Below are 144,179 nucleotides of genomic sequence, written 5' to 3' on the forward strand. Positions count from 1 at the left end.
GATTGTAATGCCAGACATGAATGTTGTCTTACCAAGGCTAGAGCAGGGCAAAAGGTTTGTCCCCATGGCTCTAAGAGAGGACAGGGTTGCTGTCCCTCTTGGCATAGAGCAGGACAGGGTTGCTGTCCCAAAGGCTCTACATATGGACAGGGCTCCTGTCCTATAGTTGTAGAGGTAGTGCAGGGGTGTTGCACTAAAGTTTTTCTGGGAGGGCTGGAGGGTTGCTCAAAATTTACTAAGACAGGGCAGGGATGCTTTTCTGTCTTAGTTTTCCCACAGAGAGGTACTTTTACCTCTGGGAGTCCAGCTGTGGATACAGGTTTCACCCTAGGAGGAGTGTCTCCCACCACAGGAATGATATCCTTTGTGGTAGGGTTGGTAGGGGATACTTTGATACCCTGTTTACCTGTGGTGCGAGGAGGATCTTGAGGCTTCAGGGTTCCTTCTCTTCTTTGCTTTTTAATCTCACATGAGATTAAAGGAAGCAATTCCTTGGGTTTACCCAGCACGGATGCATGGGTCATAAACTCTACTTCAGCCCAACCTGAGGCCTCCAGGTCATTTCCTAGGAGACAGTCTACAGGTAAACTAGATGATACCATCACCTGCTTAGGGCCAGTAACTCCACCCCAACTAAGTTGCACTACAGCTAAGGGGAGAGACTGAGTGGAGTTACTGACATCAGTAACTTCGTACTTCTGCCCAAGGAGGTTTTGTGCAGGTGATACCAGGTTTTCAATCACTAAAGTGATAATGGCACATGTGTTCCTGTAGGCCTGGGCCTCAACATCATTTATCTGAATTGACTGCTTGTACTTATCCATGTTAAGGGGATAAGCAGTCAAGGTGGCAAGGCCAATACCACCAGGTGAGACAGAAACTGTCTCGGGGTTTTTTACATGTACCCCAGTTTCTATTAAGGACCCAAAAGTGAACCCAACCACACCTTTACTTTGACTATTGCCAGTAGTCCCACCACTATTACTACTACTGCTAGGGGCACTAGAAGTGGATGTAGTAGTGGTGGTAGGCTCAGGGGCTTTATCTCAGCAGGAGTTATCCCCTGGCCTATGGCCTTTACCTCTTCACACATAGCACCAAGGCCTTTTAGTGTGTGTAGAAGAGGAAGAAGAGGAAAAGGTTTCATTCCCACTCCTAAAGGATTTTTGTGGACCTGATGAAGAGTCTTTTCTTTTGTGTTTGTCCCCAACCTTGTCCTGAGACTTATCACCTTTTTTCTTCTTGTCCTTGTACCCCCTGTATGAGATTTTCGGACCCATTTGTCTACCTTCTTTCCCAATTCCTTTGGATAGGTCAGATCTGAGTCTACCAAGTACCGGTTCAACAAGTCAGACACACAGTTATTCAAAATATGCTCTTTCAAAAGCAGATTGTATAAGCCCTCATGGTCAGCCACTTTGCTGCCGTGTAACAGTCTTCTAAAGCCTTAACAGAACAGTCCACAAAGTCAACCCAACCCTGTGAGGACTCTTTTTTTTTTTTTTTCTCTGAAATTAATCATGTGTTGTTCAGTGGTTAAGCCACATCCATCCAAGAGTGCAGACTTACAAATACTGTAGTTTTCCGAGTATACTCTGCCAGTGGGAAATCTATCCCTCCCCTTGTCAGAAAAGGACAACCAGTTGAAAATGTCATCCACCTTGTATGGGGGAACACTTTTGTGCAAGTTTCTAAAGTCTATGGTGTCCTCCATAACTCCATAACTCCTGAAACTGCTGCTGCCACCATGAGGAACTAAGCCCAACCCCTGCCTCTCTCTCTCCACAGCCAATCCTCCCTATCTAGGGCTACCTGTTGCTGCTGCAGCCTCAGCCTAGTCTCCTCCATTCTCAGTTTCCTGAGCTCCCTATCTATGGAGTCATCACCTGGAGTTGAAGCATGGGATCACTCAGGCACTGAGGTGATATGGGAATGGGCAGAGGTAGACCTTTTCCTAACTTTTGTGACCCTAGTGACTTGACCTCTGGGTATGAAGGGAGCCTCACCTGAATGACTACCCCTCCCACTACCAGCTACACTACTGGGTCTGCTAGGTGTAAGGTCTTTAGAAGAGCCCTCCCCTGAACCTGAAGGATGGGTTTCTGAGTCTGAGGTGTCAGAATCTCCCTCTACCTTCTCCTCCTCCTGGCTACCAGCATGCTCCTGGTCATCCTGAAGAAGGAAGCTCAACGGGAAATTCTTGTTGAGTTTTTCCCCTGCATCTAGTTTCCTATCTGTGCAAAGCCCTTTCAATTCCTTGAAGTTCATGCCCTCATAGAGAGTACCCATGACCCAAGAGCTAGGCCCAGCAGTAGACATGATATGTGTGTGTGTTAGTTGAGTGTAGGGAAAACCTAACGTAAACTCTAGTCTCTTGGAAAGGAAAGTAAGAGACTAGAACCCTGTACTAGGTATATGTGCATAGTTCTAGGTCTAGAGTATTCTTTCCTGTGGAGAGCACCAGTGACAGCGTGATAAGGCAATTACAAGTACTTATTACACCGCTGCACCAACAATGTAGGAGGCTGGCCTGGTTTGTAGTTGGTACCTAACCAGGTCCAGTTATTCCTTATTAGTGAAATGTAGGCAGTCTCTAGAAGCCAGGCTCTCTAGGGGTAGCTGTAGCTGAGCAGCCAAGGCTTATCTAGGAGACATGCAAAGCTCATGCAATATCACTGTAGTCACACAGTACACACACACATGAACGAAAATACTCAGTGTTACAAAAATAAAGGTACTTTATTTTGGTGACACAAATGCCAAACATACCATAGAGACTATACTCCCTTAGGAGGTAAGTAATATATACAAATTATTATAAATACTACTATGCAAATAACAGGTGTAAAAACAGTTAGAAACCTATTTGTGTTGTCAGAGTCTTTTACCATTTGCTTTGCATAACAGTCAACAAAAGCATTCTGAGGTGCTGGAAAAACAATAGAAAACCCATCTAAATGTGGCCTAACAAGAATCCTTACAATGAAAATATTTTACTCCAAAGGTTTGTCGGAGTGGGTGACAAACTCCAGAACCCTTGCTTACTATTGTATTCACTGTGATTACATACAATAAAGCTCCTTTCTCCAGCCTGCTTTATAGTATAACAATCCACTGCAAAAGGCCTATTAGAGTTAAAAAATACTTTTATGGCATCAACATAACTTTTCCCAATGCATCAATCAAACCTATAGCCTGTCACCATAATCAACTCAGGCCTATTGTTGGAGGGTCTATATACTGTCAGAAAATTACATTCACTGTGCAGAGAGTCCAATCAATCCCACCTTGATATCCACAGGTAAAAAGCAGAACACCTAATGCTCTGTTTTTGTGGTCATGTGGGCGAGCAGTTAGGCTTATTTTGGAGATGTGCTCAGCATTTGATGTACTCACAGTATCAATAAATGTGGACACACACTCAGAAGATTAACTCAATACCAGTTTACAAAAATACTTCAGATTTGTATACATATTTTAAGACCAAGATTATGAATATATGGTAAGTACTTTTTTAGTTATGATTTTTCAAAATTTAGAAATTTTTCTGTTTTTCTGCATAATTATGCAACATGGGAATCAATGGGAAAATCTTTAAAAATGCATATAAAATCAGGCAGTGCCCTCACAATTGTCACTTTCTATTTTTAGGTCAAGATCTCCTGTGGGCCAGCCGGAGAAATTCAGGTGGCTGAGGAACTCATAATGACCAGTGTCTAGCACATGCATGTGATATGGTTCACCTGTATACTTACTATGTTTTAAGGTTTAGCAAAGACATACTAGGGACCTATTTGTTCATGCTCCCATATTCCCTTACATGCATTATATTGCACCAGGCCTTAGACTGTAAGACCTGCCAGAGGGGTGACTTACCTATATTCCATGTGGTGTTAGTAGGCATGGCACTCTGGGTGAGTGCCATGTCGTGTTTGCAACTTTAGATTCACCTTGTCATGCACTTTCAATGGCAGTCTGCATAAAGCTAGTGTGGGGCCTCGCAGAGTGGCACAATTGGGACTGAAGCTCAGAGGGACCCTCTCCAGTACCCATGCCCCAGGTACCTGGGCTACCATTTGCTAGGGGCTTACACAGGTGGTTGATGTGCCAAACATAGTACAATTTTGCGGAAAGAGATCTGACCCAGGAAACCTGTTTAGCAGGGGCCTAGGGCACTTACAGTTTGAAACCAACCACATCATTTTCCAGGTAAAAAGTGGGGGCTACCATGTCAAAAAAGGCCCTTTCTCACAGTAAGCTTTCCCACAAGTCAACCATCAGGCACATAGACATAAAATTAGAACTATAAATAATACTATAGTTGGCTAAGCACAACACTATGGCCCGGATTAAAGGGGGCCTAGCGCCTCCTAGCGCCACATTAGTGCCATTTTTCATGCTAATGTGGCCCAATGAGGCCAAAATCACTGCACCAGATTTACAAAGTAGCGTAGTGCATGCATTGCACCACTCTGTCACCCCTTGCGCCACACTGTCCCGGCACCAGGCATAATGCATGCAAGGGGGTGTTCTCCTGTTAGGGGAGCCGAAACAATGGCACAAAGAAATGTAAAAGATTCCTTTGCACCATTTTGTGTGGCATTCTAAACGCCTGCTCAGATTAGTCATTAAACAGAGTTCACACCATTATTTGTAATTGGCCAGTATATACTGTTCAGAGTAAGCGCCAACATGTTGGTGCTAATCCTAAACAGTTCATCAATAGCATGAAAAATGTTGATGCTATTGCCCCCTACCTTGCGCCATGGTGCGCCGTATTTTAAAAATGGTGCACAAATAGTGGTGGTAGGGGGGGTGCTAAGGAGCACAAGAAAAGTGGCACTGCACTCAGTGCGGCACCACTTTTCTTAAATATGCCCCTATGTCTCCTAAGGAAGCCTGTTAGAAATGGGGTCTCTGGTTGTCAGTTTACACTCTGTCCCAGCAGGGGCCCTCACTCTAGTCAAGGTAAGGCATGTACCAAGCTACCCCCTTGGTAGCTTGGTACATGCAGTCAGGCTTATCTCAGAGGCAATGTGTAAAATATGTGTACCAACACACACAGTAACACAGTGAAAACACCACAAATGCACTCAACACCAGTTTAGAAAACTAGCCAATATTTGTCTGATTACAGCAAGACTAAAATGACAAAAATCCAACATGCACAAGAAACGTTATGAATTTTCAAGGATTAAACTTCAATATGGCACTTAGAAACACAAATGCTTCGACTTCATGTTATCACGGCGTCGTGACAGAGTCATTCCCAACAACCTGACACCAATGGCGCCGGTCATCAGTCACACGGACCCCCAAGTACAGTACCTTTGCTAATGCAGAAACAGGCCGGTGCACAGAGTTGGGGAGTTGAGGCTTCCCTGATTCAGTGCAGTGTTTGATCCTTACGCTCCAGAGGGGTCAAGGTCCGGCGGTTCAAGATGCGGTAGGATGACCTCACAGGGTCGCGGTCACGCCACAGGGCTGCAGGTGCCACTGTGCAGTTGAGTGTCACAAACGTCAGTGACACAGCACTCGGAACTCACAAAGTCACGGGCTTCAGTGGGGCTGCAGCGGCGTCAGGCCTGTGATGTCAGGTGTGATCACCGCACTCCAGCGGGGACCACAGCTTTGGTTACATGTCTCATTGAGGAGTCAGACAGCAGCATCAGTCCAGGCGTCATCCGGAGTTGGTGTAACTGGTTTTCACTCCCAGAGGCCCAGAGACTGGAGTAGGCACCACCTGGCGAGTTAGGATTCACAGCAATTGAAACCAGAGGCTGGTAGGTGAAGTCTTAGCTGTCCCTGAGACCTCTTAACAGGAAGCAAGCTCACTTCAAGCCTTTGGAAACACTTCACAAGCAGGATTGCAGAAAGTCCAGTCCTTTTCCTCTTAAGGCAGAAGCAGCAGCAGCAGGCCAGCACAGCAAAGCAACAGGCAGAGTAGCAGGTCCTCCTCAAGCATCAAGCTCTTCTCCTTGGCAAAGGTTCTTCTTGATCCAGAAGTAATCTAAGGCTGTGGGGATGGCAGTCCAATACTTATATTCATGTCTGCCTTTGAAGTATGCAGACTTCAAAGGAAAGTTGCTGTTGTTCACAAAATCCTGCCTTGCCCAGGCCTGGCCCCAGACACACTCCATGTGGTTGGAGTCTGCATTGTGTGAGGACAGGCACAGCCCTTTCAGGTGTAAGTGTCAGCTCATTCCTCCCCACTCTAGCACAGGAGACTCATCAGGATATGCAGGACTCTCCTGACCTCCATTTGTGTCAATGTCTGTATGGAATTCACAAACAGCCCAACTGTCAGTCTAACCCAGGGAAGGATTCCACAGGCACACAGAGGCACAGAGCAGTACAGCAAGAAAATGCCCACATTCTAAAAGTGCCATTTTAAACAATCTAAAAACCAACCCTACCAAAAGATGTATTTTTAAATAGTGAGCTCAGAGACCTCAAACGCCACACCTCTATTTGCTGCCAATGGGAAACTGCACTTAAAAGACATTTAAAGGCAATTCCCATGTTACAACTATGGTAGAGATAGGCCTTGCAATTACAAGCACAGGGAAACTATGTTAAGAGCTTCCAGGTCTAACAAAGCCTAAAAATAATTCTCACACATTTTTGGTTTGTCACGGTGTATCCAGCACCAAAACCTTTGCATACAACAATAATCTGTGAAATTCTATGTAACAAAATCCTTCTCTGTAGGCTTTCATACAGAGTAATACCCATTCAATTTTAAGTGGATTGATATTAACATATGCTTTTCACAATATGCACATCAGACCTAATGCCTTTATAATACATGGGATTCTGTAATCCCTATATAAATGCACATCTCTTATTTCTTTATAATCAGCGACTAGTAAGGCACTCTGATACAAATTATGAAGAAAACATGTTGAGTTCTGACGCCATCATGACTGCTACCAGAGCCAGCAGTCAAGATGAAAGGCAGGTAAGGTCATGGAGCATATTTGAAGCAGCGGAAAAGGACCGTTGCTTTTCTTTTCTTTCCTCTGCTCTATTTTAATAACCCACAAAGACAAACAGAGAGAATATGTTTGTTGTTTGCACTCCTTAGAGAAAAGGTTAATTATTTTTGCATGGGTCTACACATTCCGAGTTCCTGGAGCTTTTTTTTTTACAAAAAAACAGACTTATAGTGAACAGTTTCTAATATTAGTTTGCAACAAATGTCTAACAAGTTTTTATTGTGTTTAATTTTGCACTAGAGGATTTATTTTTATTCTAAATCTTTGCAGCCTTGTTCGCTCTTTCACATGAAAGTGTTACGCACCAAGGTTTCAAGTAGTTTGTGGTAGAGATGATGGTGTGACCATGTACTATATGGGATAAAGTACCCTGTGGAGTACATATTATGGATGTTGCATGATCCTTATGATGTATGGCCGGGGGTACTTTATCCCTTATATCATAACATTTCATAATAAACAAATGAGGCTTATAGCCATTGGCATGCCCCCATAACCAACTCAGTCGTGCTGTATTGAGTATACGCTTTGCCACATACTAAAGAGTACAATACAAGCACGGGAAAGTGGCACTGTCACGCTAGGGCTAATAATCAGAGTATAACATGCAGGAAAACATCTGTGTTTGGAAGTATCTATGGCTGAGGTTCAATAATACAAATAAATGTGTACATGTACACCATAAATAAACTGTGAGTGCATTGATCATAAAATATTCAGTTTGTGAGGAAAATATGGATGTTAAGTGATTCATGCATAGCATAAGGGTAATTAAGCATACAGGAGAAATAAAAGGAAAAGCATTTAACATATTTTCTTTTGAAAATGATACTTTGGTGTGAGATATGTACAGTTTTGCAAACGGAGGTGATAGTAATAGCATTTCTTAAGAAAACCAGACTTCCCACAGGATAGCAGTCACTGGAAGCCACGTATTTGCCAAGCTGGGTTCAAAGCCAGGTCAAAGACCTACAATAGTTCAGGTTAACATTAAGCTATGTAACAAAGAAAGAAACCTTGGCAGAGCAGGGCCATAGGGGAAAATTACGTAGAACAATTTGTCTTTGTTTGTTCGGCGTGGATTCATAAAATATGCTAACACTCCTTGTGGGGGAGGGTTAATAAAGGAAATGATTCATCCACATAAAAACCCTGTGACTATCATGGTTCTAAAACAACAAGAAAAAATCAAGATTTCACAACCCATTCAGAATCTACAAAGAAATAGAAGATACAAGGTTTGCAAAGATATGAAGTAGTGTTTATTGTTGTTCTGTCATGTTTTGGGTTCTCCAACTCAAGAGAAAAATCAAATACTGGGTTTGGCATGGGTATGACGTGTGGTACAATTACCCAAAGTAATAAGTAGGAGAACGGAGGCTGGCAAAATTTGCATCAAATTTTCCATCATATATACAACGTAGACAATGGTTCAAAATGTAAATTTTGACTGTGTTGATGGAAGTCTGTGTATTAGGAATCCGCATACAACCACAATTCGATGTGCACAATGAATCTTCCGCTGGTCGTTTCATTATGAGTTTTGCGACAGCATCCTCTTTTTTCCCAAAGTAACCTTTATCCACTCTGCGCCGCCTGTCGTCTGGACACCTGCTCTACTGTACGCAAAATATATTTGTGAACTTCAATTCACATGTTCAAAATAAAAAAAATGAACAGTCCTATCCTGTATATTCAGAGCAATACAAATACAGAAATTCAAAGGATACACAAATGTTTTTATTGATTATCAACAGCAATTGCTCTTGCAAAGGTGTCCCTTACAGGTGTCGAGCATAGGTCCAGGAGAGCTTAATTATTCCAGAACGTTACGTAATTGCCAGGTATGGTGTCTCAGAGGACTAATTCATTCCCTGGACGGGCCTGTGTTTTGACCTCTTGGTCACATGTTCAAATCCCAGAGGGTCCACTCAGCCGGTCCTCATTCTGAGGTCGAGCACCACTGAGTTGTTTAGAATAAACATGTTATTCAGCACTAAGATACCCTTCTGGGTAAACGTGCACTCTTCCAATACATATGTTATGTAACATACACTTACATATATTAGCACTAGTTTCATTACCTTGAAAATCTGGATTGGACCATGGTTCTCCTGTACCTGTTATACATGTCTGATTTAACTAGATACCACAGATGGATACCTAAAGACCCTCTCTTTAACCAAAACTCCATGGGCAAATAGGGCTTAATCTTAATGTTATTAAAACTAATGCAGACTTAGGGGGTGATTCCTAGCTTGGCGGGCGGCGGGAGCCGCCCGCCAAGCGGGAACCGCCAGAAGACCGTACCGCGGTCAAAAGACCGCGGCGGTCATTCTGGGTTTCCCACTGGGCTGGCGGGCGACCGCCAAAAGGCCGCCTGCCAGCCCAGTGGGAAACACCCTTTCACGAGGAAGCCGGCTCCGAATGGAGCCGGCGGAGTGGAAGGGGTGCGACGGGTGCAGTTGCACCCGTCGCGAATTTCAGTGTCTGCTATGCAGACACTGAAATTCAAAGTGGGGCCCTCTTACGGGGGCCCCTGCAGTGCCCATGCCATTGGCATGGGCACTGCAGGGGCCCCCAGGGGCCCCACGACACCCCTCACCGCCATCCTGTTCCTGGCGGTCGAAACCGCCAGGAACAGGATGGCGGTGAGGGGGTCGGAATCCCCCATGGCGGCGCAACTTGCTGCGCCGCCATGGGGGATTCCTCAGGGCAGTGGAAAACCGGCGGGACACCGCCGGTTTTCCCTTTCTGACCGCGGCCATACCGCCGCGGTCAGAATGCCCTTAGGAGCACCGCCAGCCTGTTGGCGGTGCTCCCGCGGTCCCCTACCCTGGCGGTCTCGAACCGCCAGGGTAGGAATGACCCCCTTAATCCCTTCATGTTCAGCAGTTAGAGTTAATTTGTCTGTGCGCCAGTATACATACTTGCTGTTACATAATTGTATTTTTGCTAAAACAATCATTCCAATAATGTTTGCTTTTAAGAAAAAAATAGGCACATCAAATATATAAAAGCACAAACATATATTAACATGTCACCATGAAGATGAGTGTTACAAAAATACAAAATGTATGATAAACTGGATGACATATAGATCAATTAAAAAAAGATCTATCAACTAATCCCGCTGATTAGCAGTGGCCATTTTTATTTCTTCTTCCCACAGTAAGAAGTATATCAAGGGGCAAATCTGGCCCATCAGGGGATCAGCTTCCTCTTGATATTCACTGGAAAAAACAGCAGTGTTGGAAAATGGGTTATTGGTAAGGGCAGGTAGGTACCTACACTTAGCAATAGGCCACTAACCTCCACTAAGGTCCAGTTAGGTCTCAGTAAATTAAACCCAGCTCAACCCTTGGTAGCTTGGCAACGAGCGTCAAGGCTTAACTTAGGAGACAGAGGGGGTGATTCTCACCCTGGCGGGCGGCGCAGGCCGTCCGCCTGAGTTCCCCCCTCCAAAATACCGCTCCGCGGTCGAAAGACCGCTGAGGGTGTTTTGGGTTTTGCACTGGGCTGGCGGGCGACCGCCAAAAGGCCGCCCGCCAGCCCAGTGCAAAACACCTTCCCACGAGTGGAAAGGTTTCACGGGTGCAGTGGCACCCGTGGGGCCCTCTTACGGGGGCCCCTGCAGTGCCCATGCCATTGGCATGGGCACTGCAGGGGCCCCCAGGGGCCCCACTACAACCCATACCGCCATCCTGTTCCTGGCGGTATGGGCTGTCAGAATCCCCATGGCGGCGCAGCGAGCTGCGCCGCCATGGAGGATTCTTAAGGGCAGCGGAAAACCGGCGGGAGACCGCCGGTTTTCCACTTCTGACCGCGGCAAAACCGCCGCGGTCAGAGTGCCCTGCGGGGCACCGCCAGCCTGTTGGCGGTGCTCCCGCCAACCCTGACCCCGGCGGTCCATGACCGCCGGGGTCAGAATGACCCCCAGAGTGTAAAGCATTCAAATATCACAAAACATTAATTAAATAAAACACAGGAAACAGTTTAAAAATCCAAAACCAATTTATAAAAATAGATTATATTTACAAATAAAATCAGATAAGGGGAACCGGAGATATGAATTTTTAAAGAATTATAATTATTTTAGCGCCTAGAAACAAAAAGCGCCAATCTGGTCATCTGGTTGCACCTCGACCGGGGCAAAGTCAAAGTTTCAGGCCGACCGCAATGGAGCCCTGCTCGGCTACAGGTTGCGGGATGCCTCGGTTAAAAGTTTACCTTCACACTAAGGGGGTTATTCCAACTTTGGAGGAGGTGTTAATCCGTCCCAAAAGTGACGGAAAAGTGACGGATTTACCACCAGCCGTATTACGAGTCCATTATGTCCTATGGAACTCGTAATACGGCTGGTGGTATATCCGTCACTTTACCGTCACTTTTGGGACGGATTAACACTCCTCCAAAGTTGGAATAACCCCCTTAGTCTCTTTTTCGAAGATTTTCTTCAGCGGGACGAACCTGCCAGTCCAATCCGACCTCCTGGAGCCCTTCTTCGAATACGCGATGCTGGAATCCTCGGTGGAGATTTTTACCTTCGGACTTAGGGGGTCATTTTGACCTTGGCGGACGGCGGAGGCCGTCCGCCAAGGTACCGCCGCTGAATGACCGCACCGCGGTCAAAAGACCGCGGCGGCCATTCAGACATTTCCTCTGGGCCGGCGGGCGCAGTTGCACCCGTCGCGTATTTCAGTGTCTGCTTAGCAGACACTGAAATACTTTGCGGGGCACTCTTACGGGGGCCCCTGCAGTGCCCATGCCAAGGGCATGGGCACTGCAGGGGCCCCCAAGGGCCCCGCGGCACCCCCTACCGCCATCCTGTTCCTGGCGGGAGACCCGCCAGGAACAGGATGGCGGTAGGGGGTGTCAGAATCCCCATGGCTGCGGAGCGCGCTCCGCAGCCATGGAGGATTCTGTAGGGCAGTGGTAAACCGGCGGGAGACCGCCGGTTTACCCTTTCTGACCGCGGCTGAACCGCCGCGGTCAGAATGCCCTCGGGAGCACCGCCAGCCTGTTGGCGGTGCTCCCGTGGTCAGTGACCCTGGCGGTCACCGGCAGCCAGGGTCAGAATGACCCCCTTAGTCTCTTTTTCAGAGATTTTCTTTACCGGGACAAACCAGCAAATCAGGCCGGGTCGCGGTTGAGGCAAGCCGGCTAGAGTTGCCGTGGCGGGTTGGTCCCTCTATGGAGCTTTTTACAAAAATTCGCCAAACTTCTCCAAACTTCTGGGGCTTCTCCCAGATGTCCTTTTAAGGTTCTTTTGGGGTCCACAGCTCACCCCAAGGGTCTAGAAGTTCTGAGATGGTCCTTGGGGGGTGCGGACTACAACTCCCAGAATGCACCTGGCGCAAACTCCTTTTTGGCCACTGGACAGTGGTCAGCTGGTCGCTTTCTTCAGGAGTTAGTGCAGGGGACTCTGGTTAGCAATTTTTCACCTGTAGCAAACAGGGAGTCCCTCCTTGAACCAGTTGAAGCCAGGCAAAGTCCTTCTTGTGGTGAAGCCCAAGTGTGCAGCTGGTGCAGTCCTTCTGAGTGCAGGTTCCAGGTGCAGGCCAGGGGTCCAGCAGTGCAGTCCTTCTTCTTCTGTCGTTCTTCCTTGTTGGATGTGGTAGGGAACTGAGGTGTGGGTGCAGGTCTGCCAGTTTTATCCTTGCTCCTGGGTGAAAAGCAGGGGGGTCCTGGTTCTCCAATCAGGTGCAGGGTCCTTCCCCCTGTGATGACCACTTCCTGGGAAGTGTGGCAAAAATCAATCCCAGGAGGCAACATTCTCTAAAAATCCATCATGGCTGAATCTGATTTTTGGAGGTTACATCTGGCTGAGCCCACCCACTGGTGTGGCTAAAAATCATAAACACACCCCTCTCCTGCCCTCTCCTAATCTAATCAAGGGGGCACCTAGTTGTCTGGGGTTGCAGGATGTGGGGGTGTTGCTGGTTGCTCCAAATGTCCTTCTCTGCCTTTGAAGACCAGTTTGGCAGCCATCCCCCTTCCTGCCTCACCATCTGCTGAGGGGAGATTCCTTCCCACGGGCACATTCCTTTGTGTGAAGCCAGGCCACTTCACACCTCATCAAGGCAGCTTGGCTAAGCTGCTAAAGGCTGGCCAATCAGAGCACAGCAGCAAAAACAATGCAGGGCTGAAATTGGCAACTTTTTAGGTAAAACTCTTTACCTGAACAAGTTATATTAAATCCAACAACTGGAAGTTGTGGGATTTATTACAACAATTAATTTGATACCAAACTCTTGTTATGCATCATTTAAGGAGACTTTAAAAATTAAAATAAAGTCTCCCCATTCTAGCCTATGAAGGCCATTTACTACCATGAGGAAAAAACGAATGTGGCTGTTTTTACCTCACCAGGGCTTATAAAACTATTTTTATAAAGTCCCTGCTTAAAGTTACATGGCACCCAGCCCTAGGGGCACCCAGGGCACACCTTAGGGGTGACTTATATGTAAAAATAAGGTAGTTTAAGACTTTGAAACTACTTTTAATTCCAAAGTCGAATTTGCATATAACTTTAATTTAAAAGCAGCCAGCAAGGCAGGCCTGCCTTTAAAATGACACTGGGCACCTCAGCAGTGCACCTGTGGGTGCACTACCTATGCTGTGGTACCTAAACCTACATGCCCTACCATATACAAGGGACTTATAGGTAGGTTAACTTAGCCAATTATAATTAGCCCAATTTGCATATCTATTTTACACAGAGCACAGGCCCTGGGACTGGTTAGCAGTATCCAGGGCACCATCAGAGTCAGGAAAACACCATTAAAAAGTGGAAAATGGGGGCAAAAAGTTAGGGGGCCTCTGCAATCAGCCCTGTTTTCCCACAAGCAGGTGTAGCCTACAGTGCCACACAAGTGCTGTGAAACCTTTTGACAAATGCGAGTCAGAGACGTTTGTGCAAGAGTAACTCTGAGCCAGCAGCAAGAAACATAGAGACCCTAAAACTGGACCCTATTGTGATTAGCTGAAAGAGTGGCCATTCAGATTACAGAAGATTAGGGAGTCTGAATGGCTATTGTAAGAAATTAGATTATTAATTGAGGTGGGTGACTAGCCACCTCAAGGAAAAATTACAACTCCTGTCAGGTTAAACCCTCAAAGTCCCTAAATAAACCTGAGCTCAATCATCTAGTAGCTACACAGCAAGCAGTCTTAACTTAGGTCAATGTGTAAAGCATTCCTGCAGTACCAAAGATGCAAACAAGCATTGGCATACCCAATAGGTTTTGCCTATTCGAGACCTATTTGTGTTGTCAGAGTCTATTAAGATCTTACAGAGCAACAGGATCTGCTGTGTGACATAGTTTAAAGTGCATAAAAGCACTATGGTGTGACCAGCATTGACCCCGACATTGCGCTTTATTTTTATTTACTTTAAGCCGTGTTATATACAGCAGCTTGTGCTGCTGTGCAACATGTTTAAATGAGGGAGACTCACCAAAGCGTTCCTAGGAGCGGCAGGCGGAGGGGTGGTGGGTGACAGGAGGGCCAGAGTGGGCACGGTGGGTGGTGTACAGTGGGAGAGGGAAGCAGGGCAGAAAGGGAAGCAATATAACCGGGATGGGCAGGGAAAGTTGGGCAAACGAGGTGGATAAAGAAAGTCAGTAAATGCATAACAAGCGGGCTTCAGCGGACACATGCATTCATAGAGAATGCATTTGGTAAAGTAAAAAAGAGTGCCTTGAGGAAGAATGTGGTCAGAGGAAAGACACTGACCACCAGAAAAAACTCTTTTTTTGTGAGGGCATCTGGGGACTGACAATAACCCTGGTCTGAGCAAGTACACCCTCCTATTCTAATGATTCCATGGCCACTGGGGCAGAAAAAATCCTGCCCATTGTCCTGGATCACCTTACATACCAGTCCTGGTAGCTACTGTTCTGGGGAAACCAGCCTTGATGCAAACATGGTTTGGCTGGTACAGGCATCCTGCAGTGTAGTGACAGATACTTCATTCACTGTGACCTCCTGGAAGTGACAGCCGCCACTCTTCCCATATCACCAACTTATCTTCTAAGTCCACCTCCCAACTAAGGAATGCTAAGGCATTTTCGACACTCTCCACCAGGGATAACCTCCCCCTTGGGCTACACTGGCCAGCCCTGTGAAGCACCCATCTCTGGGTGGTTTCCTATGACACACAGAGACCCCTCACTTGTTTCCTGACTGGAGACTGTCATAATACTGAGGCAGGTGAAAGGGTGCTCTGGGCTTCCACCCACCAATACCTCTGCCCTTGTGAAGAAGAAGAATTCTTTTACACCAAACTCTTTTTTTGGCCCCTTGGGGAAATTCTCTGTCTTATCCTGGCCTCCCCCTTCCCTCAGCTCCTGAAAAAAAAAAAGACTAATTAAAAATTAACATAGAATTTAAAAATCACAAAGTCCATTTTTGTGGTTAAAAAGGGATTTCAATGTTATCTTACATCACTGAGTGGTACTGCAAAACACATGTCCTGGACCCTTTGTTGCTTGGGCTGCCATTGGGACCGGAAGAACACAACATCCAGGCTGCTTTGCCTTTGGGGGAGTTGAAAGGGACTGCGTAAAGGTCTGCAGTTAGCCCCACAGTGTGGAACGCTTTATTGTTGCTTTGAGCTGCAGCTGGGACAAGGATATCACAACTCACAGGCTTCTTTGCCCCTGGTGGAGTCGAGAGGGGCTGCATAAATATTGGTGTTAACTCTTTGTTGCTTTGGGCTAAAGCTGCTACTGAGACAGAGAGACAGCAACTCCCAGGCTTCTTGGCCCCTGGAGTAGTCAAGAGGGGCCGCATAAAGGTGGGTAGTTATAGTGTGGGACGCATGCAGGATGCCTGTGGGATACACCCAGGCAGCACCCAGGTGAAGACTTGGCCAAGATGGGCCCATCTTAGCCCGTGTGAGCTGGGAAGAGGCAGGGCCACCCCTCTTACAGCTGGCACTCTGTTGGGATTTCCTGTGTACAAAGAGGAGCAATGTTAATTTACCTCTTGTTGATCTAAGGTCCACTGGAGTACATACCAATTAGTTCTCAGGTTTTCCTAATTGACTGAGCTGATTGAAGTGGCTTAACCTATTGGAACTAATGCTATGATCTGGGAAGCAGTGGGGAAAAAGAAAGCTTGTGGCAGCCCGCAGGGTTTAGCCCTTGAATTGAGGAATATCCCATACTTGATTAATAATAACTTCCTCTATATGCTGGATCCACCTATTGTATCCTCCATTGATGTAGAAGGATAAAATGGCCCTAAAAAGCAATCGGATGAGGATACCATTGCCTGTATATATACTGCAGTTACTCCCTCCTTAGGTCTACTTGGTAACCAAGTGAAAATGAAGTAGGTTGTTAAGCACATATTCAACAACTTTTTTGCATCCGTAAGGAATATTTTTGCGTAACTTCAAAGTGGAAAACATTTGGATTAAAAGAGTCAGAATGGTTTGATAATCATTGTAACCTAGCCAAGCAGAATTTGTTGACCACTGTGAAAAGTGACAGTAGAATCGCCATAGTAGAAGGGAGAAAACTGTACAAAAGGAAACCGATAACTGCCAGGAAGAACTGGGAGGAGAATAACTGGAGAGAACTGGTAAGAGGAGCTACAATGTAAGTAGGGCATTTTGGCATTGGCTGGCTAAAGGGGAAGCATTCATTGTAACTGAATATGATTTTCATATTCAACCACATGTTTCGGAACAACATTTTTCCCAGTTGTATACTACCAAAAAGACAGGCGAGGGAGCTCATATTGGAAGGGACGGCTTGATTAAAGCTCAGGACTGGGGCAGGTCTCATCCAGTTACCTTTTCTATGGCAGAAACAATAAAAGCTATTGAGTCCATGAAAAGGGGAAAACAGCAGGTTTAGATAGGATACCTGATGACCTTTATTGTTCTGAGTTGGTTGTATGGGGTTAAACATTAAACACAATTCCTAATGCCATAGTGTGTGGGCCTGAGATAGCGGAAAACCTGGAAAGGGAGCGAAATAATTTCAATTTATGAAAAAGGGTATAAGGGTGATCCAGCTAACTATAGGCCTATTAGTTTGATAGATAATGCCTGGAAAATCTTTAGCAATCAGTTACTGGTGAAGATACAAATTTAGATGGAGGATAAACAAGTCTTGTCCCATTTACAAGCAGGGGTAAGGGCACATACGAACACTATAGATCAGGTTTTTAATTTTCTATTGATTGTGTGGAAAATAATACTAATTAATAAAGGATATCTGAATGTGGTGTTCGGCAATTTACGATTTGCCTTTGATTTGATTTCCCAGGAGAAACTACAGCCTGTACTCGAGGAGATTGGGATGGCAATAGATCTGTTACACCTTGATTCCACTTACACAATGGAAAATATGCACACGTGAGGTGAAGCAGGAAAGATAAACTTATGGGATGCATAGACTAAGCAGAGGGGTGCGATATGGATGTGTTGTAGCTCCAGCTCTGTTTGCCATCTACATAAATGGGTTAATAGATAAGCTATATGACTGCAGTGATGACCCTCCCAAGCTAGTGGAGCAACATATCCTCTTTGCAGAAAATACATTGCTAATATCCAAGACACCCATGGGATTACAAGCTATTCTGAATTGTTTCTCACATGCTTATGATAAATTTGGTCTATATATCATTGCCTCAAAACTAAATTGATGACTTTAGGGCCAAACAAGACATTCAGAGGGAAAGTGAGGCTTGGATCCAGTAATTTGGAAAACTTCAAAGGGCCTGATTGAAAGTTTGGCGGATGAGGTTACTCCGTCACGAACGTGACGTATATCCCATCCGCTGCATAATAATTCCATTATATCCTTTGGAAATAGTAATATGGCGGACAGGATATCTGTCAAATTTGTGATGGAGTAACCCATCCGTCAAACTCCAAGTCAAGCCCAAAGACTTTGATTGTTTGGGGGTTAAGATAGCTAGAAATCTGTCATGGGCCACTCAAATACTGAACAGTCAGATGTCCCTACAGCACACCAAGGCGACAAGTGTAAAGAAATTGAATAGATCTAACTATATCATGCTAGGGGCATGGTGCAGCTCTTTATGGGGCAGTGATATGGGGTTTTGACCAAACAAAGGATCTGGGGAAATCAGATAAATAGGTTTAGTTCATCAATATTGACCATGCTTCAGAGTGCTCCACTGATTACATTGCTCTTATATCTAGGGTTGAAGAATGTCATACATCTTGCTGCACTTAAACCCTTGATCTACTGGATAAGGCTCTAGACAGGAAAGTCTCAGATTCCCATTAACTAGGAAGTCACCAAGGTCAAAGAGCTTGATAAGTTGGAATTAATACCTTGGTTTAGGCATTTGAGGACATGGCTGTACAAATTAGGTTTGCATGTAGCCTGGGACAACCCGGAGAGACTGATCAAGGAAATTACAGTTCAACTGAAGAATAGACATTGGAAATATATTCTGAAAAGTTGTTTTTCGTCATCAGCGCATGGCACTTTTAACAGGTTGCTTTATTGATGTTAAGAGCCCTCGGGCTTTTGAACAGTTTTTGGATCAGATAAAATCCCCCCCATACCCAGATCTGTTTTTTTAAATCCAGAAATGGGATCCTGCCAGGTAATGCAGTTAGAAGCAAGTGGCGGGTGAGTTCTATCATGCCTACACACCCGGTATGTCAATCCAGCTTCAAATCTGTGGAACACTTTATGTTTTTCTGTCCTACCTATGCAAAAGCTAGGAGAACATGGTTAATCCCAGTTAGTTGGTTACTCTCTATAGCATGACTCACCAATGGTATTCATATATTAATTTCTGAAAGTACTGAGTAGGGTGTGTTCTCAGTGTCAAGGTACTTATGCATGCCTGGTGCATTAGATGTAAAATACTTAAAGATGATTATTAACTGTATGATTTCTGATGAACTTAAGTAGGTGCACTTTTATGATGATTAGTTTTAACGACTGTACCAATTATCCATTGTATTATTGTCCTAACTGCCCAGGGAAGTCATATTGTTTCTCCAAAGTGCATAATGGTCATAGATATAGGTACATATGTAGTACTAGTAATCCTGTCTCAAAATCGTTATTTTGGCACTCAGTGCATGATTTGCATACTGGATATAACTTATTATATGTTACATAATATTTTTATGATAGCTGATGAATTTACGTTTTTTATGATAGCAGATGAATTAAAGTACAAGCACTATTATGATGGATAGTTTTAATGACTGTGCTAAAGATTTATTGTATGTATGTATGTATACATTATTGTTCAAAGTGCCTAGGGTAGCCATACCATTCCCCTGAAGTGAATATTGGTCATGAATTAGGTGTACACTAAATAGGAGTAATCCGGATCTGATGTTATTCTGGCATTGATTGGAGAATAACTTGTATTTAATTAATTCTTGCATTCACTAAGTTTAGAGCATGTTTTTATATCATGTTTTGTTGATTATATATGTGTAAAAATGTGTTTTATGGTCCTTAAGTTACCGAATAAATAATAATCAAGTCCTGGATCCCACTGGGGAACACAAATGTAAGAAATTTGATAATTAATTTGAGTGAATGACTACCTACCACAAGGATTAATCACAACCCATGCCAGAGTGAACTGTTAAACTCACTAAATTAGCCTCAGCTCCAGCCCCAGGTAGCTATGGCACAGAGCCGACAGGCCTAACTTAAGCCAATGTGTAATGGATTTATGCAGTACCAAAACAGTAATAATGTTGACATGCAATACAATATACTAAATCAAATAAAAAATCCAATATAGTTTTGATAAACCAAATGGCACCAAAATGACACAAATCCAATGAAGGGAAGCGGAGATATGAATTATTAAAGTTTTAAGTATGAATAGCCTCAAGAAGCACAACATGTCATTGATAGTCAAGAGTCATAGTAGACCGAAACCTAGTTGCAATTTGACACTGACTGTGATGGAGCATGAGCCAAACACGCCAACCTGGCTCATCCTGGTCAAAGATTTTCTTCTGTCTACAGTCATGGAAGGCACTTAGGGACTCACAGGGAGTCCAGATGCCACTGAGTAGTTGCAGGAAAGGTCTCTCATAGCTTGTTGTATCCCTATTGCTTGAACAGGAGATCAGCCTTAAGCCCTTTCTAGTCCACTTCTTTGTCCTGAGTACAAGAGAGAGCTGGCTCAGCCTTTCACAGATAACATACAGTAGGTTCAGTTCTTCACTAATCTTCCTCAGTTCCAGTAGTATTCTGAAGTGAGTGCCTGTAGGTGCCACATTTATGTCTCTCATAAGCAAGTGGGTAGAAATGACTCCTGGCCATATTATGAACATTCTGCTGAGCCGGCGGGTTTCCGCCTGCGGCCCAGCTGAATGACTGGCCGGGACATTGCCAGCGGCTCCACATGGAGCCGCCGTCAATGCCTCTGTGCGGGGGGTAAATCGGGCAGTGACCTGCGCGATGGGGCACTGCACAGGGACCCCTGCACTGCCCATGCCAAGTGCACTGGCGGAGCACCCTTTCCGCCAGCCTTTCCCTGGCGTGGAAACCCACCAGGGAAAGTCTGGTGGAAATGGGATCATTATCCGAGGGGCAGCAGCGCTGTCCTTTCAGATACTGATGCCATCCACCGCCAGGCTGCCTGTCGGAGGCAGCCTGGTGTTGGGTGAGGGCCATCACCATTATGTGGCGGTCTGGTTCGCCATTCCAGATGGCTGGATTTCCTGCCACCGCCGGCATAGCGGCCCAGAGCGCCAAGTTCATAATGAGGGCCATAATCTCTACCCATTTAGATCAACCTATTGTTTGCTCCTGGGAGGTACTTAGCATCTTTTTCATACCTATTCAGATACTAATTATTGGCTTGCAAAAGCTAGGGAGTAAATGCAAATTTAGCCTCCAGGAACTTCAAGCAAGTAAAAGGTAACTTTCTAAAAGTTACTTTTCTTTAATATTTATTAAACTTCTGACTTAATTGAATACATATTTAAAATAGCTGTTTCTTTTTTCTTCCTAGTCCCATTCCTGAGCTTTAGTATTATGATTTTAATCTCTACTCTGATTTTCTACATAAGACTGATGGGCCTGCCATGTACACTGCCTTGTGAATTACAATGCCTACATTAGAGAGACTTATTCATATTTAAAAGGAAGGTTTTGACCTGTGAAAAAGAGTTTAGTTCAACAAGTCAAATTTTAGTGTTTAAACTGCCTCAGCCAGCTTACAATGGTAGACTTCAAGCCACATTTTACACTATCACTGTAGCGGATAGCACAATATGTCCTGCAGTCCACTCATGATATTTTACTTACAGGTACTAGGCACATGCTATCCAGTGTACTAGGGACTTAAAGGTATGTTAAATATACAAATTAGGATTATGTTAATTTAACCCTGTTTAAAGGGGAAGCATAAACACTTTACCACTGGTAGCAGGGTAAAGGAGCACAGCGCTCTAAAGCAGCAAAAATAGAGGGTCCATCAAAAGGCAAAAAATATGGGGTGACCATACAAAAAGGCAAATTTCCTACAGATGCATCTTCAACTAATCAGAATAGGCTTCCTTGGTAGCACTTTTTTAAATGGCTTTTGTCATCCAATCAGAATAACTGTGGGTGGCCCAGCCTTTCCAGAATTCAGTTTGCAGTTCTAGGAGAGGAAGGCAGCTCAAATGCAGATAGCATTCTGAGTTTAAGCACAAACCAATTTCTAATCCTCGGAAAGCACACCAGGACCAAAAAGAACTAGGCGTGGGCTGAGTTCATGGAGTGGCGCTCGGCTGAACTCCACAGAGTAGTCAAAAAATTCTGCCATGCTACGTGGAGTTCTGTAGGTGGGCAGAGTTTCCCTATTGTGCCTGTTCGTGTTTTACATCAAAATCAATGAAAAGTAAATTTGTGCATTCAAATTGAGCGCAAATGGCACCATGAGGTTCACATAGGGTGGCCGTCTTGCTTTTCTTACTCTGTTCATGGTGTGGGGCCTGTTTTTTAAATCTTTCTATATCTTTTCAAACCTTCGCCCTCCTCTTTAATCTACCCCTCATTGTTATTTATTGTAATAGTGTGTTTTTCTGTCTGTGTATTTTACATTTTTTCGTGTTTTATTGCCTTTTTATATATTTGTTTATTTTTCCCTTTACTTCCCTTTTTCTTCATTCGATCCTTTCTTCAGGCAGCAGGTCTGGCAACAGGTATCCGGGAGTATCAGCTGCATTTAAGGAGGGTGTGCAGACATGTGTGGCAAACCAGCCAGGTCCAGCACACCACCCACCAGCTGATAAACCACTAGGGGGATAACCTCGACTAAGATCAGGGCCTGCTTCACCTGCTGGACATTGAGATTCCGGTGCTCAGTGAGTATTAATTATATTATATGTTGTATTTGTGTTCTACAGTGGAAACTTTTTTCCCAATAGCATGCTGCTCACACTCAGAGGTAAGTTACATGTAGTTTACGTTAAAAATGTATTACATGTTCCAGTTTGAACTAGGCACGTGCCTGGAGCTATCTAAGCCTACTCATCGGTGCTCACTTTGGGTGATTATTTAAGAAGCCATTGTTATAATGCAGAATCCTCTGTCCTTCTGTCACTGTAGTGAATTAGTGATATCAGTGAGTTAGCATTCTCTGTGACTTTATCTATGTAGCTCGTACTGTCCCAAGCAATTTCACAGTGATGTGTTGTATTACTAGTATACATCTATGCATTTAAAAAAAAGGAGACTGAGTTGGTCAATCATGGAGGTTGAGAAATGAGAATAGAATCAAAGATCATTCATTGCAATGCATTAGTTTCAAATATAGTATTTGTTAAGGAAATTTGGAATAGGGAATTTAGGATTAGTATAGCCAACTCAAAGATAGTTGATATTAGTATCATAGGCGATCTGATTTAGATAATTACAATCTTACTGAATTTGCCTGTTATGGTAACTTTGTAAAGATTTACTGTACCACTAATCAATTCATTTTATCCTCTTTATTTCTTACATCAGCATCGGCACAGATGTATATCTCGAACATAAAAAATGTATAATGTTTTTTCTAGCCATACCAACCACCAGTGGCGCTGGCTCTAGTGCCGCTGTAGGAGGAAAGTCAGTTGGAGGGAGAGAAGTGGTGGCTAGGACGAGCGGTGGTAAGTCACCTTATTTGCTTATTGACAATTACTATTGTGCTCACTAGCTGCAAGGGCATTATCGTGATTGGGAACCCCCCACTTTACCAGCTACATCGATGGTTGAGTTATGGCCTATCCCATCTGCAACTCAGCAAAAGCTCACATAATGAATGCTAAAAATGATGGCTTCGTGGAAATGAAAAAGAACAGAAGGTTAAAAGAAAGAATGGGTGAAGTGAGTGAACGGAAAGGATGCGTGAGTGGGTGAGAGGATGGGTGGGTGAGTATCGGGTAAATGGATGGATGGGTGAAAGGATGAATGAAAGAAAAGGTAGATACTGAATGAATGCATAATGGTCTGGACGTTCTGATTAAAGACTAGATGAGATAATGTAAAGCTTAAATCATTGTGGCTATAGATAAATATAGTAGGAAGAATGAAAGGATGAATTAATAATTGCTTGAATTAATAAACAAGAAACAAGGGAGCTCTTCTGGAGAGGGGCAGGCTGAAAAACCTACTTCACTTCGTTTGGTTTATGGTTATCAAAGCTATGGTTCAAAGTGGGGGGTATTTTAATTTGTGTTCTAATCCCTTGGCTCACTATATTTGTTAAGTGAGGCAGAAATGTGTCCCACCCATCATCATTCATCACCTCCCTCCCTGCTCATAGCATTTTGCCACCCATGACCAAAGAAGAGCAGTAAGACTCAATTTGGGACTGCAGTGCTGGCTGTGCAATGTGCGTCTGCTGCAGTTAATGCAACATTTACAAAGTTTTCAATGCATTGCAAACTGAACACACAATGTGTGTTTCTCTTTGCCCACTCAGTCACCTCTTAGTACTTCACTCCTTTATTAGTTCCTAAGATCTTCCACCGCAGCCTACCAAAAAAATTGAAAAATCCATTTTTGGCATGTGCCACATCTTTATAGCCATGTGAAGTGATCCCAAAATATATTTCATGGTTTCCTATAACAGATTTATTTTATGCCTGTTCCGTTTTTTTCCCTTTAGACTTTTGTCCAGACAATGACTGAATAAGCCAAATCTTAGACACATAGGGGGTCATTACGACCTTGGCGGTATAAGGCGCTTACCGCCGTGCAGAAGACCGCCAATACACCGCCGCGGCATACCGCCACAGCTATTATGACACACATCTCGGAATCCGCCGAAATTCAGACACCCACACAACACCGCCACACCAAAGGTCAGCGATAAACTGGCGAAAACAAATCCTCCACCTCCACGCCAACAGAAACACGCCCATGCTATTACGACCCACGAATCCATGCGGCGGTTTTTCAACCGCGGTATTCCATTGGCGGTACACACCGCCGCGCTCAAAATACACACACATCTCCAAAACACGCCACATTGGACATTTCGAAATACACACACCTGATACACATACACACACCACTCCCACACACCCAATACAATATAAAACACACACCCACATCACACACAAACCCCTACGACCACAATTTCTGAGAGAAGGCCAGAGAGAGACAGCACAGAATAGAGAACCCCATCACACAGAGGCACACTACACCATCACCCACACAACACCCATGCACAAAACACCACATACCACTAGACTCACCACACTCATCAACACATACACCACCCCACACAACACAGACACCACCCCATGGCACGCCAAAGACACCCCCGCTTCTCCGAGGAGGAGCTCAGGGTCATGGTCGAGGAAATCATCCGGGTAGAGCCACAGCTATTTGGATCACAGGTACAGCACACATCAATAGCCAGGAAGATGGAGCTATGGCAAAGAATAGTCGACAGGGTCAACGCTATGGGACAGCACCCAAGAAATAGGGAGGACATCAGGAAGAGGTGGAACGACCTACAGGGGAAGGTGCGTTCCACGGTATCCAGGCACCACATCGCGGTACAGCGGACTGGCGGCGGACCCCCACCTCCTCCCCCACAACTAACAACATGGGAGGAGCAAGTCTTGTCCATCTTGCATCCTGAGGGCCTCGCAGGAGTCAGTGGAGGAACGGACACTGGTAAGTCAAATTTCAACTATCATATCCTCCACCCTACCTGCATGCTATCACACACCCCCACCCTCACACCCTCCCCTACCACTCCAAATCCTCACACATCTACCCATGACACCAACCACCCATCCCAACCCCAAAACCTGCATGACCTAACTAAGCATGGATACCCATCACTAAAGCATGCCCACTGGACAGACCCACAACACCCCCCAACTATCACCACACAAGCCCCACACAGGAATGCCTGCACTGGGGTACACGCACACCCAAACATTGCACATCATGAAACACACACCTGCAATAATCATGTACTCATACCCCCGCAGGAACCCGAAGGAACGTCACCACACCAGAGGATCCAGACAACACCACTCCACCCCCAGAAGAGGCCCACAGTGATGACAGCAGCTCTGCCCCACTGGATCTTGATGACCAGCCCGGAACATCGTGGGCCTCAGGACAGTCGGTTCCCCTTGCCCAGCCACAGCCCAACACCGAACTGCCACCCTCTGGGAACACCAGCACCCACCCAGCGGGCCCAAACCTCCCTACCCAGGACAGGTCAATCAGCGATGTGTTCACCACTACAGGGCACCTAGGCCAACCCACCACCCCAACAACAACAGGGACCTGGGGGCAGTGGTAGTGGGCACACGGTCCAGGGGACAGAGGCACAGGAACACAGGGGAACTGGGAGGGCTTCTGTGCGACAGAGGGAGGACAGGCCAAGGGAACCCACTCTCCACGAGGCCCTATCCTCCATCATGGGAGCATACCACTACTCCCAGGAGACGATGGCAACGGTCCTGGACAAGTTGCTGGAGACCCTGCATCTGCAGGAGGAGCAGTATTTGGGGTTCAGGGAGGAGCTCAGGACCATCGGATCCGCCCTGGGCACCATTGTAGGGGTTCTGACGGACATTCAAAAGACCTTGAGGGACACCGTGGCACTCCAAGGGGCCCCTGACACTAGCCAGGACGATGAAATGCCCACCACCTCCACCGGCGCTAGTGGACAGGAGGCACCGCCACAGGACCAACAAACCAGCACCCCATCCCTTGCAGACGGACCACCACCACGCAAGCGGGCCCTGAGATCCAGGAACAGGACAGAGCAAGATGGCAAGACCCCCGCCAGGAAATAAGACCACCCTGATCGTCCTCCCACTGTCCCACTTTGTTACCCTGTCCAAATCGGAACTGCCCCAGCTCCACCTCCAATGGCCAGATGTGCAATGTACCTGTGAGACTAATAGACTGGACTCTGCCATGGACATTCCTCCACCATCACCCATCCCCATTTCACAACCCCCCTTCATTGTTATGCACTTAAATAAACACCCTTGAAACACTAATAAAACTGGAGTCAGTCAATGATTGTGAACTTTGTATTGTCAATTACAGTGTTAAAAAAGGTTACCCATTGGAAGGCCAACATACCAATGTCACACATCACAAGCCTTTCAAGGGTGCAAGCTGTTGACACGTAGGTTACCACAATAGTGAAACTGAAATGGAAGGGGACAACTCAGTTAACAAATAGGGAATGAAATGTAGGTACAGGATAGAGGTAGACGTGTGAAAGTTAATAATATGTGAAACATGAAAATATACTCACCTGTGTCTCACTGAAAATATTGCTGTAAGACTGTCTCCCTGTTGTCGTTTTCATCTTCATCAGCTTCATCCTCATCACTGTCCACAGGCTCCCCAGGCTCCCCCTCTGCAACAACACCGTCATCTGGATCATCCTCCTGCAGAAAAGGCACCTGCCGTCGCAATGCCAAGTTATGGAGCATGGAGCAGGCGATGATGATGTCGCACACCTTCTTCGGTGAGTAGAATAGGGATCCACCAGTCATATGGAGGCACCTGAACCTGGCCTTCAGGAGGCCGAAGGTCCGCTCGATCACCCTCCTAGTCCGTCCATGGGCCTCATTGTACCGTTCCTCTGCCCTGGTCCTGGGATTCCTCACTGGGGTCAATAGCCATGACAGGTTGGGGTAACCAGAGTGCCCCAATAGCCATACACGGTGCCTTTGGAGTTCACCCATCGTATCAGGGATGCTGCTATTCCGCAGGATGTAGGCGTCATGCACAGAGCCAGGGAACATAGCATTTACCTGAGAGATGTACTTGTCTGCCAAACAGACCATCTGGACATTCATCGAATGATAACTCTTCCTGTTCCTGTACACCTGTTCATTCCTGCGGGGGGGACCAGAGCTACATGGGTCCCATCAATGGCACCTATGACGTTGGAGATATGTCCAAGGGCATAGAAATCACCTTTCACTGTAGGCAAATCCTCCACCTCAGGGAAAATGATGTATCTCCTTACGTGTTTCAGCAGTGCAGACAACACTCTGGACAAGACGTTGGAAAACATAGGCTGGGACATCCCTGATGCCATGGCCACTTTTGTCTGAAAAGACCCACTTGCAAGGAAATGCAGCACTGACAGCACCTGCACGTCAGGGGGGATTCCAGTCGGATGGCGGATTGGTGACATCAGGTCTGGCTCCAACTGGGTACATAGTTCCTGTATTGTGGCACGGTCAAACCGGTAGGCCACGATGACATGTCGCTCTTCCATTGTCAACAGGTCCACCAGCGGTCGGTACACCGGCGGATTCCGCCATCTTCCAATATGTCCCAACTGACGGTGCCTAAGAAGGACAACAGTGAAGAAACTGTCAGCATTCCTCCAGGTATGTACCTACAGTCACACACAAGACTACAACAGACATATAACCCATCCGGGAAAGGTTTTGAGTGTAGGCCTCGGTATGTGTGACGCAGTAGTAATTGAAGCCATGTGGGCCCCTGAAATGGCGGCTGCCTGACCTCTAAACTGGGACAATGGGATTGTGGGGTAACTGCGCTGGCGTTGGACACCGTCGCGGTAGGCGGCAGTAGAGCACGGCGCAATGCTGCATTGGTTAACATTGGACCCTATGGGTCCCAGGAGCCAATGAACAGGTGCGCTGGCGGTGATGATGCGCCCCGCCGCGGACGTCACCGCCGCGGACGTCACCACCATTTTCTATATTTTCAATCACTAGATACCTGACCTTTGACAGGAGAGGACCTACACTGCTAGTGCTGCTGTGACCTCGGTCTGGAAGCGACGATGGCTGCTGCGTCTGGGGAAAGGGCCCCTACCTTCACTGCACAGGAGTTGAAGAAACTTGTGGATAGGGTCCTCCCCCAGTACACGCTACTCTACGGTCCTCCAGACCAACAGGTTAGTACAGAGGGAGCATGTTGTATGGACTAGGCCTGGGTGGAGAGGGCTGGGTGGATGAGGGAAGGGGGCAGAGTACATAGAACAGTTATGCATGGGGATGAATGGGCCACAGGGATAGAGTTGGGAGGGGGCCAATCACAATGACGGTGCAGTAGGTAATGACTGTCATCTTTCCTTGTGCATGTCATGTAGGTCAGCGCCCACCAGAAGAGGGACATTTGGCGTGCCATCGCCAAGGAAGTCCGGACCCTAGGGGCCCACCAGAGACGGGGCACCCACTGCCGTAAGAGATGGGAGGACATTCGCCGCTGCAGCAAGAAGACGGCGGAGGCTCAGCTGGGGATGGCCTCCCAACGTGGGAGGGGTGCCCGTCGCACCATAACCCCCCTACCCGGAGTTGGATGGGCGCTTAAGGACATGACAGCAGACACAAGGGGGTGAGTACTACCTCATCATATGGACTTTGCGTGCAGTGGAGGTGTCTGGGTGGGGGTGGTGGGTTGTGGGTGTCCCTAGGCCAGGGCGAGTTAGGTAGGCAAGGCCCCTCCGTTATGTAGGCCATGTGGCACTCTTTCCCAGCTCAAAACAGAGGGAAGTTGATGTACAATTGCCCCTTTGCCATCCATGTGGGCAGATTACTACCATTGCCATGTAGGCCATCTCCCAGAAATAGCATGTGCAGAGGTCAGGAGCACGGCGTAATGCATGGGGCTGCTGCGTCTGTCTTGTCCGCCAACGGTAGCGGTATGCCATGCACTAAAACTCTCTTTCTTCTGTCTCCCCCCTTTTCCTGCTCTCCCTGTTCTTTTGTACATCAGCATCAACAGGCGGAGGTACAGTGGCACCGGAGCACGAGGGAGCTGCATCCCACATGGCCATGGAGGGCCACACCACAGACTCTGAATTCCTGAATTCAACAGTGGGACGGAGGGCGAGGGGAGCTTCACGTCAGCCACCAGATCACCAACCAGCGACACAGACTCGTCCGCCGATGGGAGCTCCCCTGTGGTGGCGGCACCATCTGTGCGCCCCACTTCTACAGGTACAGCCGCCACCTCCCCTACCGGCACCGCCCTCCCAGCAGCCCCTCAGCGTGTGTCCCATGCCCGCTCACCCAGGAGGGTGGGCATCACCTTCGCCCCAGGCACCTCAGGCCCTGCCCCAGTCACCACTGCTGCCCTCAGTGAGGAGGCCATTGACCTCCTCAGGTCCTTCACTGTTGGGCAGTCTACCATTGTGAATGCCATCCAGGGTGTAGAAAGGGTGTTGCAACACAGTAATGCATTCCTGGAGGGCATTCATTCTGGTCAGGCTGACCTTCAGCGAACCCTGCAATCTCTGGCCTCAGCACTGATGGCAGCAATTGTCCCTGTGTCCAGCCTTCCCCCTCCAACCTCCTCCACCCAGACCCAATCCCCTGTACCCCAGCCCATTCCAAGCACACCTACAGACCAGCATGCACACAAGTCAACACCCAAAAGTAGCTCAATCAAACATAGGCACCACACACACCACAGGCACTCACACAAGCATCACACCCATACAGACACAGCAACATCCACTGTCTCCACTGTGTCCCCCTCCTCCTCTTCTCCCTCCTCCCTCCCAGTCTCGTCTACACACACTTCTGCATGCACCACATCTACAGGCACTAGGACTCGCACCAGAACACCCAGCACCACAAGCCACTCACCTGCACTCACCACCTCCACTGCCATTTACACGTCCCCTGTGTCCTCTCCCAGTGTGTCTGTGACGCCCCCTCCCAAAGTATACAAACGCCGGCAATCACTCACCCAACATCCTTCCACCTCACGACAGCCTCCAGTACCTGCACCTGCACCCAAAACACCTAAAGTGACACCTCCTACAACCACCTCCTCTACCTCTACTCCCAGACCCCCTCCAACTACCCATCCCAGTGTCCGTCAGAAACTGTCCCTCTGTCAAATTGACCTGTTTGCCCCCACCCCCTCCAGTTCATCAGTCCCGTCGTAGCACCTCAGCCAAAAAGCCTCCGGTACCAGTGGTGCGTGTTCCAGGTTTTTGGAGTGCACCGTCCACCAGGACAGGCAGTAGGACCTGGAGCCAAGGCACTGTCAGCCCAACCCCTGTAAAGGCACCGAAATTGGACAGTGGACGACGGGACCGTGCCAAGACTCCTGGTGGGACAACAAGTGAAATGGGATCGAAGGCGATTGGTGAGTCAGCTGTAACTCCAAAGAAGGTGGGGAAGGTTCTGAGGAAGTCTGCCCAGCCTGTTGTGAGTGTCACGGCGGAGAAGTGCGCCATCATTTCCGGCGGTCCAGACACAACCGCCAGCACCATCGTTACTGGTCCAGAGACCACAGCCAGAGTCATTGCCCAGGAGGGCCCAAGTATCGTTACTGGTCAGGAGACCACCCACAGAGTCATTGCCCAGGAGGGCCCAAGTATCGTTACTGGTCAGGAGACCACCGCCAGAGTCATTGCCCAGGAGGGCCCAAGCATCGTTACTGGTCAGGAGACCACCGCCAGAGTCATTGCCCAGGAGGGCCCAAGTATCGTCACTGGTCAGGAGACCACCGCCAGAGTCATTGCCCAGGAGGGCCCGAGTATCGTCACTGGTCAGGAGACCACCGCCGGAGTCAGTGCCCAGGAGGGATCAGGATCCCAATGTCCAGTGTGGAGTTCGTCATGCCACACCCTAATGTCCAGTGTGGAGTTCGTCATGCCACACACCAATGTCCAGTGTGGAGTTCGTCATGCCACACCCCAATGTCCAGTGTGGAGTTCGTCATGCCACACACCAATGTCAGTATCTGAACCGCCATCTCAGGATACCGCTGAACAGTCCATAGCCAGCCATGGCAAAGCACCGCTGAACAAGGCCAAGACCGCCATGGCAAAGCACGGCTGAACAAGGCCAAGACCGCCATGGCAAAGCACGGTTGAACAAGGCCAAGACCGGCATGGCAAAGCACCGCTGAACAAGGCCAAGACCGCCATGGTGAAGACGCTGAAAAGTCCATAGCCAGCCATGGCAAAGCACCGCTGAACAAGGCCAAGACCGCCATGGCAAAGCACCGCTGAACAAGGCCAAGACCGACATGGTAAAGACCGCTGAACAGTCCATAGCCAGCCATGGCAAAGCACCGCTGAACAAGGCCAAGACCGCCATGGTGAAGACCGCTGAACAGTCCATAGCCAGCCATGGCAAAGCTTTGCTGAACAAGGCCAAGACCGCCATGGCAAAGCACCGCTGAACAAAGCCAAGACCGCCATGGTGAAGACCGCTGAACAGTCCATAGCCAGCCATGGCAAAGCACCACTGAACAAGGCCAAGACCGCCATGGGGAAGACCGCTGAACAGTCCATAGCCAGCCATGGCAAAGCACCGCTGAACAAGGCCAAGACCGCCATGGCAAAGCACCGCTGAACAAGGCCAAGACCGCCATGGTGAAGTCCGCTGAACAGTCCATAGCCAGCCATGGCAAAGCACCGCTGAACAGTCCATAGCCAGCCATGGCAAAGCACCGCTGAACAAGGCCAAGACCGCCATGGTGAAGACCGCTGAACAGTCCATAGCCAGCCATGGCAAAGCACCGCTGAACAAGGCCAAGACCGCCATGGCAAAGCACCGCTGAACAAGGCCAAGACCGCCATGGTGAAGACCGCTGAACAGTCCATAGCCAGCCATGGCAAAGCACCGCTGAACAGTCCATAGCCAGCCATGGCAAAGCACAGCTGAACAGTCCATAGCCAGCCATGGAAAGCACAGCTGAACAAGGCCAAGACCGCCATGGTGAAGACCGCTGAACAGTCCATAGCCAGCCATGGCAAAGCACCGCTGAACAAGGCCAAGACCGCCATGGCAAAGCACCGCTGAACAAGGCCAAGACCGCCATGGTGAAGACCGCTGAACAGTCCATAGCCAGCCATGGCAAAGCACCGCTGAACAAGGCCAAGACCGCCATGGTGAAGACCACTGAACAGTCCATAGCCAGCCATGGCAAAGCACAGCTGAACAGTCCATAGCCAGCCATGGCAAAGCACCGCTGAACAAGGCCAAGACCGCCATGGTGAAGACCGCTGATCAGGGCAAACACCGCGTGGGTATGAATAGGCCGCCACATCAGGCATCCTTCTCCCATGTGCAGCTGGGACGGTGACAGGACAGGAACTTTCACGGGGAGACTCATCCAGTCTGGCCACCAGTCCCACCCAGTACCAGTTGAGAACTGCATCTACTTGCGTCAATGTGGCTTTGCACTCCACAGGATGGTCCAGTGGGCAACCCACCCACTGTAAAGACTTGAGAGACTGTGGCTTTGCACTCCCCAGGATGGTCCAGTGGGCAAGCCACCCACTGTAGAGACTTGAGAGACTGTGGCTTTGCACTCCCCAGGATGGTCCAGTCGGCAACCCACCCACTGTTGTGACTTGAGAGACTGTGGCTTTGCACTCCCCAGGATGGTCCAGTGGGCAAACCACCCACTGTAGAGACTTGAGAGACTGTGGCTTTGCACTCCCCGGGATGGTCCAGTTGGCAACCCACCCACTGTTGTGACTTGAGAGACTGTGGCTTTGCACTCCCCAGGATGGCACAGTGGGCAACCCACCCACTGTAAAGAATTGAGAGACTGTGGATTTGCACTCCCAGGATGGCACAGTGGGCAACCCACCCACTGTAAAGACTTGAGAGACTGTGGCTTTGCACTCCCCAGGATACATCAATGGGCATGGAGCCCCGTCGTGTATCTGGCTTTGCAGTCATGTGGCTGAGGTGCCCCCCCTTAGATTCCCCCTGAGGTGCCTGTAGTGTTTCAATCTGATGCCCCGGCAGTGTTCTCTCGGATTTTGGTCAGGTATCTATTGTGGGCCTCGCCCATGCATTTTTGGACTGTTGGTGCACGGACATTGTTGTGTACATATCTGCACTACTTCTTGTATTGTATATATAAATATGACAGATTTCGAGATATGATTCAGTATATTTTTATATGACATGTATATTGGCACATTACAATATTTGAACGGATCTCGCTTTGTCTTTGCATTCTTCCGGGGGGATTGTGGGTTGTTAATGTGATATTTTTGACTGCATTGGTGTGTATGTTGTACTATGCGAGGGTGGGGGTGGGTGTGTTTGGTGGATGTCCCCCTAACTTTTGCCTCCCCCGTGTCATAGATGCAGTACTCACCGGTATGTTCTGCGCCTACGTCGCTGTTGTTCGTACAGGAGCAGAAAGACAAGGGCAGGGAGTATTTGGAGTTCCGGCTCCATGGAGTCGTCGTTCCTCATGGAGTGTGTTGAGGTGAGCGTTTTCCCATAGCAAACGCTGTTTCCACCGTGTTTTTATCCACGGTGAATCCGCCCCGGAAAAGGTGGCGGATTGGTGTGTTGTAATAGTGTGGGCGGTACTTTGTCTCCCGCCTGTCTGTTGGCGGTGACCGCCACGCTGTTTGTCTGTACCGCCGTGGCGGGCGAAGTGTTAAAGTGGCTGTCTTTGTTGGTGGTTACCGCCAGGGTCGTAATTCCCTTTTTTTTTTCGCTGGCCTGTTTGCGGTATTACCCCACCTTTTACACCGTCCGCCAGGGTTGTAATGACCACCATAATGAATTGATAATGAGTGCCACCCCTCTATTCTATAGCAAAACCTCTACATACCTGCCTAACCCCTCTGCGTTACCCCGCAGTAAAGTAAGTCAAGTTTCCTTTCCTTAGTGCCCAGAGAATGGATTTGTTGGAAATAGCTTTTGGTAGTGGCCAAAACCAGAGAGTAAAGTGGGACTAGCAAGTGCCTGATTTGATTGCAAGTTAAGCATAAGTGATACTCTGTGACGAGCATGCCAAATACAATCTATATAGCCCGTTCCTTTCCCTGTAGTGCAGTGCATCATTTTCCCCACTGTCTACTTATGGAAGTCAGGATAATATATCCACATTTTATATCTGATGTGTGTGACATAGTATCTTATTTATTATTCATCTGCCTCTTTCGAGTCACTGTGGAAACTAAATAAAGGCATTTGGAGAAGAGCTTGGCCATTGGAAGATAGATCATTTTCAACTACAGCTGCCCCAGCTACAGACAATAGCAAAGTACCCGAAGCACTGGCTAGCATGACTCCATCCATTTGGCACAACTTACTCCATAGTGCATAATGCCTTAATCATAGATGAGAGGTGGTTTCATTTTATTTTTTATTTCCACTAATAGTGTCTGTTTAGGTACTAGAAAAGTCCTTAAAAGAAAAACAATCAAATCACTGTTTTTTAATCTGGTGTTATTCTTCTTTCAATCTTTTCTACCAGACAGTGCATTAGGTTTTATGTTAAACATGTCTACCTAAACAAATAAAATTAGCCCTGTGATTCTCCTAATCAAATTCTCATCAAATTCTAATGTACCTAGGGGACCAGCAATGTACTCCTACTCTGCCACCCACTAATTACATTTAAGTGTTTGCTCAGATCATTGTTTACAGTTTGCCTTTTTTATTTTTGTTTTTCTCAAAATAACTACTCCTGCTGGTCGAACTGCGCCACCCACCAGGCAGAAGCTAGCAGCCTGTCTGTGGTGGCAGAGACTGGATAATATACAGGTTGAATACCAAAGGCTACAGGTCCTGGAAGATGAAGAGGTGGAAATAGCTGCTTCTGACCTAGGACTTAGTTCAGCAGCACACCAGCTCCAGCCTCCCAGCCAGGGGCCCTGACTGCACCTGCTGCCGCCCACTCTGACAGGGCATTACTCCAGTGCATCCTTCAGAGGATGGATTGTGTGGAGAGCTGACTCACTAGGATCGAGCAGAGCCTGGACAAGCTTCAGACCCAAAATAAGCAATGCCCTTTTTTGAGCCCTTTTTACAAAATGTTAATTGTTTTGGTGGGAGGAATTTGTTGAGGGTAGAGAGGGTGGTGATGGAGTTGGGATTGGATTTCACTTTGGCTTGTTCTTGGACTTTTTGGGGGACGTGGCTATTTGTTTGGGGAGAGGGGTGGCCCTGTCATGGGTAGAAACGGTGGGTTATCTATATGTTAAAAATACAAGGTGATATTCATTTACTTCATTTATGCCTCAAATGTTTGTCTTGGTGTTTTAGTTTGCACTGGTGTCTTTTAGTGTAGCCTGTTTTAAATCTGCTAAAAAGTGCATGTCATTTACTTATACCCTGGCTCTACTGCCCACCATAACTACTTCGACCACCAGGGTATGGTTGCTATTACCTATTTTGCCTACAAAAACCTAGATACAAACAAACAACATTTTCTTCAGTAGCAGTTAATTACTAACTAAACAAGCTCACTTCAGTTCATAGTTCTTCTCTTACTTGAATAGATGAAGCGAAGGCTGATGCCTCATTTTTCTTACTGCAGAATTTTCCCAAGATGGCATCTTATATTAACTTAAGGGTGTAGCAGTAGGTACCACTTGCACCTATGCAAACTCCAGTTGCAGCATTAATCAAGAGTTAGTCATCACTGTCAACTAGGTTGAAAAAAAACAGAGAGTTAGTGGGTCATATATTATATCATAGCTTTAGGAAGACTGAGACCAAACTACTACAATAACAGTAATTTACACACAACAAAAAAGACATGATATGATAATAAACACTAGAGTATCAACATCTTCTGAGCAATGGGGCACTAGTATTTAAAATCAAAACTCAGGAAATGAAATCCTTGAGTCAGGAGAAGTGGTTTCAGAGTCAAGAGTGGTGGGACAAGGTTAAGTTGTTTCGCAAAACACAACACAAACCCTTAATTGATGTTGATGGGGGTGATGTGGAATATTGCTCAGCTAATAGAAGGTCATGCATTGAGTTGGTATTGCTTTCACCACATCCGTCCCAGCCAGTGAGTGATCCATTTATGGTATATAATTAGGTCACACCTCAATAAATCACACAGCACGGGGGAAGAGGATTGGGGGCTCGATTAATGGATGGGAAAGTGGATTTGGGGAAAGGTGTAACAAAGACAAACACTAAACAAAAGAAACCATAAAATTAATTGGGATGCTGAGCAGCACACCATCATCAATCTGTTGTGGAAGGAAACGATGAAGGGATAAGTATGACACAGTTTAGTTAAATGCATTGCAAAAAGTCCTTCTTCCCCAGAGAGACACAAGATAGTGCCTTTCTAAATGATATGTCTTCTAGGTTTGAAAAATACAAATTGTGCAGGATTGACTTTAACCCATCCAGTTCTAAAATTATGATTGTTAAAAGGAAAATGATACTGTATTGCCAAATTGGACAGTGAATCTCCAGTCTTCTTGGAACGTCTGTAACACTTGACTGCCTGGCTGAACTTGTCCAGACGGTAAGCTGAAGTGTTGAGCTTTCACCACGTTTTGTTCATACAGGAAAGGACTAGGAGAAGGCCTGTGTATTGAAAAACAGTAACTGTATTATAGAGTAAAGGAGAAGGACAAAAGGAAGCAAGCTAAGCTTCATGAGGATTTAGGAGTGTGCCAAGAAGACTAAGAGGCAGAGCAAGAACATAAAGAAGAGCTTCAACCTTGAGTCAGCAATGCAGCAAACACACATTTACCTGCATTTCCCAAATCAAAGCACCTCTCTCCAGTCTACAGAGATGAGTGAGAACTAGGCCTCAGAATCTTCGCCATCATCAAGGTTTCTCTTTGAATTCATTAACTTTCTTCCTCTAGCTGTTGAGGTAGTCCCGCCCTGAGTCCTTCCATTTTCCTCCTTCTTCTCCCGATTCTGAGTAACTCTGTCCCAGCCTCAAACCGAATGAGGTAGACCTGTGTAGTGCACTGCTGTTGACGAACAAATAGAGAAATAGAATTGGATTATTTTGTGTAGATTTGTGTTTGGTAACTAAAGTGACTGGTCTGATCGTCGAGGAACCAGAAAAAAGGAGTGGACCTCGCAGGTCAATTTTGCTCAGTTTGAAAAGCCAATCACTTTCTGGAAAAAATGATCACCTATCAGCCCCCACACATTGCAAATCATCAAAATCAAGTTTACAGATTTGTTGAACTCCCTCCCTCACTGTCAGCCACCACATAAATCATCAATCATCACTCACAATCACTCAATATATCACCACTCATTGGTGCAATAGTTAGTAGTTACCTCTTCCAATTCAAACACTATGGTTGATACAAAATATAATTTCTTCTTTAATGGTAGCAACATATTGGAATTTAGCATTGGCACTGGGAGTGTTACGAAACAATGATCTTCTGGGGCAACTCATCTAGATGATGTAAATAAAACAAGTATAGGCAATGGCATGTGATGGAAGCAGTCATTGTCTTGAATGTGCTGAAGGGAGGGAACTAGGGGGCTTCTTCACTGCACATATGTTCAACTCCAATCTGGCCATATACATAGTTATTACAAATAGTGGGGCAGCATAAATCCGACACAAACAATGTTCCACTAGCTATTTTATTTTTGCAAAGAAAGAAGTTTGACGAGAAATATTTAAAAAGTTCTATGGTGGTACTAGCATACTTAGTTTGGAAAGTAGAGTTTATCCTCAAACTCAGTTGGTTCACTCAGAAGTTGGTCGGCAAACACACTTGATTCTGACCAATCATCCTCTTCCTCCTTCTGTGTTGTTTCTGGAACAGTGTGATAGGTGGTATAAAATGCTGGTTCATTTTGCTCATTGTTAATCTCTTGATGTTTTGAGGCAAGAGTCTCGTCTTTCTCACTGTAACAACTGCACAGCTGCACTGAAGACACGTTCAGCAGACAAACTGGCTACCAGACAAGCCAGATACTTTATTGCTAGCGAGCTGCACATCCTCTGAAGTTTCATTGGTGCTGCCACTGGCTCAGGCTCTTTTGTCTTTGCCTCTGCACTGAACATAAGATCTGCCACTTTAAATCAAGCCAATGCAGAGGTTGGGTGCAATTCTTCTGATGCTGTTGTTGCCGGTGTTCTTGTTGCTGTTGTTGGCTGCTGTGAGACAAGACTGCTGTCTCTGGAAGTTGAAGGTGGCACCTCAGAACTGCTGAGTGGGGCTTATCATTTCCAGTTGTTCTTCTAGTTTTTGAGCCTGCTCAACAATCCACCTCTTGTATTTTGAAACATCCCCTTTAGAAAAAGGGATGAAAGTGGGAAGACTATTTTTGTAGCGTGGATCAAGTAGGGAGTCACAGATGTAGTCTTTGGGCCTGATAATGTAGTTGTGCAGCACTGCATTACAAGTCAAGCAATTACTTAGGCTCTGAACAAAGGCATGTGCTTCTGAGTTTTAATTCATACCTCAGAGTGCAAACCTTTCAGACACCTTTTTTAACTGCTCCCGTAGCAGATGCAACAAAAGGATAGGTTGGCTGATTGTACTGTCCTACTTGCTAACTTCCAACGTAAAAACCTCAGAAGAGAGCATCCTCTTAATCAGACCCCATTTCTCTACATGCACAGTCAAAGCTTTCCCAGTTGAACCCTCTCCTCTTAGAATGACATAGTCCTTGATCTGTCTGTACTGCTCCAACAGACGTTGCAACATGTAATAGGTTGAGTTCCAACGTGTTGGCACCTCCTGTATTAGAGCTTTAAGTGGTACTCTGTTACCACACTGAATAATCCACAACTGCTCCTGGGCTTTAAAAGAATGGCTGAAATTAGTGCAGATTTCTCTGCAGGTGGTCAGTATGTTGCTGACTATGGCGGTGATTCCAACAGCGGCGGGCGGCGGTCGCCGCCGCCATGCGGTTACCGCCGAATGACCGCACTGCGGTCAAAAGACCACGGCGGCCATTCTGGCTTTCCCACTGGGCCGGCGGGTGACCGCCAAAAGGCCGCCCGCCGGCCCAGCGGGAAAGACCCAGCAACGATGAAGCCGGCTCCGAATGGAGCCGGCGGAGTTGCTGGAGTGCGACGGGTGCAGTGGCACCCGTCACAATTTTCAGTGTCTGCTAGGCAGACACTGAAAATCATGGTGGGGCCCTGTGAGGGGGCCCCTGCACTGCCCATGCAAGTGGCATGGGCAGTGCAGGGGCCCCCAGGGGCCCCACGACACCCGTTCCTGCCATCCTGTTCCTGGCGGTTTTTACCGCCAGGACCAGGATGGCGGGAAGGGGGTCGGAATCCCCATGGCAGTGCTGCAAGCAGCGCCGCCATGGCGGATTCCTTGGGCCAGGGGTAAACCAGCGGGAAACCGCTGGTTGCCCTTTTCTAACCGCGGCTTTACCGCCGCGGTCAGAATGGCCCAGGAAGCACCGCAAGCCTATTGGCGGTGCTTCCGCGGTCCCCGGCCCTGGCGGTCATGGACCGCCAGGGTCGGAATGACCCCCTATGTCTTCTTTTTTGAGAAAGTCTTGCACAACCAGATTGATGCAGTGTGTCACACACAGGACCCTGAAATAGCTACTGTCTGCCATGGCCCTAACTATGTCACTGCCATTATCTGTGGCAACAAATCTAATTTGGAGACCTCTGGGCCTCAGCTATTCAGACACTTTGCTATTAAATTCATCCAAGATGTTTGCAGCTATATGTGATAACTGCATGGCAAACATGGCTACAGTTGCATGCCGCCAAAAGAGATCCAGGGTGCACTGTCTGTTGTCAGGAGGATAGTGGGGATAACACTTTGCTGCAAAGCTTGTCCAAACAATTGCAGCACATCGTGATGCAGTGCTGGAACAGAAACTCTGACAAAATAGGTTTGACTTGCATGCTCCATTTCAGGCAGATGGCTGCCACAAACTCTAAGAATCCCATTCCTTCCACAAAAGAAAAAGGGAGGAGATCAGGTGTAAACATGTTTCCAGCTTTTCATTGTACAAACATGCCATTGGGTGGTTGTGGTTGTGGGTGCCCTCTTGCCTAAACATGCCCATAATAGTAGCCTGGATTATTATTATTTTTTTTTTGTGGGGCCACTCACACAGGTGACTTTTGAAATGTAGGTGGTGGTAGACTCGATGCACATTATGGTGAAGTCACCCATGCCTTGGAGTCTCCAACTGACTGTGATTCTTTCTGTGCCATTATGAGGTTGCTGAGGGGGGGTGATTCTGGAGCACTGCTCGGGAAATGGTTGCTTTGCATGAGGATGTCACTCTCTTCATCCTCACCTTCCACTGTGATTTGATCAGTTGTTCCTTCACCAAAGCGACCACTTCAGCAATTTTTTAAAGATGCCCCTCCCACCAGATATTTTTCCATATGGGTCGTCTGGCGTCCAGTACCATAAAGTGAACCAGGCTTACCTTGACACCCATGTAGCAAATGGAGCATATCGCAATGTTCTCCTCCTGTTTGCTAAGCATAAAAAAGTCCCAGACTGGGCAGAAGAACTTTCTTACTGGGCCAATGTCTGAAGAAGAACTGGTGATAGATGGGCGTGTTGATTCCCTCTCTGCAGTGCATACTTCTACTGAGGTACGGGTTGGTGCAGGTCTCTGCTGCGACCTAACAAATATGGGAGCTGGCGGAGCTGTCTGTGCCACATCCCTCAGAGCAGGTTGAATAGTAATGTCGGACTCCTCTGTGCCAGCTTCCACAATGACTAGCTTGTCGTCATCATCCTCCTCCTCATCATCCCCTTCCATGATTCTAAGATTTTTTGGAACTTTTTTTCCCCCTTGCTTCACCTGGTGTCTCCCATACTCTGTCGGGGTCCACTCCATGTCCCTATCATCATCATCAGAAGTGGTGTTTGGAGAAGATGGTTTCTAAAAGAAAAGGTTCTTGCTCGGCAGGGAGCTCGACCGCCTATTCTGCTCCAACTTCGTGAATGTCTTCTATTGCTGGGTGAGGCTGCTGTCCACTTTGTTCTCTTTCCTGAAATGATTGGGAACTACTTTGCAAAAGGGACAAATCCAATGTCACTGCTCATCGGCGTCACCATGATTGCTTCCTCACTGACAGACATGGTCTTGGGCTTAGGTTGGTGTGGTTCAGAATATATGGGGGAGTGCTGCTCCCAGGTTCCTCCCCCGAGGCCAGTGTGGGAGGCATACGTCTCCCAAAAAAGGTTGCGGTCGGCACACTACTAGTAGAAAGCTGCTTCTTCTCGCTGACCACTTTCTTGGGAGCAACTTTGTTTCGGGCCATCTTAAAGCTTTCACTTAGCAGTGGCATTAAGCTGCACAAGTGGAAGAGATTGGAGGACTAAATGAACAGGCCTTCTCTTTGGCAGTACTGCCGGTGATGTGATGTCTTTTCTCTTGTGCACCTAAAAGCAACAAAGCAAGAAAAACATGTAGTTAGTGAAACATGGCATTGTTGCAGGTTGAAATAGTACAGACAAATGCAATATTAGTGAGCTGGTTTCTTATGTAATAAATACCAATTTAATGAAACATTGTAAAGTCAAACCACATCACAACACCATAAAATATAATTTCAAATCAGGCAGCACAACATGCAGATATAGCTCTTTGCTTCATCTCCATCTGTTTTAGCCAGAGAAAGGTGCATGGGTAAATTGAATTATTCTTTAAAACCCCTTGGTGGCAAGGTGTTCTAGAGGAAATGGAATAATCATAAAAAAATGGATTATGCTGCTGATTTGCCTGTAAAATTAAACATAAAATAACAAATAAAATTAAAATAAACTTTAAAATAAAAAATATATTAACAAACTAAAATACAAAATAAAATAAAAAAATCTAAATAAAAAATAAAATAAAACATTAAAATAAAAAATGTAAATAGAAAATGTAAGTAAAATTAAAACATAAACTTAAAATAAACAAATGATCAACAATTGCTGATGTATGCATGCAAGCCTATGTCAACTGCACACTGGCTGGATGCACAAAATGACTGCCAGCGACATGGTCAATCTACAACAATGAACAAGATGCATGGCAAACAAAGAACATAGGCAATCCTATGGCAAAGGGATACTGGCTGGGTACACAAAATGTCCGCCAGCCACATGGTTAAACAACAACAAGGACCAAGGAGACATGGAAAACAAAGTACACATGCAAGCCTATGGCAAAGACACACTGGCTGGATGCACCAAATGGCCACTAGCTACATGATCAAACAACAATAACATGGAGCATGGAGAACAAAGAGCCAATGCAAGCCTATGACAAAGACACATTGGCTGGTTGCACGAAATGGCCACCAGCCACATGGTCAAACAACAGGGAGCAAGGAGAACAAAGAACACGTGCAAGCCTATGGCGAAGACATATTGGCTGGATGCACAAAATGGCCACTAGACACTTGGTTAAACAACAAGTAGAAAGGAGGCACTTTGAACAAAGAAGAACCTATGCAAAGTCTATGGCCAAGACAGACTGGCTAGATGCACAAAATGGCTGCCAGCCACATTGTAAAACAAGGAGCATGGAGAAATGGTAAACAAAGAACATGTGCAAGCCTATGGCAAAGGGACACTGTCTGAAGGCACAAAATGGAAGCCAGTCACATGGTCAAACAACAACAAGGAGCAAGGAGACATGGAAAACAAAGAACACATGCAAGCCTATGGCAAATACACACTGGCTGGATGCACCAAATGGCCACCAGCTACATGATCAAACAACAATAACATGGAGCATGGAGAACAAAGAACCAATGCAAGCCTATTACAAAGACACATTGGCTGAATGCACCAAATGGCCACCAGCCACATGGTCAAACAACAGGGAGCAAGGAGAACAAAGAACACAGGCAAACCTATGACAGAGATGCAGTGGCTGGGTGCACAAAATGGCTGCCAGCCTCATGGTCAAATAACAACTGCGAACAAGGAGGCATGGAGGACAAAGAACACATGCAAGCCTATGGACATAGACTACACAAAATGGACCCCGGCCACATGGCATGGAGAGCAAAGACAAATGGTGGACAATGACAAACACACACACATACACACTGACCATAGGGAGGCATAGTGGTAACACTAAAGAGAATACTAACACTAATTCAGCAGTGCAAACGTGAAAATTAACTGAGCTATAAAAATTTCACAACAGTACACATCCTCCTATGCCATCAAATATTACCCTACAACATTTACACTTTCTGCAAACCACAACGTCACAACAACACCGCCTGCCGTATTACTACATTGTAGACGGCATGGCGGTGTTGTGTTGGCGGGGTGCTGGCAGCAGAGCAGGCTCCGTGGACCCCATTCACTCCCAGACAACCACCAGGAAAGATGATAGACTAACATGGGGGCGGGTGTTCAGTGTGTTTGTGTGTGTGCAAGTGTCTGTGTGCCTATGTGACTGCATGTGTGCAGGGGGTGGGGTAGTGTCGTGGCCATGTGTGCATATGTGTGTGAATGAGTGAGCGTGGATGTGTGCCTGTATGTATGTATGAGTGGTGTGTGCATATGTGTATGGGGATACAATACAGGGATGGGGAGGGGGTGTCGCTGCCTGGGGGGAGGGGGTTTCTGATGGGGTCAGGGTGGGGGGCTCTGACATGGAGTGGGGGTTGGGGAGTCCTGTAGTGGTGAAAAGAATTAGTATTCCTGTCGCCAGTATCCTTACTGCCAGGGATTTCATGGCAGGGCTGCCGTTACTGAATTCCTGGCAGCAAGGTGGACAACCTTTGGCCAGGTGGTCCTACCCCCCTGGCGGAACAGGTGGTGAACCGGCTGCATAATTCTGTGGTCCTGCACTGCCACGCTGTGGTAGACTGACCACGACCGCCAGCGTTGCGGGACGGGACCGCCAGGGTCATAATGACCCCCAAAGTTCTTGATTCCAAAGGTATATCCAGGAGACAAAGAGTGATCCTTTCACCTCGAAATCCAAGTGAAAAGTGACCAGGAGATGGACTAAGCACTGGGAGGAGTCTGCTGGACAGGAACAGGAAGTTGGAGTCTCTTGGGCACAATCGTCCTGTTTGAAAAAAAAAATGAAAAAAAAGCTTCTCACACTGAAAAACAGCTTGAAGGGTCCATTGGAGAAAAACTCCACTCAAAACCCTCTTTTTGACTAGATTTAGATGTATCTCGAGTAGAAAATCTAAGTCCAAGTTCATTTGAGCTCACAAGCGGGACTGTATTGGCTGCTGTTGTGGCTGGAAGCAACGCAGGTAAACACAAAGTCTCAGGCACGTGGCCGGAAACAGCACGAGTGAATGCAAAGGCTTGTGTGAATTTGCTAGCGGCCCAAGAGTATGTGGCGCTCGTGAGGGAGTACCAAAACGAAATCTTGCACGCATGACCAAACTTAGCTCTACGCTGGATCGCATAGTTTAGGAAACCCGCGCTACTTCACATAGGTCAAAGTGCCTGAATTCCGCAAACTCCACCAGTGGAGCGGAGTTCTAAGCCAGGGCCTAAAAATAACCTCTTAATTAGACCGTCACCATTACATAACAAAACAATGCATCAAAATCTGTTCGTATTACAGCATATTGCAAAAGTGCTGTTTGCAAACATTTCAGTTCACATATCCAAATAGTGACTTACATTTGTGTAGTAAGTCAAACACCACACATGGCCAACCACTGGTACTGTAAGACCCATCCTTAGAAAATAATGGAGGTAGGGAATAAAATAAAACTACATAGGAAATAATGTTAAATTAAAATATTTAAAATGGTCCAAAATATAAATAAATATACATTGGTGTTGAAAATATATAAAAATAGTACCTATTTATTATTTAATAATAAAATATCTAATAGTGCTTGGCCATGTTTGGTGCTGGACTTATTACACAAGTGTAAGTTACTTCAAAATTGTAGTTTGGGAATATCCAAAGTTGTAACCTTGCTCAAAAGTGTAAATCAGACCCTCTGTGTTTTAAGTCTGACATGACACAAAGGCCGATATTTATACTTTTTGACGCAAATCAGCGCCAGGGCAGATTTGCGTCAAAAAGTTTACCGCTGGCTAACGCCATTCCAACGCACCAGCCAGGTGCCTTATTTATGGAATAACGCTAGCCGGCGCTGCGGCCTGGTTAGCGTCAAATAAATGATGGTAACCGGGCAGCGGAGATGAAGGGAAGACTCAGGGTTGTGCGCCAAAGAATGGGGCAAGTCAGGTTACAGTAAAAAATATTGGCTCTAACCTGACTTGCACAACCCCTATGGAAATGACTCCTGTCTTAGCAAAGACAGGAGTCATGCCCCCATGCCCAATAGCCATGCCCAGGGGACTTCTGTCCTCTGGGCATGGCCATTGGGCACAGTGGCATGTAGGGGGGCCCAAGTTAGGCCCCCCCATGACACTTAAAAAAAAATTATACTTACCTGCACTTATCTGCACTCACCATGGATGGGTCCCCTCATCCATGGGTGTCCTCCAGGGGTGGGCTAGGGTGGCAGGGGGTGTCCCTGGGTGCAGGGAAAGGCACCTGTGGACTGCTTCCATGGTCTCCCACCATGGAAATGAGCCCACAGGTCCCTTAACGCCTGCCCTGACCCAGACGTTAAAAAATCGCGCAAATCTGGCTGGGTGCCATGTTTTAAGGCCCACCTCCTCCTGTGCGTCATTTTGACCCCAGAGGATAAATAAGGCGCACATGCCTTAGAGTAATTTTTTGCACAGGAACGCCTACCTTGCATGTCATTAGCACAAGGTAGGTTTTCACGTCCCAAAAATTACTCAAACTCCATAACTTTGGCGCTGGACGAGTCTATCGCCAAAGCATAAATATGCAGTTAAGTTTGCGCCGAATTTGTGTAAAAAAAAATGAGGCAAATCCGGCGCAAACAGAGTATAATTATGCCTCAAAATGAGAAACGTTACTTATTCCTACAGTGCCAAGCTTGGCTTCTGATTGTGGCTTCAGAGAACTACTGAATGTTAGCAGGATGCTAGGATGAGAGAAAGAAACAACAAGTGGAGTCTATTGAAAGGGACACAGAAAAGGTTGCTAAGAGTCCAACTAATGCTTCCTGATCCTTTATTTTATACAGTAGAACTCCTCTTGGTAATTAAGCTAAAAGTTATTTGTGATGAAGGGGGAAGAAATGAAGTTGAGAAATAAATAAGAATGCCTAGAAACAGCTTAGTGGCTGGTCATCTGGAGGCCCAGGAGGCAGGAAACATTAAGCCAGTCTTTTGCTAATCAGTCAATTTGATAATATAGAAAATCTACTTTAGAGTGGAAGATCAGGAACAACGCTTGTTTTGAGTTCCCTTGACCAGTCCTAGCAGCAGGCAGGAAGATCATTGGCTATTGTAGAAAATGTATCAGAAAAATAGAGGTAAAATACACCCTCAAAATCACTCTGGAAATTCCAGAATACAGCCCAGCATGTTAGTGTTTAATGGGTATGTATCTACCTGTTTGTCTGTATAATTAGAGTTTCTGGTTCTCTGTTAAATTTGATTTTGACCGAAAAAAACATCACCGAAGGAAATATTTGTTTTTCAGTTAAAGACAGAAAACACTGACAGCCTCATTACGACTTTGGCGGTCTTTATGGAAGACCGCCGCGGTGGTGGCTGCCGAAAGACCGCCTTGTTGGTCTTAATCTAACCGCCATATTATGACACACAGTGAAGACTGCCAAAAAACAGCCACAAATCTGACACTGCCAGGAGACAGGAGGGTGGGAAAGAGGCGGTTCCATCACTAGATTATGAGCCACAAATTAGCACAGCAGTTCATTCATGGCGGAAAACCATTGGTGGTGCGAACCGCCATGCTCAGAATCCACCACTGTCAGAATACAATACCACATTTAATAGTTTGAATATCCCACACCTGACACACATACACACACCAGACACACCTACTTACAGCACTATATAACACACCCCAACACAACTTACAATCCTTTGCTACAAAATCGATTCACACATACACAGAGAGCAGGCAAATACACACATATATCACTATTACACCATAAGCACAAATACACATCCCAACTAGCAAACACAATAAAACTGCACTACCAACACAGCTCACATCTTGGGAGGAGAAGGTCTTGAACATCCTGCATTCCAAGTCCTGACTGGGATACCTGGAGGACTGGACTCTGGTAAGTGCACACAACCTCCATGTTACATAATTGTCATGTACTACATGCTTCCTCACCATCCAAATACTCCCCAAGGTACTGCATGTCTCACTGCACATCCCACCTATCCACCTAATGTCCCTCTCCTGCATGCCACAACTCCACCCAGCCCACCTGCCCACACAGCCCTTGGCAAAGGCACGCTTAGCATTGGCTAATACTAACACTACAACTCCCACAATGCACAAGACCATCTACGTTAATACTTGGAATGTGTACATCACATCCCTTGCATGTATTCTAATTGGACAAGTTGTACCAACTAGATGATCTGACTGAAGACCACTTCATGGCAATGACAGCAATGCAGTGGTGCAACACAATGCCAAACAAGGCTAAACACAGCTGCAGCACTATGACTAATCCAATTGGCCACTAACCAGGGGCCACAACCCAGAAAGTCACCCACTATGGTATGGTATTTTAGATGGCAGCCTCCATGCATATGCACAGCATGCACAGACAGGATAATTAGCCTTGCATACTCCCATACCCTCCACCTACTGGGACACAATGCTGCTTTATCCATTCATCTACCACTCACAACAACCAAGCTTGAATAGTGACTAGCTAACAGTGCAGAGCAGTCATGTGAACTATCAGTCTGTACCAGTACCCATCCACACAGCTGGAGGTACCAAACCTGAATGACATCAACCTAAATGGAGTAAGGTACACATGTCACAGACCACTATCTAATGCTAATGGTATGCTGTGAAGCATCTGTCATTGTCATTTCTGGGAATCATGTCAGCCACTGTATGCACGTGATAAAGAGATAACCAAACATATCTTCAATATGTAACTCCCTCTCTCACTCCATCCACAGGTACCCCTGCCAGTGCTGCTACCATGGAGGGGTACAGACACTGCAAGTCTACCACAGGATAAAGACCCCAGTGAGGAAAACACACCTGGATGTCTGGACACTGATGATCTACCTGGCCCATCTGGAACACTTGGTCAGTCTATGACTCCTTGCCTCACCCTGCCCACATCAATCCCCACAAACTCTGTGGCTTCAACATCACAGCCAACCCTTCGTCCCCAAACCTGTGTCCCATGGACAGGTCAAACTATTGTGTGCCCCACAGTACAGAGACCAGAGCTGACCCCTCACATCCCAGACAATGAAGGTCCTGCCTGGGAGTGGGCACACCGAGCCAGGGGCACAGGCACAGGGGGGTAGGGGGCATGGGAGGGAAGCTGTGGGCCAGAGGATGGGGTCCCCCAGGGATTCCACTGACCAGGCAACCATCTCCCAAGTCCTGAGAGCATACCAACAATCCCAGGATCGAATGGGCCAGCTCATAACCATGGCGGGGGAAAACTAAAGGTTGCAGAAGGAATTCTACCAGGAGGTCATGCAGCAGTGGCAGGCCCACAATGCCACAATGGCCACCATTTCAGGGGTGCTGAGGGATATCAACTCCACCTTGCATGCTTCCTTCACCCACCAGCAGGCCCCTTCCGCTAGTAACATAACATCAGACACATCTACATCAGTGGCAGCCATTGAAATGGAGGCCCCGCCAGGGGAACCACAGCCCTCAGACGCCCCTTCCTTTGTAGTCGAAGAATCCCTGACAGATGTGGAGGTCCATCCAGACATTTGGCTGGAGCAGATGCCAGGAAGTGACCCTCAACTGATTTGTCTCCCTTGTGTGCCACTGAGATGCCCTGTTGAGAGCTCAGTGACAAAACTCCATCTCCCCATAGGCAATTGGAAAATGGACCTGTGCAACCAACAGCTGTACCACCTACTCTAATAATTCCATCTACAATGACCCTACTCATCACCTCTTGGACAATGTATGCACTGTGAATTTTTAGCACAATTTCAATATATGCACAATAAATACCAATGGAACACAGCTACTGTCTATGTGTCTTCATTACATCAACAAAAGTCATGATTGCTATTTGTGAGTTGGCTATGCACCCCGACATCCAACAGGTGGTGTAATGGACAGCAGAAGGAGGCATCCTCAGCAGGAGACACAGTACAACAGATATGTTCCAGGACACGTCAGACAGTCCAAAATCCTGACACACACAAAAGTATGGTCAGTATGCAAACCTGCAAAAAAACAATGACAGAAAGTACTGTCAGGATGGAAGGCATGAAGCCACACAAAGCACATATGCAGCCACCCTCAGTGTAGATTACCTCTTAACCAGGCTCCCCCAGAGAATACCTGTACAACACCAGTCACAGACTGTTCATCATACATCACTGTAGCTGCCATTTGTCATTTATAACGCTCAATTCTCTAATCATTCAGCAATGGCTAGTGACCATAAAACCCTCAAGCCATAGGTAGCAGAGGCACACATTTTATTACCACACTCAGTGGGTGGAATGACATGAGTACAGGAGAATGCAGCACACATTGCTCAATACTGGTCTGTACAGTGGAGATTAGATTCAAGGAAACTTCAGTGAGTACACTTGTTAGATATGAGACACTTTTACTGTGCACCTTACATTCAAACAGTCTGCTCCCTCAACACAGATATAGGGATAGGACCATATTACACCAACACTGATAAGTCAACTAAGGAGGACTATTGTCAGCAAATCATGTGGAAATACAACACTTGCCAGCCCACATTCAACATACCTGTACGTCACTGGAAGTACTGATTGATGGACTCAGTCCTAGAATCAGCAGCACCTTCCTCCTCTATCTCCTCATTTCTTGGCATGTCAGCATTACACGCCACTAGTCCAATTGCCTCACCCTCATCAGCTAGCAATGGTATCTGACATCTTAGGGATAGATTGTGGAGCATGCAGCAGGCTACTACCATCTGGCATACCTTTTAGGGTGAGTAGAAGAGGGTACCTCCGGATAGTTCCAGGCACCTGAATCTGGCCTTCAGGAGGCCAAATGTCCTTTTGATTACATGCCTTGTCCTCCCATGGGCCTCATTGAAACGGACCTCCCCATCCGTGGCAGGTAACCTCACTGGTGTCAACAGCTAGGAAAGGTTAGGATACCTAGAGTTGCCTGGGTGAAAAAATGTAGGACCAGTGACATAACAGATACAACGAAAGGGAAGATTTTGATGACAGATTCAATAACAGCAAACCACATCCAAATGCATACATACCAAGGAGCCAGGCCTTCTCTGTGTGTAGTTGTGTCATCATGTGTGGGACATTGCTGTTCCTCAAAATGAAGGAGTCATGGACAGATCCAGGAAACTTGTCTGTGACCTGTGAGATGTACTGGTTTTGCAAACACACAAGCAGAACATTAATGGAGTAGTAGTTCTTCCTGTTCCTATACACCTGTTCATTTGCACTGAGAGGAACTAGTGCTATATGGGTGCCATCAATGGACCCTGTCATATGAGAGATGTGTCCCATATCATAAAAGTCTGCCTTCACATAGGCCAAATACGCATGTTAGGGGAACCTTATGTAGCTGTCCATGTGATTCAACAATGTACACAGTACAACATTCAACACAAGACTGAACATTGGTTGTGACATCCCTGCTTCCAAGCCCACTGTATTCTGAAAGGAGCCTGTGGCAAGAAAGTGTAGCACTGACAGGACCTGTACTCTTGGAGGGATGGCATAGGGATTGCCTATGGCTTGTAACAGATCTGGCTCCAACTGTGTACCTAGATCCTTGATAGTCTGACGATTCAGACAATATATTTGTATGATATGCCTGTCCTCCAGGTTTGCAAGGTCAACTAGTGGACGGTACACTGGTGGTTGTCTGAGTCACCTGATGGCAGGATATCTAGGTAGAGAGGACAGAATGTACATTGAGAAATGCACATCACACATATAAACTGAACATGTACAAATAGCACACACCTAATACTATTGGACAAGCGTAGGACATATACAATAATGGTCATGCAGAGCCGCTTTAGACCCCAGCCGTGCAACACAATGCTGAACCTATAAGTCGTATGGGACACATGTCACATTTGCAATGTACCATATATGGCAGACTGGGCTATCCTGCATTGATCATTACAAAAGTAATGAGATATATCAATATCATGCCACCGAGTGTCTAAGCAACACCATCAACAGTTATACTGTGTCATGTATGTCACATGTGTCAGCACTACCGTGATGGCACAACATAGGGTTACTCCCCAATTTATCTAAATATGTGTATGGCACACTTATATTGGCACATCAATGCATGAGATGTGCATAAAATCGTAACCGCCAGTCCTGCAGCACTGGACAGATGGAAGTGACCAAAGTCCACCGGCATATGTCATCATGGTGGTAGAGGGTCGCAACCACATTGCAACTTGTCATTGGTTAACATTGCTGCCTATGGGGGACTGGGGCCATTGGCAATGACCGCCGGTGGTGGCGGTCCTGTATGTGGCGGCCATGACCGCCATTTTCTACAGCCTTGCTCACTTGACTCCTGACATTGTTGCTAGCAAGACCTCCACGACCTGAGCTGCTGTGTACTGGCTCTGGGAGACATCATGCCACATCCTGCAGGTGATAGGGACCCAGCCTTCACACCAGAAGAGCTGGAGAAGCTTGTGGATGGGGTCCTACCCCTGTATGACTATCTATATGGAGCACCATAGGAACAAAGTGAGCCCCATCCCAAGGTCATGTGTGATAGGCATGCATGTGATGGTGAATGGGGTAAGTGTATCAGTGAGGAAGTATAGATGCATGCAGAGTTCATCAAGTGAACATGTGTGGGCAGAGAGGATGGGTATGTGTTGCACTTGGTGAGCCTGATGTGTATAGGCCTCTCCTGTTAGCATGGTGCCAGTGTATATGACTTTCTCCTTTTGTTTGTCTCATCCAAGCAGGTGACCACCCATCAGAAAAAATTGATCTGGTGTGCCATCACCAAGGTAGTGCAGACCGTGTGGGTCCATAGCTGATGGAGCACCCATTGTCGCAAGCGGTGGGAGGACCTGAGATACTGGGCCCGGAAGACCACAGAGGCCCAGCTGGGGATGTCCACCCATCGAGGACCCTGACCCCCCCCAATGGCCCGTATTTTGGCACTGGCCTAACCTGAGGTGGATGAGCGTTTGAGGGCAGCACTGCAGCCACAAGGGGTGAGTACAGGCTGTATCCTGGGACTTGGCTGGGGTTGTATGAGATTTGCTGCCTCACTGTAGCTTATGTGAAACTATAGTCAGTGCAACATGCATGTAGACTTGGGGGTAATGGGTAGTAACCACCTGGCATGAGCATTAGTTGTGGACGTGTCTTGATGGTTTGCTGTCAGAGGATGTACATCTTCCATATCCAGAATTCTACATGTCAGCATTGTGGAGATGGTCTAATCTGATTGGCACATGTGTGACTCCATCCTGCCTTACTATGGATGTGAGATTGTGTACCACCCAACCAATGAATATGACCAGTTCCATCCATCTGCATTTGGGCATTTGTGGCTCTAAGGTGTCAGTCCACTCCCATCTGTATAGCACACCTGTCTATGCATCTGTGTAACTCAGCTTTTATCATTGGGGCTATTTAATTCAGGTACTGGTAATGGTGTTGACTCCATGTGAGGCAACCATTACATTTCCACCCCAGTTATGACTTGTATTGGAGTGGACTAATGGCTTGACAGTTGTATCCCTATATATTGGTAATCTGCTATCCATTGGGTATGTGAAGGTTGGTCAGGTAGGCCCATTTGAAAAATACCCTTCAAATGGTCTGATTGCAATCAACATGACTTGTGGGGATGAAACCTTGAACACAATGGGATAGTACTAGAGGTGGTAAGTGCCTAGACGGACCTCATCATTCACAATATGTAATGTTAATGCCATGTATGCCAATGACCTACCGATTACAGTGCAACATAGCTAATTAGCTGCCTACATCATGTCCCAATTGTTACTTGTGGACATCTGATGAAGTGTGAACATGTCAGCTACCCTTGGCTTAGCTGAAATAGGTGATTGGGACAGGATTGGGTATTGTGTGACTTATGATATGTTGATGTGAAATGAATGTTGTATTTTCTTTCCTGAGGCTGCCCTATGCAGTAGTGTGATGTGTTGTCAGTGCAAAGGCAGTGGTGTTGGACCATGTATGCATGTATTGACCGTCAGAGACGTGTGTTGTCTGGACTTCGGTACAGGTATTCCAAAATCTGGAATGGCATGAGTGAGGGTGGTGTTATGATTTTGTGAAGTCCTACTGGATTAAGATGCATGTCTAGTGGTTTTGTATGTGGACCATGATGTCATATGTGTGTTTCTGATATTCATCAGTTATGGCACTGAACTCAGTGATTGTGTATGGATGTGTTATATGTGCAATATGGGCAATTGTAGATGCACTTAGATGTATGAATAGTTGTGAAACATATGTGTTTGGTGTCTCTGTGATTGTGTCAGACTGATCACATGCCTGTGCCCATAACTTGTATTGTGCACATCAGATGTTACCTGTATGGCTGTCACACTTGTAGAGGCTTCATCAGTTATTAGATTCAAATTGCCATTATTGTACTGAGTGTTATGTCAGCCATATAATGTGACAGGCAGATGCTGTGTGGTGTGTGAGTGTAGTAGTATTCACTGTCATGGATATCTCACAAAGGACATGGACTAATCAGCGGTTTTAACTGTACATGCCTTATGTGTTTGGTTCAGTCAGCTGCACTTCTCATGGGTGTTAGGAGTATGGAGAGGTATAATGTGAATTCAGGGAGATATTTGTACTTCTTCCAGGGTATGATGTATATGCAAACATGGCTATGGTGGTGATCATGTGGATGACTCCAGTCGTGCAGACTTACTTGGATTTAGATATAGGTGTGAGGGGTGAGTAGTGGTGTCATGTTGTGACATGATGTAGGACATGTGTATTGGCACCTGAGATAGCCTAGGCAGCATATGTATTGTCACAGATGTGCATGTTTACAAGGTTGTATATGAGGTATGTGTTAACCCTCTCTCTCCCTATCTCTCTCCCTCCCTCCTTCTCTCTCTCTATTTGTGTGCATCAGCATCAACAGGTGAAGGAGAAAGGGCACAGGGAAGTGAGGATGCTGCAGGCCAGGGGACCCGGAGTGCTGCTACCAGAGACAACAAGGGACCCAGTGGCATGGATGGCGAGGGGAGTGTCACGGGGGAGACCGGATCATCCATCTCATACTCCGAATCCTCCTTCAGTGGACACTCCCTGGCGGCGGCGGACCCTTCTGGGACCACCCCAGCACCTTCATTGTCCACAAACCCCTTTATTAGCACCGCCCTCCCTGTAGCTCCCCGCTCAGTTGCTAGTGCTTGCTAACCCAGGAGGGTAGGTATTTCCTTCACCACATGCACCTCTGCCCCTTCCCCAATCAGCCCTGCTGCCCTCAGTGAGGAGACTACTGACCTCCTGAGGTCCATCTCTGTGGGTCAGTTTACCATTGTGAAATCCATCTAGGGATTGGCAGCTCAGGTCCAGCAGAGCAATGCGTTCCTGGAGGGCATTCACAGGTCACTTGCTGGCATGAAGAGATCCTTTCAGGCTCTGGCCTCCCCACTGATGGCAACCAGTCACCCTTTGTCTACCGTTCCCCCTCCACCTACCTCTTCCCAAACCCAAAACCCTCTTCCCAAACCCAGCCCAAGCACACAGACACCCAAGCATGCATCCACCTTAACAGCCAAAGGTACCACTGGCAAACAAAAGCACCACAAGACCCACCACTGGCATGCACACAAACAACACCCACCTGCAGACACACCAACACCCACTACCTGCACTGACTCCCCCACCACCCCTCCTTCACAGACACTACACCAGACACACCTGCAGCCACTACACCAACAATGACTAATCCAGCGACAACTCATATCTTACTGACAGTCAGCACAATAGTAGACCCACACACATTCACTCCAGTCACCACATCCGCAGCCACCACAGCCACTGACACTCCCACATGCAGCACATCTACCATACCTGCAGACACCACCCCAACAGACAGTCACCCATCCAGCAAGGCATCTCCCAGCACCTCTCCTCCCTCCTCCCAAGACACATAAATGCCCGCACTCACCCACGCAACAGACACCCAGCACCCACAAGCATTCATCGCAAGCACTTGCACCCAAGACATCCATACCAACACCTTCTAAAACCACTCCCTCTACCTCCACTTGCAAACCATTTTGCCATGACTGCCCTGTGTGTCTAAAAAGCATTTCTTTTTGGAGTTTTCCCTGTTCCCTACTCCTCTCCCAAATGTTTTTTGTCTCTCCCCAAGTCCAGCCCTTCCACCTCCAAGTCCTCCCCTGCTCCCCTGCTAGTACCCAAAACCCCCTCGCCAAGACGTCAACGCCTGCCAAGCCCAAACCTAAGCCCAAAGACCCCCCTCCCAAACCCAAGCCCAAAGACCCCCCTCCCAAACCCAAGACCAAACCCCTTCCCAAACCCCTGAAGTGCCTACCTGAACCCTGATGTCCCTACCCTGTGGAGGTCATTTAGCAGTCAGGAGTCAAGTAGGGGCAAACAAAGGTGCCATTTGTGCCTTTGACACTTTGGACATTTGACTGGCCTATGGCATTCTGACTGTATATAGTTATTTATTTTCTTCACTAATGGAAGATTTTAATACATCTGGCCCAACCTATTGTTGGATTCGATGGTAACATACTTGTTCTGCCTTTCTTTTCACATGGCTGTTTTGTATTTGGTGCCTTTGGTTTGTTTGTGTGTGACATGTGTGTGTGTTGGTTGTGCTAGCTGTGGTGTCTGGCCTGCATGTGTGTGTGTGCCCCTGGCATTTGTCCCGCGTGATGGCTATGTATTTTGTGTAGGATATGTTTGTGTTTGGTACATGCATGTATGTGGATTATTTGTGTATTGTTTGTGTTAACATGTGTATTGCAGAAACCTCTAGACTCTAGGGATATTTTTAATTTTATTTTTTCACAGGATGGGAGCGGCCCCTTAAGCAAGGGTCACTCCCCTGGGAGGCAATATTATTTTAGACTATTTCTGCCCCCTTGGGGGCAGATCAGCCTATTTTTAATAGGCAAACCCGCCCACAAAGGGGGCAGAAACTACTAGACACCAGGGATTGTTATGTTTTTTTTTTTTTATTACATAAGGGGAGCAACCCCTTAGGCAAGGGTCGCTCACCAGAGGGGCATAACATATAAAGCCATTTATGCGCCCCTTGGAGGCAGATCAGCCTAATTGTATTAGGCCAATCTGCCCCAAGGGGGGCAGAAACCACTACACACCAGGGATTTAAAAAAAAAAAAATGTTTACATAAGGGGAGCGGCCCCTTGGGCAAGGGCCATTCCACAAGGCGGCATATTATTTTAGGCCATTTCTGCCCCCAAGGGGGACAGAAACCATTTAGAAACCAGGGATTGTTGTCTGTGTGTTTTGTTTTGGGCAAGGGTCTCTCCCCATGGGGGCACATTACTGTTGGCCATTTCTGCCCCGCTTCGGAGCAGATTGGCCTCTTTTTATCACACCTTTCTGCCCCCAAGGGAGGCTGAAACCACTTAGGCACCAGGGATTGGTGAGTGTTTTGTTTTGGGGGGGTGGCCCCTGGGGCAAGGGTCGCTTCCCATGGGGCACGTTAGTGTTGATCATTTCAGCCCTCCTTATGGGGAGAGCAGCCTATTTTTATTAGGCCCATTTGCCCCTAAGGGGGGCAGAATCCACTTAGGCACCAGGGATCAGTGTTTGTGTGTGTTTTGTTTGGGGGGCGCCCCTTGGGTAAGGGTTGCTCCCCATGAGGGCACATTACTGATGGCCATTTCTGCCCCCTTGAGGCAGATCAGCCTATTTTTGTAAGGCCCATCTGCCTCCAAGGGGGAAGAAAGCCCACTAGACACCAAAGAAGATTAAAAAATAAATAAAAAATAAGGTTGGGGTATGGCCATACTCCCACCCCAAATAAATGTGGATAAAGTTGTACTGCCCACTGGAGAAGTGCGCCATCATTTCCGGCGGTCCAGACACAACCGCCAGCACCATCGTTACTGGTCCAGAGACCACCGCCAGAGTCATTGCCCAGGAGGGCCCAAGTATCGTTACTGGTCAGGAGACCACCCACAGAGTCATTGCCCAGGAGGGCCCAAGTATCGTTACTGGTCAGGAGACCACCGCCAGAGTCATTGCCCAGGAGGGCCCAAGCATCGTTACTGGTCAGGAGACCACCGCCAGAGTCATTGCCCAGGAGGGCCCAAGTATCGTCACTGGTCAGGAGACCACCGCCAGAGTCATTGCCCAGGAGGGCCCGAGTATCGTCACTGGTCAGGAGACCACCGCCGGAGTCAGTGCCCAGGAGGGATCAGGATCCCAATGTCCAGTGTGGAGTTCGTAATGCCACACCCTAATGTCCAGTGTGGAGTTCGTCATGCCACACACCAATGTCCAGTGTGGAGTTCGTCATGCCACACCCCAATGTCCAGTGTGGAGTTCGTCATGCCACACACCAATGTCAGTATCTGAACCGCCATCTCAGGATACCGCTGAACAGTCCATAGCCAGCCATGGCAAAGCACCGCTGAACAAGGCCAAGACCGCCATGGCAAAGCACGGCTGAACAAGGCCAAGACCGCCATGGCAAAGCACGGTTGAACAAGGCCAAGACCGGCATGGCAAAGCACCGCTGAACAAGGCCAAGACCGCCATGGTGAAGACGCTGAAAAGTCCATAGCCAGCCATGGCAAAGCACCGCTGAACAAGACCAAGACCGCCATGGCAAAGCACCGCTGAACAAGGCCAAGACCGACATGGTAAAGACCGCTGAACAGTCCATAGCCAGCCATGGCAAAGCACCGCTGAACAAGGCCAAGACCGCCATGGTGAAGACCGCTGAACAGTCCATAGCCAGCCATGGCAAAGCTTTGCTGAACAAGGCCAAGACCGCCATGGCAAAGCACCGCTGAACAAAGCCAAGACCGCCATGGTGAAGACCGCTGAACAGTCCATAGCCAGCCATGGCAAAGCACCACTGAACAAGGCCAAGACCGCCATGGGGAAGACCGCTGAACAGTCCATAGCCAGCCATGGCAAAGCACCGCTGAACAAGGCCAAGACCGCCATGGCAAAGCACCGCTGAACAAGGCCAAGACCGCCATGGTGAAGTCCGCTGAACAGTCCATAGCCAGCCATGGCAAAGCACCGCTGAACAGTCCATAGCCAGCCATGGCAAAGCACCGCTGAACAAGGCCAAGACCGCCATGGTGAAGACCGCTGAACAGTCCATAGCCAGCCATGGCAAAGCACCGCTGAACAAGGCCAAGACCGCCATGGCAAAGCACCGCTGAACAAGGCCAAGACCGCCATGGTGAAGACCGCTGAACAGTCCATAGCCAGCCATGGCAAAGCACCGCTGAACAGTCCATAGCCAGCCATGGCAAAGCACAGCTGAACAGTCCATAGCCAGCCATGGAAAGCACAGCTGAACAAGGCCAAGACCGCCATGGTGAAGACCGCTGAACAGTCCATAGCCAGCCATGGCAAAGCACCGCTGAACAAGGCCAAGACCGCCATGGCAAAGCACCGCTGAACAAGGCCAAGACCGCCATGGTGAAGACCGCTGAACAGTCCATAGCCAGCCATGGCAAAGCACCGCTGAACAAGGCCAAGACCGCCATGGTGAAGACCACTGAACAGTCCATAGCCAGCCATGGCAAAGCACAGCTGAACAGTCCATAGCCAGCCATGGCAAAGCACCGCTGAACAAGGCCAAGACCGCCATGGTGAAGACCGCTGATCAGGGCAAACACCGCGTGGGTATGAATAGGCCGCCACATCAGGCATCCTTCTCCCATGTGCAGCTGGGACGGTGACAGGACAGGAACTTTCACGGGGAGACTCATCCAGTCTGGCCACCAGTCCCACCCAGTACCAGTTGAGAACTGCATCTACTTGCGTCAATGTGGCTTTGCACTCCACAGGATGGTCCAGTGGGCAACCCACCCACTGTAAAGACTTGAGAGACTGTGGCTTTGCACTCCCCAGGATGGTCCAGTGGGCAAGCCACCCACTGTAGAGACTTGAGAGACTGTGGCTTTGCACTCCCCAGGATGGTCCAGTCGGCAACCCACCCACTGTTGTGACTTGAGAGACTGTGGCTTTGCACTCCCCAGGATGGTCCAGTGGGCAAACCACCCACTGTAGAGACTTGAGAGACTGTGGCTTTGCACTCCCCGGGATGGTCCAGTTGGCAACCCACCCACTGTTGTGACTTGAGAGACTGTGGCTTTGCACTCCCCAGGATGGCACAGTGGGCAACCCACCCACTGTAAAGAATTGAGAGACTGTGGATTTGCACTCCCAGGATGGCACAGTGGGCAACCCACCCACTGTAAAGACTTGAGAGACTGTGGCTTTGCACTCCCCAGGATACATCAATGGGCATGGAGCCCCGTCGTGTATCTGGCTTTGCAGTCATGTGGCTGAGGTGCCCCCCCTTAGATTCCCCCTGAGGTGCCTGTAGTGTTTCAATCTGATGCCCCGGCAGTGTTCTCTCGGATTTTGGTCAGGTATCTATTGTGGGCCTCGCCCATGCATTTTTGGACTGTTGGTGCACGGACATTGTTGTGTACATATCTGCACTACTTCTTGTATTGTATATATAAATATGACAGATTTCGAGATATGATTCAGTATATTTTTATATGACATGTATATTGGCACATTACAATATTTGAACGGATCTCGCTTTGTCTTTGCATTCTTCCGGGGGGATTGTGGGTTGTTAATGTGATATTTTTGACTGCATTGGTGTGTATGTTGTACTATGCGAGGGTGGGGGTGGGTGTGTTTGGTGGATGTCCCCCTAACTTTTGCCTCCCCCGTGTCATAGATGCAGTACTCACCGGTATGTTCTGCGCCTACGTCGCTGTTTTTCGTACAGGAGCAGAAAGACAAGGGCAGGGAGTATTTGGAGTTCCGGCTCCATGGAGTCGTCGTTCCTCATGGAGTGTGTTGAGGTGAGCGTTTTCCCATAGCAAAGGCTGTTTCCACCGTGTTTTTATCCACGGTGAATCCGCCCCGGAAAAGGTGGCGGATTGGTGTGTTGTAATAGTGTGGGCGGTACTTTGTCTCCCGCCTGTCTGTTGGCGGTGACCGCCACGCTGTTTGTCTGTACCGCCGTGGCGGGCGAAGTGTTAAAGTGGCTGTCTTTGTTGGTGGTTACCGCCAGGGTCGTAATTCCCTTTTTTTTTTCGCTGGCCTGTTTGCGGTATTACCCCACCTTTTACACCGTCCGCCAGGGTTGTAATGACCACCATAATGAATTGATAATGAGTGCCACCCCTCTATTCTATAGCAAAACCTCTACATACCTGCCTAACCCCTCTGCGTTACCCCGCAGTAAAGTAAGTCAAGTTTCCTTTCCTTAGTGCCCAGAGAATGGATTTGTTGGAAATAGCTTTTGGTAGTGGCCAAAACCAGAGAGTAAAGTGGGACTAGCAAGTGCCTGATTTGATTGCAAGTTAAGCATAAGTGATACTCTGTGACGAGCATGCCAAATACAATCTATATAGCCCGTTCCTTTCCCTGTAGTGCAGTGCATCATTTTCCCCACTGTCTACTTATGGAAGTCAGGATAATATATCCACATTTTATATCTGATGTGTGTGACATAGTATCTTATTTATTATTCATCTGCCTCTTTCGAGTCACTGTGGAAACTAAATAAAGGCATTTGGAGAAGAGCTTGGCCATTGGAAGATAGATAATTTTCAACTACAGCTGCCCCAGCTACAGACAATAGCAAAGTACCCGAAGCACTGGCTAGCATGACTCCATCCATTTGGCACAACTTACTCCATAGTGCATAATGCCTTAATCATAGATGAGAGGTGGTTTCATTTTATTTTTTATTTCCACTAATAGTGTCTGTTTAGGTACTAGAAAAGTCCTTAAAAGAAAAACAATCAAATCACTGTTTTTTAATCTGGTGTTATTCTTCTTTCAATCTTTTCTACCAGACAGTGCATTAGATTTTATGTTAAACATGTCTACCTAAACAAATAAAATTAGCCCTGTGATTCTCCTAATCAAATTCTCATCAAATTCTAATGTACCTAGGGGACCAGCAATGTACTCCTACTCTGCCACCCACTAATTACATTTAAGTGTTTGCTCAGATCATTGTTTACAGTTTGCCTTTTTTATTTTTGTTTTTCTCAAAATAACTACTCCTGCTGGTCGAACTGCGTCACCCACCAGGCAGAAGCTAGCAGCCTGTCTGTGGTGGCAGAGACTGGATAATATACAGGTTGAATACCAAAGGCTACAGGTCCTGGAAGATGAAGAGGTGGAAATAGCTGCTTCTGACCTAGGACTTAGTTCAGCAGCACACCAGCTCCAGCCTCCCAGCCAGGGGCCCTGACTGCACCTGCTGCCGCCCACTCTGACAGGGCATTACTCCAGTGCATCCTTCAGAGGATGGATTGTGTGGAGAGCTGACTCACTAGGATCGAGCAGAGCCTGGACAAGCTTCAGACCCAAAATAAGCAATGCCCTTTTTTGAGCCCTTTTTACAAAATGTTAATTGTTTTGGTGGGAGGAATTTGTTGAGGGTAGAGAGGGTGGTGATGGAGTTGGGATTGGATTTCACTTTGGCTTGTTCTTGGACTTTTTGGGGGACGTGGCTATTTGTTTGGGGAGAGGGGTGGCCCTGTCATGGGTAGAAACGGTGGGTTATCTATATGTTAAAAATACAAGGTGATATTCATTTACTTCATTTATGCCTCAAATGTTTGTCTTGGTGTTTTAGTTTGCACTGGTGTCTTTTAGTGTAGCCTGTTTTAAATCTGCTAAAAAGTGCATGTCATTTACTTATACCCTGGCTCTACTGCCCACCATAACTACTTCGACCACCAGGGTATGGTTGCTATTACCTATTTTGCCTACAAAAACCTAGATACAAACAAACAACATTTTCTTCAGTAGCAGTTAATTACTAACTAAACAAGCTCACTTCAGTTCATAGTTCTTCTCTTACTTGAATAGATGAAGCGAAGGCTGATGCCTCATTTTTCTTACTGCAGAATTTTCCCAAGATGGCATCTTATATTAACTTAAGGGTGTAGCAGTAGGTACCACTTGCACCTATGCAAACTCCAGTTGCAGCATTAATCAAGAGTTAGTCATCACTGTCAACTAGGTTGAAAAAAAACAGAGAGTTAGTGGGTCATATATTATATCATAGCTTTAGGAAGACTGAGACCAAACTACTACAATAACAGTAATTTACACACAACAAAAAAGACATGATATGATAATAAACACTAGAGTATCAACATCTTCTGAGAAATGGGGCACTAGTATTTAAAATCAAAACTCAGGAAATGAAATCCTTGAGTCAGGAGAAGTGGTTTCAGAGTCAAGAGTGGTGGGACAAGGTTAAGTTGTTTCGCAAAACACAACACAAACCCTTAATTGATGTTGATGGGGGTGATGTGGAATATTGCTCAGCTAATAGAAGGTCATGCATTGAGTTGGTATTGCTTTCACCACATCCGTCCCAGCCAGTGAGTGATCCATTTATGGTATATAATTAGGTCACACCTCAATAAATCACACAGCACGGGGGAAGAGGATTGGGGGCTCGATTAATGGATGGGAAAGTGGATTTGGGGAAAGGTGTAACAAAGACAAACACTAAACAAAAGAAAACATAAAATTAATTGGGATGCTGAGCAGCACACCATCATCAATCTGTTGTGGAAGGAAACGATGAAGGGATAAGTATGACACAGTTTAGTTAAATGCATTGCAAAAAGTCCTTCTTCCCCAGAGAGACACAAGATAGTGCATTTCTAAATGATATGTCTTCTAGGTTTGAAAAATACAAATTGTGCAGGATTGACTTTAACCCATCCAGTTCTAAAATTATGATTGTTAAAAGGAAAATGATACTGTATTGCCAAATTGGACAGTGAATCTCCAGTCTTCTTGGAACGTCTGTTACACTTGACTGCCTGGCTGAACTTGTCCAGACGGTAAGCTGAAGTGTTGAGCTTTCACCACGTTTTGTTCATACAGGAAAGGACTAGGAGAAGGCCTGTGTATTGAAAAACAGTAACTGTATTATAGAGTAAAGGAGAAGGACAAAAGGAAGCAAGCTAAGCTTCATGAGGATTTAGGAGTGTGCCAAGAAGACTTAGAGGCAGAGCAAGAACATAAAGAAGAGCTTCAACCTTGAGTCAGCAATGCAGCAAACACACATTTACCTGCATTTCCCAAATCAAAGCACCTCTCTCCAGTCTACAGAGATGAGTGAGAACTAGGCCTCAGAATCTTCGCCATCATCAAGGTTTCTCTTTGAATTCATTAACTTTCTTCCTCTAGCTGTTGAGGTAGTCCCGTCCTGAGTCCTTCCATTTTCCTCCTTCTTCTCCCGATTCTGAGTAACTCTGTCCCAGCCTCAAACCGAATGAGGTAGACCTGTGTAGTGCACTGCTGTTGACGAACAAATAGAGAAATAGAATTGGATTATTTTGTGTAGATTTGTGTTTGGTAACTAAAGTGACTGGTCTGATCGTCGAGGAACCAGAAAAAAGGAGTGGACCTCGCAGGTCAATTTTGCTCAGTTTGAAAAGCCAATCACTTTCTGGAAAAAATGATCACCTATCAGCCCCCACACATTGCAAATCATCAAAATCAAGTTTACAGATTTGTTGAACTCCCTCCCTCACTGTCAGCCACCACATAAATCATCAATCATCACTCACAATCACTCAATATATCACCACTCATTGGTGCAATAGTTAGTAGTTACCTCTTCCAATTCAAACACTATGGTTGATACAAAATATAATTTCTTCTTTAATGGTAGCAACATATTGGAATTTAGCATTGGCACTGGGAGTGTTACGAAACAATGATCTTCTGGGGCAACTCATCTAGATGATGTAAATAAAACAAGTATAGGCAATGGCATGTGATGGAAGCAGTCATTGTCTTGAATGTGCTGAAGGGAGGGAACTAGGGGGCTTCTTCACTGCACATATGTTCAACTCCAATCTGGCCATATACATAGTTATTACAAATAGTGGGGCAGCATAAATCCGACACAAACAATGTTCCACTAGCTATTTTATTTTTGCAAAGAAAGAAGTTTGACGAGAAATATTTAAAAAGTTCTATGGTGGTACTAGCATACTTAGTTTGGAAAGTAGAGTTTATCCTCAAACTCAGTTGGTTCACTCAGAAGTTGGTCGGCAAACACACTTGATTCTGACCAATCATCCTCTTCCTCCTTCTGTGTTGTTTCTGGAACAGTGTGATAGGTGGTATAAAATGCTGGTTCATTTTGCTCATTGTTAATCTCTTGATGTTTTGAGGCAAGAGTCTCGTCTTTCTCACTGTAACAACTGCACAGCTGCACTGAAGACACGTTCAGCAGACAAACTGGCTACCAGACAAGCCAGATACTTTATTGCTAGCGAGCTGCACATCCTCTGAAGTTTCATTGGTGCTGCCACTGGCTCAGGCTCTTTTGTCTTTGCCTCTGCACTGAACATAAGATCTGCCACTTTAAATCAAGCCAATGCAGAGGTTGGGTGCAATTCTTCTGATGCTGTTGTTGCCGGTGTTCTTGTTGCTGTTGTTGGCTGCTGTGAGACAAGACTGCTGTCTCTGGAAGTTGAAGGTGGCACCTCAGAACTGCTGAGTGGGGCTTATCATTTCCAGTTGTTCTTCTAGTTTTTGAGCCTGCTCAACAATCCACCTCTTGTATTTTGAAACATCCCCTTTAGAAAAAGGGATGAAAGTGGGAAGACTATTTTTGTAGCGTGGATCAAGTAGGGAGTCACAGATGTAGTCTTTGGGCCTGATAATGTAGTTGTGCAGCACTGCATTACAAGTCAAGCAATTACTTAGGCTCTGAACAAAGGCATGTGCTTCTGAGTTTTAATTCATACCTCAGAGTGCAAACCTTTCAGACACCTTTTTTAACTGCTCCCGTAGCAGATGCAACGAAAGGATAGGTTGGCTGATTGTACTGTCCTACTTGCTAACTTCCAACGTAAAAACCTCAGAAGAGAGCATCCTCTTAATCAGACCCCATTTCTCTACATGCACAGTCAAAGCTTTCCCAGTTGAACCCTCTCCTCTTAGAATGACATAGTCCTTGATCTGTCTGTACTGCTCCAACAGACGTTGCAACATGTAATAGGTTGAGTTCCAACGTGTTGGCACCTCCTGTATTAGAGCTTTAAGTGGTACTCTGTTACCACACTGAATAATCCACAACTGCTCCTGGGCTTTAAAAGAATGGCTGAAATTAGTGCAGATTTCTCTGCAGGTGGTCAGTATGTTGCTGACTATGGCGGTGATTCCAACAGCGGCGGGCGGCGGGCGCCGCCGCCATGCGGTTACCGCCGAATGACCGCACTGCGGTCAAAAGACCACGGCGGCCATTCTGGCTTTCCCACTGGGCCGGCGGGTGACCGCCAAAAGGCCGCCCGCCGGCCCAGCAGGAAAGACCCAGCAACGATGAAGCCGGCTCCGAATGGAGCCGGCGGAGTTGCTGGAGTGCGACGGGTGCAGTGGCACCCGTCACAATTTTCAGTGTCTGCTAGGCAGACACTGAAAATCATGGTGGGGCCCTGTGAGGGGGCCCCTGCACTGCCCATGCAAGTGGCATGGGCAGTGCAGGGGCCCCCAGGGGCCCCACGACACCCGTTCCTGCCATCCTGTTCCTGGCGGTTTTTACCGCCAGGACCAGGATGGCGGGAAGGGGGTCGGAATCCCCATGGCAGTGCTGCAAGCAGCGCCGCCATGGCGGATTCCTTGGGCCAGGGGTAAACCAGCGGGAAACCGCTGGTTGCCCTTTTCTAACCGCGGCTTTACCGCCGCGGTCAGAATGGCCCAGGAAGCACCGCAAGCCTATTGGCGGTGCTTCCGCGGTCCCCGGCCCTGGCGGTCATGGACCGCCAGGGTCGGAATGACCCCCTATGTCTTCTTTTTTGAGAAAGTCTTGCACAACCAGATTGATGCAGTGTGTCACACACAGGACCCTGAAATAGCTACTGTCTGCCATGGCCCTAACTATGTCACTGCCATTATCTGTGGCAACAAATCTAATTTGGAGACCTCTGGGCCTCAGCTATTCAGACACTTTGCTATTAAATTCATCCAAGATGTTTGCAGCTATATGTGATAACTGCATGGCAAACATGGCTACAGTTGCATGCCGCCAAAAGAGATCCAGGGTGCACTGTCTGTTGTCAGGAGGATAGTGGGGATAACACTTTGCTGCAAAGCTTGTCCAAACAATTGCAGCACATCGTGATGCAGTGCTGGAACAGCAACTCTGACAAAATAGGTTTGACTTGCATGCTCCATTTCAGGCAGATGGCTGCCACAAACTCTAAGAATCCCATTCCTTCCACAAAAGAAAAAGGGAGGAGATCAGGTGTAAACATGTTTCCAGCTTTTCATTGTACAAACATGCCATTGGGTGGTTGTGGTTGTGGGTGCCCTCTTGCCTAAACATGCCCATAATAGTAGCCTGGATTATTATTATTTTTTTTTTGTGGGGCCACTCACACAGGTGACTTTTGAAATGTAGGTGGTGGTAGACTCGATGCACATTATGGTGAAGTCACCCATGCCTTGGAGTCTCCAACTGACTGTGATTCTTTCTGTGCCATTATGAGGTTGCTGAGGGGGGGTGATTCTGGAGCACTGCTCGGGAAATGGTTGCTTTGCATGAGGATGTCACTCTCTTCATCCTCACCTTCCACTGTGATTTGATCAGTTGTTCCTTCACCAAAGCGACCACTTCAGCAATTTTTTAAAGATGCCCCTCCCACCAGATATTTTTCCATATGGGTCGTCTGGCGTCCAGTACCATAAAGTGAACCAGGCTTACCTTGACACCCATGTAGCAAATGGAGCATATCGCAATGTTCTCCTCCTGTTTGCTAAGCATAAAAAAGTCCCAGACTGGGCAGAAGAACTTTCTTACTGGGCCAATGTCTGAAGAAGAACTGGTGATAGATGGGCGTGTTGATTCCCTCTCTGCAGTGCATACTTCTACTGAGGTACGGGTTGGTGCAGGTCTCTGCTGCGACCTAACAAATATGGGAGCTGGCGGAGCTGTCTGTGCCACATCCCTCAGAGCAGGTTGAATAGTAATGTCGGACTCCTCTGTGCCAGCTTCCACAATGACTAGCTTGTCATCATCATCCTCCTCCTCATCATCCCCTTCCATGATTCTAAGATTTTTTGGAACTTTTTTTCCCCCTTGCTTCACCTGGTGTCTCCCATACTCTGTCGGGGTCCACTCCATGTCCCTATCATCATCATCAGAAGTGGTGTTTGGAGAAGATGGTTTCTAAAAGAAAAGGTTCTTGCTCGGCAGGGAGCTCGACCGCCTATTCTGCTCCAACTTCGTGAATGTCTTCTATTGCTGGGTGAGGCTGCTGTCCACTTTGTTCTCTTTCCTGAAATGATTGGGAACTACTTTGCAAAAGGGACAAATCCAATGTCACTGCTCATCGGCGTCACCATGATTGCTTCCTCACTGACAGACATGGTCTTGGGCTTAGGTTGGTGTGGTTCTGAATATATGGGGGAGTGCTGCTCCCAGGTTCCTCCCCCGAGGCCAGTGTGGGAGGCATACGTCTCCCAAAAAAGGTTGCGGTCGGCACACTACTAGTAGAAAGCTGCTTCTTCTCGCTGACCACTTTCTTGGGAGCAACTTTGTTTCGGGCCATCTTAAAGCTTTCACTTAGCAGTGGCATTAAGCTGCACAAGTGGAAGAGATTGGAGGACTAAATGAACAGGCCTTCTCTTTGGCAGTACTGCCGGTGATGTGATGTCTTTTCTCTTGTGCACCTAAAAGCAACAAAGCAAGAAAAACATGTAGTTAGTGAAACATGGCATTGTTGCAGGTTGAAATAGTACAGACAAATGCAATATTAGTGAGCTGGTTTCTTATGTAATAAATACCAATTTAATGAAACATTGTAAAGTCAAACCACATCACCACACCATAAAATATAATTTCAAATCAGGCAGCACAACATGCAGATATAGCTCTTTGCTTCATCTCCATCTGTTTTAGCCAGAGAAAGGTGCATGGGTAAATTGAATTATTCTTTAAAACCCCTTGGTGGCAAGGTGTTCTAGAGGAAATGGAATAATCATAAAAAAATGGATTATGCTGCTGATTTGCCTGTAAAATTAAACATAAAATAACAAATAAAATTAAAATAAACTTTAAAATAAAAAATATATTAACAAACTAAAATACAAAATAAAATAAAAAAATCTAAATAAAAAATAAAATAAAACATTAAAATAAAAAATGTAAATAGAAAATGTAAGTAAAATTAAAACATAAACTTAAAATAAACAAATGATCAACAATTGCTGATGTATGCATGCAAGCCTATGTCAACTGCACACTGGCTGGATGCACAAAATGACTGCCAGCGACATGGTCAATCTACAACAATGAACAAGATGCATGGCAAACAAAGAACATAGGCAATCCTATGGCAAAGGGATACTGGCTGGGTACACAAAATGTCCGCCAGCCACATGGTTAAACAACAACAAGGACCAAGGAGACATGGAAAACAAAGTACACATGCAAGCCTATGGCAAAGACACACTGGCTGGATGCACCAAATGGCCACTAGCTACATGATCAAACAACAATAACATGGAGCATGGAGAACAAAGAGCCAATGCAAGCCTATGACAAAGACACATTGGCTGGTTGCACGAAATGGCCACCAGCCACATGGTCAAACAACAGGGAGCAAGGAGAACAAAGAACACGTGCAAGCCTATGGCGAAGACATATTGGCTGGATGCACGAAATGGCCACTAGACACTTGGTTAAACAACAAGTAGAAAGGAGGCACTTTGAACAAAGAAGAACCTATGCAAAGTCTATGGCCAAGACAGACTGGCTAGATGCACAAAATGGCTGCCAGCCACATTGTAAAACAAGGAGCATGGAGAAATGGTAAACAAAGAACATGTGCAAGCCTATGGCAAAGGGACACTGTCTGAAGGCACAAAATTGAAGCCAGTCACATGGTCAAACAACAACAAGGAGCAAGGAGACATGGAAAACAAAGAACACATGCAAGCCTATGGCAAATACACACTGGCTGGATGCACCAAATGGCCACCAGCTACATGATCAAACAACAATAACATGGAGCATGGAGAACAAAGAACCAATGCAAGCCTATTACAAAGACACATTGGCTGAATGCACCAAATGGCCACCAGCCACATGGTCAAACAACAGGGAGCAAGGAGAACAAAGAACACAGGCAAACCTATGACAGAGACGCAGTGGCTGGGTGCACAAAATGGCTGCCAGCCTCATGGTCAAATAACAACTGCGAACAAGGAGGCATGGAGGACAAAGAACACATGCAAGCCTATGGACATAGACTACACAAAATGGACCCCGGCCACATGGCATGGAGAGCAAAGACAAATGGTGGACAATGACAAACACACACACATACACACTGACCATAGGGAGGCATAGTGGTAACACTAAAGAGAATACTAACACTAATTCAGCAGTGCAAACGTGAAAATTAACTGAGCTATAAAAATTTCACAACAGTACACATCCTCCTATGCCATCAAATATTACCCTACAACATTTACACTTTCTGCAAACCACAACGTCACAACAACACCGCCTGCCGTATTACTACATTGTAGACGGCATGGCGGTGTTGTGTTGGCGGGGTGCTGGCAGCGGAGCAGGCTCCGTGGACCCCATTCACTCCCAGACAACCACCAGGAAAGATGATAGACTAACATGGGGGCGGGTGTTCAGTGTGTTTGTGTGTGTGCAAGTGTCTGTGTGCCTATGTGACTGCATGTGTGCAGGGGGTGGGGTAGTGTCGTGGCCATGTGTGCATATGTGTGTGAATGAGTGAGCGTGGATGTGTGCCTGTATGTATGTATGAGTGGTGTGTGCATATGTGTATGGGATACAATACAGGGATGGGGAGGGGGTGTCGCTGCCTGGGGGGAGGGGGTTTCTGATGGGGTCAGGGTGGGGGGCTCTGACATGGAGTGGGGGTTGGGGAGTCCTGTAGTGGTGAAAAGAATTAGTATTCCTGTCGCCAGTATCCTTACTGCCAGGGATTTCATGGCAGGGCTGCCGTTACTGAATTCCTGGCAGCAAGGTGGACAACCTTTGGCCAGGTGGTCCTACCCCCCTGGCGGAACAGGTGGTGAACCGGCTGCATAATTCTGTGGTCCTGCACTGCCACGCTGTGGTAGACTGACCACGACCGCCAGCGTTGCGGGACGGGACCGCCAGGGTCATAATGACCCCCAAAGTTCTTGATTCCAAAGGTATATCCAGGAGACAAAGAGTGATCCTTTCACCTCGAAATCCAAGTGAAAAGTGACCAGGAGATGGACTAAGCACTGGGAGGAGTCTGCTGGACAGGAACAGGAAGTTGGAGTCTCTTGGGCACAATCGTCCTGTTTGAAAAAAAAAATGAAAAAAAAGCTTCTCACACTGAAAAACAGCTTGAAGGGTCCATTGGAGAAAAACTCCACTCAAAACCCTCTTTTTGACTAGATTTAGATGTATCTCGAGTAGAAAATCTAAGTCCAAGTTCATTTGAGCACACAAGCGGGACTGTATTGGCTGCTGTTGTGGCTGGAAGCAACGCAGGTAAACACAAAGTCTCAGGCACGTGGCCGGAAACAGCACGAGTGAATGCAAAGGCTTGTGTGAATTTGCTAGCGGCCCAAGAGTATGTGGCGCTCGTGAGGGAGTACCAAAACGAAATCTTGCACGCACGACCAAACTTAGCTCTACGCTGGATCGCATAGTTTAGGAAACCCGCGCTACTTCACATAGGTCAAAGTGCCTGAATTCCGCAAACTCCACCAGTGGAGCGGAGTTCTAAGCCAGGGCCTAAAAATAACCTCTTAATTAGACCGTCACCATTACATAACAAAACAATGCATCAAAATCTGTTCGTATTACAGCATATTGCAAAAGTGCTGTTTGCAAACATTTCAGTTCACATATCCAAATAGTGACTTACATTTGTGTAGTAAGTCAAACACCACACATGGCCAACCACTGGTACTGTAAGACCCATCCTTAGAAAATAATGGAGGTAGGGAATAAAATAAAACTACATAGGAAATAATGTTAAATTAAAATATTTAAAATGGTCCAAAATATAAATAAATATACATTAGTGTTGAAAATATATAAAAATAGTACCTATTTATTATTTAATAATAAAATATCTAATAGTGCTTGGCCATGTTTGGTGCTGGACTTATTACACAAGTGTAAGTCACTTCAAAATTGTAGTTTGGGAATATCCAAAGTTGTAACCTTGCTCAAAAGTGTAAATCAGACCCTCTGTGTTTTAAGTCTGACATGACACAAAGGCCGATATTTATACTTTTTGACGCAAATCAGCGCCAGGGCAGATTTGCGTCAAAAAGTTTACCGCTGGCTAACGCCATTCCAACGCACCAGCCAGGTGCCTTATTTATGGAATAACGCTAGCCGGTGCTGCGGCCTGGTTAGCGTCAAATAAATGATGGTAACCGGGCAGCGGAGATGAAGGGAAGACTCAGGGTTGTGCGCCAAAGAATGGGGCAAGTCAGGTTACAGTAAAAAATATTGGCTCTAACCTGACTTGCACAACCCCTATGGAAATGACTCCTGTCTTAGCAAAGACAGGAGTCATGCCCCCATGCCCAATAGCCATGCCCAGGGGACTTCTGTCCTCTGGGCATGGCCATTGGGCACAGTGGCATGTAGGGGGGCCCAAGTTAGGCCCCCCCATGACACTTAAAAAAAAATTATACTTACCTGCACTTATCTGCACTCAACATGGATGGGTCCCCTCATCCATGGGTGTCCTCCAGGGGTAGGCTAGGGTGGCAGGGGGTGTCCCTGGGTGCAGGGAAAGGCACCTGTGGACTGCTTCCATGGTCTCCCACCATGGAAATGAGCCCACAGGTCCCTTAACGCCTGCCCTGACCCAGACGTTAAAAAATCGCGCAAATCTGGCTGGGTGCCATGTTTTAAGGCCCACCTCCTCCTGTGCGTCATTTTGACCCCAGAGGATAAATAAGGCGCACATGCCTTAGAGTAATTTTTTGCACAGGAACGCCTACCTTGCATGTCATTAGCACAAGGTAGGTTTTCACGTCCCAAAAATTACTCAAACTCCATAACTTTGGCGCTGGACGAGTCTATCGCCAAAGCATAAATATGCAGTTAAGTTTGCGCCGAATTTGTGTAAAAAAAAATGAGGCAAATCCGGCGCAAACAGAGTATAATTATGCCTCAAAATGAGAAACGTTACTTATTCCTACAGTGCCAAGCTTTGCTTCTGATTGTGGCTTCAGAGAACTACTGAATGTTAGCAGGATGCTAGGATGAGAGAAAGAAACAACAAGTGGAGTCTATTGAAAGGGACACAGAAAAGGTTGCTAAGAGTCCAACTAATGCTTCCTGATCCTTTATTTTATACAGTAGAACTCCTCTTGGTAATTAAGCTAAAAGTTATTTGTGATGAAGGGGGAAGAAATGAAGTTGAGAAATAAATAAGAATGCCTAGAAACAGCTTAGTGGCTGGTCATCTGGAGGCCCAGGAGGCAGGAAACATTAAGCCAGTCTTTTGCTAATCAGTCAATTTGATAATATAGAAAATCTACTTTAGAGTGGAAGATCAGGAACAACGCTTGTTTTGAGTTCCCTTGACCAGTCCTAGCAGCAGGCAGGAAGATCATTGGCTATTGTAGAAAATGTATCAGAAAAATAGAGGTAAAATACACCCTCAAAATCACTCTGGAAATTCCAGAATACAGCCCAGCATGTTAGTGTTTAATGGGTATGTATCTACCTGTTTGTCTGTATAATTAGAGTTTCTGGTTCTCTGTTAAATTTGATTTTGACCGAAAAAAACATCACCGAAGGAAATATTTGTTTTTCAGTTAAAGACAGAAAACACTGACAGCCTCATTACGACTTTGGCGGTCTTTATGGAAGACCGCCGCGGTGGTGGCTGCCGAAAGACCGCCTTGTTGGTCTTAATCTAACCGCCATATTATGACACACAGTGAAGACTGCCAAAAAACAGCCACAAATCTGACACTGCCAGGAGACAGGAGGGTGGGAAAGAGGCGGTTCCATCACTAGATTATGAGCCACAAATTAGCACAGCAGTTCATTCATGGCGGAAAACCATTGGTGGTGCGAACCGCCATGCTCAGAATCCACCACTGTCAGAATACAATACCACATTTAATAGTTTGAATATCCCACACCTGACACACATACACACACCAGACACACCTACTTACAGCACTATATAACACACCCCAACACAACTTACAATCCTTTGCTACAAAATCGATTCACACATACACAGAGAGCAGGCAAATACACACATATATCACTATTACACCATAAGCACAAATACACATCCCAACTAGCAAACACAATAAAACTGCACTACCAACACAGCTCACATCTTGGGAGGAGAAGGTCTTGAACATCCTGCATTCCAAGTCCTGACTGGGATACCTGGAGGACTGGACTCTGGTAAGTGCACACAACCTCCATGTTACATAATTGTCATGTACTACATGCTTCCTCACCATCCAAATACTCCCCAAGGTACTGCATGTCTCACTGCACATCCCACCTATCCACCTAATGTCCCTCTCCTGCATGCCACAACTCCACCCAGCCCACCTGCCCACACAGCCCTTGGCAAAGGCACGCTTAGCATTGGCTAATACTAACACTACAACTCCCACAATGCACAAGACCATCTACGTTAATACTTGGAATGTGTACATCACATCCCTTGCATGTATTCTAATTGGACAAGTTGTACCAACTAGATGATCTGACTGAAGACCACTTCATGGCAATGACAGCAATGCAGTGGTGCAACACAATGCCAAACAAGGCTAAACACAGCTGCAGCACTATGACTAATCCAATTGGCCACTAACCAGGGGCCACAACCCAGAAAGTCACCCACTATGGTATGGTATTTTAGATGGCAGCCTCCATGCATATGCACAGCATGCACAGACAGGATAATTAGCCTTGCATACTCCCATACCCTCCACCTACTGGGACACAATGCTGCTTTATCCATTCATCTACCACTCACAACAACCAAGCTTGAATAGTGACTAGCTAACAGTGCAGAGCAGTCATGTGAACTATCAGTCTGTACCAGTACCCATCCACACAGCTGGAGGTACCAAACCTGAATGACATCAACCTAAATGGAGTAAGGTACACATGTCACAGACCACTATCTAATGCTAATGGTATGCTGTGAAGCATCTGTCATTGTCATTTCTGGGAATCATGTCAGCCACTGTATGCACGTGATAAAGAGATAACCAAACATATCTTCAATATGTAACTCCCTCTCTCACTCCATCCACAGGTACCCCTGCCAGTGCTGCTACCATGGAGGGGTACAGACACTGCAAGTCTACCACAGGATAAAGACCCCAGTGAGGAAAACACACCTGGATGTCTGGACACTGATGATCTACCTGGCCCATCTGGAACACTTGGTCAGTCTATGACTCCTTGCCTCACCCTGCCCACATCAATCCCCACAAACTCTGTGGCTTCAACATCACAGCCAACCCTTCGTCCCCAAACCTGTGTCCCATGGACAGGTCAAACTATTGTGTGCCCCACAGTACAGAGACCAGAGCTGACCCCTCACATCCCAGACAATGAAGGTCCTGCCTGGGAGTGGGCACACCGAGCCAGGGGCACAGGCACAGGGGGGTAGGGGGCATGGGAGGGAAGCTGTGGGCCAGAGGATGGGGTCCCCCAGGGATTCCACTGACCAGGCAACCATCTCCCAAGTCCTGAGAGCATACCAACAATCCCAGGATCGAATGGGCCAGCTCATAACCATGGCGGGGGAAAACTAAAGGTTGCAGAAGGAATTCTACCAGGAGGTCATGCAGCAGTGGCAGGCCCACAATGCCACAATGGCCACCATTTCAGGGGTGCTGAGGGATATCAACTCCACCTTGCATGCTTCCTTCACCCACCAGCAGGCCCCTTCCGCTAGTAACATAACATCAGACACATCTACATCAGTGGCAGCCATTGAAATGGAGGCCCCGCCAGGGGAACCACAGCCCTCAGACGCCCCTTCCTTTGTAGTCGAAGAATCCCTGACAGATGTGGAGGTCCATCCAGACATTTGGCTGGAGCAGATGCCAGGAAGTGACCCTCAACTGATTTGTCTCCCTTGTGTGCCACTGAGATGCCCTGTTGAGAGCTCAGTGACAAAACTCCATCTCCCCATAGGCAATTGGAAAATGGACCTGTGCAACCAACAGCTGTACCACCTACTCTAATAATTCCATCTACAATGACCCTACTCATCACCTCTTGGACAATGTATGCACTGTGAATTGTTAGCACAATTTCAATATATGCACAATAAATACCAATGGAACACAGCTACTGTCTATGTGTCTTCATTACATCAACAAAAGTCATGATTGCTATTTGTGAGTTGGCTATGCACCCCGACATCCAACAGGTGGTGTAATGGACAGCAGAAGGAGGCATCCTCAGCAGGAGACACAGTACAACAGATATGTTCCAGGACACGTCAGACAGTCCAAAATCCTGACACACACAAAAGTATGGTCAGTATGCAAACCTGCAAAAAAACAATGACAGAAAGTACTGTCAGGATGGAAGGCATGAAGCCACACAAAGCACATATGCAGCCACCCTCAGTGTAGATTACCTCTTAACCAGGCTCCCCCAGAGAATACCTGTACAACACCAGTCACAGACTGTTCATCATACATCACTGTAGCTGCCATTTGTCATTTATAACGCTCAATTCTCTAATCATTCAGCAATGGCTAGTGACCATAAAACCCTCAAGCCATAGGTAGCAGAGGCACACATTTTATTACCACACTCAGTGGGTGGAATGACATGAGTACAGGAGAATGCAGCACACATTGCTCAATACTGGTCTGTACAGTGGAGATTAGATTCAAGGAAACTTCAGTGAGTACACTTGTTAGATATGAGACACTTTTACTGTGCACCTTACATTCAAACAGTCTGCTCCCTCAACACAGATATAGGGATAGGACCATATTACACCAACACTGATAAGTCAACTAAGGAGGACTATTGTCAGCAAATCATGTGGAAATACAACACTTGCCAGCCCACATTCAACATACCTGTACGTCACTGGAAGTACTGATTGATGGACTCAGTCCTAGAATCAGCAGCACCTTCCTCCTCTATCTCCTCATTTCTTGGCATGTCAGCATTACACGCCACTAGTCCAATTGCCTCACCCTCATCAGCTAGCAATGGTATCTGACATCTTAGGGATAGATTGTGGAGCATGCAGCAGGCTACTACCATCTGGCATACCTTTTAGGGTGAGTAGAAGAGGGTACCTCCGGATAGTTCCAGGCACCTGAATCTGGCCTTCAGGAGGCCAAATGTCCTTTTGATTACATGCCTTGTCCTCCCATGGGCCTCATTGAAACGGACCTCCCCATCCGTGGCAGGTAACCTCACTGGTGTCAACAGCTAGGAAAGGTTAGGATACCTAGAGTTGCCTGGGTGAAAAAATGTAGGACCAGTGACATAACAGATACAACGAAAGGGAAGATTTTGATGACAGATTCAATAACAGCAAACCACATCCAAATGCATACATACCAAGGAGCCAGGCCTTCTCTGTGTGTAGTTGTGTCATCATGTGTGGGACATTGCTGTTCCTCAAAATGAAGGAGTCATGGACAGATCCAGGAAACTTGTCTGTGACCTGTGAGATGTACTGGTTTTGCAAACACACAAGCAGAACATTAATGGAGTAGTAGTTCTTCCTGTTCCTATACACCTGTTCATTTGCACTGAGAGGAACTAGTGCTATATGGGTGCCATCAATGGACCCTGTCATATGAGAGATGTGTCCCATATCATAAAAGTCTGCCTTCACATAGGCCAAATACGCATGTTAGGGGAACCTTATGTAGCTGTCCATGTGATTCAACAATGTACACAGTACAACATTCAACACAAGACTGAACATGGGTTGTGACATCCCTGCTTCCAAGCCCACTGTATTCTGAAAGGAGCCTGTGGCAAGAAAGTGTAGCACTGACAGGACCTGTACTCTTGGAGGGATGGCATAGGGATTGCCTATGGCTTGTAACAGATCTGGCTCCAACTGTGTACCTAGATCCTTGATAGTCTGACGATTCAGACAATATATTTGTATGATATGCCTGTCCTCCAGGTTTGCAAGGTCAACTAGTGGACGGTACACTGGTGGTTGTCTGAGTCACCTGATGGCAGGATATCTAGGTAGAGAGGACAGAATGTACATTGAGAAATGCACATCACACATATAAACTGAACATGTACAAATAGCACACACCTAATACTATTGGACAAGCGTAGGACATATACAATAATGGTCATGCAGAGCCGCTTTAGACCCCAGCCGTGCAACACAATGCTGAACCTATAAGTCGTATGGGACACATGTCACATTTGCAATGTACCATATATGGCAGACTGGGCTATCCTGCATTGATCATTACAAAAGTAATGAGATATATCAATATCATGCCACCGAGTGTCTAAGCAACACCATCAACAGTTATACTGTGTCATGTATGTCACATGTGTCAGCACTACCGTGATGGCACAACATAGGGTTACTCCCCAATTTATCTAAATATGTGTATGGCACACTTATATTGGCACATCAATGCATGAGATGTGCATAAAATCGTAACCGCCAGTCCTGCAGCACTGGACAGATGGAAGTGACCAAAGTCCACCGGCATATGTCATCATGGTGGTAGAGGGTCGCAACCACATTGCAACTTGTCATTGGTTAACATTGCTGCCTATGGGGGACTGGGGCCATTGGCAATGACCGCCGGTGGTGGCGGTCCTGTATGTGGCGGCCATGACCGCCATTTTCTACAGCCTTGCTCACTTGACTCCTGACATTGTTGCTAGCAAGACCTCCACGACCTGAGCTGCTGTGTACTGGCTCTGGGAGACATCATGCCACATCCTGCAGGTGATAGGGACCCAGCCTTCACACCAGAAGAGCTGGAGAAGCTTGTGGATGGGGTCCTACCCCTGTATGACTATCTATATGGAGCACCATAGGAACAAAGTGAGCCCCATCCCAAGGTCATGTGTGATAGGCATGCATGTGATGGTGAATGGGGTAAGTGTATCAGTGAGGAAGTATAGATGCATGCAGAGTTCATCAAGTGAACATGTGTGGGCAGAGAGGATGGGTATGTGTTGCACTTGGTGAGCCTGATGTGTATAGGCCTCTCCTGTTAGCATGGTGCCAGTGTATATGACTTTCTCCTTTTGTTTGTCTCATCCAAGCAGGTGACCACCCATCAGAAAAAATTGATCTGGTGTGCCATCACCAAGGTAGTGCAGACCGTGTGGGTCCATAGCTGATGGAGCACCCATTGTCGCAAGCGGTGGGAGGACCTGAGATACTGGGCCCGGAAGACCACAGAGGCCCAGCTGGGGATGTCCACCCATCGAGGACCCTGACCCCCCCCAATGGCCCGTATTTTGGCACTGGCCTAACCTGAGGTGGATGAGCGTTTGAGGGCAGCACTGCAGCCACAAGGGGTGAGTACAGGCTGTATCCTGGGACTTGGCTGGGGTTGTATGAGATTTGCTGCCTCACTGTAGCTTATGTGAAACTATAGTCAGTGCAACATGCATGTAGACTTGGGGGTAATGGGTAGTAACCACCTGGCATGAGCATTAGTTGTGGACGTGTCTTGATGGTTTGCTGTCAGAGGATGTACATCTTCCATATCCAGAATTCTACATGTCAGCATTGTGGAGATGGTCTAATCTGATTGGCACATGTGTGACTCCATCCTGCCTTACTATGGATGTGAGATTGTGTACCACCCAACCAATGAATATGACCAGTTCCATCCATCTGCATTTGGGCATTTGTGGCTCTAAGGTGTCAGTCCACTCCCATCTGTATAGCACACCTGTCTATGCATCTGTGTAACTCAGCTTTTATCATTGGGGCTATTTAATTCAGGTACTGGTAATGGTGTTGACTCCATGTGAGGCAACCATTACATTTCCACCCCAGTTATGACTTGTATTGGAGTGGACTAATGGCTTGACAGTTGTATCCCTATATATTGGTAATCTGCTATCCATTGGGTATGTGAAGGTTGGTCAGGTAGGCCCATTTGAAAAATACCCTTCAAATGGTCTGATTGCAATCAACATGACTTGTGGGGATGAAACCTTGAACACAATGGGATAGTACTAGAGGTGGTAAGTGCCTAGACGGACCTCATCATTCACAATATGTAATGTTAATGCCATGTATGCCAATGACCTACCGATTACAGTGCAACATAGCTAATTAGCTGCCTACATCATGTCCCAATTGTTACTTGTGGACATCTGATGAAGTGTGAACATGTCAGCTACCCTTGGCTTAGCTGAAATAGGTGATTGGGACAGGATTGGGTATTGTGTGACTTATGATATGTTGATGTGAAATGAATGTTGTATTTTCTTTCCTGAGGCTGCCCTATGCAGTAGTGTGATGTGTTGTCAGTGCAAAGGCAGTGGTGTTGGACCATGTATGCATGTATTGACCGTCAGAGACGTGTGTTGTCTGGACTTCGGTACAGGTATTCCAAAATCTGGAATGGCATGAGTGAGGGTGGTGTTATGATTTTGTGAAGTCCTACTGGATTAAGATGCATGTCTAGTGGTTTTGTATGTGGACCATGATGTCATATGTGTGTTTCTGATATTCATCAGTTATGGCACTGAACTCAGTGATTGTGTATGGATGTGTTATATGTGCAATATGGGCAATTGTAGATGCACTTAGATGTATGAATAGTTGTGAAACATATGTGTTTGGTGTCTCTGTGATTGTGTCAGACTGATCACATGCCTGTGCCCATAACTTGTATTGTGCACATCAGATGTTACCTGTATGGCTGTCACACTTGTAGAGGCTTCATCAGTTATTAGATTCAAATTGCCATTATTGTACTGAGTGTTATGTCAGCCATATAATGTGACAGGCAGATGCTGTGTGGTGTGTGAGTGTAGTAGTATTCACTGTCATGGATATCTCACAAAGGACATGGACTAATCAGCGGTTTTAACTGTACATGCCTTATGTGTTTGGTTCAGTCAGCTGCACTTCTCATGGGTGTTAGGAGTATGGAGAGGTATAATGTGAATTCAGGGAGATATTTGTACTTCTTCCAGGGTATGATGTATATGCAAACATGGCTATGGTGGTGATCATGTGGATGACTCCAGTCGTGCAGACTTACTTGGATTTAGATATAGGTGTGAGGGGTGAGTAGTGGTGTCATGTTGTGACATGATGTAGGACATGTGTATTGGCACCTGAGATAGCCTAGGCAGCATATGTATTGTCACAGATGTGCATGTTTACAAGGTTGTATATGAGGTATGTGTTAACCCTCTCTCTCCCTATCTCTCTCCCTCCCTCCTTCTCTCTCTCTATTTGTGTGCATCAGCATCAACAGGTGAAGGAGAAAGGGCACAGGGAAGTGAGGATGCTGCAGGCCAGGGGACCCGGAGTGCTGCTACCAGAGACAACAAGGGACCCAGTGGCATGGATGGCGAGGGGAGTGTCACGGGGGAGACCGGATCATCCATCTCATACTCCGAATCCTCCTTCAGTGGACACTCCCTGGCGGCGGCGGACCCTTCTGGGACCACCCCAGCACCTTCATTGTCCACAAACCCCTTTATTAGCACCGCCCTCCCTGTAGCTCCCCGCTCAGTTGCTAGTGCTTGCTAACCCAGGAGGGTAGGTATTTCCTTCACCACATGCACCTCTGCCCCTGCCCCAATCAGCCCTGCTGCCCTCAGTGAGGAGACTACTGACCTCCTGAGGTCCATCTCTGTGGGTCAGTTTACCATTGTGAAATCCATCTAGGGATTGGCAGCTCAGGTCCAGCAGAGCAATGCGTTCCTGGAGGGCATTCACAGGTCACTTGCTGGCATGAAGAGATCCTTTCAGGCTCTGGCCTCCCCACTGATGGCAACCAGTCACCCTTTGTCTACCGTTCCCCCTCCACCTACCTCTTCCCAAACCCAAAACCCTCTTCCCAAACCCAGCCCAAGCACACAGACACCCAAGCATGCATCCACCTTAACAGCCAAAGGTACCACTGGCAAACAAAAGCACCACAAGACCCACCACTGGCATGCACACAAACAACACCCACCTGCAGACACACCAACACCCACTACCTGCACTGACTCCCCCACCACCCCTCCTTCACAGACACTACACCAGACACACCTGCAGCCACTACACCAACAATGACTAATCCAGCGACAACTCATAGCTTACTGACAGTCAGCACAATAGTAGACCCACACACATTCACTCCAGTCACCACATCCGCAGCCACCACAGCCACTGACACTCCCACATGCAGCACATCTACCATACCTGCAGACACCACCCCAACAGACAGTCACCCATCCAGCAAGGCATCTCCCAGCACCTCTCCTCCCTCCTCCCAAGACACATAAATGCCCGCACTCACCCACGCAACAGACACCCAGCACCCACAAGCATTCATCGCAAGCACTTGCACCCAAGACATCCATACCAACACCTTCTAAAACCACTCCCTCTACCTCCACTTGCAAACCATTTTGCCATGACTGCCCTGTGTGTCTAAAAAGCATTTCTTTTTGGAGTTTTCCCTGTTCCCTACTCCTCTCCCAAATGTTTTTTGTCTCTCCCCAAGTCCAGCCCTTCCAACTCCAAGTCCTCCCCTGCTCCCCTGCTAGTACCCAAAACCCCCTCGCCAAGACGTCAACGCCTGCCAAGCCCAAACCTAAGCCCAAAGACCCCCCTCCCAAACCCAAGCCCAAAGACCCCCCTCCCAAACCCAAGACCAAACCCCTTCCCAAACCCCTGAAGTGCCTACCTGAACCCTGATGTCCCTACCCTGTGGAGGTCATTTAGCAGTCAGGAGTCAAGTAGGGGCAAACAAAGGTGCCATTTGTGCCTTTGACACTTTGGACATTTGACTGGCCTATGGCATTCTGACTGTATATAGTTATTTATTTTCTTCACTAATGGAAGATTTTAATACATCTGGCCCAACCTATTGTTGGATTCGATGGTAACATACTTGTTCTGCCTTTCTTTTCACATGGCTGTTTTGTATTTGGTGCCTTTGGTTTGTTTGTGTGTGACATGTGTGTGTGTTGGTTGTGCTAGCTGTGGTGTCTGGCCTGCATGTGTGTGTGTGCCCCTGGCATTTGTCCCGCGTGATGGCTATGTATTTTGTGTAGGATATGTTTGTGTTTGGTACATGCATGTATGTGGATTATTTGTGTATTGTTTGTGTTAACATGTGTATTGCAGAAACCTCTAGACTCTAGGGATATTTTTAATTTTATTTTTTCACAGGATGGGAGCGGCCCCTTAAGCAAGGGTCACTCCCCTGGGAGGCAATATTATTTTAGACTATTTCTGCCCCCTTGGGGGCAGATCAGCCTATTTTTAATAGGCAAACCCGCCCACAAAGGGGGCAGAAACTACTAGACACCAGGGATTGTTATGTTTTTTTTTTTTTATTACATAAGGGGAGCAACCCCTTAGGCAAGGGTCGCTCACCAGAGGGGCATAACATATAAAGCCATTTATGCGCCCCTTGGAGGCAGATCAGCCTAATTGTATTAGGCCAATCTGCCCCAAGGGGGGCAGAAACCACTACACACCAGGGATTTAAAAAAAAAAAAATGTTTACATAAGGGGAGCGGCCCCTTGGGCAAGGGCCATTCCACAAGGCGGCATATTATTTTAGGACATTTCTGCCCCCAAGGGGGACAGAAACCATTTAGAAACCAGGGATTGTTGTCTGTGTGTTTTGTTTTGGGCAAGGGTCTCTCCCCATGGGGGCACATTACTGTTGGCCATTTCTGCCCCGCTTCGGAGCAGATTGGCCTCTTTTTATCACACCTTTCTGCCCCCAAGGGAGGCTGAAACCACTTAGGCACCAGGGATTGGTGAGTGTTTTGTTTTGGGGGGGTGGCCCCTGGGGCAAGGGTCGCTTCCCATGGGGCACGTTAGTGTTGATCATTTCAGCCCTCCTTATGGGGAGAGCAGCCTATTTTTATTAGGCCCATTTGCCCCTAAGGGGGGCAGAATCCACTTAGGCACCAGGGATCAGTGTTTGTGTGTGTTTTGTTTGGGGGGCGCCCCTTGGGTAAGGGTTGCTCCCCATGAGGGCACATTACTGATGGCCATTTCTGCCCCCTTGGGGCAGATCAGCCTATTTTTGTAAGGCCCATCTGCCTCCAAGGGGGAAGAAAGCCCACTAGACACCAAAGAAGATTAAAAAATAAATAAAAAATAAGGTTGGGGTATGGCCATACTCCCACCCCAAATAAATGTGGATAAAGTTGTACTGCCCACTGGTGGGCAGATGGGGTAAACCAGATGCAAGGCAATTGGAAAAAAAATAGAGGGGTGGGAGCTGTTAACCAGTATGGGCATGGTTATGCCCCCCACCCAAACTGAAGGGGGCAACAGTCTTTCAGCCCCCTACAAACTAAAGGATCTTATACCAATGGCAATGGCAAGCAAGAGGACATTAGATTTTTTTGGGTTTTGATTTTACATTTGGGCCAAGAGAGCTTGGTTAACTCGCAGTTTTGTCCCAATTGGAAAGGTGAGCAGCTGCACTTTTTGGACTTTGGGACACGGCCACCTAGAAAATTCTAGCAGACCTAGGCACATCTGAAAACTAAACATCTGGTTGAGTCCAGGGAGGTCTACTTCACATTCACTCCACACCATTTTCTTACCCACAATGCACTGCAAACCTACAACTTTGCTTAAAATCACAAATTTTCCTTACATTTTTGTGATGGAAACTTACTGAATCCACAGGAAACAACAAAATTCCTACCACTCAGCATTGTTGCATTTATATTGATAAACATTATGCCCCACTGGTCAGCCTTAAAATGCTTTTTTTTCAAACTGACCTTTTGGACCCACGTTGGTTCCCTCTCAATTTCTACATATTTAGGCCCTTTCCTGTACAGACACTTGGCCCACCTACACAAGTGAGGTATAATTTTTTTCGGGAGACCGATGGGAACATAGGGTAGTGGGAAATTCCTGTTGGTGCAGTGATCCCACACAGAAATGTGAGGAAAATGGGATTCTGGGTAAGAAAACACTGGGGGATCCACACAAGTCATACCTCCCTGGACTCCCTTGGGTGTCTAGTTTTCAGTAATGTCTGGGTTTGGTACGTTTCCCTAAATGGCTGCTCAGCCCAGGGCAAAAAACGCAGGTGCCCCTTTGCAAAAAACAGTAGTTTTCTATAGATAATTTTGATGTGTTTGTGTTGTGTTTTAGACCCTTTCCTGTTGCAGCCACTAGGCCTACCCACACAAGTGAGGTACCATTTTTATCAGCAAATGGGGGGGAATGATGGGTGGAAGGAAGTTTGTGGCTCCTCTCAGATTCAAGTACTTTGCAGCACCGAAATGAGAGGAAAAAGTGTTTTTGTAGATGCATTTTGTAGTTTGCAATGGATTCTGGGTAACAGAACCCAGTGGGAAACCCACAAGTCACCTCATTCTGAATTCCCCTAGATATCTAGTTTTCAAAAATGTATTGTTTGCTAGGTTTCCCTGGATGCTGGCTGAGCTAGAGGCCAAAATCCACAGCTAGGCACTTTGCAAAAAACAGGTCAGTTTTCTTTAGAAAGATTAGATGTGTCCACGTTGTGTTTTGGGGCATTTTCCGTCACGGGCACTAAGCCTACCCAGACAAGTGAGGTACCATTTTTATCAGGAGACTTAGGTAAGCCTGGGTGGAAGGAAGTTTGTGGCTCCCCTCAGATTACAGAACTTGTCATCACTGAAATGTCAGGAAAAAGTGTTTTTTGCCAAATTTTGAGATATGCAAAGGATTCTGGGTAACAGAACCCGGTGAGACCCCCACAAGTCACCCCATCCTTGATTTCCCTAGTTGTCTCATTTTAAAAAATGCACAGGTTTGCTAGGTTTTTGTAGTTGCCGGCTGAGCTAGAGACCAAAATCCACAGCTATGCACTTTCCGAAAAACACATCAGATTTCAATATAAAAATGTGATGTGTCCATGTTGCATTTTGGGGCATTTCATCTCGCGCTAGGCCTACCCACACAAGTGAAGTACCATTTTTATCAGGAGGCTTGGGGAATGCGGAATAGAAGAACAAGAGTTATTGTCCATTGTCTTTCTCTACATTTTTTTCCTTCCAAATGTAAGACAGTGTGTAAGAATGAAGTCTATTTGAGAAATGCTCTGTAATTCACATGCTAGCATGGGGACCCTCAACTTCAAAGTTGTACAAATAACCACTGCTTCTCAACACCTTATCTTGTGCCCATTTTAGAAATACAAAGGTATCCTTGATATCTATTTATCACTCTTTATATTTTACCAAATGAATGCCAATTGCTGCATACTCGATGTACAATGAACACCCATTGCAAGGTGCAGCTCATTTAGGGCCAGATGTAGGTAGGAAAAAAATAGCGAGTCGGAAATTGCAATTCAATGCGAATCGCAATTTACGACTCGCAAAATGGGATTCAAGAAAAAAAAGTGACACCAATTTGCGACTCATAAATGATGTCGCATCACATTTTGCGACCTCGCTAAAAGCGAGCTCGCAATTTGCGAGTCAGGTTTCGCAAATTGCGACTGGCCCGCATATTGCCTGTGGGTGCAACATAACAGTTGGGAAATACACTTCCTGGCTCTTGCTGATGACATCAGAACCAGGAAGTCATCAAATACACCTGGGAGGAGGGAGGACCACACCCTTTCCAAACTGCAGTGCAACACCCAGGAGAGAGGACCTGCTGCTACTATGGAGGACACAGGCAGTGCAGGGAGAAAAAGAAAACGTACGTTTTCGGATAAAGAACTGGAGGTGCTCACTGAGGAATGCTGCCAGCACCATGACAAACTGTTTGGCAAGGCAGCCCTGAGTGTCCCAGACACAGAGAAAAAGAAGATCTGCCTGCAAATCCAGGACCGGATTAATGCCATAGGGTGAGCCACCGCACCCTGGAGGAAATAAAAAAAAGGTAGTATGACCTGCGCTCCAGGACAAAGGAGAGGGTGGCAGAGCGGCTCAGAGAAATGAGGGGCACAGGAGGAGACCCATCCACTGTCCCGCCACCCACAGCCATGGAAGAAATGGTGGAGCAGACCCTGGAGCCTAAGGCCGTTTCTGGAATGGGAGAATTGGACAGTTCTGCGCCAGGGACAACCAAAAGTGAGTACCATGAAATATGCATTCACACCTACAAATGCAGTATCCACACTCTCCCAGTACACAGCAGCAGGCACAACCAGACTAGCTCCATTCCAGTCTAGCAACCACTAGAATAGTGCATTATGGGCAATGTAGTACAGTAGTCAACATATAGGCAAATGTTTATTATGAGGCATACAACAGATGTGAGAGACTGACAGTGTAGTCCCTATGTCCCACAGGTCTCCCACAAGACACCCCCAGCAGCGACAACATCCAGGGAGGAGACAACAGGCCGGAGGCAGTGCAGGAGGCTGCAGCAGAAATTCCTGGGCCCAGCAGGACACCACCACAGTCCCATCTGGAACAAGAGCAGGAAATGGGGGAAGCTCACACGAACCCTGGCCCCATCCCCACAGTAAGTCGTCCAGAGCCAGCAGCACGACCAAGGCGCAGACACAGACGCCCAGTTCTGGCGGTGCCCCAGGAGGAGATAGGGGAGGCAGCAATGTCAGGAGTAGAGGCATCCCTCCTTCACGGTCAGCGCCTGCAAACAAGACAATTGCGGTCAATATCAAGTGCTTTGCACAGACTGGAGAACAACATGACCCTTGGCCTGGCTGATGTCAACTCGCAGTTCACTAGACTTAATGATGATGTGGGCGATCTCACCCAGGCCATCTGCCAACTAGTGACAGAACTGGTGGCAGATAGACGCAGCGCAAGGCGCAGGGTGCACCACCTAGTCGCACGCTTTGACCGCATGGCAGTGTCCATTGGGCGTCTTGCTACGAACACTACTGGCCTGTCTAGACGGACCGTGAGTCTACAGGTAGAACTTGGCCACTTTGCTGGGGATGTGGCACGGGGACTAGGCCGCATCAGCCACACAGTGGCCTTGTTGGAAGCCAACCAGGTGGCAAGGGGCACAGGTGAGACCCCTCAGGACAGTGAGGAGGGGTCCACAATAAGCAGTGTGTCTGCAAGTGACTCACGTGTGCTGAGGAGACCCACCTGGGATGAGCCATGCTGGGCGCACACAGAGGAGGGTGTAGGCCATAACACAGCATGACTCATGAGGCACATGATGTCAATGTGTCCTCATAACGTTTAGACATGTACAGCCCCTTACGGACAGCAGTTTTCTTTCAACATTTAGTTCACAAATAAAAAGGTTTTGTTTGTTCCACTACACAACTGGGCTCTGTTTGTGTGACATCAGTGAGTGTGGTGACAGTTGCCACGACCCTGCCAAAGTACTGGGTTGCAATGTGGTCCCGTCTCTGTGTGCCTTGATTTGGAATGCTTCTATCCCCAGGCTGGCGATGTGGTATCTCTTGCTCCTCATCCTGCGAATCTGTGCCTTCAGGGGTGAGATGTAGCCCATGTCTGGTGGCAATGTTGTGTAGGATTGCGCATGCGCCAACAATCTTGAATGCTGTTACTGGGGCATATTGGAGCGCACCTCCACTTTTGTGGAGGCATCTGAATCTTGCCTTTAACAGTCCAAAGGTCCTCTCAATGACAGTTCTGGTCCGCCGATGGGCACTGTTAATCGACTCTCATTCTCATTGCCAGGTGTTAGGGACGGGGTAAGTATCCATGGTCTTAGCGCATATGCACTGTCACCTGTTTGGCAAAAATAAGCAATGTTAGCAGGGCATGGATGCTTTCTACAGTGACCTGTGTGTATGGCTACAGGGTGTAGTCAGCAATACCTAATAGATATCCGTCTCCAAACTCCCCACGTTCTAGGCGTTGGTGTATCCCACTGTGCCTGAATATGTATGAGTAATGTGTACTCCCTGGAAATTTGGCTATAATGTCAGTGATGACATTATGGGCGTCGCATACCACCTGGATGTTCAGTGAGTGGGTACATTTCCTATTGCAGAACACATATTCCAGATTTGCAGTAGGGCAGATTTGTATATGTGTCCCGTCCACACACCCTATTACATCGGAGAAGTTGGCAATTCTGTAGAAGTCCAACTTGGTGCTGTTAATTTCTGCCTCATTCCTGGGTAGATATATGTATCTGGACATGTGTGTGAGTATGGCATCTAGGAAACTTCTGAAGAATCGTGAGAGTTCACTTTGGGATACCCCACCTGCCACAGCAATCACCCCCTGATAGCTACCCGAGGCCAAGAGGTGCAGTGAGCATAGCACTTGCACATGTGTAGGGATGGCACTGCCGCGCATTGTCTGTCGTTGAAGCTGCAGATTGAGTAGTTCAATTAATTCTAATATTGCTGCACTGCTCAGTCTATATTTGTCATAAATCTCCTCCTCAGTTTGTGGGAAACTGTCTGCCTGGTTCGGTATATTCTCTCCTGTCTCTGGCTCCTCCTCCTCCTCTGCTGGGCGGCGTGGACTCTCCTCCTCCTTGCTATCAAACACATTTCAGCCATTCTGGCTCTCCTTTTATACTTTGGTTCTGGTTACCACCTGCTCTGACTTAGTGGTAATTTGGGTGTGCAAAATGGGCTTTTTTGCGACTAGTCGCAATTTGCGAGTGGCTTTTTCATATGGTTTGCGACTCGCAAATTGTGACTTCCTCTTTGCGGGTCGCACAATGAGGTTGCAATTTGTGCGAGTCGGTAATGGCTCGCATCGCAATTTGCACTTCGGAAATGGGATTTTTGTTTCCCATTTCGGATTTTGCGATGTCGCAAATTGCGATTCGGGCCATTTGCGACTCATTGGTTCTGGGTACCTAGGGTTCTTGATGAACCTACAAGCCCTATATATCCCGCAACCAGAAGAGTCCAGCAGACATAGCGGTATATGGTTTATAACTATATGCCATAGCTGGAAAAAGTTACAGAAGAAAACATGAACAGAAATGGGGTTTTTTGTAAACTCAATTTCAGTATGTTTTTATTTCTGCTGTTATTTTCTGTAGGAAAAACTTCAAGGATCTACACAAATGACCAATTGCAGAACTGATAATTGTGTCTACTTTTCAGAAATGTTTAGCTGTCTGGGATCTACCATTGGTTTTACACCCATTTCTGTCACCAACTGGAAGGAGGCTGAAAGCACAAAAAATAGTTAAAATGGGGTATGCCCCAGTAAAATGCAAAAATTCTGTTGGTTTTCTGATTCAAGTCTGTCTGTTCCTAAAAGCTGGGAAGATGGTGATTTTAGCTCCACAAACTCTTTGTTGATGCCATTTTCAGGGAAAAATTAACATGCTTTCTTCTGCAGCACTTTTTTCCTCATTTTTCCCCAAAAAACACATTTTTGCTGTATTTTGGTTAATGTTTTGGTCTCCTCTAGGGAACCCACAATCTCTGGGTACCTTTAGAAGCCCTAAGATGTTGGAAATAAAGGACACAAATTTTGCGGGGATAGCTTATGTGGACTAAATGTTATGAGGGCCTAAGCGCAAACTACCCCAAATTGCCAAAAATAGGCTTGGCACAGGAGGGGGAAAAGACCTGGCAGCAAAGGGGTTAAGGAACTTGGGCGGCTTTTAAAAATCAATTTTCAATTACTTTAACATGAATAGTGCCCCTTCAGGCCACAATTACTGTGAAGGTTGCCAATTGGAGGAAGTCCCAATTTTTGATCTGCTTAATGGATATTAATTATTAAAGAGATTATTATGTGATTCCCTCCAATAGCCTATTTTTTAATTGACCTACTAGTGCATAGGGCAGTTCACAAAACCAGACTGAATTAGCAAAGGTTGGGGTCCAATTTGCAACTGCTTTTTGCAAATCCAATCTTAGCCTATGTGATCTGTTCTCATATTTTAAAGAAAGGTTGAGTTCAACAGGTGTATGAAAATCAATAGTTTTGGCCGCATTTGGAAATCTGCACAACGATTTCCTAAGTGTGTATTTGTTCACCTCTAAACGTTGTTGCCCAGCTTCTTGTAAGACTGCCAAAAGGGATAATTCTAGGTAGTTCCAAAAGGTGCAATTTGCACGGAATATTTTAAAGAAATCTGTGTTTTCTGCTACATAGAACAGCTTGGCATAATTACAATATACTTGACATGAAGGTAGAGCCAAGAGTGAGCTTCTTGGTGTAAATCTTTACCGAAGTTGTTAAAGTAATAAAAAGCATTATGCTCATAGGTTAGCTCTAAACCAGTTTCAAATTAATGGCTCTACCCTAATTGGCCAAGATCTAAACAGCCCCTTACGAGAACCCATTTTGAGAATTTGTTGGGTGAGGTATAGAACCTCCTTAATATGATTGGGTGAAATGACCTAATCCTTTTTTTTTACTCCCATTGATAATTGCATTGTTTGGTTCTCAAAATCAAAAAATAAACATCAGCTGCCACCAACCGGAGCTCAGTGGTGGGGCCTCTCAGAGAACTCTGGAGGACATCCCAGCTAATGGTGTTTGTATCAGGGAACCTGGGCTCCAAACAGCATCATGCTTTGCCTTTACTGCTGCCCCTACACCCAGGCATCCTTGTCAACCGGATGGGGTTGGGAATAAAAGTAGTGTAGTACATTTTTAGCAATCTGTACCATGGCAAGTAGCACCTAGATCTGCCTCACCAACACGGAAATTCTGGTGTTACATCACAGCATCATCACACTGGGTCCTATTCCAAAATTATTGTTGGTGCATTTCATGCCTGCCTGAGTTTGTGTCTAGTACTCCCATGGGGGACTGCTGTGACATTCAGACTTCTTCACTCACAGGCATTAGTTCCATTCATTGAACACAGCAAGGGATTGATGTTGCCGGTTTCTGTCCCACTGTTCACTTTGAGACTTGTTGCCTTTTTTCACATGTTTTGTCTTGTAGTTCACAATCGGGTATCCTAACTTCGGGACCTGTTTCCAGCACCATCAAATGGTGAGGAAGGTTGGAGGCTTGACTATTCAACCTTTTCAAGAGATTATTTCATATTGACAATAAATTATATTTTACATGGTCTATCTCCTTTTGATATTTGAACATCATTTGTTGCTACTGTCTTTCTACTCTTCTCTGAACTTGTAAATCATTAGATAGGGATAGATGTATCAAGATTTCAGTTAGCGATTTCCAAATTGCGATTTTTAAGAAATCGCAATTTTAGAAATGCAAAATGCGATGTATCAATTTTGAAAATCGCTAATAGCAATTTCTTAAAATTTGCAAACGCTATTTGCGAGATGCAAACATCGAATCGCAAGAAAGATTGCGATTCAGTAATTGAAATTAGCAAATAGCGAAAACGGCAAACCGGAACAGCCTGATGACATCACAACCAGGAAGTGAGTCAGCCCATGCTGTTTCTAGGAGCCACACCCAAAGGAGCAGTGAGAGAGACACAGCCCAGGACCAGGGAGTCAGCATTGTGAGGAAGCCAGGATCAAACTGCAACATGGCCAGTGCTGGCAATGGGAAGGAGAAGGGAGACAGGAAGAGGAAGCTGAAATTCAGTGAGAAAGAATTGGAGGTGCTCATTGAAGAGGTTGTTGGGAACCATGACAGACTCTTTGGCAAGAGCTCACTCCAAGTACCTGAGCGGAAACTCTGGTCTGACATACAGACATAAATATGCACAATGGGTGTTGCGCAGTGCTCTTTGGAGGAGATCCGCAAGCGATGGTATGACTTCCGGTCCCGTGCCAAGGAGAGGGTGGCCAGCAGGCTTAGGGAGGCAAGGAGCACCGGAGGCAGACCATCCACCCACACACTGTCCACCCGTATGGAAGACCTGGTGGAGTCCACATTGCTGCCAGAAGCTGTCAGTGGTGTAACTGACATCGACACCTCAGGGACACCCAGCAACGGTAAGGCCAGTGATTATGTGTATCCCCACATTTGCATGTACACATGCCCCTTAGGAAATAGAACACAGCTTGATGCACAATGAAAAGAAGTCCATGTCACATCTTACATACAATACAACAGTGCCTTGTGGGAGTGGTAGTACACAACCCTAAGGTGAATACACAACATAAATAGCAAGATAGTGGGCAGCCACATAGAGAAACACCACAAATGACTCAGGGTGACACAATTTATTTGTACATATAAAGCAACACTGTGGAAACCTGTGACAAATGCTAGAACTGACATGCTGCACATTATCCTTGCAGATGACTCGGTCCCTGCTGCTGCAGGATCAGAAAAAGTGGGGGAAGCAGAAACACAGCCACAGTCAGACTCAAATACAAGTGAGTCCTACAGTATTGTTCCGACTAGACGCAGGGCAAGGGTGTTATCACTGCCAGTGTACAACCTGGACTCAGATGAGATGCCAGAACACCACCACCAGAGCCGAGTCCCACAGGAAGACAGCAGTCCATACTCCAGCACCAGCGCCAGTCAACTCCCCTCAGGAGGTGCCACGATGCAGGCAGACAGGGTACAGAAGAAGGAGTGGGCCCATCAATCTTTGGCAGCCTGGAAGCTTCCATGCTGAAAGTGCAGCGCCTGCAATGCAAACATTTGAAGTCATTGCACAGACAGTTTGTGTCTCACAATAACAATATGGGGTTACAAAACAAGCACTTGGAGGCCCTGATTGAGGGACAGCAAAGAGTTGCTGAGAACACCAAGGAGTTGACACAGGCCACTGGGGAACTATGCACAGAGATATGGCAGGAGCGTGTCAGCCAGCGCAGGCGCCATCACCAATATTTGGCTAAGTTTGACAGCTTCTGTAGATCAGTCAATTGGCTTGCAAGTTCAACAGCCCAGATGGCACATTGCAGTAGGGACATTGCACAGGGACTGGTGCAAATTACCAACGTAGTGGATGCCATGCAAACAGCAAGCAGTGCCACAACCAGTGAACTGGGTGTTGGTGACTGTGAGGAGTCCTCGAGCCTCAGCAGTCTGACAGTCCCTGTGATTGATCCGAGGCGTCGCAGTACTGCAGGTGAACCTGCTACTAGAGGTGCCAGCGAGGGCACTGAGCACTCAAGTGGAGTGTGTGGACGAAAGAAGTGATGTTGAGGGCTGCAGGGGACCACCTCAACATGTGTAATAAAGTCATGCTATGATGCTAATAGTGTGACACTGTTAATAGATCATGTCTGCCCATTCTGAATATCTATGTCCTACTGACACAATGTTTACCTGGAGTCAAAGTAATAAAGATGCTAACTACTGAAATACATATGATTGAAGTGGATTTGTCATTACTTACATCAAAAATGGTTGTGCGTGATGTCAGCACGTCTTTGCCTGCCTTCTGCTGCACTGGCCCTGTCGGCTAGTAGAAGGGGTGCTAAGGGATCATCATCCTCATCTGAGTCTGGCTCCGTGAGTTCCACTGGTATGCCCCTGGTGGTTGCTATGTTGTGTAGGATAGCACATGTGGCCACAATTTTGCATATCATCTCAGGGCTGTACTGTAGTGCACCTCCACTCCTATGGATGCACCTGAAATGGCTCTTCAGCAGCCCAAAAGTGCGCTCTACCACATTGTGGGTAGCCCTATGTGCAGCATTGTACCTCCTGTCTGCTGGGGTGGCAGGGCTCAGGTAGGGCGTTAGCATATATGTGCGCACTGCGTAGGCACTGTCTCCTGAATGCACAGAGAGTATAATGAGTACATTTGCTGTCTGACGTTATGCTTACATCAAGGCATTATTATGAACTATCAAATTACCTAGTAGATATCCTTCCCCAAACTCCCCAGCTAGCAGTCTTGTGTGTATCCCGCTGTGGCGAAAGATGTAGGAGTCATGTGTGCTCCCTGGGTATCTGGCCACGAGATCGGTAATGATGTAGGAGGCATTGCGTATCACCTGTATGTTCATGGAATGATGGTTTTTATGGTTGCGATACACATACTCGGAGGCCGATGGTGGACAGATTGCTACATGTGTCCCATCAATGGCACCTAGCACATGTGGGAACTGTGCTATCTAGTAAAAATTAACTTTGGTTTGTTGTACTGCCTGTGGGGTGTTGGGGAATCTGATGTACATGTGTATTCTGCTCAGCATGGCATTAAGAAATGCATTGAAAAATCTAGAGAGGGCACTCTGTGATACCCCTCCAGCTGCTGCTATGACCCCTTGATAGCTCCGAAAGGCTAGTAGGCGCAGGGAGCATAATACCTGCACATGTGTGGGTATGCTATTGGTCCTGTGTGTTGTGCACTGCAGAATGGGTTGTAGCTCAGCTATCATGTCAAGTATCATGGCTGAGCTTAACCTGTACTTATCAAAAATGTCCTCCTCAGTCTGGTCAAAAAGGGTTACGCGCACTCTGAAAATGCGCTCCTGTCTCTGCCTCTCTCTCCTCAAACCTACCAAGATCCTCATTCTCCTCGCCATGAAAGAGAGTGCAGCCATTGTGGAAGAGGGGCTGAGGCATTCTGGGCCTCTTTATATAGGTTGCACCTGGTTACCACCTGGTTTCAGTTTGTGGTAATTTGCATGTGCAAACGGCCATTCTGCAAATAATCGCAAACTGAGATTTTTTGCTACATCGCATTGCGATTCCATTTTTGCGTGTCACAATCTGCATCTCGCAAATACCGGCAACATTTTGGAAATCGCTATCTGCGAATCGCTAATCTGTATCGCAATTAGGGTTTCGCTAACAGCGATTCGGTAATTCATGTCGCTATTTGCGACACGCAAATTCATCTCTCATTTGCAAAAATTCACAGTTTTTGCGATTTCTAAAATTCCCACTGCAAATGCGTTTCATACATTGTGAAACACATTTTTGCATTTGCAAACGGACATTCGCACCGTTTGTGAATGCAAAAACGCTTGATACATCTAGCCCCTAGTCTCGTATTGCTCGTGTATCACTATTATGTAATTTTGTAACCAACTTTGGATACTTGTGTTGTAGTAAAAACGCTAGGGAAATAAACAAATGTGTTAATTATGCATGTATACTTGGTTTCTCGGTTTTTATATAAATTCAGCCGCTTGTGATTACTGCATGTTCAAAATATACAAAACACACTTAAAAGTAGTACAAACGAAAAAGGACAGACGGGAGCTTGCAGAGTGAAACAGAAATGGAAGGTGGACAAAAATGTTTACATCAATGAGGGATATTATTTTCCCCTTTCTGTTGATTCACCTAATATAAGAGAGACTGCTCAGGAAGTTAGATAATCCTGAAAACACTGCAGTTTATATAAGGAGTTGGATCTAACCTGGGCTCCACGACGTGCTCTTATCTTTTCTTTGTGTTCTTCCTGAAAGATTGTTGACATTCTTAAACTTTGCGCCATAACCATTTGAAGACAAATAGGCCCATACTGGATCTATTAGAGGCAAGCCTTCTTGTTTTTTTAGATATATTGACTGCATGTGTCATATGTGCGTACTGTTAAATAATTAGGAAAGATGTTAACCCTTGAGTTTCCTGTAATGCCACTTCTACGGATTCCTTGTCCTTAGATGTTTCCATTTGTGGCAAAAACAGAAGGTGTGACAATGATTCAAACTTTTGATTACCACATGGAAACATCATGGATAGTTCCTTGCTTCTTTTAGTCTTGATCGCATTAGAGTGTAACATTTTGAACCTTGCAAGGGAGAGCCATCTGCTTTCCTCTATGGTCCCCAGTGTGGTCAAATAATTCATCCTTGTTGGGAAATCTTCAGACATCCTGGGCAGAGTTGTGGTTTTCATCTTTTGGTTCTTCTCTTCCATGCTTAGTTCAGCATAGGCCATGCCCACCACTAGCGTAACAATAACTCCGCAGCCCCAGCAGCATGGGTGACCGAGCTCTTGGGGGGCCCCCTCAGTACAGTACACTGTGAACAGGCAGCGGGCATTGGCCTGAGAGCTCCTGACTGAGTTGGGTCCCTCCATGTACTTTTCAAGGGAGGCCCTCAAGTTTTTGACTGCACTTATTAGGTCCTCCTTTCGTTTTTGACTGTCCCACTCTGTCTACACGTAACAAAATTCCCTGGCTCTCACCTCATGTTTGGTACTTGTCCTTCTATGCGTGGCATAATGGGCCCTTTAACTAGTAACCTACTTGCTTCCTTTTCATTCTTACTATCCCAGTTCACCCACTCCGTTTCGCCTAGAACATCTATTATTTTTGACTGACTCAGTTTTTGTGTCTGGCTTGGAACCAAACTCCACCTTTTCCTTGCTCTATTTTTCTGTCCCATAAAGGGGCTAGAACCTAGAAGATAAGAGGGCTCACAAACTCCACTACTGTCTGGGGGCTCTAAAGCTGAGTTCACACTGTGACATGTTCTACGTTAAGCAGTTTTTATGGCTGGCTTTCTATCCTCGCTATGCCCTCTGCTTTTCTGGTTCTGTTTCGGTTGCCTTTCGTTCTCTAAGCAGCTTTTTTCTTACACGTTTTATTGATGTGAAGGTATAACAGCCAAACAAGAAAATCAGCATGTGGTTACCACTGGACAGAAATTTGAGAAGCATTACTGTGATAACAAATGAGAGACATGTTTAATGCACAGAATTGATCATTTGCTCTCTTAGTTTTGCACCCTCCAGCCAACCAAAGATTTTAGTTGCAGTCAACCTTAGCTTTTAGAGCTTTCCCATGTTTCACTCCAGACGTAGCATTACTTGCCTTAGTACGGATTTTACCTCAGTCTTGAATATCTTTGCTCACTCGCCAATTATTTAAAATGATTCATGGAATTCAGGGGATTGGGATTGTTATTTTATCCAGCACACTATAAACAGTCTCTAGCGTCTCTAGGCGCTACTCCAAGTGGAAGTGCAATCGAAAAATATAACCTCTCCTTAAGTTACTATAAAAACTTGATTGCACAGACAAGTTTGAATCTGATGCCGGAACTGAAATAAGGTTTTGCAACGTTAATACAAACAGTTTTACAGAATTCAGGGACAGTCAGCATATTGGGACATAGGACTGAAGGATGATTTGAATAAAAACCGGGACATCCTTAGTCCTAGAGTTGTGGACAACGTGCACAGCTTTAAAGCATATGTGCTATCTCATAGGAAGCCAAAGTAGCTTTTGCAGCACGTGTTTGTCATGGGTAAAACGAGGTGAAGTCGCCACTGATCTGGCAACCGAAGTTTGACTACAGGTAGCTCTAAATAAATTGAATGTGCATAGTTCAACCAGGAACTTAGCATTGCTGTGACTGCAATGTGACTGCTTTCAAAAGATAAATATGGAACAATCAGTCTCAAGATCTGAGTGTTATATTTTCCTCTAGACCCTCTCTTTTACCTTTATCAGCCTCTGCTAGAAGGTTATGTGTTCTGCATTACTGCTCTAGTTACTTCCCCCCCCAGGACCTATTTAATGGCGGTCACCCGGCCAGGGCGCTGAAGGCGTGCGTAAGGCAAGCCTGTCTGCACCCGTCCATAACCCGACCATGCCCAGCACCAGGAACCCTGGCTCTTCCTCCATCTGCCGATACTCTGCCACCGAACTCCGGGCCTTGGTCCCCAGGAACCGGGACAACAACTGCTGCATCTCCTCCACCTAGATCACAGTCAGATACTTCTCATGCCTGTTAGAAATGGGGTCTTTGGTTGGCAGTCAGGTTACCCCCTGTCCAAGCAAGGACTCTCACCCTAGTCAGGGTGAAAGAGAATCACCATCAGTTAACCGCCGCTCACCCCCTTGGTAGCTTGGCACAAGCAGCCAGGTTTAACTTCGGAGTCTAGGTGTAAAGTATTTGTACCAACACACACAGTAACTCAGTGAAAACACTACAAAATGCCACGACACAGGTTTAGAAAAGTAGGTAATATTTACCTAAATAAAACAAGGCCAAAACAACAGAAATCTACCATACACAAGTCAAGTTGTGATATAAAAGGCAAAAAGAGTCTTAAATCCTTAGAAAACAGTGCTAATGCTATTAGCATGATAAAGTACCTGGGTTGCGTCAAAATAACACCACACGGGCGAGTCTGCGTCGGAAAAGTCCAGCGAAGCGTAGATTTCTCATTCACAAGCGAGACGTGTGTCGTTCCAACTCCTGTCAGGTCGGCGTGCGTTGTTTTTCCTCTCCACAGGAGAGTGATGCGTCGATATAGACAAGCACCTCGGGTCCGGGTAGGCTTTGTGTCATTTTTCCATGCCCAGCGAGGTTTGAGTCAAAATCCTGCTGCACGATATCAGAAAAACCATGCTATGTGGGTTGCGACGTTATCAGCCTTCGTCAGCGGGTGTTGCACGTAGTTTCTCCAGCCATGTGTGTCGATCTTCCAGCCGTGATGCAGGTGGAGCATTGCTTTCATCTGCAAAGCAGGCGGCACGTCGCTTCTCAGCCGGGTCTCGGAAGGAGCGTCGAAATTTTCTCTGCACAGCAGTCTGTGAATGGATTTTCTGTCTTGGTCTGCCAGCTTCACCTTTCAAGGACCCAGGAACTGGAGAGGGCACCACTCAGCAGAGAGTCCAGGTGCTGGAAGGGGATGTCCTTGATGGCTCTGAGACTTCAACAACAGGAGGCAAGCTGAGGACAAGCCCTTGGAGATTTCTTCAAAAGCAGGAATGAACAACAAAGTCTAGTCTGTGTCCCCTTGCACAGGCAGAAGGAGCAATTGCAGGATATCTCCACAAAGCACAGTCACAGGCAGGGCAGCACTTCTCCTCAGTTCTTCTCTGGGCAGAGGTTCCTCTTGATTTCCAGAAGTGATCTAATTTTTCAGGGGTTTGGGTGCTCTTCTTCTACCCATTTTGGCTTTTGAGGTAAGCCTACTTCAAAGGAAAGTCTCTCTTGTGTGTGAGATTCTGCCTTGCCCAGGCCAGGCCCCAGACACACACCAGTGGGTTGGAGACTGCATCGTGTGAGGGCAGGCACAGCCCTTTCAGGTGTAAGTGGCTACTCCTCCCCTCCCTCCTAGCACAGATGGCTCCTCAGGATATGCATGCTACACCCCCACTCCCTTTGTGTCACTGTCTAGAGAGATATGCAAACAACCCAACTGTCAAACTAACCCAGTCAGGAAATCAACAAACAGGCAGAGTCACAGAGTTTAAGCAAGAAAATGCCTACTTTCTAAAAGTGGCATATTCAAACACACAATCTCAAAACCAACTTTACTAAAGATGTATTTTTAAATTGTGAGTTCAGAGAACCCAAACTCCACACGTCCATCTGCTCCCAAAGGGACTCTATACTTTAATCTTATTTAAAGGTAGACACCATGTTAACCTATGAGAGAGATAGGCCTTGCAACAGTAAAAACCGAATTTAGCAGTATTTCACTGGCAGGACATATAAAACACATTATTATATGCCCTACCTTAAACATACACTGAACCCTGCCCATGGTGCTACCTATGACATACCTTAGGGGTGTCTTACATAAGAAATGAGAAGGTTTAGGCCTGGCAAGTGGGTACACTTGCCAAGTCGAATTGGCAGTTTAAAACTGCACACACAGGCACTTCCGTGTCAGGTCTGAGCCATGTTTACAGGGCTACTAATGTGGGTGGCAGAACCAGTGCTGCAGGCCCACTAGTAGCAGTTGATTTACAGGCCCTGGGCACCTCTAGTGCACTGTGCTAGGGACTTAACAGTAAATCAAATATGCCACTCATGGAAATCCAGTTACACATACATTTTACATAGGAGCACTTGCACTCTAGCACTGGATAGCAGTGGTAAAGTGTCCAGAGTAACAAAAACAGCACAAACAGAGTCCATCATCCAGCAACAAACTGGGAAACAGAGGCAAAAAGTTAAGGGAGACCACGCCAAGGATGTCAAGTCTAACAATGCCTAAATTGCCACTTCACCTGCAACACCGAGAGCCTCACCACTCCCCAAGCCCAAGAAACAACTCCATTGCCAACTGCTTCATGCAAGATCCGTCTGCAAGCATGCCACGTAAATATGGGACACCGTATCCACACTCAAAACGGACCTGATGTTAATCATCGAGACCTGGCTCGCGCCCATCTCGGGCCCCGACATTACCTGTACCACCCCACAAGGATACAAACTGATCCACACAGACCACCTCAACAAGTACAGAGGAGACATAACCATCATGCATCAGAAAAACCTCCCATGCACCATCATTGAAGATGAGGCGTCCCATCTCATGAAACACCTAAACTTCCTTATCCCAATTGATGCCAAAACAACCATCAGGGGAACTCTCACGTACAGACCTCCAGGGCCCTCTGTAAGGCCATCACTGACCTCATCTGACCTCATAGCCCCTTACCCCTTAACCATCGACTTGACAGACTACCTATTCCTAGGAGACCTGAATTTCCATCTAGACCACCCCAGCGATCACAACACCACCAATCTCCTGGACAACCTAAGCAACATCAGACTCAAACAACTAGTCACCATTCCCACACACAACACAGGTCACACCCTGGACCCAATCTTCACAGCCAGTGATAAAATCATGTTCAGCCACACAACGGACTCACATGGACTGACCACTACCTGGTACACTTCGCCATAACCAGCAGACCGGAGCCCTCCAACACATCCCCAACCCCCTCTCAGCAGATGGGGAAAAGTCGAAGAGACCCAATGGACTACCGTCCTCCAGGCTAGCGAACCCATCTTCTCCGGCAACCCCGAACAAGACGCCAACAATCTCTCTGAATGAATCATCAACTGTGCCAACAAAGTTGCCCCCAAAGTATCCAGCAAGCGTGCAAGGAGGTTCACCCCCTAACTACACACACTCAAGAGATAATGTAAAGGGCTAGAAAGACAGTGGCATTGTAGCAGGGACCCTGCAGAATGGACCACCTACAAAAGTGCGCTGAACAAATATCATCTAAAAGAAGCAAAAAAGATCACCTTAATCAGCCGCATTGAGGAAAGCACCAACCACACAAAGGAACTCTTCAAGATTGTCAAAGAGTTCTCCTGCCCAGCAGCCACCAAAAACACAATCCAGTCCACACAGGTCCTTTGCGACTCACTAGCCGACTACTTCCACAACAAAATCACAGCCATCTACAAGAACTTTTAAACCCAACCCACCAGCATCAAACACCTACTAACCCTGTCTGAGGACTCCCCCAGCCACGTCATAATTGACTGGAAGCCTCTATCCATCCAGGAAACAGCAACCCTCATGAACTCAACCCTCCACGGCTCACCCAATGACCTCTATCCGCATTGCATCTTAAACCTGTGCCAGAAGGAAATCAGCAGTATCCTCTCTATGATCTTCAACACCTCCATCAAGACTGACACCATCCACGAAGCATGAAATCAAGCCGAGGTCAAGTCACTCCTGAAGAAACCCTCTGCTGACCCCAGCAAACTCAAAAATTACCACACCATCTCTCTGCTCCCTTTCCCAGCCAACATTCTGGAAAAAACCATCAACATCAACAGCTCTCCTAACACCTGGAAAAACACAACCTACTTGACTCCTCACAATGTAGTTTGCATTCCAACCACAGCACCGAAACCGCCCTTATCGCCGCAAAGGACAAAATCAGATCCATCCTCGACCACGAAGAGAAAGCAGCCCTGATCCTCCTAGACCTCTCTGCCATGTTCAACATCATCTCCAAATTCACCCTCACCGCCAGACTCCACCACATCCCTCAAATGGATCCATGCCTTCATCACAGGCCACACTCAGGGGGTCCACCACCCACCCTTCACTTCTGAACCTAAGAGCAAAATATGCAGAATCCCCCAGGGATCCTCTCTCAGCCCCATAATCCTCAGCGTTTATGTGATGCTGCTGGCTGAGATTGTTCATTCTCATTGACTCAAAATCATCTCTTCTTCCGACAACACCCAACTACTGCTCTCACCCACTGAAGACCACGCCACCCCCAGAGACAACTTTGGCAGTGCCATGACACACGTCGCTGACTGGATGAAATCCATTTGCTTGAAACTGAACATGGACATGATGGAAGTGATCATCTTTGGAAACAACCCCTCCCTGTGAGGTGACTCGTGGTGGCCCTCCACACTTGGACAGCCCAGGTCATCGATGGACCATGCTCCTAACCTCGGCGTCATCATCAACAGCAAACTCTCCTTTAAACAATAGATAAATGCAGTTGACTCCGCCAGCTTCCACAACCTCCACATGCTACAGAGGATGTTCAAATGGATCCCACCATGAAACCAGAAAGATGGTGACTCAAGCCATCATCATCAGCAAACTTGGCTACAGAAATGCCCTCTAAGCCGGACCCCACACCCAGCTCATCTACCGCTTCTAGACCATTCAGAACTCAGCAGCGAGACTCGTCCTAGATCTTCCCAGAAGAACCCACATCACCTCCTACCTCACACAAGAGATGCAAATTCAACGTTCTCACCATCTCCTAAAAAAGCCCTCCACAACATTGGACCCAAGCTAATCAACTGCAGACTCTCCTTCCACCAGTCAACCAGGGAGCTCCGCTCGAGAGCACTCGCCCATGTCCAGGTAATCTGATGCAGCCGCTGCGGAGGGCAAACCTTTGCCTATCTTGCTGCCAAGCACTGGAACAACCCCCGTCTTTGCATCGCGCACACCTTCCTTAAACTCAGAAAACAACTCAAGATATGGCTCTTCGAGGGGTAACCTGGATATGCAGTGACAACCTTCAGTGCCTGGATACCCTCCGGGGTGATAAGATGTGCTCTACAAATACGATAATTGATTGATTCATTCATTCATTGACAGCGTCTTTACAAGTTCAAACTGTCTAGTAAATAAATAAATGCAACATTTTTTAGCTTTCTAATTAACTAATGGAGACCAGTTTTATTTTGGTACTGTACCTATTTTTTGTGCCAGTCGGACCCTGAACATAAAAAAAATTGAATGTGGAAAGCATCAGCAAAAGTACAACATTGATTAATTCACAAGTTCCCCAATTTACTTTGGCCCTCATTATGACATTGGTGGTAAATCCCAGTTATCGCCACGGTGACAGCCGCCAACATGCTGCTGTGGTAGCAGATATCCGTTCCAAACATTATGTCACACACACACCAAACAACAGAATACAGCCACATACACAAATCAGCCATCCCATAGGTAAGTGGAGTGGTAAACTGTCGATACCAACATCCATACTGTTACGCCAGCAAACAACGCCCAGCACATCATGACCCGCGAATCACCACAGTGGACATTCAATGGCAGTAAACCATTGGCAGTACACACCACTGCGCTCAGAATGGATACCCAAATACTAAACAGCACAACATTGGCCAATTAAAAAAAAACACACATCTGACACCCATACACACACCACACACACCCACTCACACCACTATAAAACACACACCCACATTACCCACAAACCTTTATGAATACAAATCATTGCCACCAGACCGACATCAAGACCACTGCGACAACTACACACCCATACATCCCTCACGCACTCTACTACGACCATCCAATCACACTACCCAACACCCACACACTTATGCACAACACCCATGTCCCCACAAAGGCATCCCGTTTCACAGATGAGGAGTTGCGGGACATGGTGGAGGAAATAGTCAGGGTAGAGCCACAGCTGTTGGGAGCACAGGTACAGCAGATATCGATTGCAAAGAAGATGAGGCTTTGGTGGCAAATCATTGACAGGTAAATGCCGTGGGATAGCATCCAAGAACAAGGGATGACATCAGGAAGAGGTGGAATGGCCTATAGGGGAAGGTACGTTCTGTGGCAGCAGGCACCAGCTCGCCATACAGAGGACTGGCCATAGACCACCACCTCCTCTCCCACAGCTCACAGCATGGGAGGAGCAAGTCTTGGCATTACTGCATCCTGAGGGACACACTGGAGTAGCCAGATGACTGGACACTGGTAATTCAACATTACCACTAATCATCCCCCTATACCTGCATGCTATCTCACCCACTCACTCCCATCACTCCCCTCCATCCCATACACTGCACCAACGCAGATGACTAACCCCAATGCCTAGCCCTGCATGCCATACCAATGCATGGACAGCCCTCCCAGCCCTGCATGGACACCCATCAACAAAGCATACACAGCATAGGGGTACTAACAATACCACAACACATCAACATACACATTCAAAGGTGGCAGGGCAACAGCAACAATAGAGTGGAAGAGGAATGTATAATATGTCACAGACATGAAGCATAATACATCACCTACATCCCCACAATGTCAGTGGAGAGAAGTTGCCACGACTATCCAGTCCCCCAACAGAAGATGCCCCCAGTGATGATAGTAACTCTGGACTTCTGGATCTGGATCAACAACCTGGCCCATCAGGGACCACTGGTCAGTCGGTCACCCCAGCCCACTCACAGTCCACCACGGAGCCTCCCCCATCAGTATCCAAAACCACAGTACCCACCCAGCGTACCCACACCTCTGTCCCCAGGACACGTCAATCAGCAGTGTGCCCACCTGTACATGGATCCCAGTCCACACCTCGCCCCCAAGACGATCAGGGACCTGGGGTCAGTAGGCACACCTTTCAGGGGACAGGGGCACAGGGCAACAGGGACACTGGGAGGACCGCTGTGTGCCAGGGGGAGGACAGGCCCAGGGCACCGACTCTCCACGAGGCACTCACTAATGTCTTGGGGGCCTACCAACATTCCCAGGACATGATGGGCCAGATCCTGAACAACATGCAGGAGAGGAAATGGCTGCAGAAGGAACACCATCCGGAGATCCGAGAGGACTTGCAGACCCTCAACATCACCATGATCTCCATAGCAGGGGTGCTGGCAGACATGGCCAACATCATGAGGGACTGGACTGCAAAGCAGCGGTCCCCTACCACTAGCCAGTCTATTAACCAGACCACCACATCCACTGCAGCTAGTGGACAGAAGGCCCCGCCACAGGATAAACAGGGCACCAGCACCCCTCCCCCTGCAGAAGGTGAACCAGCCCACAAACATTCCCTGCAACAATAGACCGAAGCCGGAGACATTTGCCAAGACCAAGACCGCCACCAGGAAATTAGACTCTCCTGATTGTCCCTCTTGTCTCCCACCCTGTCACCTTGTCCACTTTGAACTGTCTTTGCTCCCCTTCCTATGACCCCTTCGACACTGGACCTGTGCTACAAACAGACTGGAACAATACCCTGTACTTTCCTCGACCATCACCTGATTCCATTGCACTTTTCAGTCACTTATTTGTGCTACAATAAACACCCTTGAACACAATTTGAGTGACACTGTTTTATGTGTTGAAAATGTGCATTTGTGGGAACAGTCACATCTAGTGCAAATGATCTGAACACTGTGATAGCATACAAATAATGACCTGTAACTATCTGTAGTGATCACATCAGGACATTGTTGTCATATCACCAACATCTGGAAAATGAGAAGCCATAGGTAAGTTGAGATGCAAAGGACGTGAATGCCATTATGCTACAGCCACACAGAAAACATCAATAGTCAGAGTAATGGTCAGTTCCACTGTCTCACATGTGTGTCATTTGAAGTATTGACGTATAACTGATATCTGTTGTCCACATCCTAATCCTCTGACTCCTCCTCCTCACTGTCCTCAGGGTCCACTGCTGCCACAGGGGCATCTCCAGTCCCCTCCTCCTGCAGAAAAAGCACATGTGGTCTGTGGGCCAGGTTGTGCAACATGCAGCATGCCACTACTATGTGGCAGACCTTTCAGGGTGAGTAGCATAGGGATCCACCTGTCAGATGGTGGCACCTGAACCTGGCCTTCAGGAGGCCGAAGGTCCTCTCGATTATTCTTCTGGTTCACCCATGTGCCTCATTATAACGGCCCTCAGCTCCTGTTCATTCTGGCAGTGGGGGGGGGACAAACAATATATGTGTACCATCAATCACCTCAATAATATTGGGGTATGCCCCATTGCATAGAATCCTGCCTTCACAGTGGCCAAATCATTCACCTGGGGGAAAGCAATGTAGCTGCACATGTGTTTCACCAGGACAGGCACAACCCTTGCCAGCACGATTGAAAACACTGGCGGTGACATTCCTGCTGCTAAGCCTACTGCCACTTGGAAAGAACTAGTTGCCAGGAAATGAAGCACTGATAGCATTTGCACTCGAGGGGGGATCCCAGCGGGATGACGGATAGCTGATATCAGGTCAGGCTCCAATTGGGCACACAGCTCTGTAATTGTGACACTGTCCAGTCTATAAGTCAGTATAATGTGCCTGTCCTCCAGTGTAGCCAAGTCGACAAGGGGTCTGTACACAGGGGTTTGTCTTCTCCTCCCATTTATCTGCAGCAGTAGGTATCTAAGGGACACAAGAGTGAGTAGGCTGTCACAATTTGAACAATGGAACTCCCACCTCAGTGTACATTGTGCATTTATGTGATGGGAAAGTGGGAATGGCAAGGTATGTGCAAATCTAGGCCAAGACACAGTGAAGCTTAATATGATTGTTGTCCACCACCATGAAATGGCGACTCCCTATCCTGTATGTAGGAACAGGTGGAAGTGAGGTAACTATGCCGACGTTGGCCATCATGGCGGAAGGTGATCTTGCTCTGCCGTGCAATTCCCCATTGGATAATATGGGACACTTTGGAGTACGGTGGCCAATGGGGATCAGCACCAGCGGTAATGGTGTAAACCGCTGCGGATGTGACCACCATTTTCTATCTGATTCCTCACTTGTTTCCTGACCTTCAACAGGAGAACACCTACAGTGCGTGTGCTGCTGTGACCAATGTCTGGAACCTACTATGGCTAGCGCAACCAAGGGCCCCTGCCTTCACTGCAGAGGAGTTGGAGCGATTAGTGGATGGGGTACTACCCCAGTACGGACTGCTGTATGGGCCTCCAGACCAACAAGTGAGTGCACCTTGGGCACGATGCATGTGGGAAGGATGCATGGAGATGTGTGTGCAAGCATCGTGTCATCGGGGGGGAATGTCTTGTGGTGGTGTACATGGTATGCACCTGGCGATTTGTGTGGCAATGGTGATAGAAATGAGACAGTGGGCCATATGTGTGCCAGACTGGATTGTGTGTGTAATAGTTTCCTCCCGCCTGTATCGCCTCTGCAAGTCGGCGCCCATCAAAAGAAGTGATGATGACATGCCATCGGCAAGGACGTGCAGTCCCTGGGGGTCTATGGCAGGCAGCGCACCCACTGTCGGAAACGGTGGGAGACCTGAGGCACCGGGCACGGAAGACCATGCAGGCCCAGGAGGGGATGACCTCCAACGAGGAAGGGATGCCCGTCAGAACCTGACCCCCTTGATGGCACGCATACTGGTGGTGGCCTACCAAGAGCTGGATGGGCACTTGAGGGAATCACAGCAGCCACAAAGGGGTGAGTACAGTGGCCGTTACAACAATAATTTGTAGGTAGCAAGGGATCCGGGTGGTGGGTGTCAATTAGTGGGTGCCCCCTAATGCCAGGCCAGACATTGCCGTGTGATCCAGCTCAAGGGTAATGGCTGAAAAGGAAAACAAGGTAACCTAGCTAGGTTGCATTCCATGTCAGACAGGGCTTAGTGGGTCCCTGCGGGCTGCAGTTGGCGGGGGTTGGCCCTCTTCTAGTTGTGGTATATAGCTAATTGTTTGGCTGTGCAATGCATAGTGCTCAATCCTGATCGCTGTGTGTGACGATACTGTGTATGCCTTCTTTGGTGCCGGTGCAGTAATTGACCTAGAGCTCCCTTTCTCTCTCTCCCCCTTTTTTCTTCTGTCATCCTGTCCATGTGTGCATTAGCATCATCTGGCGGATAAGCAGGGGCACTGGTGACAGAGGGAGCTACATCCCACAGGACCAAGGAGGCAGAGTCCACTGAAGCTGAGGGAGCCAGTGGGACGGAGGGCGAGGGGAGCACCACGGCATAGACAGGAGTTGACAACACAGACTAAGATACCTCCTCAGATGGAAGCTCTCTGGTGGTGGCAGACACCTCTGTGACCACGCCATCTGCAGGTACAGCCACCATCCCCCATACCAGCACTGCCCTTCCAGTAGCCCCTCAGGAGGGTGGGCATCTCCTTCGCCCCAGGCACCTCAGGCCCTTCCCCAGTGAGCCCTGCTGCCCTGAGTGAGGAGGATATTGACCTCGTGAGATCCATCTCTGTAGGGCAGTCAACCATTGTGAATGCCATCCAGGGGCTGGTATCCCAGATGCAGCAATGCAAAGCATTCCTGGAGGGCATCCAAGGTGGATTAGCGACCCATCAGAGATCGATTCAGGCTCTGGCTATCTCTGTTGGCTGCCATTGTCTCTGTTTCTACTGCCCCCCTCCAACTGCCATTTCCTAGTCCGAGTCTCCTCAACCCCAACGCATCCCATGCACACATACAGACGAGCATGTGTACAAGACATCACAGTCAAACACAGGCACCAACCTTCAGCCTACGAGCACTCACACAAACACCAGACAGTTGCACACACAACCACATCCAGTGCCTCCACTCTCTCCCCCTCCTCCTCCTTCACCTCCCTCACAGTTATGTCCACACTCACACCTGCATGCACTGCATCAACATTCACCCCCAGCATCACCACACCAAGCAGCGAACACACCTCACTAGCAGATCCACAACATCCACGCACACGTCCCCTGTGTCCTCTCCCACCCTGTCTCCCCCCTTCGTAAAGAACACAAACTCAAGCACTCAGACACCCAACAGCCATCCACCTCACACACGCACACTGCCCATGCACCTGCACCGAAGTCCAGCAGACATACATTTCTAACAACCACTCCCTCTACCTCCACTCCCATCCCTTCTCCCTCATCGCGCCCCACCATCCCTAGGAAGCTAACTTGACCTCTTCCCTTCCACTGCCCCCATCCTGCGCGTAAGAACAGGGTCCTGGTGACCCAGCCCAGCCCAGAACCTCAGCCAAACAGTCCACGTGGACAGTGGAGGCACCTCCTAGTCGCGGAGGCAACACATTGAATGATCCCACTCCACCAACCTGGAAGGGTAAGGATCCCACACCCCCTGCCATGAAGGGGAAGGAGCCCTCAACTCCTGCCACGAAGGGGAAGAAGCTCTCAGCTCCTGCCATGAAGGGGAAGGAGCCCTCAACTCCTGACATGAAGGGGAAGGAGTCCTCAACTCCTGACATGAAGGGAAAGAAGCCCTCGACTCCAGCAGAGGCTGGCAGGGTGACACCACCACCAGTGGTCACAGAACCCTCACCTCCAGCTCAGGCAGTGCAGCAGACTCCTCTTGCAGAAGCTGCACCTTCACCTGCTGACACAGAGCAGCCCTCACTTCCAGATGAGATAGTGCAGCCCTCACCTCCAGTAGAGGGCATGTAGGCCAGCCTCCTGGGACTGCTGTACAAGGAGCCCTCTCCAGAACCAGTGGGCAGGTCACCCACCTGAGAGACTGTGACCTTGCACTCCCCACCACAGAGAAATGGGCATGGAGCCTCCTCCAGAACCAGTAGGCAAGTCATCCACTTGAGAGACTATGACCTTGCACTCCCCAGCAGAGAGAAATGGGCAAGGAGTCCCCTCCAGAACCAGGTGGCAAGTTCCCGACTTCGGCTGAGGTGCCCCCCACCCCTATCCCCCTGAGGTGCCTTCCCACTTGCAAACTGATGCCCCTGCAGTTTCTGTGCGGATGATGTCAGGAAACAAGTTGGGCCTTGGACTGTGCCCTGTGGACACATGGGCCCTTAGTGCATTGGCCCTTTGTGGACATTTGTACATATCTCTTTTTTATCCAATTGGTTCATTTGGTGACTGTTTCCCTTTCAATACATTTTCATTACTGCCTTCTTGTCCTTGCATTATTATGCATGGTGTTAACGCCCTGGCAGATAGTGTGGTACATTGGCTGTCTATGGGAGTTCTCACCGCCATGGTCATAATTTGGTGGTAATTACTGTCAGCCTGTTGGTAGTATTTCCTCCACTTTATCACTCACAGCCAATGTCATAATGACCACCAGTGTCTCTTATAGGAGAATACATGAATAGGACCTAATATACTGTGTCATAAAAAACCATAACACTTTTATTGCTTACAACAGAGCAATAATGAATGAAAAGACTCAAAACAGCTTTGCCAGTTTCCTTAGATGTCTATTTTCGTTCAAATCTTATAATTTCTCACTAAAATTATGTCTATTTTTATACGTGGTAAGATTTAATTAGGAAAGGGATAACATAGTCCGGTAGAGTACATCACTTAGGTTACTTCCAAAATGTTTATTAGTCTCCTTGGAGTAATAAAGCATGTCATTTTTTATGGGCGGAAAAGTGATCGGATCTAAGGCGTATTTGTTTACATACTGGCAATTGTCTTCTCATTAATGTTAGTTGCTGTGGGTTCCTAAAGCTAGAAATATAATTAGTAGGCATTCTACCATCAGCACAATTATCAGCAATGAATGCTCTGAAATGCTCTGAAATGTAACTGTATCTCCCTGAGAGATGATGAATGATGCTCATTTAATTTTGGCACTTGAGGCTCACCTCTGGGCATTGCAACCTCATTAAATGACTACACAATATAACTTTGTTTTGTTTTAGCTATGGCTAAGAGACAGCTAAAAATGTCTGCCAGCCTCACGTTAAAAAAAAAAAAAATCATATATATTACACTGGCAGTGATAGCACCAATGTAGTTATATTTAGGTCACACTTTCCATAGGATATGCATTTTTTTTTCATAATTAATTGTGCACTATTGGATGAATCAGCATGAAGTTTTCAAAAATTGTTTTATTCCATTGGGCTCCCTAATGGAAATTGCACTGGATAGCAGTTCAAAAATAGCCGAAGGTGAACACAAGTGAAAAAAAAACAAAAACAGGAGTGACAACCGAAAAAGTGGTCCCTTTGGAACAGTGGTCGTTCTTACTGTGTAGAGTTTTGAACTATGAGCAGTAAGGGAGGAGATATGGCATAATGGCCAAAGTGGCTGACGGTGGTACTGGGGAATTGGATTGGAGCCCCAATATCGGCTCAACATCCTGTCATTTGTGGCAAATAAATAAAATGAATCTGACCTTATTTAATGTGATCTCGGGCTCATTTTCCATATTTAACAGGGACATCCTGTGAACCTTTACTTAACATACAATATGTCCGTATGTCTATATAATACCTTTTTCACAGGGGCTTGAGGCCTGACATGTAAAGATGGATTATCTTTTTGTGACAAAATATTTGAATATTCTCACATATTTTTGGAAACAACCTTTGCCATTAAAGCAGAACCTACTTTAGAAATCACACCAGGTGTGTTTAACCTTTATCTTGTGTAAGAAGCAGTACTGGTTGCACCCAAATGTTTACTGGTAGGTAAACTATGCAGCTTATGATATTTACCATGCACACCCACACTTAGATCCAGAGTGCACCACCACATATCAAAAAAGTTATACTTTTTCTGTAAATTACTGCTAATCCTATATTGACAATGATCTTTCCTTAAAATCATGGATGATGTCATCAGTTATGTCACCAATGATGTAATTTAAGATGCCATCAATGGTGCCATCAATTATGCAATTTAACAAGTCATGAGTGATGTAATATGTGAAGCAGTGCTGTGAAGCAGTGCATGACAGCGGTGGAATTATAGTCAGTTCACTAAAGTATGATCTGCAAATTTCAATGTTTTTTCAAATGTAAGTTCTTAACTCATTTCAACATACTTTACCCTTATTTTTTATTGTTTCATACATATATATATATATATGTTAGACTTTTTCATTCTTGGCGTGGTCTCCCTTAACTTTTTGCCTCGGTTCCCCGGGTTGTTGATGTGTGCTGAACTCAGATTTTGCTGTTTTTGTTACTCTGGGCACTTTACCACTGCTAACCAGTGCTAAAGTGCAAGTGCTCCTTTACAACATTTATATGTAATTGGTTTATCTGTGATTGGCATATTTGATTTACTAGAAAGTCCCTAGTAAAGTGCACTAGAGGTGCCAGGGCCTGTAAATCAAATGCTACTAGTGGGCCTGCAGCACTGGTTGTGCCACCAACATAAGTAGCTCTGTAATCATGTCTCAGTCCTGCCACTGCAGTGTCTGTGTGTGCAGTTTTATCTGTAAATGCGACTTGGCAAGTCTACCCACTTGCCAGGCCTAAACCTTCCCTTTTCTTACATGTAAGACACCCCTAAGGTAGGCCCTAGGTAGCCCCAAGGGCAGGGTGCAGTGTATTGTTAAGGTAGGACATATAGGCCCTCATTCTGACCCTGGCGGTCAAAGACCGCCAGGGCGGAGGACCGCGGGAGCACCGCCGACAGGCCGGCGGTGCTCCAATGGGGATTCCGACCGCGGCGGTAAAGCCGCGGTCGGACCGGCACCACTGGCGGGCTCCCGCCAGTGTACCGCCGCCCCATTGAATCCTCCACGGCGGCGCAGCTTGCTGCACCGCCGCGGGGATTCCGACCCCCCCCTACCGCCATCCAGATCCCGGCGGTCCGACCGCCGGGATCCGGATGGCGGTAGGGGGGGTCGCGGGACCCCTGGGGGCCCCTGCAGTGCCCATGCCACTGGCATGGGCATTGCAGGGACCCCCGTAAGAGGGCCCCTACATGTATTTCACTGTCTGCTGCGCAGACAGTGAAATACGCGACGGGTGCAACTGCACCCGTCGCACAGCTTCCACTCCGCCGGCTCGATTCCGAGCCGGCTTCATCGTGGAAGCCTCTTTCCCGCTGGGCTGGCGGGCGGTCTGAAGGCGACCGCCCGATTACCGCCGCGGTCTTTCGACCGCGGAACGGTAACCTGACGGCGGGACTTTGGCGGGCGGCCTCCGCCGCCCGCCAAGGTCAGAATGAGGGCCATAGTAATGTGTTTTATATGTCCTGACAGTGAAATATTGCTAAATTTGTTTTTCACTGTTGCAAGGCCTGTCCCTCTCATAGGTTAACATGGGGGCTACCTTTAAATCGGATAAAAGTGTAGATTCCCTTTGGGAGCGGATGGACATGTGGAGTTTGGGGTCTCTGAGCTCACAATTTAAAAATACATCTTTTAGTAAAGTTGGTTTTGAGATTGTGTGTTTGAAAATGCCACTTTTAGAAAGTGAGCATTTTCTTGCTTATACCATTTCTGGGACTCTGACTGTTTGTGGATTCCCTGTCTGGGTCAGTTTGACAGTTGGGGTGGTTGCACCTCACACTAGACATTGACACAAAGGGAGCTGGGGTGTAGTCTGGATATCCTGATGAGCCATCTGTGCTAGGAGGGAGGGGAGGAGTGGTCACTTACACCTGAAAGGGCACATTGCAGGCGCCAACCCCCCTGGTGAGTGTCTGGGGCCTGGCCTGGGCAAGGCAGGATTTCACATTCAAAAGAGACTTTACTTTGAAGTAGGCCTGCTTCAAAGGAGAAATTGGGTATAAGAAGGGCACCCAAAACCACTGACTTTAGAACACTTCTGGAAACAAGAGGAACCTCTGCCTGGAGAAGAGCTGAGGGAGAAGAGCTGTCCTGCGTGTGACTGTGCTTTGTGGAGCTATCCTGCAGTTGCTCCTTCTGCCAGAGTAAGAGGGCAAAGACTGCACTTTGTGTGCCTTCCATCTTGTGAAGAAATATCCAAGGGCTTGATTTAGAGCTTGCCTCCTGTTGTTTGAAGTCTCAGGGACACCAAAGACTTCTCTCTACCACATAACCCTTGCCCCCTTTTTTCCTTTTTCTCGCTTTGGAACTGTGTGTATACTTTGTTGGGTATATTCTCTCTATCACCACCTGGAGTCTCTGGAGAGACTCCTGCTCTGACAAGTGGTGCCCTATCCAGTTCCTGGGCCCTTGAAAGGAAAATCTGGTGAAAATTCAAAGAAATCGACTTCGGACGACTCCGGACTGACGCCGCTGCTGAATCCGGTGACGCCGCCTGCAACGACTCCGTGATCTTCGCTGGAACGCGCGGACCTTCGCAGGCCTGACATCGCTGCAGCTCCGTCGAAGTCCTTTACTCCGTGGAAGTCGCTGCACCATGTTGTGAACGATGCTGCTCAAAGTGCGTGGATTCAACGTTTCGCACAGATCCCGCAATCCCCGACTTTGCGCATCGGCTTGTTTTCACTCTTCACCAAAGGTACTGTACCTGGGGGGTCTACGCGACTCCGTGTCCGATGCCGCTGGTGTCGGATTGTTGGGAATGACTCCATCACGACGCCGTGTTAACACCTCATTGAAGCATTTTGTGTTTCTAAGCGCTATTTTTTTGTTTAATCTTTAAAAATTCATAACTTGACTTGTGTATGTCGGATTTTGGTCGTTTTGGTCTTGTTTTGTTTAGATATATATTTCCTATTTTTCTAAACTGGTGTTGTGTCATTTTGTAGTGTTTTCGTTAAGTTACTGTGTGTGTTCGTGCAAATACTGTACACCTAGCACTCTGAAGTTAAGCCTACTGCTCTGCCAAGCTACCAAGTGGGTAAAGAGGAGTAAGCTGAGGGTGATTCTCTTATACCCTGACTAGAGTGAGGGTCCCTGTTTGAACAGGGGGTAACCTGACTGTCAACCAAAGACCCCATTTCTAACAATATATATATATATGTGTGTGTGTGTACATGTATACGTATAGGCATGTATATCCATCTCTCTCTCTCTTTCTCTCTCTCTCTCTATATACAGGGAGTGCAGAATTATTAGGCAAATGAGTATTTTGACCACATCATCCTCTTTATGCATGTTGTCTTACTCCAAGCTGTATAGGCTCGAAAGCCTACTACCAATTAAGCATATTAGGTGATGTGCATCTCTGTAATGAGAAGGGGTGTGGTCTAATGACATCAACACCCTATATCAGGTGTGCATAATTATTAGGCAACTTCCTTTCCTTTGGCAAAATGGGTCAAAAGAAGGACTTGACAGGCTCAGAAAAGTCAAAAATAGTGAGATATCTTGCAGAGGGATGCAGCACTCTTAAAATTGCAAAGCTTCTGAAGCGTGATCATCGAACAATCAAGCGTTTCATTCAAAATAGTCAACAGGGTCGCAAGAAGCGTGTGGAAAAACCAAGGCGCAAAATAACTGCCCATGAACTGAGAAAAGTCAAGCGTGCAGCTGCCACGATGCCACTTGCCACCAGTTTGGCCATATTTCAGAGCTGCAACATCACTGGAGTGCCCAAAAGCACAAGGTGTGCAATACTCAGAGACATGGCCAAGGTAAGAAAGGCTGAAAGACGACCACCACTGAACAAGACACACAAGCTGAAACGTCAAGACTGGGCCAAGAAATATCTCAAGACTGATTTTTCTAAGGTTTTATGGACTGATGAAATGAGAGTGAGTTTTGATGGGCCAGATGGATGGGCCCGTGGCTGGATTGGTAAAGGGCAGAGAGCTCCAGTCCGACTCAGACGCCAGCAAGGTGGAGGTGGAGTACTGGTTTGGGCTGGTATCATCAAAGATGAGCTTGTGGGGCCTTTTCGGGTTGAGGATGGAGTCAAGCTCAACTCCCAGTCCTACTGCCAGTTCCTGGAAGACACCTTCTTCAAGCAGTGGTACAGGAAGAAGTCTGCATCCTTCAAGAAAAACATGATTTTCATGCAGGACAATGCTCCATCACACGCGTCCAAGTACTCCACAGCGTGGCTGGCAAGAAAGGGTATAAAAGAAGGAAATCTAATGACATGGCCTCCTTGTTCACCTGATCTGAACCCCATTGAGAACCTGTGGTCCATCATCAAATGTGAGATTTACAAGGAGGGAAAACAGTACACCTCTCTGAACAGTGTCTGGGAGGCTGTGGTTGCTGCTGCACGCAATGTTGATGGTGAACAGATCAAAACACTGACAGAATCCATGGATGGCAGGCTTTTGAGTGTCCTTGCAAAGAAAGGTGGCTATATTGGTCACTGATTTGTTTTTGTTTTGTTTTTGAATGTCAGAAATGTATATTTGTGAATGTTGAGATGTTATATTGGTTTCACTGGTAATAATAAATAATTGAAATGGGTATATATTTTTTTTTGTTAAGTTGCCTAATAATTATGCACAGTAATAGTCACCTGCACACACAGATATCCCCCTAACATAGCTAAAACTAAAAACAAACTAAAAACTACTTCCAAATATATTCAGCTTTGATATTAATGAGTTTTTTGGGTTCATTGAGAACATGGTTGTTGTTCAATAATAAAATTAATCCTCAAAAATACAACTTGCCTAATAATTCTGCACTCCCTTGTATATATATATATATATATATGGCTCGTGGCTGTAAATGTCTGTGCTGGGTCCGCGATAAGGCAACACTGACATATTAAGGATTACATGTATTGATGTTCCCAGGGTACGCTATGGCAATTTGCCTGAATCGCTAATTCCGCGTTTTTTCTCGTCCGAAAAGAGAATAATGATGGCAGAGGAATTTTTTGAAGGGCTGGATGGCTTCAGCCACTCTGATTTTCAAAACAAACGTCAGTGGAAACAAAAACACAGAGCACATCGCATTTCTGTGATAACACAACCAGCATTAAACAAAAGGGAAATCTACTGGAGAAACTCTGATGTAAGGAGGTAAGCCGGTGGTGGGAGGCTACCTCTCTTCAAAATTACCTGGAGATAAAACATATCCCTCGAGGAATAAGAATTTTCATTAAACCAATGCTGTTGAGTCCCAAACCCCAGCTCCTGAAGGAGTGGGCAGACAACACTAAAGCATTCACAAGGGTAATGCTGTAAATTTTAATGAAAAATGCATCAGATGAACACAAGGAGTTAATCCTTCAAAACAAGACTGTAATTGAGGAGTTAAAGAATGAAACAGATCGAGAGGAGACCAAAAAAGTACTAAAACTAGTTGATGAGAGAATACAAATCTATGAAAAAGAAGTCATAGAGAGAAAACAATGCACGTTCCAACACAATGAGCAAGATTATAAAACAGGATGAATTTTGACATTCGCAAGAAAATTTGATAAAACCAGAATGGAACTTGCTAAAGACAGAACTTTGGGAGCAATGAATAGAGGAAGAGGGGAATCTAGTACGGATTTAAGTTCAGATTTGGAATCATTTGAGCATTAATCAACCAAACAAATTGAAGCGTTGTCTTTTTCCAAGGTATTTCACCTTTCACAACAAAACTACGAACACTCCTTCTGAGACAGGCAGAGAGGAATGGCCAGAGGCGGTAAAGACAAAACCAAAAGAGATGGCATTGCAGAAAAAGGCAACAATACTCGCATGGGAACATGCAACTAGGGACAGAGGAAACAATAATGGCAGAGACTATGGGGGTCATTCTGACCCTGGCGGTCGGTGATAAAGCGGCGGCCAACCCGCCAACAGGCCGGCGGTCCAAAATATGCAATTCTGACCCTGGCGGGAACCGCCAACACAGCCCGCCGCATTAACACTCCGCCCGCCACGGCGGAACAAACAAACAGCGCGGCGGTCCCCGCCAACAGCCAGGCGGCAGACAATGTACCGCCCACCCTATCACGACCCACCAATCCGCCACCTTTTCCGGGGCGGGAGCACCGCCGATAAAAACACGGCGGAAACAGACTACGAACGGGAAAACGCTCACCTCCACATACACCACGTGAGATTCCGGCAGTATGGAACCCGAGTTGCAGGTCATCCCCGCACTCCTATACCTGCTCCTGTACCAGGAGCACGCCCGTCGGCGCGGAAGACATCGGTGAGTACTGCACCTACGACACAGGGGAGGGAAAAGATTACTGGCACACACCCACCCACCCACACCCACTACAACACACACATCAGTGCATTCCCACAGATCACTGTCACAACCCACAAACCCCCCCCTTCCGAAATAATGCAAAGACCAAAAGAAGAGATCTCAAACGGGCAGATATATTGAAAAATGGACAGCAGTAATCCAAATAAATAAATAAACTATGTACAAAATATATACAGCTACTAAATGTAGTCCAACCACTGTCCATGGACCACAGGGGTCCTGAGCAAAGGGGCAAGGCCCAGTCCCACGACAAGAACTCCACGGAGAGAACACTGCAGGGGCATCAGAAAGAAAAAAGGACAGGCACCTCAGGGGGAAGGGAAGGGGGGGCACCTCAGCCACTTGAGTACACGACGCCAGATCCACGAGGGGACTCCATGACCACTGGCCCATCCTGGGGAGAGCAAAGCCACAGTCCAAACAGTCCATACAGTGGGTGGCCTGCCCACTGGGCCATCCTGGGGAGAGCAAAGCCACAGTCCAAACAGTCCATACAGTGGGTGGCCTGCCCACTGGGCCATCCTGGGGAGAGCAAAGCCACAGTCCAAACAGTCCATACAGTGGGTGGCCTGCCCACTGGGCCATCCTGGGGAGAGCAAAGCCACAGTCCATACAGTCCATACAGTGGGTGGCCTGCCCACTGGGCCATCCTGGGGAGAACAAAGCCACAGTCCAAACAGTCCATACAGTGGGTGGCCTGCCCACTGGGCCATCCTGGGGAGAGCAAAGCCACAGTCCAAACAGTCCATACAGTGGGTGGCCTGCCCACTGGGCCATCCTGGGGAGAGCAAAGCCACAGTCCATACAGTCCATACAGTGGGTGGCCTGCCCACTGGGCCATCCTGGGGAGAGCAAAGCCACAGTCCAAACAGTCCATACAGTGGGTGGCCTGCCCACTGGGCCATCCTGGGGAGAGCAAAGCCACAGTCCAAACAGTCCATACAGTGGGTGGCCTGCCCACTGGGCCATCCTGGGGAGAGCAAAGCCACAGTCCATACAGTCCATACAGTGGGTGGCCTGCCCACTGGGCCATCCTGGGGAGAGCAAAGCCACAGTCCATACAGTCCATACAGTGGGTGGCCTGCCCACTGGGCCATCCTGGGGAGAGCAAAGCCACAGTCCAAACAGTCCATACAGTGGGTGGCCTGCCCACTGGGCCATCCTGGGGAGAGCAAAGCCACAGTCCAAACAGTCCATAACAGACTCCACTGCCACTGGAGGAGGCATGTTGGCCAGAGGACATCCTGCAGCCCTGCCCGAGACAGATCCTGCCCTGCCACGTCTGCCAAAGGGCCAGCGGTTCCTGGCTGGAAGGGCCCAGTTCAGCGGTTCTTGCCTTGAAGGGCCCAGTTCAGCGGTTCTTGAGACGGTGGTCCCCAGCGGAGCGGTGCTGGAGACGGCGGGGCCCAGTTCAGCGGTTCTTGCCTTGAAGGGCCCAGTTCAGAGGTTCTTGAGACGGCGGTCCCCAGCGGAGCGGTGCTGGAGACGGCGGGGCCCAGTTCAGCGGTTCTTGCCTTGAAGGGCCCAGTTCAGCGGTTCTTGAGACGGCGGTCCCCAGCGGAGCGGTGCTGGAGACGGCGGGGCCAAGTTCAGCGGTTCTTGCCTTGAAGGGCCCAGTTCAGCCGTTCTTGAGACTGCGGTCCCCAGCGGAGCGGTGCTGGAGACGGCGGGGCCCAGTTCAGCGGTTCTTGCCTTGAAGGGCCCAGTTCAGCGGTTCTTGCCTTGAAGGGCCCAGTTCAGCGGTTCTTGCCTTGAAGGGCCCAGTTCAGCGGTTCTTGAGACGGCGGTCCCCAGCGGAGCGGTGCTGGAGACGGCGGGGCCCAGTTCAGCGGTTCTTGCGTTGAAGGGCCCAGTTCAGTGGTTCTTGCCTTGAAGGGCCCAGTTCAGCGGTTCTTGCCTTGAAGGGCCCAGTTCAGCGGTTCTTGAGACGGCGGTCCCCAGCGGAGCGGTGCTGGAGACGGCGGGGCCCAGTTCAGCGGTTCTTGCCTTGAAGGGCCCAGTTCAGCGGTTCTTGCCTTGAAGGGCCCAGTTCAGCGGTTCTTGCCTTGAAGGGCCCAGTTCAGCGGTTCTTGAGACGGCGGTCCCCAGCGGAGAGGTGCTGGAGACGGCGGGGCCCAGTTCAGCGGTTCTTGCCTTGAAGGGCCCAGTTCAGCGGTTCTTGAGACGGCGGTCCCCAGCGGAGCGGTGCTGGAGACGGCGGCCATTCTATGGCCAACTGCTCACTGCCTGGTGGTGCCCTCCTGGGCAGCGGGGATGGTGCTCCTTCAATGCCCACCTGGGCTGTGGGTGGTGGGGCCCTCCTGGCCAGCTGGGCTGGGTCCTCCCTGGGCAGCGGCTATGGGGGTGGCGGGCTCTCCCGGGGCAGCTGTGCCGGTTCCTCCCGGGGCAGCGGCTATGGGGGTTGCGGGCTCCTCCTGGGCAGCTGTGACGGGTCCTCCATGGGCAGCAGGCCTGCTGCCTGACTTCTCCGCCTTGCTGCCCTTGCCCTCCTTAGTCGGGAGTCTGTGGCCCTTTCCTCCCTTTGGAGCTGTGGCTGTTGACGGTGGCTGGCTAGTGTCCTGGGGGGATATCGAATCCGGGCTCCGGCGGCGGCCCTTCCGCCTTCTGCTCCTCTTCCCAGGGGGTGGGCTGGCTGTCCCCTTGCTGCTGGGCGAAGATCCAGACCTGCGGGCTGGTGGGCTCCAATACCCCTGCACCCTTGTCAAGGGGGCTGCAGGGCTGGTGGTGGCTGAGGTGCTCTTTTTACCCCGACGAGAAGGAGGGGGGGGGGCTCAGGGTCAGGAAAGAAGGTAGCAGTAGAGAGATAGATTTTCTTGGGACAATGGAGAGTGGTAGGTACAGTGGGTATGGGAGTGGAGGGAGAGGATGTGGTTGTAGGCGAGACAAGTTTGCTGTCTTTGGGTGCAGGTGCAGGAGCGGGAGGCTGTCGTGAGGTGGATGGCTGTTGGGTGGGTGGGTGGCTGCGTTTGTGTGGTGTGGAAGAGGGGGTGACAGACACAGTGGGAGAGGACACAGGGGACGTGTAAATGGCAGTGGGGGTGGTGACTGCACGTGTGCGGACTGGAGTGGAGGGTATGCTGGTGATGGAAACACTGGCTGATGGTGAGGTGAATGAAGGTGTGAGTGTAGACGTCACAGGGAGGGAGGAGGGAGACGAGGAGGTGGGGGTCACAGAGGTGGTAGTGACTGTTGGCATGTCTGCATCGGAATGTTGCTTGTGTGAATGTCTGCGTGATCTGTGGTGCTTATGTTTGGATGAGCTGCTCTTGGGTGTTGAGGTGTGTGCAGGCTGGTCTGATGGTGTGGGTGGGACAGGCAGAGGAACAGGAGACTGGGAGGAGGGAGTTAGTAGAGGGAGGCAGGAGACAAGGACAATGGCTGCCGTCAGTGCTGAGGCCAGAGCCTGGAACGATCGCTGATGGGCAGCCTGACCCGAATGAATGCCCTCCAGGTACGCATTGTTGCGATGAACCTCCCTCTCCACCCCCTGGATGGCATTCAAAAGGGTAGTCTGCCCAACAATGTGCGTTCGGAGGAGGTCAATGACCTCCTCACTGAGGGCAGCGGGGGTAACAGGGGCAGGGCCTGAGGTGCCTGGGGCGAAGGAGATGCCCGGCTTCCTGGCAGAGCGGGCACGGGGCGAACGCTGAGGGGCTGCTGGGAGGGCGGAGATGGTGCGCTGGGTGGCGGCTGTACCTGTAATGGCGGGGGCACGGATGGTGCCACCCCCGCAAGGGAGCTCCCTTCCGAGGACGTGTCCGTGTCGCTGCAGGGTCCAGTCGTCCCCGTTGTGGAGCTCCCCTCGCCCTCCGTCTCACTGGTCCAGTCAGACTCTGTGGCATGGCCCTCCTGGGCCATGTGAGATGCAGCTCCCTCCTGCCCCGATGCCACTTCTCCTCCGCCTGATGATGCTGATGCACACAAGCACAGAAAGACAAACAAAAAGGGGGGGGGGAGAGAGAAATAAAGAGATTTTGAGTACATGGATCACCGGTACAGTTAGCGGACATGACAGACACAGATGCCCCCTGCACTAAGTTGCGCACTTGGGGTCCGCTACGCATTCCGTGGAACATGCCCTACATGCCTAGAGTTGACAACTGCACCCATGGATGACACGGCCCAGGGATGGCTGTACTGACACACTACTGAGGGTGGTGGCTGGGGACACAGGGGCTTACGGGGGTGCCCAGCCTACAGATATCGCCCTGGCCTAGGGGGACCCACAGCCCTCCTCCCCCACCCAGACACCTCCACTGCGCGACAACAGAGTAGATAATGCTTGTACTCACCCCCTTGTGTCTGCTGTGCTGCCCTCACGCGCCCATCCATATCAGGGTAGGCCACCGCCAGGATCCGGAACATCAGGGGGGTCAGTTGACGGCAGGCACCCCGCCTACGTTGGGAGGCCATCCCCAGCAGAGACTCGGCGGTCTTCTTGGTCCCGCGGCGGATGTCCTCCCACCTCTTGCGGCAGTGGGTGCCCCGTCGATGGTGGACCCCCAGGGTCCGGACTTCCTTGGCGATGGCACGCCAAATCCCGATCTTCTCATGGGCGCGGACCTATGTGACACGTACAGGGAGGGAGAAATACCACGTTCAAGTTTGTCTGCATTTTCGTTGCCAGTGGCCCAACGCCCCCCATCCACGCCAGGCCCCCCGCCAGGCCCCCGCCAGGCCCAACATGCCCCCCATCCCCGCCAGGCCCCCCGCCAGGCCCAACATGCCCCCCATCCCCGCCAGGCCCCCCGCCAGGCCCCCCGCCAGGCCCAACATGCCCCCCATCCCCGCCAGGCCCCCCGCCAGGCCCAACATGCCCCCCATCCCCGCCAGGCCCCCCGCCAGGCCCCCCGCCAGGCCCAACATGCCCCCATCCCCGCCAGGCCCCCCGCCAGGCCCAACATGCCCCCCATCCCAGCCAGGCCCCCCGCCAGGCCCAACATGCCCCCCATCCCCGCCAGGCCCCCCGCCAGGCCCAACATGCCCCCCATCCCCGCCAGGCCCCCCGCCAGGCCCAACATGCCCCCCATCCCCGCCAGGCCCCCCGCCAGGCCCAACATGCCCCCCATCCCCGCCAGGCCCCCCACCAGGCCCAACATGCCCCCCATCCCCGCCAGGCCCCCCGCCAGGCCCAACATGCCCCCCATCCCCGCCAGGCCCCCCCGCCAGGCCCCCCGCCAGGCCCAACATGCCCCCCATCCCCGCCAGGCCCCCCGCCAGGCCCCCGCCAGGCCCAACATGCCCCCCATCCCCGCCAGGCCCCCCGCCAGCCCCAACATGCCCCCCATCCCCGCCAGGCCCCCCGCCAGGCCCCCAAGCCAGCCAGTGGCCCCAAATCCATATTGAATTAAACTCACTTGTTGGTCTGGAGGACCGTAGAGTAGCGCATACTGGGGGAGGACCCCATCCACAAGTTTCTCCAACTCCTCTCCAGTGAAGGCAGGGGCCCTTTCCCCAGTCGCAGCAGCCATTGTCCCTTCCAGACCGAGGTCACAGCAACACTTGCAGTATAGGTCCTCTCCTGTGAAAGTTCAAGTCGCAAGTGGATAAGTAGATAGGAAATGGCGGTCACGTCCGCGGCGGTGCGTACCGCGGCGGTGCGTACCGCCACCGCCGGCGCCCTTTGCCATTGGCTCCTGAAACCCATAGGCTTCAATGTTAACCAATGCGGCTTCGACCGCCGACCGCCGCGCTGTGCCACGCCAGCGCATTGACCTCACATCCCATTGTCACACTTCACAGGTCAGGCAGCCGCCATTTCGAGGGTCCACATGGCTCAATTTCAACTGCGTCACACAGGCCTAGGCCTTGCATAGCCACTCAGACACGCCATTCACTGCATAGAGAATCGTTTACTGTGCAAGCTGTGAGTACGTACCTGTGGGTTGCTTGACTCTGTGCTCCATGTTGTCCTTCCTAGGCACCGTCCGCTGGGTTTGGCGAGGAGACGGATGAATCCTCGCGTGTACCGACCGCTGGTGGACCTGTCGACAATGGAAGAACACCACATTATCCTGACCTACCGGCTTGACCGTGCCACTATACATGAACTGTGTGCCCAGCTGGAGCCCGACCTGATGTCCCCCATCCGCCAACCCACAGGGATTCCCCCTCTGGTGCAGGTCCTGTCAGTACTCCATTTCCTGGCAAGTGGGTCATTTCAGACAACAGTGGGAATTGCTTCTGGGATGTCTCAGCCCATGTTTTCGAAGGTGTTATCCAGAGTGTTGTCTGCCCTGATGAAATACGTGAGGAGCTACATCATTTTCCCTGAGGTGGGCGAATTGGCTACAGTGAAGGGTGATTTCTACTCCCTTGGACATATTCCCAACGTCATTGGTGCCATTGATGGGACCCATGTGGCTTTGGTTCCCCCAAGAGACAGGGAGCAGGTGCACAGGAACAGAAAAAGTTACCATTCCTTGAACATCCAGGTGGTGTGTTTGGCTGACCAGTACATCTCGCATGTAAATGCCAAATTCCCAGGGTCAGTGCATGACGCCTACATCCTGAGGAATAGCAGCATCCCTTACGTGATGGAACAGCTAGAGAGACACCGTGTATGGCTATTGGAGGACTCTGGGTACCCCAACCTGTCGTGGCTACTGACCCCAGTAAGGAATCCCCGCACCAGGGCAGAGGAACGGTACAATGAGGCCCATGGGCGTACTAGGAGGGTGATCGAACGCACCTTTGGCCTCCTAAAGGCCAGGTTTCGGTGCCTGCATATGACAGGTGGATCCCTAATGTACTCACCTAAGAAGGTGTGTCACATCATCGTGGCCTGCTGCATGCTTCACAACCTGGCTTTGCGCCGCCAGGTGCCTTTCCTGCAGGAGGATGGTCGAGACGGTGGTGTTGTGGCAGCTGTGGAACCTGTGGAGAGTGACGAGGAGGAAGACGAAGGGGCTGAAACAGACAACAGGGACAGAATCATTGAACAGTACTTCCAATAGGACACAGGTAACAATTGAAACATAATTTAGTAAATGTGAACTACTCTCCTGCATCTCTGCTGCCTGTCTATTTGCCCCAGTGTATGATGACTGAGTTGTGGCTTTTCCCTCCCTATTTCAGATCTGGGGTCCCCACTACGAGTCCTGTGCTTCGTTTCCCCATGGACTACAGCTTTGTGGCAGCTGTTTGTTGACTTCACTATGTACAAGGACATATTTGCACTGTCATGTCAATTACAATATTTTGAAATCACAGCCAGACTCCAGATAGTTTTATGCAAAATAGGTGTTTATTTCAGTGCTCAAAATGGGATGGGTGGTTTCAAGTGGGTGGGGGCTATGGTGAAGGAATGTCCATGGCAGAGTCCAGAGTAACAGTCACACAGGTGCATTGTCCAGAGGCCTGTGGAGAGATGGAGCATGGGCAGTTCAAGGACGGACAGGGTGACAATGTGGGACAGTGGGATGACATCAGGTGGTATCCTTTGCTGGCGGGGGTCTTGACATCCTACTCTGTCTTCTTGCGAGATCTCAGGGCCCTCTTGCGGGGTGGTTCTTCTCCTGCAGGAGGTGGGGGTCTGGTGGGCTGCTGTTGTGCGGGGGCCTCCTGTCCACTAGCGCCGGCGGAGGTGGTTGGCTGTTCTTGGTCCAGGCTAGTGGCAGGGGCCCTTTGTTGTTGTTGAGTGTCCGTCCTGGTGTTGATGAGGTCCTGCAGCAGCCCTACCATGGTAACCAGGGTGGAGGTGAGGGCTCTGATGTCCTCCCTGTACCCCCGATAGTGTTCCTCCTGCAGTACCTGGATCTCCTGGAACCGGGCCAGTACCGTCGCCATCGTCTCCTGGGAGCGGTTGTATGCTCCCATGATGGTGGTGAGGGCCTCGTGGAGAGTGGGTTCCCTGGGCCCGTCCCCCCCCCTGTCGCACAGCTGCCCTCCGAGTTGCCCTGTTTCCCTGGGCCTCTGCCCCCTGGCCGGTGTGCCCACTACCACTGCCCCCAGGTCCCTGTTGTTGTTGGGGTGGTGGGTTATCCTGGGTGCCCTGTAGTGGTAGACACACCGCAGATTGACGCGCCCTGGAGACAGAGGCATGGGCCCGCTGGGTGGGAGCTGTGCTGGTGTTCCCAGAGGGGTTTGGGTCTGTAGTGGCCTGTGCCTGTCTGAGGGGAACCGACTGTCCAGAGGTCCCCGATGGTCCGGGCTGGTCATCAGTGTCCAGGTCGACAGAGCTGCTGTCATCGCTGATGGCCTCTTGGGTGGGGGGTGTGGAGAATTCTGGGCCCTCCGTGGCGGTGTGTTGACGGTCGGGTCCTGCAGGGGTATAGAGGTATGGTTATAGTTTCAATGTGTGGCATATGGGTGTATCTGTGGGTTCCCGTGTCCCCAAGTGCTGGCATTCGTGTGTGGGGGCTTTGGTGAGGGTGGCTTGTGGGGGGGATGTGTATATGCATTGGGCATGCTTTGGTGATGGGTGTCCATGCTTAGTGGACGCATGCAGGCCTAGGTTTTGGGATGTGTGGGTTGTGATGGTGAGGGAATAGGTGTGCTGGGGGTGGGGGTGAGGATGGTGGTGGGGGTGAGGATGGTGGTGGGGGTGAGGGTGGGGGTGAGGATGGGGGTGGGGGTGAGGGTGGGGTTCGAGGATGGGGGTGAGGGTTGGGGTATGATTTGGCATGCAGGTGGGGGGGAAGCAGTAGTGAAGCTTCAACTTACCAGTGTCCATTCCTCCGCCGACTCCTGTGAGGCCGTCAGGATGCAGGATGTTCAAGACTTCCTCCTCCCATGTTGTAAATTGTGGGGGTTGAGGTGGGGGTCCTCCGCCAGTCTTCTGCACGGCGATGTTGTGCCTGGATACCATGGAACGCACCTTCCCCCGTAGGTCGTTCCATCGCTTCCTGATGTCTTCCCGATTTCTGGGGTGCTGTCCCACAGCGTTGACCCTGTCGACAATCCTCTGCCATAGCTCCGTCCTCCGGGCAATGCTGGTGTATTGGACCTGTGTGCCGAAGAGCTGGGGCTCTACCCGAACGATTTCCTCCACCATGACCCTGAGTTCTTCGTCTGAGAAGCGGGGGTGTCTTTGGGGTGCCATGGAGTGGTGTGTATGATGTGTGGGGTGGAGTATGTGTAGTTAAGTGTGTTGAGTGTGGTGGTGTGTGTTGTTTTGTGTGTGGATATTGTGTGGGTGATGGTGTAGTGTGCCTCTGTGTGATGGTATTCTGTGATCGCTGATGTGTCTCTCAGTGCTTCTTTCTGAATTTTTTGTCGTAGGGGTTTGTGGGTGATGTGGGTGTGTGTTTTATATTGTATTGTGTGTGTGGGAGTGGTGTGTGTATGTGTATCAGGTGTGGAATTCAAATCGGCCAATGTGGCTGAGTTTTGTTCGTTTGTGTGTATTCTGACCGCGGCGGTGTGTACCGCCAATGGAAAACCACGTTTGAAAGACCGCCGCGTGGATTCGTGGGTCGTAATGGCATGGGCGTATTTCTGTTGGCGTGACGGTGGAGGTTTGGTCACCTCCACTTTTCCGCCGACCGCTGGTCTGGCGGTCTGTTGTGGCTGTCGGATTTTCGGAGGTTTGGCTGCTGCGGGTCAGAATGACCGTGGCGGGTTACCGCGACCGCGGCGGAATTATGGAGGATTTCTGACCGGCGGTAGGCGCCTTTTACCGCCGAGGTCAGAATGACCACCTATATCTCAATTAACAGTAATTAATCACTCAAGTTGAGAAGTAACTGATATTGAAGAACAAGTTTTAATATTGAGTCTTTCCTTTTGTCCGGACATGCCATTAAGATTATGCACAGGTGCGCATTGATTTGCATAAGTTTGCACGGAAATTGAAATTATATAAGGTGAATGTATTGAAGAAGCAAATGGTATTACCACAGGTTACTCCCCCAGTTAATATGGGAAGAACAACATCCCCTTCTACTGGTGATATAGAGATACTACATTTTTTGTTTTAGATGAATAGGTCTGGAGGAGGTCCTGTTCCCAATGAGATTTGTGATCCCTTTGATCCTTTTTTGTCACTAAATAACCTGATTCATTTGGTATAAATATAGGAGCAACTAATGAGTCAGCCTTTAGACAAACATCTAAGTATGTCCCACAGACAGTGAAAGACCACATTGATGTCTTTTGTGAGTTAGTAGCTAATGACATACTTGATCGTACGAATGAGACCAGACAGAGAGGGAACATACTGTAAGAACAGTGGGAGGCAGTCACAGCCCTACAGAGAGTTCAGAATTTGATCATTAAACCCTCTGACAAGTGATGTAATGTGGTCTTAGTGGAAAGAGTAAAGTATGTGCAAAAGATTGATCGACAGTTAAATAACACTGAATGTTACATCAGATTCTATAAACCATATTTAACTGATTCGCAGCATATGTACTTTGATCTGGTGCAGAGATGGTATGAGGACCAACGTTTTAAGTTGGTAGGAATCACAATACCTTAGAAATGAAGCACCTATGACTCCAACATTTTATTTGCTCCAGAAGGTCCTGTTGGACCCCTAGGACATCCTATAGTCTTGTCAAAGAACAGTTTGTTCGAGAATACGTCCATTATTATCAGTCATTTTGTATTCCCCTCTATGAGGGATCTTAAATCTTTTGTTAGGGACACTAAAGATTTTTTCCCAAAAATACATAATCTTCACTGGGGAAAACAATATTGGATGATATGCTTAGATGTAGAGAGTCTTTACATGAGCATTAGACATGCAGAAGGTTTGAAAGCATCAATCATTTTTAAGTGCAAGGAGCATTCACATGCTAGAACACACACACATGATTTTAAAGATGATTGAAATCTATGGGAAACTGTTTTAATGTTCAGAAACAAGTGTTTTAAACAGTTGCAAGGGACTTCTATGGGCACCTCCTTCGCCCCAGCTATGCCAATTTGGTGAATGGCTGGTAGGAGAAATAGGTGCTCTGGAGTAATGAACTGGCATACTGGTCAGAAAAGTTAATATATGGCTTAGATATATAGATGATGTGCTCTTTGTGTGGGAAGGTAATGAGATTGATTTGAATGTTTTTTTGTCAAAAATGAATAGGAATGATGTTAACCTGAAATGTACAATGCAGCATAGCCAAATCGAATTTCTTTATTAAAACCCCACTATTGGAATAATTAAAATGGAAAGCAAATAGACCCTCCGAGTTTCAGGTGGAGCATCCCATATAGTGAGTACCGTCGGGCTAAAAGGAACTGTAGCTGGGAACAAACCTATAAAAAAATCAAGGGTGAGATGTCAAAAAGACTAGAAGTGAAATATTATCTCAACAAAGCCTTGAAACAGGCTGGTTTAAAGGAAGATAATATAAGGAGGGAGGATGTTCTGTTCCAACCCCTCACCCTGGAAAAGAAAAACAAGGAGGGGCTGACCCAAATATGTTTATAACCAAGTACAACAGCCAAGCTTAGAAGTTCAGTCAAATTCTTAAGAACAGATGGAGTATGTTGACACAAGACCCTGTTCTAAAAGAGAAAACAGTGAGAACCTCCATGGTGATGTATCAAAAGAATCTTTCCCTTAAAGATATGTTGGTACATAGACATCTTTCCCTCAGAAGACTAACTGGTTAGAACAAGGGAAAGGCTTTCGCCCATGGGGTCGGTTTAAAGCCTGTAGACACAGTCAGAATATTCAGGAGGTTGCCTTACAGAGAGTCAACAAAAATGGTGTATCCCTAGCTTTATAAACTGTGGTACTGACTTTGTAGTCTATGTCATAGCTTGCTCCTGTGGGAAATAGTATGTAGGATCGACTACCTTCCTGATAAAGAAGCACTAGTGGGCCATCACCAATAATGATCAAAGCTATGTTACAGCAAAGCATTTTCAGGAAGCACATAATCGAGACTGGACTATAGCCAGGTGCTTTGGCATTGATTAAGTTCCCAAACATTCTAGAAGTAGGATTCTCCCCTTTATATTATGCAGATTGAATTCCTGTTTCATTTTGCAGGCTGGGTGTATAATCCCACAAGGGATGAACAATGATGAGGAGTTGCACTCACATCTTTAATTTAAGTTGAAATGTATTCTCCTGTCCTGAAATTGATGAGCATTTTTATTGTAGGATAGACTTTGCTTTTAAAATAGGGGAAAACACTTTGTTGCACCAGAGGAGTACAATACTAATAAATGCATGTATTTATTTCCTTCTAGGATTACTGAGGTGGAACAGGTGCAAGCTTTAAAATAGTCACATGTAGACAGTTATACTGAACGGGAGAGAAGACACGTGTTGCAAGAAAATCTCTTCTCCTTTTGAGCAGGATCAGCAATAGGAAGTAGACCTATTGGGAGCAGAGCGATTGTTTGTCTTTATTCTTTGAAGAATGATCAAATAATGGTATAATATTGTTTGGTACATGGCTGAAATCTAGATGTAGAATGGGTCCTGTACTCGAGTTTGGTTATTAGTTTATCTTTTGTGAAATAACCATCTAATATGAGTAAGTATGGATGGTACACTCTCGTAGGCTGGTGTCAAGAACACACTAAAAATGATGCGATGAAGAAACCACATACAATATGATGTACTTGATCATCTACTAAAGTTAATTCAGACGATCCCCCAAAACTTAAAGATCAAAGGAATAATCATGGTTTCTAATTTATTGCACTGTGTTGATTTTTACTATGTAGTAGGGTATTCACATATGTATTTGTTCAATCAGTTAATTCTGGAAGAAATTAACAGAATGGTTATAATTGTTGGTCAGTGCATAAACTACAATTGTAAGTCTTTTCACTGTTTTTTCTAGGATCGCATCCTGTATATAAATATATATATATATGTATATATTATATATTTTATATTATATATATCTACATATATATCTACATCTATCTATCAATCTATTTATATACTTCCAAAGCCTCAAAACTAAGGGTGACAATGCTTCTTCATGAGCTCCAAAATCTTTATTGCCAGACTGCCATCAGCCTTGATCACTGATAGCGAGCTGACATTTTTAAACAGTATTTACAAATGTGTGTATCGCCACATGATATGAAAAGGGAAAACAGTCTAGCAAAGTCTCCCTTGTCCTGTTGATATTCACAATCACAAATCAAATTCATTTCATGTATAATAAATCTATAATCATGTAATATCATAACATATATTATGGAACTACAATAAACCACCCTTTATATTTTTCAATGGATACATAATACTACAAAACCACTGTCATTTATTAAACAGTGTGTGGTGTGAAAGTCTAGGATCGTCAAACTCTCATACATTGCAGAAAAATTCAATGTGTCTGATACCGCACTCCTTGTATTGTTAAATTCATTTTTAATATATATAGAAAAGTAACAAAGACATACATACACACTGTACATTTCACTTGAAATCTTCTAGAACATTACCAGTTTGCATGCACGTGTCATCACTCGCAAAGTATACCATGATATTTGGCTAACTCTTTCATGGAAAGTAAAAAACTGTTATCCAAGTGGGTTTGGAAGTATGTTTACGGACTGTGCTGAGTCCGTTTGCAATGGCTCGCCTCTTGTTCTGGTGCATGGCGGCAGCTAGCAACCCAAGGATAGAAATATATACATGCCATATCTTGAGCACCGTTGGACAAATCTTTTTAAAAAATTCCAAATGAAGGTTCCCCAGTGATTTTTACTGCTCATGGAAAGTTTCCGGTGATCCGTCAAGCGAAGGCTGAGAAAAAGGGGGGAGTTAAAAACATGTGTTTCCCATAATATGTGGGTTTGCAAGGGTGAAATTTGTGAAAACGTCGTGATGCTCGGGCTGCCCCTGTGTAACGCCATGATTAATTTGAGATTATCAATGACAACAAAAAAGATTTACAGTCATTCATACACTAATATATTCACTCAAAGTAGCACTCTCACACCCACTCACAGACCTACTCAGACACTGAAGCACCCACTCACAGACCCAGTCAGACTCTCACGGACCCACTCACAGACCCACTCAGACACTCACACACCCACTCACAGACCCACTCAGACCCTCACGCATCCACTCAGATACCCACTCAGACAATGACGTACCCACTCACAGACCCACTCAGACACTGACACACCCACTCCCAGACCCACTCAGACCATCATGCATCAACTCACAGAACCACTTAGACCCTCACGCACCCACTCTCATACTGAGACAGACACTCACACTCGTAGAGACACACTCCCACACATATTCTCACGCCCAGAGAGACAGACCATTCAGCTGTTCATAGTGCGGGGTTGGGTGGTTATGGGGGTTGGCTGCAGCTGTGCATGGCTGAAGGCCATGCGCCGTGGTGATTGGATTAGCGTATAGTAATTAATATTACTTTACATTAAAAAACATAGAAATTCACTCAAAGAAACAAAGGTTACAGGGACGTTATAGTTAGGTTCTGAATTTACTCATACAAAACCATAGAAATTCAGCAGTTATAGTTAGAGTTATTTCAAGTTACTATAATTCATGCCCTATGTAACTATAACTCTAACTCTCACCATGCAGTGCTCATTATCCCACAAATTACAATACTCATGACATCTCTGATAAAATCATTGGTAATATCAATGTAATATTGGCAGTAAAATTGTTGATGAACAAACTGTGCAAGGGGGTCATGAGTTATAGTTACCTTAGGGTACCAGTTATTCTTACTTGAGATAACTTTAACTATAACTGTTGAATGTGGGTATATATATATATATATATATATATATATATATATATATATATATATATATATATATATATATATGTGTGTGTGTGTATAAATATATATATATATATATATATATATATATATATATATATATATATAACCTTACTTTTCCCACAAAAGTGCACCCAAGATTCCTGTTCTGCATGGGACGTTTTGGGGTAATCCGTCCGGTGGGAGCCAAAAAAAAGGGATTTAAACAAAGTGCATTTCTCATTTTAATTTCCAAAGAGATTTCAGACACAACTACAGCCCGAACTGCTGATCAGAATTACACCAAGGGGGTCATTACGACCTCGGCGGTCTTGTAAAAAGACCGCCGAGGCCGCAGGAGACAGAATACTGCCATTGCCAGCGGTATTCCTGGCTCCCTATTATGACATTTCCGCTGGGCCAACGGACGGTAACACTGTTACCGTCCGCTGGCCCAGCGGAAATGTCACATCAACATTGCTGCCTGCTCGTAATAGAGCCGGCTGCAATGCTGATGTGCAGTGAAATGCGCGACGGGGCTATGCCTGGGGGCCCCTGCACTGCCCATGCCAAGTGCATGGGCAGTGCAGGGGCCCCCAGGGGCACCCCAAGTCCCCTTACCGCCAGCCTTTCAATGGCGGTGTCTACCGCCACGGACAGGCTGGTGGTCGGGGACTCATAATCCCCAGGGCAGCGGTGCTTGCACCGCTGCCCTGGGGATTATGACCGTCAGGCGGAATCCTAGTGGGATATTGGAGGGGCCGGCGGTATGGCCGTGGCAATTCCGCCACGGTCATAATTGCTGGCGGAACACAGCCAGCCTGTTGGCGGTGTTACCACCACCTTACCGCCGGCCGCCAGGGTCGTAATGACCCCCCAAATGTGTTAGGAATGTAACTCTGTGTCCAAAAAGGTGCTTTGTGCTATTTGGTGTAAATCTAATAAGTAGTTTTTTAAATATAAAAAAAAAGAAATACTCCCGATCCCGTGCAGAGATCTGATTGGCTACCATCAATTTTTCGCAGGAAGTGTTAGCAGCCATTTTGAGGCTCGGCAACAGCTGAATCTCAAAAACAAGTGTAAAAAAAAAGAAAAGGGGGCAGGGTAAATTTAGTCTAAGCCCCCAGCCTTGGTCCAGGGGTTCCTCTGGGGCCTCCTCAAAGCTTAAAAATAATTCTTATTAAAATCATGGCAACAATCACAGCAGATCCGCATATTTCACCATGATTTAAAAAAAGTGCAGTGTTTGTAATGTTGCCCGCGGATGGACCAGGTCCAGGGGGCATTTTAATCAAACAAAAAGGAGCGGCTGCACGGGGCCCTCCTCCTAGGACTTCAGGAAACACAGGGACCACCACATCCCAAGGGCTCTGCTAATTAAATGTGCGGGGGCGCACGCACCCTGGGGACCACCACCTCTCCAGTACAAGATAATTTAAAAATAATAGGGTGTGTCCTGCGGATCCCCATATGCCCTAGAGACCACCACCTCCCTGGGGCAAATTTCAAAAGATGGGGGGGCTGTGTGGGCCCCCTCCAGGAGCTATACATGGCCCTGTTGACCACCACCCACCAGGGACTGCTCCTGCTAACTTCCAAGAGGCCACCCTCAGGAGGTAGCTGTTTGCTTTTGCTTGGTGGGAGCTGACAGCTCTTGTCAAGCAAAAGCAAACATAACTCAGCTTTTTAGCAAAGGAGACCTGTCAAACAGCTTCCTCTTGCTGAAAGCAGAGATTTTATCTCTTTCCCTGGCTACTGTCATGCGGGCAGCGAAAGATATGAAAGCATTGCTACTGCAAGCGTGGAGCTGCTATTTAAAGCAGTTCCCTGCGTGGGGGAGCAATGCTGTCTCCCGCGGAGCCCGGAGCCGGCTGGGACCATGGGGCCTTAAGGCTCCCCCTGCGGTACTTAAAAGAACTTATTTGTACATATGATGAAGACACTCAAGGGTAAATCACATTGGCAAAGTTCCAGACACACAGGGTCAGCGAAGGCATTTCCTCTGAATCCTTTATGCAGCTGTAGTGAAGGATATGCATTATACACTTACCCAAAGAGGTAGCAATTACTAATTAGTCAGTAGAAAGTATTCCAGTTGAGTAGAAATTTTGCCCATAATGGTGGCACATTTTGGATATATACGCATGGCAGGATTCATTCTGGCACCGTTCTCATTTCACAGAAATTAAACCTCAACAGGAAGTGCTCACCTATATAAACAAAGCAGGTGATCAAGTTGAAGCTCCACTTCTGTGAAGTACTAATCATCCAACTTTCTTGCTCATGGTGAAGACCAAGCAAATATTTTCCCCTCTGTATTTTGACCTTGAAATGTTGTCCCTAAACCTTGATGGAGGTGTTTGCATCCCTGCTTTTTTTTTGCGCAATATCTCATTTAGTGACTTTGACCAGTGGGTTCTTTCTTGTCAACTGCTGCTGAGACCCAACCCTCGATGTGCATGGCCAAAGCTAGTGTGTGACGCAGTGTTGGGTGAATATAGGGGGTTGGCCACAGGACATAGCAGCAGACCACACCATGCAGCCAACCCCCACTGTGCACAGTTGAAAGGCTGTGCTTGGTGCAGGGTTGGATGATTATAGGGGGTTGGCCGTGCCCAGGTCCTGTGGGCAACCTGCACCATCCATGGCAGATGTCTGTGTGCGGCGGTGGTTTGGTTAAGGTGTAGTAACTAAAATTACTTTACGTTAAAATAACCATAGAAATATAGTGAAAATAACAAAAGTTACAGGGGCATTATAGTTAGGCTCACATTTTAAATGTACAGAACCATAGCAAGTCACCTATTAGAGTTATTTCAAGTAACTGTAGTTCGTGCCCTAAGGTAACTATAACTCATGCACTCTCCATGCACTGCTATTTACCCATGATAATTCAGCACTCATGACATCTTTTAAAAAATCATTGATAATATCACTGTAACATACACATAAATATATATATATATATATATATATATATATATATATATATATATATATATATATATATAAATACATATGTATATATATATATATGTGTGTGTGTGTGTGTGGCTAGATAGATAGATAGATAGAAGCTACTGCCAGTCTCCAGTAGGAAGTTAAGCTGACCTTGTTTCCACAGGAAAAGTGTTTTGGGGTTTGCCAATAACTTTGGTGCCATTTGGAAGTCTTCATGAAATTTTCAATATGAGTACAACAGTCAGTTCAGCTACTGTGTCGCTGTGTTGAAAGCTTCGGAGTGATTAGTCCAGCGGGGGCAAAGAAAAGGGGAGGTCCCAAAACACATTTTCCCAATGTACAATGTAGTTTTCATAGGGTTTTTAAACATGACCACAGCCTTAACGTTGGATGGAATTACACCAAATTTGGCAGATAGTTAGCTCTTTATTCAGAAATAGCCCTTTTCCTTTTTGTTATTTGGTGTAAATCTGTTTAGTAGTTTTAGAGTAATTAAAGAAAAACAAATTTGTATATGTAGGGATGCAGAGGTTCCACAGCTTCCAGAGATCTCATAATGAGATCTGATTGGCTGTCAAAACGTGAACCAGGAAGTTCAAAGAACTAAAGAAGAAGAGAAGGTCAGGCTAGGAATACCCTGACCCCCAAGCCCTGGGGCTTTAATTAGATCTAGGAGGGTGGCCACGCAGACCCCCCTCCTTTGGCTCAAAGAACCCCAAGGGCTACCACCTCCCAGGGGCTTGTTAAATACATAGGAGGGGGCCATTCGGACCCACCCTCAGTGCCCCTAGGGGTCCCAGGAGATCACCACCTCCCTGGCACCATAAAGATACCAAAAAAAGGGAGTGGGACCGTGTGTCCCCGGGCCATATTGGGCCCCACGACCATCACCCCCCCTGAATCTGGCCACTATACCAACAGCTCCTGCCCAGCAAGAGCAAACTGTAAGTCCACTCCCAGCTTGCGGGAGCAGAAAAACTGCTCCATCCCCTCTGGGAACAGATTTTTCATGTTTCCTGGCAGCTATCAAGCGGGTAGGAAAACAAATAAAAGGCTTGCTCCTGAATGCAGAGAGCTGCATTTTTGCAGCTCTCTGCATGCAGGAGCAATGGCAGCTCTTGCAGGAGGCGGGGAGCCAGCATGGACCACAGGAGCATTCAGGCTTTTACCACGGTCCTGATGCAGAGGAATATGAGCACATCTCCACCAGACAAATAAGTACTTATATTATTGAATTAAAAGGAAGTACTCTTGTTTGTTGGAGATTCAACTCATTGTAGTTATGCTGTCTTCTCAACACCAGGATTCAAGTTATTGCAAAATTTCTATATGAAGACGCTCGAGGAACAATCAAATTGTTAAATTTCTACAAACACAAACAAAGTCACTGGAGACATTACCTCTGGGTCGTTTGCTCTGCTGTAGTGTAGAATACGCACTATACAGTTATCCAACAAAGTAGCAGTTACAAATTACCCAGTACAGAGTACTCTGGTTGGGTCGGCATTTTGCGCTAAACTGTGAACAGGTTAGAATGCATTCTGGCACTGATACTTATTTCACAGAAACGAATCCTCAAAGAGAAGCACTTACAAATATAAGCAAAGCAGGTGCTGTAGTTGAAGCTCCACTTTTGTTAAGTTCAAATCATTGAAACGTCTTGTGCTTTGACAAGGGAAAGGATTTGTGTTCTCTCTGAAGTTCCATCTTCAGAAGATATCTGAAATCCTTGTTGAAGGTGTTAGCACTGTTGCTCTTTCGAGAGCAATGTCTTATGTAATCACTGTGACTAGTGTTTTTTTGTTTCTTGTCATGCCCAAATTCACCAGGGAGGCACATCCTTCGTGGCATGGAGTTGGGTGCTTATGGGGGTTGATGGCAGGACCTCCAGTCAACCCCTGCCATGCATGGTCAAAGGTCATGCGCGACACGGGTATAGGTGCTTACAAGGGTATGGCTGCAGGGCCTGGCAACATCCAATGGATGAATTAACATAAAGTAAGTAAATATCACTTAATGTTGAAAAAATCATAGCATTTCATAGAAAAAGCCAAAGGTTTCAGGGACATTATAATTAGGAAATAGAATTAATAAAACATAGATATTCACTGAAAAACACAAAGGTTAGAGGGATGTTGTGGTTAGGTTGTGAATTTACATGCAGAAAAGCATTGAAATTCAGCTGTTTTAGTTAGAGTTTTTCAAGTAACTATAACCTGTGCCCTCAGGTAACTATAACCAGCGCCATGACCTGCTAACTACCCCAGATATTACATCAATTATGACATCTTCAATTACATCATTGATGATATCACTGTAACATTTGAAGTAAAAATATTGATGAGAAAACTGTGCATGGCGGGGGCACAAGTTGTAGTTACCTCAGAGCACAAGTTATAGTTACTTGAAATAACTGCTGAATGTCTATGGTTTTGTACGAGGAAATTCAGAACCTAACTACAACGTCCTGTAACCTTTGGTTTTTCAGTGAATATACATATATATATGGTGATATATTTATATATATATATATATATATATATATATATATATATATATATATATATATATACACACACACAAACACACACATATATATATATATTTGAAAGTTTCATTCACATTCTGCTTCGGCTGACCGCAGCATTCAGCAGTGGCATTAAGCCAGCCTACTTAAGAGTTGGCTGTCTTGGGTTTTAAGTGAAAGCATTTTGTCTAAGAACATGTGCATATCCATTTTAAAAAAAGCAATTTAGTGCAAGGCCAATAATTTAGTTTGACAAGTCATTTTTCTTCCCTTCTTAAGTTTTTTTTCATTCATCCTTGTCTGTTTAAAATGTCTTCTGGTCACAGTTGTTCAAGGTCTATAGAACCTTTTTTATGCACTGATAAGAATCATATTTTTCTATGATTTACATTAAAACTAAAAAGGGTTCCTCTGAATGTTTTCACTCAATATGTGTGCTAAGAAGCACCTATACTGTTAAACTGTATGCAATGGCTATTTTTTGTGTAAATTAGTATTGCAAAGCAAGCAGATGACCACCACATTTAGGTTTCTTGTGTTACATATGTTTGCAATAAAAGATAAGTGTCACACTAGGCTACAAAGGCAAGACCTTTTGATTTTGCAAATGCTTGTTTATCTATGATTGAGCTCATGTCGCACTAAATTACTGAAATTCTTTAAAAATAAAACAAGTACACTGTGGTGAAAGGGATGCAAATTATAAACATGTTTTGTGAACTCTGCTGTTGCATTTGACACACTAAAATAGGCAGTATTTTACCAGAAAATCCACAACTAGGGCATCAATCTGCCATTATTATATTGTATTGTTTAGCTCTATACTGTCACTTAGGTCAAAATACAGGTAGGACCAGATCAGTAGTTATCAGAGTGGAGTTTAACTAGTGGTGAGCCTAAGCAAACTTAACAAAAGTGGTAGGTGTCTCACTTTTGTTCAGTTTGTGTATCACCGATTTCATAGAAAAGCGTGTACAAGCACTTGCTGTTCCCCCAAAATGTAAAACCTTTGAGATAAGAGGCCTTGTCACATTAAGTGAGCAGTTCAAGGGCTAGTGCATGGAACATTCTGTGCCACAGCTTCGGACTGACTGGTGTCTTAAATAGGTAAGACTGGTGTATGGTGTCTTAAATAGTTAAGAGCTGGATCGGGTTATTTTACCACTGGCAATTCTCATTTCTCATTGCTCTGAGTCCTAATCTTCCTCATCACAGTCCCTACATCAAGATCCTTGCTACTTTACACAAAAATTATTAACCTACGTTAGGACTAAAATAAACTAAAAAACAAATGTTTGTAGGCACCCCAAAACATAACTCCATGAGTTATGAAGAAAGACATCAGATACCATAATTCCAGAATACAAAGTAACTTAGTGGCCCTGTGGTCAAAATCGACTTAACAGGAAGGGCTGGCATCTAGGTCTGTGACGAAGAAGAATAGGACCCCGAGAAGACTACCAGTAAGTAGGTGAGACTTTATCTCATATTTTATTTGATCTTCCTCGTCCTACTAGTCCTTAACCTCGTGAGGATGTATTGTAGCAGAAAACAACTGACTACACGGATGATAGAAAGAAATTGAAAATACCAAGAAGTACGAATTATATTTGGGAACATTGAAAATTATTGTATTCTAAAGCCAGTAGGCAGCGGCACCATAAGGCCACAGGTTGAGGATTCAAAACAGGGTCGAGGCTCTGCTTTCCCTCATCACTGGAACAGTATGAACAAGGTAATAGGAATGTCAAAGAGATCATGATGCTCACGTCCCTCAAATAAATCCATAGGGCTACCACACAAAACAATAAAGCCAGAATAGAAGAAAAGGAAATAACCCTTTGAGGCTCGTAAAACAGAATGCACATTTCCAAAAGCCAACTTAAACCTGCCTAAGTGGAAGAATAATAAAGCTTTGAATGATGATAAAACAAACTAGGCCAGAGAAAAGAAGAAAAGGACAAGCTCCATGACCTAAAATGCAATATTCCCTTGTGAAACAGTAACATAAAAAAAGTAAGCAATCATCCAAACCTTCATTATCACAGGAGGAAAACAAGAAGTACTTTATTGTAGAACTGGTGAAACCGCCACTAGATAAAAAGGTCGCAACAGGCACTTGAGGATCAATGTTTGGGACATGTGACGTCAGAAGTGGTGATAAAAAGCCAAGGATAGCACTTTTATGTGGTATGAAGAAAGAAGACGCACTACATCCCCCAGGATGAGAGGCAAGAAGAAGGACTCCAGTGAGCACATAGACACAGAAAACCTACTGGGAAGCATACCAGATCTAAAAGCTGCCCACAAGAAAGATACCAGCATACCAACCCTGAACTGCCTAGGGTCTCAATGAATTGTAAAAATAGCTAAACGCTTACAGTAGAACCTAAAACCAAGACTCTCTCTTCTACTTTTTTTCTTATAAAATGGTTGGGACTCACAGTTTCGTGCTGGAAAACTTGCATCAGCTGCTCTTAGGTACTATTCTGATACTGATGTTTGAGAAGGTTTCGGTCTGCTTCACATTCTGATCTGGAAAGAGCACCACTAATAACCCAAACTGAAGTCCAAGAGTTTTCTCTAGAACATTATCATGATGTCCAACATAGAATAAGCACATGATTCACATAGTTGAGTGCAGGGCAGAACCACTGGCCTAATGTAACGCAACAGTCGCTAGCGCTTGTACGACAAGCATTTGCTAGAGTATCTGTCTGGAAAACGATGGACTAAGAATCATCCAAGGAAAACTATGAGATGGAAAAAGAAGACAAAGGAACAGACCACACAAACTATTCTCACTCCCTTCAAATGTAAAGGGAAGACCAGCAGAATCACAACCCATACACTGGGAGATTCACAATTTTTAAATGACACATCTCCATTACAGACCATGGATGGAAATGCAAATTTCTGCCCACCGTAGGGTATTCATACTACTAATTCCAGAAAGAACAAGAGGGCCCATGATATTCAAACCCATGCGAAGGGCACGAAAACAATGGCTGTGGAGGATGTTTCTCAACATGAAAGTCAATGACTCTTTTACTTACTGGGAAAGCAATGAAATTCTTTGTTATTGAACAGTCCTTCAAGCAGACACGTGCTTGAAGCTGCAATAGCACTTGAACTCTTAACCTTTAGGCTACGAGTATCAGTTTTTAATATTTAGGCCACAACACAAATATAAAGGTAGAAGTTAAAGCAGAGACGTTAACACTCTCACAAATAAATATACCACGAATACACCGGAAGGAGAAATATTCAAATGCAATGATATGTACAAAGAGCAAGCGGCAATCAAGCCCGCAACTGGAAGATTGGCTCTGAGGCTTTCATGATTGACTGGCCAGAGAATACTGAATTATCGTAAACCTGTAAACCATCAAAGCGTGAAAGAGCAATCAGCACCGAGCCAGAGAGAGATGAGACTCTGAAACGGGATGAATCCCAACTTTAAGATAAAGAACATTCTCTATCAGTTAGTAAACTCGGGAACTCCAGGAGCTGAAAGTCACTCTCAAAAACACATGCAATATAGATCCAACGTGCAGTGCTTAATTTGTAAATAAAAACGTGCTGGTGCCCAAAGCCCTCCTCTTAAACACGCGTCTTCTGCAATTAAGTGTGCGAGCACAGAATACCGAGGCAGCCTAATCCTGAAACCATCTCAGGGCTCTTCAATCCATTTAAAGCCACTCCCTTGCCTCTTCAGCTCACTCTTGCCACTTTCTGCTTTCCACCGTAGTGAGGCTTTTTTGTTTTTCACTTCCTTCGTCTTTCCCATATGTGTCTTTTGCTCGCAGCAAACGCTTGAGGCTGAAGAATAAGCGCTGGCCCTCAAAAATAAGTGTGGGTGCTCAGCACCGGAAACAACAAGCACAAATTAAGCACTGCCTATGTGTCAAAATCGTTAGTCATTGTATCCCAAAAAGGCAGAAAAATACTGTTTCCTGCCTTGAAATGAGTAGCAGGCCATGTTGGGATTACAAATCATAAAGTTTAGGGTCAGATTTATGAGAAGTGGTGCTGCACCTAGTGCAGTGCCACTTTTCTTGAGCCCCTTTAGCACCCCCTAGCACCACCATGTGTGCTACTTATTTAATGTACGGTGCACAGTAGTGGTAGTTAGGGAACTAGTGTCAACATTTTTGAAGCTGGATCTGCGCTTTTCAGGATTGGCGTAAAAAATGGTGATGCTAATCCTGCAAAGCCCATTGAGGCCCATTTTTAAAAGTGCTGATAAAAATGACGCAAAGAAATCTCTTATTTTTTCTTTGACCATTTTTCGCCCCCCCTAACGGGGAAACATCCCCTTTGCATACATTATGCCTGGTGCAGGCATAATGTAGCACAAAAGGTTACAGTGGCACAATGCATGCATTCAGCCACTTTATAAATTTGGTGCTGCAATTTTAGCCTCTTTGGGCTACATTAGCATAAACAAAACAAATTACGCTAATGTGGTGCAAGGAGGCGCTAGGGGCTCTTAAATCTGCCCCTTAGTTTTAAGAGATAAGTACTGTGACCTAAGGCCTGGAGTATTTAAAAACTCTCCAGTCGACACTTGACCACAATCACTGTGAAATCAGCCATCAACTTGCAGGCCAAGAGTCAAAGATCTGAACGCCAGGCCTCAAGTAATGTTTCTATCAAAATGAGATCATGACCCTTGAAACAAACAGAGGCCTTGATTTGGAGTGTGGTGGAAAGGATACTCCAAAGGTGATGGGGTATTAATTCTGCCATACTATAGTTCCGCCCACCTCATTTACAGTCAGGCAGGACTTCATTATGTCAGCGGGGGAAACTACCTCATCTGAGCAGATGCGATAATCCTCTGACTGCCCAATGAGTTAAGTTTTACTATTTGTCTACCCCCTATTTAGAACGGGTGAAAAAAATTGCATGTTTTTACTTTCACTTACCACAATCGAAAATGTGGTGGTAAGTGAAAGTAAAAACATTTCAGCAATGGGAGCAAACTGTCATGCTGAGGGATCATTGTTTTTTTATTTTCAAAAAGATTTGGGATTTTGGTTATGAAAATAAAGAAAATAAATTGAATGTGTGCCCAACACCTCTATCATGCATATTTATAGATATACTTGTAATTGAACAGGCCTACCAGATCAGGGAGATCAACAGAATTTCGGAGTCAAATCGAGCACTTAATGAGACCAGAACGCGCTGCAATATCAAACTCAGTTTTGGCTTCCAACCTCAGACTTGTTTCCTTCGATCAGAAACAGAAGTGCGCTCTTGGCGCTCATAACAGCTTATTGCTGTTGGCATCAAAATAAGAACTAAACTGAATATTTTCACATTAAAGTAGGAACTGTTTATTTAGCTGATATCCATTTTCAGAAATCATTTAGTTGCTCTTTCATTTTGTAAGTAGTCAAACAGGCACAGACGCATCATCGAGGTAATACCAGAAACCTCTTCACATATGTTTTCAAGGAAATCATTATCAATTCCCTTTAGTTGTAGTGCTACATACCACACTTTTATCAATCAAAGAATTAATATAGAAATTACGAGGCAACAAACAACAAGGTGATGGATGGAATGCTTGATTTAATTGCAGCCTCTGCCGATCACTCAGGCACATGCCAGTCCATCATTTCTCACCCACCATGCCACTGTAGACAAAGGCCCACCTTATGCAAATCAATATCCACTGAGCTCCTTATGGTAATAGGCCATCCCCAACTGCCAAGCACGGCATCTCCATAAGGGACCGCAAGCAACCCCAGACCGGTTTCACTCCAGCACTGATTTGCGTATGGTGAGGCTTCTTCAAGAGAGGCACAATGGATGAAGAATGATGGCTTGGAATA

This window comes from Pleurodeles waltl, chromosome 4_1 (assembly GCF_031143425.1).
Source record: "Pleurodeles waltl isolate 20211129_DDA chromosome 4_1, aPleWal1.hap1.20221129, whole genome shotgun sequence".
Lineage (NCBI taxonomy): Eukaryota > Metazoa > Chordata > Amphibia > Caudata > Salamandridae > Pleurodeles > Pleurodeles waltl.